The sequence below is a fragment of the Coregonus lavaretus genome (genome assembly GCF_964263955.1).
Source record: "Coregonus lavaretus genome assembly, chromosome: 21".
Classification (NCBI taxonomy): Eukaryota; Metazoa; Chordata; class Actinopteri; order Salmoniformes; family Salmonidae; genus Coregonus; species Coregonus lavaretus.
In genome coordinates, this window is record NC_140008.1 from 42628661 (window position 1) to 42772839 (window position 144179).

The 144179-nt window shown below is 43.7% G+C and overlaps 1 protein-coding gene across 1 annotated transcript; it reads right to left on the minus strand.

Moving 5' to 3' along the window:
• Positions 1–25487: 25487 nt before the first annotated feature.
• Positions 25488–120303, minus strand: LOC311148626 (microtubule-associated serine/threonine-protein kinase 2-like; the record flags this gene model as incomplete). Its single annotated transcript, XM_084185613.1, has 25 exons — positions 25488–27511; positions 27675–27868; positions 28008–28147; positions 28257–28379; positions 28564–28790; positions 29156–29365; positions 37244–37566; positions 37817–37971; positions 38065–38174; positions 38491–38715; positions 38870–39035; positions 39263–39395; positions 39561–39699; positions 40049–40257; positions 40553–40854; positions 42822–42923; positions 47512–47721; positions 47939–48014; positions 58706–58857; positions 65550–65628; positions 69768–69839; positions 94543–94600; positions 94748–94839; positions 119280–119477; positions 120254–120303. 25 exons carry the CDS (start codon positions 120301–120303, stop codon positions 25488–25490), a joined length of 5769 nt encoding a protein of 1922 aa, XP_084041739.1.
• Between the last annotated feature and the right edge of the window lie 23876 nt (positions 120304–144179).

Sequence of the window (144179 nt, forward strand, 5' to 3'; positions counted from 1 at the left end):
AGATAGATAGATAGATAGATAGATAGATAGATAGATAGATAGATAGATAGATAAAACATATAAATAGAGAGTTTTCCAAGCCAAAGATCCACAGAGAACTCCTGGTGATCAAAGGCCGTCGTCTCTCTTCCTCCTCAACCCATCTCTTCATATCTTTTTTGACGGTATTACCAAATTTCTATGAGCGCCAGTTGAGAAGCATATCAAATATTCTGTGTAATCTGCCAACAGAGAGCTAAACTTGTCAGAAACTGGCATCTAACCATACATTTCTGACAGGCAGCAGGCTAAGAAGGAAGCCTGGATGTGTGTCTTCTCAGCAGTCATTACCCACATCAGCCAATACATGCTATGCTATGCTCCCCCTTAGCACTTAAAGGGTGCGTGATGATGTAACTAACATCACAGATTAAATCTAGGACACCCGCTTCACTCACTATACATACTCTAAATATTTCAGTAGAGTTCAAAGGTTGGAGGAACCATCTGGATCTGGACCCACAGCAGACACATATACTGAAGATCTTCCACACAGGGGGTCACCAATTACCATGTTTAAAATAAGCTTCAGCATAGTCAGATAGATATCACTTTATCAGAGCATTAAAGGAAAACTCCACCCAAAAACTATATTTTGGTGTTCGTTTCATTAGTCCATTGTTGACATAGTCCCAAAATGTTTTGCTTGTCAGCAATTAAGTTTTCAAGATTTCTGACTTTCAAAATACAGACATCATCCCCATATGATGCATTTTGCATCATATGATGCTGTGTTTTGTATCATATGATCCAAAATGCATCATACTGGGATGATGTCTGTATTTTGAATGTTACATATCTTGAAAAGTTGATTGCTGACAAGCAAAACATTTTGAACCTATGTCAACAATGGACTAATGAAACTAACACCAAAAGATAGTTTTTGGGTGGAGTTTTCCTTTAAGCATGCAAGTATTTGAGCTCCATGATCTTTTATCCGAGTCCACTCTCCCATGTATACCATGATGATCGTGTGGGGTATTGCATAATATTTATGTAAGATCAATGGTTCACGTCTATGAAACGAGGACACCCATCTAGGACATAGGACTTGATATGTAATTTTAATGCGACTAAACCTTAACTCCATCAGGAGGATTTTTATTTTGAAATGTAAGCTGTATGTCTTTAAACTGAATTCAAAAGGGTCCCCTTTAGAATATGGCTTTAACCAAAGACTTCAGCATATACCTGTATACCAGAGGAATTCCTTGAATCTTGAATTATTCCCTTTGGTTTGGTGGAGATGGAGCATCAGAAAAGTATTTACGAATACTGTACTGTACGTTTTATTGCAGATATTGCAGTGTGCATTGGGATCATAATGTAACAAGTGAATGGAAGAATCCCTTTCTCTGTTCACCTCTGAGAGTTCAACTGAACATTCTGTTGTACAGGATGGTGCTTGGTTGAAAATGAACAATGACATCAGTGGTTTGATGCAAGTCTCTAAATGTCAACTGTGGGAGGTATATTAGATTGTCAGACATATTTTATGTTACATTTTATGCATGAGGTATCTTTTGTTTCAGACGAGTAAGACTTATTCTTTGATAGATATTAGTAATTTGAGATCATAATGAAATTCTGTCTTATTTTAATAATCTTACTCCAGTCTAATTGATATTTGGACCTTGATCCACTGAACAGAAATATGTTCAATATATGCTATTGCACTGAGGCAATGAATTGAAAATCAACAAAAAGGTAATGTCATTTATCACAGGATGTTTAGTTTGAATGATTTTAAATAAAATATCTTTTTTTTTTTTTTATATGTAAGACTACAACAAAAACAAATCATACACATAAAACATATACACATCCTCTTGAACATGTAAAGTCTACAACCATCCGTTTTCATTCAAAAGAGATAGTAGTAGGCCCCCTAATTTAATCAAACACTGCCCTCCCTTGGCTTAATTGGGTAGTATACATTCTGCTCCTCACATCCCAAGTCACCCGTTCCTAGTGGTAATTCAATATCTACTGGATTTCTGAGCAGCGACTGACATTGATCGAATGAGGGAGTGAGACCTATTCCCCGCAATAGTATTATTGTGAGCAACACAACAGAAAGATGTAACTATAGCAATACCCAGTCAGCACAATGTTCCACAGTGCTGCTCCACTCACCTATGCCATTAATATGGGCAGAGATAAGAAGTGGGGAACCAGAGAAGTCAAAGGAAATAATAATGCTCTGCTGGAGAGGTTTTCTGTATCTTTTTCTCACTATCTATACTACCGGTCAAACGATGTAGAACACCTACTCATTCAAGGGTTTTTCTTTATTTTTACTATTTTCTACATTGTAAAATAATAGTGAAGACATCAAAACCATGAAATAACACGTATGGAATCATGTAGTGACACAAAAAGTGTTCAACAAATCAAAATATATTTTATATTTGAGATTCTTCAAATAGACACCCTTTGCCTTGATGACAGCTTTGCGCACTTGGCATTCTCTCAACCAGCTTCACAAGGTAGTCACCTGGAATGCATTTCAATTAACAGGTGTGCCTTTTTAAAAGTTAATTTGTGGAAATTATTTCCTTCTTAATGCGTTTGAGCCAATCAGTTGTGTTGTGACAAGGTAGGGGGGGTATACAGAAGATAGCCCTATTTGGTAAAAGACCAAGTCCATATTATGCCAAGAACAGCTCAAATAAGCAAAGAGAAACAACAGTCCATCATTACTTTAAGACATGAAGGCAGTCAATACGGAACATTTCAAGAACTTTGTGCAGTCGCAAAAACCATCAAGCGCTATGATGAAACTGGCTCTCATAAGAACCACCACAGGAATGGAAGACCCAGAGTTACCTCTGCTGCAGAGGATAAGTTCATTAGAGTTACCAGCCTCAGAAATTGAAGCCCAAATAAATGCTTTACGGAGTTCAAGTCACAGACACATCTCAACATCAACTGTTCAGAGGAGACTGTGTGAATCAGGCCTTCATGGTTGAATTGCTGCAAAGAAACCACTACTAAAGGACACCAATAAGAAGAAGAGACTTGCTTGGGGCAAGAAACACGAGCAATGGACATTAGACCGGTGGAAATGTATCCTTTGGTCTGGAGTCCAAATTTGAGATTTTTGGTTCCAACCGCCGTATCTTTGTGAGACGCGGTGTGGGTGAACGGATGATCTCTGCATGTGTATTTCCCACCGTAAAGCATGGAAGAGGTGTTATGGTGTGGGGGTGCTTTGCTGGTGACATTGTCTGTGATTAATTTCGAATTCAAGGCACACTTAACCAGCATGGCTACCACAGCATTCTGCAGCGATACACCATCCCATCTGGTTTGGGCTTAGTGGGACAATCATTTGTTTTTCAAAAGAACAATGACCCAACACACCTCCAGGCTGTGTAAGGGCTATTTTACCAAGAAGGTAAGTGATGGAGTGCTGCATCAGATGACCTGGCCTCCACAATCCCCCGACCTCAACCAAATTGAGATGGTTTGGGATGAGTTGGACCGCAGAGTGAAGGAAAAGCAGCCAACAAGTGCTCAGCATGTGTGGGAATTCCTTCAAGACTGTTGGAAAAGTATTCCATGTGCATCTGGTTGAGATAATGTCAAGAGTGTGCAAAGCTGTCATCAAGGCAAAGGGTGGCTACTTTGAAGAATCTCAAATATATTTTGATTTGTTTAACACGTTTTTGGTTACTACATGATTCCATATGTGTTACTTCATACATTTACATTTTAGTCATTTAGCAGACACTCTTATCCACAGTGAGTGCATACTCAACCCTGGCTTTGCAAACACCATGCTCTACCAAATGAGCTACATCCCTGCCGGCCATTCCCTCCCAGTTTTGATGTCTTCACTATTATTCTACAATGAATGAGTAGGTGTTCTAAAACTTTTGACCGGTAGTGTATCTCAAGGGACGGACAACAGTGAGAAGTGAGAAGGTGAAAACAATAAATGAAAAAGAAAAGGAAATCTTGTGAAGGAAGAAACAAGACACATATAAAAGGTGGATGAATAAAATAAATACAACAGGAGTTTGGGGAACTAAAAAGTTAAGGGGAAATAAAAAGAGATGGAGATCGAGAGAGAGAGCTAGAGAGAGAGTGAGCTGAAGAGAGAGAAATATAACCTGTAGATTTGTTATGCCTGTAAATGATGCCTTCATTACTGTATGAGAACCCAGAGGCGAGAGAGATTAGGATGTTGAGTTCCACACAGAGATTCGCTTAATTATTGATAAGCCCAGCACAGACACATGGTGGTTCCACACTGAAAGGTCAATAATTTTTTTACATTTAACCTAATTAATGTATACCCAATGAAAAATGTTATAATGTGGTTAATTTGTTGTGTTTATATACAGTTGAAGTCAGAAGTTTACATACACCTTAGCCAAATACATTTAAACTCAGTTTTTCACAATTCCTGACATTTAATACTAGTAAAAATTCCCTGTCTTAGGTCAGTTAGGATCACCACTTTATTTTAAGAATGTGAAATGTCAGAATAAAAGAAGAGAGAATGATTTATTTCAGCTTTTATTTCTTTCATCACATTCCCAGTGGGTCAGAAGTTTACATACACTCAATTAGTATTTGGTAGCATTGCCTTTAAATTGTTTAACTTGGGTCAAACGTTTCGGGAAGCCTTCCACAAGCTTCCCACAATAAGTTGGGTGAATTTTGGCCCATTCCTCCTGACAGAGCTGGTGTAACTGAGTCAGGTTTGTAGGCCTCCTTGCTTGCACACGCTTTTTCAGTTCTGCCCACACATTTTCGGATAGGATTGAGGTCAGGGCTTTGTGATGGCCACTCCAATACCTTGACTTTGTTGTCCTTAAGCCATTTTTCCACAACTTTGGAAATATGCTTGGGGTCATTGTCCATTTGGAAGACCCATTTGCGACCAAGCTTTAACTTCTTGACTGATGTCTTGAGATGTTGCGTTAATATTTCCACATAATTTTCCATCCTCATGATGCCATCTATTTTGTGAAGTGCACCAGTCCCTCCTGCAGCAAAGCACCCCCACAGCATGATGCTTCCACCCCCGTGCTTCACGGTTGGGATGGTGTTCTTCGGCTTGCAAGCAACCCCCTTTTTCCTCCAAACATAACGATGGTTATTATGGCCAAACAGTTCTATTTTTGTTTCATCAGACCAGAGGACATTTCTACAAAAAGTACGATCTTTGTCCCCATGTGCAGTTGCAAACCGTAGTCTGGCTTTTTTATGGCGGTTTTGGAGCAGTGGCTTCTTCCTTGCTGAGCGGCCTTTCAGGTTATGTCGATATAGGACTCGTTTTACTGTAGATACTTTTGTACCTGTTTCCTCCAGCATCTTCACAAGGTCCTTTGCTGTTGTTCTGGGATCGATTTGCACTTTTCGCACCAAAGTACGTTCATCTCTATGAGACAGAATGCGTCTACTTCCTGAGCGGTATGATGGCTGAGTGGTCCCATGGTGTTTATACTTGCGTACTATTGTTTGTACAGATGAACGTGGTACCTTCAGGCATTTGGAAATTGCTACCAAGGATGAACCAGACTTGTGGAGGTCTCCAAAAAAAATTCTGAGGTCTTGGCTGATTTATTTTGATTTTCCCATGATGTCAAGAAAAGAGGCACTGAGTTTGAAGGTAGGCCTTTAAATACATCCACAGGTACACCTCCAATTGACTCAAATGATGTCAATTAGCCTATCAGAAGCTTCTAAAGCCATGACATAATTTTCTGGAATTTTCCAAGCTGTTTAAAGGCACAGTCAACTTAGTGTATGTAAACTTCTGACCCACTGGAATTGTGATACAGTGAATTATAAGTGAAATAATCTGTCTGTAAACAATTGTTGGAAAAATTACTTGTGTCATGCACAAAGTAGATGTCCTAACCGACTTGCCAAAACTATAGTTTGTTAACAAGAAATGTATGGAGTGGTTGAAAAACGAGTTTGAATGACTCCAACCTAAGTGTATGTAAACTTCCAACTTCAACTGTACAGGCATTATACCCCCCACCCTGACAGATGGTAAACAGTGCAGGGGTCCTGTTATTATATTGTGGATTGAATTCCATTAAAGCAACTGTTTGGAACTGAATTAATAAGACGTTCACACAACGTATTTTCATAAATAAACTTGTTTGAATGCTAAAAATAAAACAAAAAAGGCACACGTTCACACGTATATTATCACACGTTTAAGTCACACCTCCAAGTAAAAATAAATAAAACAAAATATGAGGGGTAACAAGGGGACTAAATTGAGCCTGATGTAGCTACTGATACCTCTCACCAACTCACCGTCATGAATTAACATGGACTGTCAATGGAGACAAGTTTTTTTTCTTTCTGCCCAGGCGTTAATACGTCGAAATGTCAAAATGTCATTACATCTAGAAATTAACACGTTCACACATCCCACACGTTCACATGTCCATGCGTTAAAAATAGATATAGTTAGATTCTGCCGAATGGCCGTGACTAATGAACACATTACTAACGCCTTGAGTAATGAACCTCTGCCGAATGGCCGTGACTAATGAACGCATTACTAACGCCTTGAGTAATGAACACCTGCCTAATGTGTACCTGACAGGTATGTGTAAAATAGGTGACCATAAATGAAAACATATTTCTGCTAGAATTGCCTCCGGCTTGTGCTTTCATGTCCCAGTTATCAGGGGTAGGTTATCTCCATGGTGTTGAATTGACAGCACATACTGTTTGTGTACAGGCCAGGAGACGGATTGTGGGCACAGTTCGTTACACATGCACTGATAACACTCACCGGCCAGCTTATTAGGTACTCCACCCCGTTCACGAAAATAGATCGCTCCGACAGACAGTGAGTCACGTGGCCATGGCTTGTTATATAAAGCAGGAAGACAGGCATCGGGGCATTCAGTTACTATTTTGATTGAACGTTAGAAAACGTTAGAGCGAAACGAGTGACCTAAGCGACTTTGAGCGTGGTATGTTCGTCGGTGCCAGGCGCGCCGGATCCAGTATTTCAGAAATGTCCGCCCTCCTGGGCTTTTCACGCACGACAGTGTCTAGGGTTTACCGAGAACGGTGCGACAAACAAAAAACATCCAGTCAGCAGCAGTCCTGTGGGCGAAAACAGCTTGTTGATGAGAGAAGTCAAAGGAGAATGGCATGAATCGTGCAAGCTAACAGGCGTGTCACAAACAGACAAATACTGTAATGGCGCAGTACAACAGTGGTGTGCAGAACAGCATCTCGGAACACACAACTCGTTGATCCTTGTCACAGATGGGCTGCTCCAGCAGACGACCACACTGGGTTCCACTCCTTTCAGCTATAAACAAGAGGAAGCAGCTCCAAACACTGGACAATTGAGGAGTGGAAAAACATTGTCTGGAACATGACAGCGAGTTGAGTTTACTTGAGTGGCCTGTGCAGTTCCCAGACCTCAACCCAATAGAGAAACTTTGGGATTAGATGGAATGGGATGTTTGCAGCATGAATGTACCGTCGTCCAATCTGCAGAAACTGTGTGATGCCATCGCGTCACCATGGACCAACTTCCCTATGGAACGTTTCCAACACCTTCTAGAATGCCCCGAAGAATTCAGGCTGTGAAGGCAAAGGGGGTCCGACCCGGTACTAGATGGGTGTACTTAATACGCTGGCTGGTGAGTGTACGTTTTACAAGTTTGAATAGGCTAGTAAACAGTTATTCTCATGTTCATTCAACAGTACCTGCCTACCTTTACTTTTAAATGATGTCCATTCGTCTGTCCTTATATCACTGACTGCTTCAATCAAATCATTCTGTATTGTGTTTGATGTATCCGAAAACACGGCGGAAGTCTCCATTTGTCTAGCTAATCTTTCGTCTTTTTCAGCAAAGGGTAGGCTATATAATTTAGCCGCTGTTAGCTCAGCTGACGTGTATTTATTTTCTAAATAATATTACATTTCTCCGATGTGCTCACCAAAGATGTGGTAAAATGTAAACAATTCCGTTTTGATGTCACACTTTTCTTTGTCGTTTTGAATTACATTTATCAGACATTTCGATAGTTTCAATATGGAAATTTAGTTAGAACACATGTAAATATGATTGATGCATCTTTATTTATCATCGTAATGCCTATACAGTACATTTCTCCTTCACGCATTTCTGTGGAACAGTTACATTTCAACATCGGCATTTTGAATAATAGCACAATTCAAATCTGCCGCGCACGGATGGATATGTTGACATCATAACGGTCACACTTGCTAGGACACACGAAATGACCAAAAAAATGGCATCACATCACACCAGAGATACTTCTCACCATTCAAACTTCCCGCCAGTTCATTTCCAACACTGCAACCTACTTTATACTCCGCTTCTCTCCTCTTATATTATTTTTCATAAATGCTCAAAATAAGTGACCAAACTATGCTGAACAAGAATATAAACGCAACATGCAACAATTTCAAATATTTTACTGAGTTACAGTTCATATAAGGAAATCAGTCAATTGAAATCAATTCATTAGGCCCTAATCTATGGATTTCACATGACTGAATGGGGCGCAGCCATGGGTGGGCCTGGGAGGGCATAGGCCCATCAACTTGGGAGCCAGGCCCACCCACTGGGGAGCCAGGCCCAGCCAATCAGAATTAGTTTTTTCCCACAAAAGGGCTTTATTGCAGACAGAAATACTCCTCAGTTTCATCAGCTGTCTGGGTGGCTGTCCGGGTGACATTCCTGCAGTCAGCTTGCCAATTGCATGCTCCCTCAAAACTTGAGACATCTGTGGCATTGTGTTGTGTGACAAAACTGCATATTTTAGATTGGTCTTTTATTGTCCCCAGCACAAGGTGCACCTGTGTAATGATCTGAGGTAGGCCTACTCCTGATCTGGCACATCTGCGCACCACCTTTAGCATTCAAATGTTTGTAAAATACACAAAAAAATACACACAAAAAAAATTATGCACGCATGACTGTAAGTCGCTTTGGATAAAAGCGTCTGCTAAATGGCATATTATTATTTATTATTATTATTAAAATGGCTTGCACAATATTAGGCTTTATTAGTTGAGTGACAACCAATGTAATTTGCCAGTATATTTTTATAAAAAGCATTGTTGAGAATTGGGTTTTAGAAATACCCTAAGCTACCTATGGAGACACAACTCTCATCTGACTATACATGCTGCTTAAGGCTTAGCCTAGATTAGATTTTATTTTGATTGTTCAGTTTCACCATCAGCAATAGTTTTGCTAGTTTTGCTTGAAACAATCAGTATACAGTGGGGAAAAAAAGTATTTAGTCAGCCACCAATTGTGCAAGTTCTCCCACTTAAAAAGATGAGAGAGGCCTGTAATTTTCATCATAGGTACATGTCAACTATGACAGACAAAATGAGAAAAAGAAATCCAGAAAATCATATTGTAGGATTTTTAATGAATTTATTTGCAAATTATGGTGGAAAATAAGTATTTGGTCACCTACAAACAAGCAAGATTTCTGGCTCTCACAGACCTGTAACTTCTTCTTTAAGAGGCTCCTCTGTCCTCCACTCGTTACCTGTATTAATGGCACCTGTTTGAACTTGTTATCAGTATAAAAGACACCTGTCAACAACCTCAAACAGTCACACTCCAAACTTCACAATGGCCAAGACCAAAGAGCTGTCAAAGGACACCAAAAACAAAATTGTAGACCTGCACCAGGCTGGGAAGACTGAATCTGCAATAGGTAAGCAGCTTGGTTTGAAGAAATCAACTGTGGGAGCAATTATTAGGAAATGGAAGACATACAAGACCACTGATAATCTCCCTCGATCTGGGGCTCCACGCAAGATCTCACCCCGTGGGGTCAAAATGATCACAAGAACGGTGAGCAAAAATCCCAGAACCACACGGGGGGACCTAGTGAATGACCTGCTGAGAGCTGGGACCAAAGTAACAAAGCCAACCATCAGTAACACACTACGCCGCCAGGGACTCAAATCCTGCAGTGCAAGACGTGTCCCCCTGCTTAAGCCAGTACATGTCCAGGCCCGTCTGAAGTGCATTTGGATGATCCAGAAGAGGATTGGGAGAATGTCATATGGTCAGATGAAACCAAAATATAACTTTCTGGTAAAAACTCAACTCGTCATGTTTGGAGGACAAAGAATGCTGAGTTGCATCCAAAGAACACCATACCTACTGTGAAGCATGGGGTTGGAAACATCATGCTTTGGGGCTGTTTTTCTGCAAAGGGACCAGGACGACTGATCCGTGTAAAGGAAAGAATGAATGGGGCCATGTATCGTGAGATTTTGAGTGAAACCCTCCTTCCATCAGCAAGGGCATTGAAGATGAAACGTGGCTGGGTCTTTCAGCATGACAATGATCCCAAACACACCGCCCGGGCAACGAAGGAGTGGCTTCGTAAGAAGCATTTCAAGGTCCTGGAGTGGCCTAGCCAGTCTCCAGATCTCAACCCCATAGAAAATCTTTAGAGGGAGTTGAAAGTCTGTGTTGCCCAGCGACAGCCCCAAAACATCACTGCTCTAGAGGAGATCTGCATGGAGGAATGGGCCAAAATACCAGCAACAGTGTGTGAAAACCTTGTGAAGACTTACAGAAAATGTTTGACCTGTGTCATTGCCAACAAAGGGTATATAACAAAGTATTGAGAAACTTTTGTTATTGACCAAATACTTATTTTCCACCATCATATGCCAATAAATTCATAAAAAATCCTACAATGTGATTTTCTGGATTTTTTTCTCTCATTTTGTCTGTCATAGTTGACGTGTACGTATGATGAAAATTACAGGCCTCTCTCATCTTTTTAAGTGGGAGAACTTGCACAATTGGTGGCTGACTAAATACTTTTTTTCCCCACTGTATATGGCCATTTTTAGATATACAGTGCATTTGGAAAGTATTCAAGCCCGGGCTATGGCTGGGCCACTCAAGGACATTAAGAGACTTGTCCCGAAGCCACTCCTGCATTGTCTTGGCTGTGTGCTTAGGGTTGTTGTCCTGTTGGAAGGTGAACCTTCACCTCAGTCTGAGGTCCTGAGCGCTCTGCAGCAGGTTTTCATCAAGGATCTCTCTGTACTTTGCTCTGTTCATCTTTCCCTCGATCCTGATAAGTCTCCCAGTCCCTGCCGCTGAAAATCATCCCCACAGCATGATGCAACCACCACCATGCTTCACCGTAGGGATGGTGCCAGGTTTCCTCCAGACGTGACGCTTGGCATTCAGGCCAAAGAGTTCAATCTTGGTTTCATCAGACCAGAGAATCTCGTTTCTCATGGTCTGAGAGTCCTTTGGTGCCTTTGGGCAAACTCCAAGCGGGCTGTCATGTGCCTTTTACTGAGGAGTGGCTTCCGTCTGGCCACTCTACCATAAAGGCCTGATTGGTGGAGTGCTGAAGAGATGGTTAACCTTCTGGAAGGTTCTCCCATCTCCACAGAGGAACTCTGGAGCTCTTTCAGAGTGACCATCAGGTTCTTGGTCACCTCCCTGACCAAGGCCCTTCTCCACCGATTGCTCAGTTTTGCCGGGCGGCCATCTCTAGGAAGAGTCTTGGTGGTTCCAAACTTCTTCCATTTAAGAATGATGGAGGCCACTGTGTTCTTGGGGACCTTCAATGCTGCAGAAATGTTTTGGTACCCTTCCCCAGATCTGTGCCTCGACACAATCCTGCCTCGGTGCTCTACGGACAATTCCTTCGACCTCATGCCTTGGTTTTTGCTCTGACATGCACTGTCAACTGTGGGACCTTATATAGACAGGTGTGTGCCTTTCCAAATCATGTCCAAGCAATTGAATTTACCACAGGTGGACTCCAATCAAGTTGTAGAAACATCTCAATGATAATCAATGGAAATAGGATGCACCTGAGCTCAATTTCGAGTCTCATAGCAAAGAGTCTGAATACTTATGTAAATAAGGTATTTCTATATTGTTTTTGTAACACATTTGTAAAAATTTGTAAAAACCTGTTTTCGCTTTGTCATTATGGGGTATTGTGTGTAGATTGATATTTTAAAAAATTATTTAATCCATTTTAGAATAAGGCTGTAACATAACAAAATGTGGAAAAAGTGAAGGGGTCTGAATACTTTCGGAATGCACTGTAGGCTACAGGGTAAGACGGATAATTTCATAACAAGGACAGCAATCTTTTTTGCTACCCGCACTGCATGGTCGAAGCGGGAGAAGAAGAGAAGCTCACTCTGAGTCTGTCAAAACTTCCAAAATGTCTAAACCATTCGATTTTGTGATGGGGGTGAAAACCAATGTTTTGCTATATATTCATTTGCTATTTCAAAGCATATTTTTAAGATAAATATTGATACATTACTAGCTCTAGCACTTTTAATATGCAAAAATGACAAATGAATTAGTGATGGTGATTTCAGATCAAAAGTGGGAGGAGCATAAAAAGCAAACATTGCCAGAACAAATCCGTTGGATGGACATTTGATTTTGGGCACGTTTTTTTCACAGTGTGAATTTTTTAATAGTTTTATAGTAAAGACATGTCATTTAACTGTAAAAATGTTTTCATCTGATTGTCAAACAAATCACTTCATAGACGGCACCTGAGTTTCAAGTTTGGGGAAGCTTACAGTTTATCCTACCATTTCTACCGATATGCCAGATTTGATTTTCATTTGTGTATTTTAATAGAACAGTTTAATTTCAATAATAACGTTTTCGTTTCTCAAAATCATTGTTACTTGGTTATTCATACAAATCTGAATTAAAATGATAAAAATCTATTTATATTTATATTTGAGATTGATACGTCTTTCTGTCGGTGCTCGTCTCGGTCAAATAAATTATCAATATTTAAATATTTTATTTGGATGGGCAAGGAGGTACGGTAGGGCGGGCCAGACTCCCTAAGGCCCGCACATAACGCGAGTTGGTAGTGAGTTGATAGATATACATAATTTACACGGATGCACACACACACACACACACACATACTTTAATATCCTATGTTCAGTCTTTTTAACAGTACATATTTCAATTTCTATTCAATTAATTAGTATCTGTACAAAAAAAGGCTACTAACTTACAAATAGTGCAAAAGGTATGCTATCTAGCATGTAAAACCATAAAATGGTATATGTTCAAGACATCTCAAAGCAAATCTTTTACTTCATAATTATCAGCTAGATATATGTGAATCGTTGTAATCTAGCTAGCCAGCTAGCTAGTTAAACAGGCAAAATGACCTAAAACTAATGTTATGCAAGGTACAGTAGATGTCAATTATTTGTGGGTAGCTAGCTAACAATTCTTCATGGCTAGCTAGCTAGCCAGTTAGCCCTATTGACTTACTATGGACTTACCCATTCACTAAATCTTCCTTCTTCTAGCCAGGACAATGGCAATAGAGACAAAACATGATATAAACAAAGCAAACATTTTACTTCATAACTATCAGCTAGTTATATGTGAATCTTGATAATGTAGCTAACCAGATAGTATAACAGAAAAAAAAAGACCTAAAACCGATGTTATCCAAGGTCAATTCTTTGTGTGTAGCTAGCTAACAATTCTTCATAGCTATCTGGCTAGCTAACAGTAGTAGCTAGCCAGTTAGCTCTATTGACTTACTATGGGCTTGCAATCTACACACACTACAGTGGGTATTGTAGGCAGGTAACCATGCCAAAATTAACACAGCATTTATTTATTAACGTATCAAGTTAAAACATTGTAGTCAGGCAACATATGAGATGTGAATAGGCAACATATTCCGAAGTCGGAGTGTATTTTCTCTCGCTTCAGCTCAAATAATGGCTGCCATTGATTTCAAGAAAATGTGTCATTACATGGTTGCGTCATATTTCTTTGCATACTTTCCGTTGAAGCTTGCATCGATGCATGCTTCAAAATATGTACAAACGGAGTACGCATTTGAGAAGTGCCCTCCGTGCTCCGTTTCGCATACTTTGATTTGGACTCATTTGAGAAGTGCCCTCCCGTGCTCCAATTTGCGTGCTCGGAGCACGGTAGTATGCATTTTGAGAAACACCCTCAGAGATAGCCTATAGGCCAATGCTGCAGTAGGCCTATAATGTCCATTGTCAACTAAGTAAAAATACATAAAGCCAACATAAAAACAGTAGAAAATATCCTGATGAAAATTCAGGTTCTTTCAATCACATTCATCTCTACTCTGCCTGTCTGCCTCCCTTTCTATCTGTCTTGACTTTAACTATCGCTAGTGAAGTGCAACATTTGATCAAATCAATCAACTGGGTCCAGCCCCAAGCTGTTGCTAGAGAACTTGCAACATTGTATCAACTTGCCTATTCCAGGCTGTCAGAGTTTCCCAAGCCAGTGAGCACGGGACAGACAGCTGTTTTTGTGCAAGGGAAATGTGTTCAGGTATTTTATGACGTTTCCACTGGATATATGGGATCATCAGATCATATTTAGCTATTTCACACCAAGGCCTGGGGATTCTCAAGGGGGAGAGTGTTGTAAAAATGTTTCAGAAACTGTGAGCATTGAGGAACTATTATCATTCGCAATTAATGTAAAAAGACTTTGGCAATGGTGATCAAAGGCACGGCTAATGTAGAGGGAAAGTCCAGGACGATGGGCATTATTGTGGATGCGGCAGAGAGGTTCCTTGGACTAAAATATTTCTCAGCAAAGGAGTTGCATGAGGTGCGGTCAAGAGCAGTGATACCCCCTCAGGCCCCAGCGCCTGGGGAGGGAGTTATGGAAGTTTGAATAGCTGAAGGAGTGGGAGTTAGTTGTTGTTAAAAAAAAAATGTTTTTGTTTGTTTGAGTGGATTAATACCCCCACCCCACAAATGTTTTTACCTCCGTACAGTTGGTGGCGGTAATGCACCAGAAATATTGAGAAGAAGAAGTAAGGTCACCATCACCAGTGTAAAGGCCAACAACCAACAGATCTGCTGGCTACACCTTGTGGTACCAATACCTTTCAGTGCATATTAATGCATAAATCTGGATGACTCCAATAATGAAATAAAAGTAATAGAAGTTATGGCTCACAAATAATAAAAATCAAAACACCTCAAATAAACGTCACACATACAGTACAAACAACTGCATTTCAGGGCTGTTTCTGCTTCTGCTCAACCGTAGAGAGTTGGAGTTAGCAGCACACAGCTCTTGGCCGGCAGGTGAAGAGTGTGTGTGTCAGTAGCGCTGTGTGGGTAAAATCACAGGGGGAAGCCAAGCCAGAAAAAAAGCCTTATTACAACCTATGTGTTGAGATAATTGTGTTGTTTGCTCTATAACCTGTTAGTTCATAGGCCTTGCGACTGGGATTTATGGGCCTATGGGCGAGACAATAAGAAGACACAGAGGCAGAATAAATTCAACCACACCTTTGTTTCATCACAAAACCGGAGAACAACCTCTGTCCAGTGAATTCCACAAAGCATATTGCATGTAACAAACAGTTACATGACCTACAGCATGGTCAAGCAAGTGAATGTTTCCGAACATTTCGGACTACCTAACAACTATTGATTTACAACCACAGAGAGTTAGTGCAAGTCGCAAAGAAAACAGGAGCTACCTCCACTATTCCAGCACCATTTGCTTAATCCATTGCTATGCTTAATCTAATACAGTGACAACTAAAAGATACCAAAAACGATTTAGTCTAATCAACTTAAGCTAAATATGATGTGGCAATTGTTCTGATGATGTCCATTGTTCTGATTTCTGTGTGTGTGTGTGTGTTCGCACAAAAAGAAAAAAACATCTTGACACCCTATTTGTAGAGAAATGCCAATGCCATCGTCCTCTCTTTCATGTTGACGAAACACTGTCATACAGTACACACTTTTAATTTTTTGTTGTCCTAGGCTACATGGCTAAAATGCTTGCTCGCTGGCCTAACTTCATTTCAAGGAAACGTTCGCTAGATAACATTAGCCTTCTACATCTAGCTACATATTGAACTTCTATCCTCTCAGGCCTCGGACACAATGTATGAATTTATGGTTGGATCAGAATCGTTGTTAAAATCATTGACCAGTACAGAGAAATAAGTAAAACCCCAAGTCCAAATCCCTATCTCCATCCATGGCTAATTTAGGAAAGGGACCATTTTAGCTAGCTAGCTAGCCACCAGAGGACAACAACACAATGAGATGCAACAATTCAAGTTGTTTCTGTCAATGACGTGTTGTTCTCGATGTGATGTGATACGAGTGAAGCCAAATCCAAACTGGTGCACCAGGACCATTCACAGTTGAGCTCACTCAGTTAAGCTCAACGCTGATTGGTTATTATTTTATATTTTTATTTATCAAGGGAGGCCAAATGCTTGCTGGCTTCCCTTGCATTTAATGCTACGGGCGGCAACAATGTCATACTCTTTTTGACCAGACAGCATCAGATAGATGGCCTACATACAGAGACAGAGGGGCGCTGTTTTGCTAACTCGGATGCTTTCTCCGGTGAGATACAATTAGCCTCTTGCGAATTGAGGGAAAATGATTGTATGTATTTTTTTCAAAATGCATTCTTGGTCAATTTTTTGGGGAAGCCTGGCTTCCCTTGGCATCTATGAATACACGCCACTGGTGTGTGTGTCTGTAGGATGTCCTGTTAGTGGTGCAGCTGAGGTCCAGTGGCCCAAGGCTGCTGCACTCAGTCATTCCCTCCAGTGTAGAGCCATGTACTGATAGAGACATAGAGAGAGCTGTCGGACAGCTCAAAGACAAGCTCCAGCATCCTGATCTGAGAGGGGGAGGGAGGGGAGTGGAGAAAGGAGAGAGAAGGGAGAGTAATGAAAGGAAGAGACTAGGGGAGAAAAGGGGAGGAAACAGAAAGAGGGTGAGAGAAAAAGGGAGAGATGGTAGGGTTGTGAAAGGCCTTCCAAGTGGCGCAACAGTCTAAGGCACTGCATCGCAGTGCTTGAGGCGTCACTACAGACCTGGGTTCGTTCCTGGGCTGTGTCACAGCCAGTTGTGACCGGGAGACCCATGAGGTGGCGCACAATTGGCCCAGCATTGTCTGGGTTAGGGGAGGGTTTGGCCGGCCGGGATGTCCTTGTCCCATTGTGCTCTAGCGACTCCTGTGGGGGGCCGGGAGCATGCACGCTGACACGGTCGCCAGTTGTTCGGTGTTTCCTCCGACACATTGGTGCGGCTGGCTTCCGGGTTAAGCGAGCAGTGTGTCAAGAAGCAGTGAGGCTTGGCGGTGTCGTGTTTCGGAGGACGCATGGCTCTCCGTACGGGAGTTGCAGCGATGGGACAAGACTGTAACTACCAATTGGGAAGGAAAAGGGGTAAAAATAGAAACAATAAGTGGGTTGTGAAAACAAGAGAGGTACGAGGGGAGAATTGGGTGTGAAAAAGTAAGTTAATAAGAGAGATGGAGAGACAGTGGTAGAGGGAGAAAAGAAAAAGGAAGAAAAGTGTGTGCAGGTGGGTGTACTGTGTCATCTGAATGCAGTTTGTGGGTAAGACTGACTGTGTGTGTCCTCCAGGGCAGCAGAGTAGTGGTGCTGTGAAGACGGGATCTTTTATCTTGGCTGACATCTTAATTGATCAGTCAGACACTAATAGAGAACCCAGGTGCCCCTACCCCTCTCCACACCCCCTCTCCTCAACCCAACCCTGGCCACACCACCTACAAGGGACACACTCCCATCTGTGGTACTTAATTAACCCCTTCCCACCTCACCCCCCACCCCAACAAACGAAGAGGACAGGTGCACAGAGGTGGATGGATATCAACAATCATACTCTAAAATCCACCACTTACCCCACCTCTGTCCATCACTTATGTTCTATACCTCCTCAACATCCCAAAGGAACAAAGGATGGTATATCCCCCTTTTCACACCAAAACCTAATACAATGGCAGCTATTTCATGGCCTATCAGTCCCCTAGGCGTCATGGTGTATAGTGGGCGAGGGTAGACTAACAGTTGCCATACATCAGGTGTATGGTGGGTGAGAGAGTGTGTGTGTGTGTGTACAGTAGCCATACATAAGGGCCTCATTAAGTACCTGGCACCTGGTGCCTACAGACTGGGAAGCAATTAGAGAGAACAGAGTAATGGGATGCCATCCTTCTCTGCCAGGCCTCAGCCAATCAACGGCCATCCTTCTCTGCCAGGCCTCAGCCAATCAACGGCCATCCTTCTCTGCCAGGCTTCAGCCAATCAATGGCCATCCTTCTCTGCCAGGCTTCAGTCAATCAACAACTTGCTTTAGTCTCTTACTGTAGTTAGGTGAGTAGTCTACTCTAGAACAGATCTAGAACAACTCAATGTTTCTGTCTGATAAAAGACAGATAAAGTCCTATAGCAACAGGGAGAGAGAGATACCACTGTTCTTTCCTCTTCTTAGAGAAAACAACCATTGGTTTACAGGGACTAAGGGTGGTAGGAAAAAGGAAAACTTGAACAACAAAGAAGAGCTTTGTAGGTCATCAGTTGTCAGGATGGCAGTGGTGTGACCCTGCCTGCCTATTGCCATGCCGACAGGAATACATTTGCCGATCATGTAGAGCTGTGTCAGAGAGAGGCAATCACCCGCACCGCCTGCCTGTCAACCAGCCAGCTCTAGCTCTCCCCCTGTGTGTGTGAAGGGTGTATGTAGTGTGTCAGTGTAGGCTGGGGGTATTGTTCGCTGTCAGAGTGCAGCTCACTACTGTCTATGAGTGGTGTGCTTGCATCCCCAGGGGACCTCCAGGGAGAGAACGAGAGAAGAGGTTCCTCCCTTCTTCCTCTTACACCTCCACTCTGACAGGTCCCTGTGGATGGATGGATGGATGGAGGGAGGGAGGAATGTACAGAAGGGGAAGTGGAGGAGAAAAGGGACCCAATTATCCCGGGCTGCGGAATCGTTTAAATCAGGCGTTCTGACCCCTGATCCCTGGCTGTCGTGCGTCTCTGGCCCTGACGGTGTGGTGAGGCTTGCGGTACACTAGACCTCGCGGTGAGCCTAATGGAGCTAGCTCGTCACTTTACTGCTGTAGCAGACTCCTCACCGAGCAGAGCAGAGGCCGCGGGCGGTGCTACGCTGATTAGCCATTAGCCTGGGAGAAATGCACTGCAGCCCTGCTTCAAGCTGTCTCTCAAGACCATTAAGAGGCCAGAAATCTTCCAGAGAAGGGCTGGAGAGAGAGAATGGGAGAGAGACAGACAGAGTTGGTCTAACCCTCAGATCATTCCATTTACAGAGCCATTAGAGTATTACTGTTGCTTCGCCTGACTTAACAGACGGCAGGCCACTTTACTGATAAAGAACGAGCAAAAAGGGGCAAAAATTAGTTTACAGATAATTTACTGTCACTTCTACCCCTCTGAGGACATTGGACATGATTGGGACAAATGGCTTAAAAATAAATGCTTCAGAAGGAAGGGCAATTTGAATTATTCGATTTTTTACGAGATTTTCCCGAACAAAAAAAGAGAGAGTGCTGCTACCTTGGTAAAGAGGCGTATGTGTAATCTTTTAAAGTGGTGGCAGGGACAGGAGTACGGTTTCATTTGTCATCCATTTATCAACACTCATCTTCCGTCTAACATTTATTGGAGGTAAAATCCAATTGGTGATTTTTCAGTTTGATATGTCAGATACTGAAAAAGGGAATTTATATGAATGTTAAAAGCACTATTGTGTCAAATGCCCGACAATACATTGTTTTATGGCATTGTTGATCATTTTGGGGAAAATGAACTGTATTTATCTTATGCCAGAGGTCCACTACGCACCACAGATCATAATCTCATACTATATTCATAAGTAAATAATGACAATAATAAACACTCACATATAAAAAGAAACACCAGAAAGTTACATTAAAAAACTTTATTATTATGATTAGGTAGGATTAACAACAACATGCGTTTACCAGAACAGAAAATAAAAATATATTGCACTAGCTTTACTCTAGCAATCTCTCTTAACCCCTCTCATGCAGAACCTCACTCCTCTCCTTCACACTCTTCAGTGACAAACACACACCGTACACACACAGGATCACACACACAGCCATTCAAATACTTCCCAAACCCCAGCAGTCCAGTCCATAGTAAAGAGTCAATTGTATTTTCTACCCTCAGTTTAGTTGAGTGGCATTGGTCTAAACACATTGACAGCCCTAACACTGCTATGGGCTTTGCCACACTCTGCACACTATGGATACGATAAAAACACATACTGTATGGATCTCAGTCTTTAGAGATCTAGTGAGGTTAAAACAATCGGGGGTCCAGGGTGGAGGTTACACACAGGGTTAACAGAGAGAGGGAGTACCCCTATGGTGGGTGGTTACCGTGGCTTCGGGCTCTGGGGAGGCCTAGCTGAAAATTGGAGGTGATGGGCCCAGGCTAGGCGTAGGTAGTGTTTTGTTTGGCTGAAACTGCTGTGTGTGCTGGGAGCAGGGGGCAGGACACAGCCCCGGGCTAGAAATTAATGACTCCACCAGGGAAACTGACACTCGACTTCACTTTCAGACAGATGGCTGGACTATCATCATCACAAATGGGACTGTGTGTATGTGTGTGTGTGATACAACATTGAGTGTTTGCTGTCAGGGGATGGTGAGGCTGGCACCGGGCGGTGGAGGATGGCACTCATATTGACCAGAGAGAATAACAGCTGTCCATGAACAGCTGTCCATGTAGCAATAACGGCAGGACCACCAGCAGAGCCTACCAGATGGGAGGATGTCTGGGTGATATGCAAGTGGTTAAATCATAGTGCTAAGCTTGACCGATATGTCCCTGTGACAAATGACAGCAGGTACCTCTCTGTGAGGCCTATACCTCACATAACTAAGCTATCTATCTACCTATCTGATATGACGTGTTGACACAGGGTTTGTTAATGTGTTCAAGCCATTTATTTATGTCACTGGTGGGTTCCAGAAGGTCTGCGTGCCAGGAAGGCTGGGGGGCCACTGGTGTTAATCTTAGAATGAGTACGTGATGGAATGTCCTGACTGGGGTGCAAGATGATGCTATTCTAGTTGGGAGTGTCACCCAATGATGGATGGCAACAGTTGGTTACAACTTGTTTGCAATGCAGTATATAAACTGAGAAATCTCTGTGTTTATCATTCGGATAGCAAGGGGAAACTCACGTGCAGCTTGCTACAGTTGAAGTCGTACGTTTACATACACTTAGGTTGGAGTCATTAAAACTCGTTTTTCAACCACTCCACAAATTTCTTGTTAACAAACGATTGTTTTGGCAAGTCGGTTAGGACATCTACTTTGTGCATGACACAAGTAAGTTTTCCAACAATTGTTTACAGACAGATTATTTCACTTATAATTCACTGTATCACAATTCCAGTGGGTCAGCAGTTTTTCATACACTAAGTTGACTGTGCCTTTAAACAGCTTGGAAAATTCCAGAAAATGATGTCATGGCTTTAGAAGCTTCTGATAGGCTAATTGACATCATTTGAGTCAATTGGAGTTGTACCTGTTGATGTATTTCAAGGCCTATCTTCAAACTCAGTGCCTCTTTGCTTGACATCATGGGAAAATCAAAAGAAATCAGCCAAGACCTCAGAAAAAAAATGGTAGACCTCCACAAGTCTGGTTCATCCTTGGGAGCAATTTCCAAACGCCTGAAGGTCCCACGTTCATCTGTACAAACAATAGTACGCAAGTATAAACACCATGGGACCACTCAGCCGTCATACCGCTCAGGAAGGAGACGTGTTCTGTCTCCTAGAGATTAACATACTTTGGTGCGAAAAGTGCAAATCAATCCCAGAACAAAAGCAAAGGACCTTGTGAAGATACTGGAGGAAACAGGTACAAAAGTATCTATATCCACAGTAAAACGAGTCCTATATCGACATAACCTTAAAGGCCGCTCAGCAAGGAAGAAGCCACTGCTCCAAAACCGCCATAAAAAAGCCAGACTACGGTTTACAACTAACTGCACACTCCTCTGGTCTGATGAAACAAAAATAGAACTGTTTGGCCATAATGACCATCGTTATGTTTGGAGGAGAAAGGGGACGGCTTGCAAGCCGAAGAACACCATCCCAACCGTGAAGCACGGGGGTGGCAGCATCATGCTGTGGGGGTGCTTTGCTGCAGGAGGGACTGGTGTACTTCACAAAATAGATGGCATCATGAGGAAGGAAAATTATGTGGATATATTGAAGCAACATCTCAAAACATCAGTCAGGAAGTTAAAGCTTGGTTGCAAATGGGTCTTCCAAATGGACAATGACCCCAAGCATACTTCCAAAGTTGTGGCAAAATGGCTTAAGGACAATAAAGTCAAGGTATTGAAGCGGTCATCACAAAGCCCTGACCTCAATCCTATAGAAAATGTGTGGGCAGAACTGAAAAAGCGTGTGCGAGCAAGGAGGCCTACAAACCTGACTCAGTTACACCAGCTCTGTCAGGAGCAATGGGCAAAATTTACCCAACTTATTGTGGGAAGCTTGTGGAAGGCTACCCGAAACGTTTGACCCAAGTTAAACAATTTAAAGGCAATGCTACCAAATACTAATTGAGTGTATGTAAACTTCTGGCCCACTGGGAATGTGATTAAATAAATACAAGCTGAAATAAATCATTCTCTCTACTATTATTCTGACATTTCACATTCTTAAAATAAAGTGGTGATCCTAACTGACCTAAAACAGGGAATTTTTACTAGGATTAAATGTCAGGAATTGTGAAAAACTGAGTTTAAATGTATTTGGCTAAATTGTATGTAAACTTCCGACTTCAACTGTATGACTCTTTTCTCATCATTGATTTAATTTACTTATTTTATTATGAAATACATTGTATCAACTCTCCATGCAATTGTTTAATTATCTTCTTGCATCTTGATATCCTTGATACCAGAGAACTCATCATAACACTAGCTCACCTCTATCCTTCTGCACTAGAGGAGACAACTATTCGCACTGCAGGTGATTTAGGATGGTTCCCAAATGGCACCCTATTTCCCATATAGTGCACTACTTTTGACCAGAGCCCAACCTTAAACATTATGTGCTATTCCTCCACATTAACATTGTCAGTGGTACATCAGTGGTTAGGTTACATTAAAATGTGTATGTAAAGAGCACAACAAGCTAGTCACACTGACTTAATACAGGGTAACTTTAGCGTTATGTGGAAAGCTGTTAGTATTGATAATGATCACTATCTGTTACAGGGGTTGATTGCTAGTGGCATAGAGGATTCCCATTGAGAAAGATAGAAGAACAACATGTAAACATATTACAGAGATCGGAAGCCACAGTCAGTCATCGGGGTTGTCTGTCTGTCTGGGGTTAGGTATCGACAACACCTCTTCAGTATCTATAGACACCAGACAGATATAGTCCTGTCTCACCCTCAGTCATCCCAGAGCTGCTCTCTGCAACATCTCCAAAAGCAACGTAAACTTTGCAGGACACACTGCAGACTGACACACGTACAGAGGGAGATTTGAACTCGCACACCAAAATAATTTAGATGTATGATGTAGATAGTCACATGGCCATAGTTTAACACCATGAAAACATCCCCTCTTTACACACTAACACACACACGCACGAACACCCACACACAGAGCAGTGGCACACAAGATCATAAGGGTGTTCAGTTCACTGATTGGTCGACATTGTCGTGACTGACCTAAAAGCCAGGGATCTGATTGGCCCTTTAATTTAGTTGGCTTTTTATTTGACAAACAGAGATAAAAGGGTTGTGCAAAGCCCACCCCCTACTGACCCATCTCCAACCCTATATGCCAACTGAGACATCAGTCAAGCATCAGGCCTATCAGGGAGAGACAGTACTAACAGGGGTAACTAACAAAGTTTACCCTAACTAAAACACACACAAAAACAGACCTTTAAATATTCATATATATACATCTTACAGCCACACGACAACACATACTCTTGCACGCATATAGAAAGTAAAGTCTGCTAGCTTTACAGGATAAGAGGCAAAACACAGAGAACACAGCAAGTTGGTCCAGATACAAAGTCAAATCAACAGCAAACCTTTAGTGGCTGATAAAAACAGAGAGCGCAGGGGCTACAAATAAAGATAATGGTCCACTTGGATGTGGAAAACCACTGGTTGTCATAATATAGTTTATAGATGGCTGGTGTGCCTACTGTAGTAACTTTGACTGGCCTGTAAACAGACTTGTGAGCTGACTTCCTGCCTCAGTTACTGAGGAGTCTGGGTAATTGAGTTTCAGGGGCAGAGAGGTCCACCCTGTGGAACAATGCGCTGCCTGGTACACAAACCCAAATCTCTTTAATAAATCTACCTCATCCTAACCACTTGACTCTTATCTCAACACTGTGTCTGGCTGTGTAGTTGACCAAACAAGATGTGATCAAATCAGACTAGGACCAGATTGATCATTTGTCCCCAGGCAGTCTGGGACTGGTTCACTGAACCTCCCTACCCACCTCACCAATAGTCCAAGCTGTGATATGAACCACCTATTTATTCCTTTATCATTAAAGAGACAGGGATGTAGATATGGTGAGGCTATCATGCAGTTACAAGGTGAACGGCTAGGCGGCTATCCTACTGTAGCTACCACAACACATGCTCACACCCACATAGAGCTCTATACGGTACACTGACAGGTCCAGCTATAGTCAGGGAAGGGCCAGTGGAGCAGATGGGGAAGGAAATTACCATGGGACGCTATGATATACAATACAAACACTGCTTTAATAGACATTCTGACAGCCGCTACATTAATAGTGTGTTATATAGGGACTGGAGGGTGTTCTAGCCAGTCTGCAGTTTTATACTGTTAGAGAGACAGAGTGCAGCGTTAGACCATGAGGGAATAATAATAATACACAATGTCATTTGCCTTTTGTAAACTGCTGAGTGTGTAAACGTGAGCAATGCAGATTGTTTCATTAACAGACTGTAATGTATTTATGCTGATTGCTAAGCATAAGCTACTTTTATTGCTGAGATACACCCTTTTCAGTCATGGATGGCTGGAGACACATGCAGGCAGGGTGGAGTGGTGGGGGGGATGCCATTTTGTTTATAAGGCACAACCTGATCTATTGGCTAGCTAAGAACACACGTCAGACTACTGGAACTACAAGGTGAAAGGTAACGAGGCGGTATACTAAGAAAATACCATTAGTGCAGGTGTTTGTTAATCCTTCCCTGTGGATCAATGAACTCACACTGTTTATTTCTAGCCCCCACGTTTCTTTGCAGACCGACTTCACAGGAACATTAATCCATGTCTGAATGATAAAACGGGGAATAAGAAGAACAAGAGATACACAGCGAACCTGGATGCCTCTGGGACATAACAGCACACAGTCAGGGCACAGATCTATCCCCGATGGATCTCTCTCTCTCTCGCTCTCATAATGATTTGTGTGTTGCAAAGAGTTTTGAATAAGTTGTTATTTTCTTCCAAACATGCGGTTGATTAAAATCTTGAGCAAGCAGTCTGTATTGTCATGGGTGTTTCTTGAGTCTTGTTTTCTGCTACGTCTTCTTGCTGCTGGTTTTGTCCTGTGGGGTGGAGGCTGCGGAGGCAGGGCTGGGTCTCTGTGGGGCCGGGGGGTCTGGCCTCTTGCGCTGCTCCGGGGCTGCAGTAGGGATCTGGGTGGGTATGGGTGTGGTGGTGGGCCCCTGCCTTGGTGCAGTAACAGCTGTAATGGCTGCAGTCTCCCCACTGCCTCGTAACACCACCAACGGCCTTTCCGGGTGGTCCTGGGGCCCCGGGGTACAGTCTTTAGGAGGGGAGGCCCTCCTCTGTGGAGGGGGGGCTGGCTCAGTTTTGGAGGAGGGCTGCCGGTTAGGAGACTGGGAGGACAGGCGGGGAGGTGGCTGAGGGGCAGGGTGTCTAAAGGGGGAGGGGGAGGGGGGTTCGGGTGTGGCCTTGGGGTGAGGGGGGTCGGAGGGTCTCTGGTTCTGGTCCTTGGCCCTCTCAAAGGCCTCCTTGGCCCCAGGGATGGTGAGTTTGACGGGCCCCAGGAAGCTCTTAGCCACGGTGGCTAGCTGGGACACCACCTTGTCCACCCCACTCTCTGACCCTGACACTGGGGCTGGGGGGCTGGGGGTGGCATAGGCTGGGGTGGCGTAGGCCGCGGCGGCAGCAGCAGCCTGTCTCCGGTTGTCTGCCTCCTTTTTCTCCTTGGTGATGCCTGGGGAGGAGATGGGTGTGTGGGCTATGTACCTGCCGTCTATGGACCCAGTGGGGCTGGATCTGGGGGCCTCCAGGCCAGAGTCTCTCTCCTCACTCCATAACCCAGGGCTACTGCTCTTCCCTCTGGTCTCAGGTAGCTTGGGGCTCCTCCATTCCTGATGTGAAGATGGAGCAGCAGGCTTCAGGAATGTGTCCTTAGTGATGGAGATGAAAGCACTGCCGGGGGTGGCGAAAGTGCTGGACAGGGGGCTCTGGGTGAATTTGGAGCTGGGGTCTGGAGCCTTCCCCTCTCTCCTCCCACAGTCATCCGAGGAGGCTGAGCCGCTGTCTTTCCCTCCCAGCGAAGGAGCACTCTGAATGGGCTTGTGTTCGGGGAGTGTGGAGGGTTTGGTGGCTCTGCTGGGCAGCAGGGTGGAGGTGGGGGACAGACACAGGGAGGGGAGGGTGCCCCCGGGTCCCGTGCGGGGGGCGGTGGCCATGACGGAGGTGGGGCGGAGCAGCGGGGGGGTGAAAGTACAGGTGTTCCTGCCCCTCCCGTCCTGGCTGTCCTCTGACCCCTCGTCTGTCTCGTCCTCTGAAGAGTCCACCTCGTGGATAGCATCCTGCTTCTGCAGTGACTCCCTCCTCTCAGCCCGGTCCTGTCTAATGGCTGACAGCTTGTCCTTCAGCTTGCTCTTCCCGGGGGCCAGCCCCAGCTTCCTGCTGGAGGAGGAGTGTTTCTGCAGGCTGCCCTTCTCCACAGGGCCCCCACGACCCCCCACCCCGGGCCCCAGCCCGACCCCCAGCAGCAGACTCTCTCTCTCCACAGCTGACACCTGCAGGCTCTGCAGACTGGAGTCTCTCTGAAGCATCTCCTTCTTAAACTCCTGGTGGGAGATGTCCAGGCTGTGTTTACGTCCTGTCACCGTTACAGGCAGCTTCTTGTCACCTCCGGCCCCCGACGCAGAGGGGGAGGAGGTGGAGGAGAGGGAGGAGGCTAGCTTCTCGGTGGATTGTACTCGTTTGAGGAGTGGGGAGCGGGGGGGTTCGGTGCTCTTGGGCCTGGAGATATGCCTGACCAGAGGGGGGGAGGAGTGGAGCTTGACGGGGAAGGACTGACCCATAGAGGAGGAGCCCACGGCATGGCTGGGCAGGGGGGGGGGAGAACGTTGGGGGGAGGTGCCCTGCGGGGTGGGGGAGGGGGTGCGGGCCAGGGGGGATAGGGGGATGTTGCCGGCTGACTTGCGGCGAGGGGAGCGGTACTGGCGCTGGAGCTTGGGGGCTAGGCCATGGAGGGAGCTGGGCCGGATGTGACCGGAGCTGGCTGGGGAGTTAGGCACACTGGAGGTGGGAGAGCTGCTCTGAGACGAGTTCCCCCCTACTGAGAAAACACAACACACACACAAACACACAGTTAGAACTTTACGCATTTACTAACATTCCTAAACTGTTCTGCACACATAATCACCACCTTTTATGACCTATTTCAAGACCTTGTGCAAGGTTTGTGTTTGTAGGATGTGTTCAGGCCCTGTGTGCCTTACCAGAGTGTGCAGAGTCAGGCGTGGAGCGATAGCCCGGTGTAGGTGACCTGGGGGACAGGTTGTGTGTGGGGGACCCTGGTCCACTCTCTCCAGAGGACAGAGAGCGGTTGAGAGAGGATAGACTGCGGCTGGTGTGGAGCAGAGACGCCTGCTTAGTGATCTTCCTGAACAGAGAGTTCCTCTTCTTACTGCTGCTAATGGAAACACACGCACACAGTTGAACAATAGTTAAAAAGACACAAACAAATAATCCATTTAGCATAATTTATATTCCATGTAGCATGACTGCTGAGAAGGACGGTGCATGGTAAGTGTGTCAGATAAGAGACCAACCTTTCCTGGCCTCCATCTTTGGTCTTGGTCTTTTTGATGCGACGCGCCATCTTGGATTTGGAGCCGGTCTTGCGGGCGGGGCCTACCTTGATGGAGGTGTTCTCAAAGGGCGTGGCTGAGATGGACACCTTACCACCGCTCTGAGGGTAAGACACAACACGTATAAGACAGGAGCTAGTGTATGTGTGTGTGTGTGTGTGTGTGTGTGTGTGTGTGTGCGCGTGCGTGCGTGTATATGTAAGTGTGTACCTTGAGGATGAGCTCCACCACCTCAGTGTGGACCAGGCCGTGGACAGCCTCCCCGTTCACATGAGTGATGAGATCTCCTTCTCTCAGCCCCGCATCATGGGCAGGACCACCCTCTTCCACATGCTGAGAGAGACAGAGAGAGAGAGGGAGAGAGATTGAAATTATACACCAAATCATATCACTGGCAACTCACTGGTAACACTGTCCTTGAATCGAATGAAGAACCGGATTACCAGCAGTGTTAAATCTCTTTTAGTTGAATGGAATAAGTGCAAAGCAGCCAGTGTAGTTTGGGCCTCCTACTCACCCAGACTATGTGATGTACGGTGTAGATATCTGTGTCTCCCATGTATACCCTGATGGCACGGAGGGTGAAGCCGTACTTCTTGCCCGCCCGGTGGATGATGATGGCGGGCTTGATGTTGGCTACGGCCGGGAACAGGTCTCTACTGGGGGAGGAGTCTCTGGACGAGGGATTGGAGGAGAGGGAGTGGGGTGACATGGGGCTAGCCAATGGGGAGGCTCCATGGTGGTCTAATGAGAGGGGAGAGGAGATTTGATAGGGAGATCAGACCAGTAGCAAATAGAGTATATACATACACACCTGTATTATATTACTAACAGTTTTACCTCAAGTACTGAATACTAAGGCCAAGATCCAACCCCAAAACAGAAAGAAATGCAAACAGACACACTCACACTGAAAAAAGTACCCAGAGACATGCCCATAGCACACACACACACACACACACACACACACACACACACACACACACACACACACACACACACACACACACACACACACACACACACACACACACACACACACACACACACACACACACACACACACACACACACTAATTATCCCTCCCCACACACACCCCCATGTGTACCTGCAGGGATCATGAGTGAGAGGGTAGTAGTGGAGGCAGACTTGATGACCTTGTTGAGGGGTCTGGACTGGGTGTGTTTGTCTGTGTCTCCAGACAACAGTCTGTGGCGGGCCCTCCTAACTGCCAGGTCACTGATGGCCTTAGGGGCAGAGGTAGAGCTGTCTGCTCCTGACCCTGTACCACGCTCCCACACATCTCCTGAACTACCCACTATGGAGAGGGAGAGAGAGAGGCAGAGAGAGAGAGAAAGGGAGAGAGGGAGGAGAGGAATAGAGAGGTAAATATAGAGAAAATATAGTACCAGGTAAATTGCAAACAAAAAATTGAAGTGCACCTATAATTAAAAGTGTTCTATATGTAATGCTATTGCAGTGTATATACACTCCCCTCCATATGTATTTGGACAGTGAAGCGAAAATGTGGCTCTATACTCCAGCATTTTGGATTTCAGATCAAATGTTTTATGAGGTGACAGTTCAGAATGCTTCCTTTCATTTGTGATCCTGTATGGCTCAGTTGGTAGAGCAAGGCGCTTGCAATGCCTGGAATGTGGGTTCGATTCCCGGGACCACCCATATGTAAAATGTATGCACACATGACTGTAAGTTGCTTTGGATAAAAGCGTCTGCTAAATAGCATATATTATAACTAGTATTTGGTCCATTATTCCTTGCAACTCATTGGATGTGCAGTTTGTTTTGAGTTACACTGAGTGTACAAAACATTAGACGCACCTTCCTAATATTGAGTTGCACCCCCTTTTGTCTTCAGAACAGCCTCTATTCGTCGTGCATGGACTCTACAAGGTGTCGAAAGCGTTCCACAGGGATGCTGGCCCATGTTGACTACAATGTTTCCCACGGTTGTGTCAAGTTGGCTGGATGTCCTTTGGGTGATGGACAATTCTTGATACTGTAAGAATATTCGAAGATAAATACACACAACGCAGAGGACTAGTGGTCAAGGGGACTAGTGGTCAAGAGGTCAAGAGGGAATTAACGATCAATGGAAATAGTTGTTTTTCAGTTCAACATCTGTTTAGAATCTTTGTAGGGGTTCCAACCAGGAACTCATAGCTACATGGGGCAAGTCTTCATTGGTCCAAATGGCCAGTAGCCCAATTTTATTGCGAGGAATTTTAATTGGTCAGCCACATGCTAGGCTTGAGGCTATGAACTGCATCCTGTCTCTTTGTTCAGTGGAGAAACATTGAGAACAGGGAAGAATGAACATCTACCATCTACTTTCCAGCATAACAACTATGATTTGTTCTCTTTGAATAAATATATCCCCCCCCCCCCCCCCCCCGATTTGCTTTGGGGTCTGTGTTATTGAAGAATAACATCAACTGCTAACAATACACATGGGAAACTGTTGAGCGGGAAGAATCCAGTAGCGTTGCAGTTCTTGACACACTCAAACCGGTGCGCCTGGCACCTACTACCATACCCCGTTCAAAGGCACTTAAATCTTTTGTCTTTCCCATTCACCCTCTGAATTGCACACATACACAATCCATGTCTCAATGCTTAAAAATCCTTCTTTAACATGTCTCCTCCCCTTCATCTACACCGATTGAAGTGGATTTAACAAGTGGCATCAATAAGGGATCACATCTTTCACCTGGATTCACCTGGTCATGGAAATGTTCCTGATGTTTTGTACACTCAGTGTATTTTGCCCAATAGTAATTGAATGATGGCTGGAATAATTTTCTTTCTAAAGCCCTATTTGGACGGAATTAGTTTTACTGGGGGAAGTCGGGTAAAGTAATTATGTGCATGAGCACAAAACACCACATCTGTAATTTTTGTCCCATGAGAATCTGCCATGTCAGTAACCTTCACATGACGGGAGAGTAACAATTCCAGCCAGAAGAACCTACAGTTTTTTTGGCAAACTCCAAGGCCCTCTGATAATACTTATCCCTTTGCGAATCGACATCCCTGTGTTTTGAGGGGTATTACATTTACATTTTAGTCATTTAGCAGACGCTCTTATCCAGAGCGACTTACAAAATGGTGCATTCACCTTATGATAGCCAGTGGGACAACCACTTTACAATGTTCTTTTTTTAAAATATTTTTTATTTTTTTGTTTCTAGAGTATATTTTTAATTTTCATTTGTTTTATATATATATATATATATATATATATATATATACAGTGGGGAGAACAAGTATTTGATACACTGCAGATTTAGCAGGTTTTCCTACTTACAAAGCATGTAGAGGTCTGTAATTTTTATCATAGGTACACTTAAACTGTGAGAGACGGAATCTAAAACAAAAATCCAGAAAATCACATTGTATGATTTTTAAGTAATTAATTTGCATTTTATTGCATGACATAAGTATTTGATCACCTACCAACCAGTAAGAATTCCGGCTCTCACAGACCTGTTAGTTTTTCTTTAAGAAGCCCTCCTGTTCTCCACTCATTACCTGTATTAACTGCACCTGTTTGAACTCGTTACCTGTATAAAAGATACCTGTCCACACACTCAATCAAACAGACTCCAACCTCTCCACAATGGCCAAGACCAGAGAGCTGTGTAAGGACATCAGGGATAAAATTGTAGACCTGCACAAGGCTGGGATGGGCTACAGGACAATAGGTAAGCAGCTTGGTGAGAAGGCAACAACTGTTGGCGCAATTATTAGAAAATTGAAGAAGTTCAAGATGACAGTCAATCATCCTCGGTCTGGGGCTCCATGCAAGATCTCAACTCGTGGGGCATCAATGATCATGAGGAAGGTGAGGGATCAGCCCAGAACTACACGGCAGGACCTGGTCAATGACCTGAAGAGAGCTGGGACCACAGTCTCAAAGAAAACCATTAGTAACACACTACGCCGTCATGGATTAAAATCCTGCAGCGCACGCAAGGTCCCCCTGCTCAAGCCAGAGCATTTCCAGGCACGTCTGAAGTTTGCCAATGACCATCTGGATGATCCAGAGGAGGAATGGGAGAAGGTCATGTGGTCTGATGAGACAAAAATAGAGCTTTTTGGTCTAAACTCCACTCACCGTGTTTGGAGGAAGAAGAAGGATGAGTACAACCCCAAGAACACCATCCCAACCGTGAAGAATAGAGGTGGAAACATCATTCTTTGGGGATGCTTTTCTGCAAAGGGGACAGGACGACTGCTCCGTATTGAGGGGAGGATGGATGGGGCCATGTATCGCGAGATCTTGGCCAACAACCTCCTTCCCTCAGTAAGAGCATTGAAGATGGGTCGTGGCTGGATCTTCCAGCATGACAACGACCCGAAACACACAGCCAGGGCAACTAAGGAGTGGCTCCGTAAGAAGCATCTCAAGGTCCTGGAGTGGCCTAGCCAGTCTCCAGACCTGAACCCAATAGAAAATCTTTGGAGGGAGCTGAAAGTCCGTATTGCCCAGCGACAGCCCCGAAACCTGAAGGATCTGGAGAAGGTCTGTATGGAGGAGTGGGCCAAAATCCCTGCTGCAGTGTGTGCAAACCTGGTCAAGACCTACAGGAAACGTATTATCTCTGTAATTGCAAACAAAGGTTTCTGTACCAAATATTAAGTTCTGCTTTTGTGATGTATCAAATACTTATGTCATGCAATAAAATGGAAATTAATTACTTAAAAATCATACAATATGATTTTCTGGATTTTTGTTTTAGATTCCGTCTCTCACAGTTGAAGTGTACCTATGATAAAAATTACAGACCTCTACATGCTTTGTAAGTAGGAAAACCTGCAAAATCGGCAGTGTATCAAATACTTGTTCTCCCCACTGTATATATATATTTTTTTTTTTGTGGGGGTGGGGTGGGGGGTAGAAGGATTACTTTTATACTATCCCAGGTATTCCTTAAAGAGGTAAGGTTTCAAGTGTCTCCGGAAGGTGGTCAGTGACTCCGCTGTCCTGGCGTCGTGAGGGAGCTTGTTCCACCATTGGGGTGCCAGAGCAGCGAACAGTTTTGACTGGGCTGAGCGGGAACTGTGCTTCCGCAGAGGTAGGGGGACCAGCAGGCCAGAGGTGGAAGAACGCAATGCCCTCGTTTGGGTGCCATTCCCCTCACAGCTCCGTAGGCAAGCACCATGGTCTTGTAGAAGATGCGAGCTTCAACTGGAAGCCAGTGGAGTGTGCGGAGGAGCGGGGTGACGTGAGAGAACTTGGGAAGGTTGAACACCAGACGGGCTGCAGCATTCTGGATGAGTTGTAGGGGTTTAATGGCACAGGCAGGGAGCCCAGCCAACAGCGAGTTGCAGTAATCCAGACGGGAGATGACAAGTGCCTGGATTAGGACCTGTGCCGCTTCCTGTGTAAGGTAGGGTCGTACTCTGCGAATGTTGTAGAGCATGAACCTACAGGACCGGGTCACCGCTTTGATGTTAGCGGAGAACGACAGGGTGTTGTCCAGGGTCACGCCAAGGTTCTTTGCACTCTGGGAGGAGGACACAACGGAGTTGTCAACCGTGATAAATGCGAGATCATGGAGCGGGCAGTCCTTTCCCGGGAGGAAGAGCAGCTCCGTCTTGCCGAGGTTCAGCTTGAGGTGGTATTACCTGGTAATACTGGTATTACACTGGTATTACAGTGTTTAACAGATGCTGCTCGCTCGCAGTTTGGGTAAGAACATGGGAACAACTTCATGCTTAAAACAAAGTGCTATTCACATAGCCTACAGATGAATGATCTGTTTTGTCATATATCAACTTTCCCAGTGCCTATTTCACTTTTAAAAGATTAAGCGGATGATATTGTGCCAATGAATTCATCAATTGAAAAAATATGTCAGTTAATAAATTAATAAATTAATTAAGGGTTCTTATTGATATTATTTTGACTTTCTCCAAACTGTCCCCAAACTGAAAGCCAATATTAGGCTATCCCTAGACAAGTTGAAATATCTTCAAGCCTAGAACAGCCTCCAGGCTTCCATCATAACGGTACATTTTGAATGAGAAGGAAAACATAATTAGAGGGGGCAGTTTGGTAAAACTAATCCCATCCGAATCATCCTCTGGAAAAACAGACATGCTCAGGTAATAATTACATAACCTCTGTGAATAGGGCTTAAGTGAGTAGATAAGATGTTTCTGAACACTTCTAAATTAATCCTGATAATCCTGAAAAATCATGAATGAATCATGAATAATGATAAGTGAGATGCCGTTCAGAGTATACAACTAAACATATTTTTTTTGGGGGTATGATCTTTGTGCCTTAATTTAATACTTTTTTTTATGGGGAGGATGCAAATGCCCCAACAACTTTGTAGAGTCACAAGCTTGATGTAGTTAATGCGTGCAAGGAATATGGGAGCCTAATATAAAAATGTTGCTTCGCTGTCCAAATACGTATGGAGGGGAGCGTACATGTACTGTATATACAGTGGGGTTCGAAATGATTGACACCCTTGACAAAGATTAGCAAAAATTACTGTATACAAAAAAATGATAATAATACTGAGCTAAGCTAAAACAATTGGGAAATTATAACATTTTATACTAATACAATTGCTCAGAGAAAGAGATTTTGTTTAACAAGTTATAATTTTTTTAATCAAAAGGGTAGGGGTAAAATTTGACACCCCTGTTTTCAATACCTCACCTTGCGAGAATAAAGGCAATGAGCCTTTTTCTAAAATGTTACAGAACACATTGGGAGGGATCTTAGACTATTCTTCCATACAGAATCCTTCCTGATCCTTGATATCCTTTGTCTGCGCTTCTGGACTGCACTCTTAAATTCAAACCACAGGTTTTCAATGAGTTTCAAGTCCAGAGACTGAGATGGCCATTGCAAAATAGATTTTGTGGCCAATTAACCATTTCTTTGTGGATTTAGATGTGTGCTTGGGGTTATTGTCTTGCTGGAAGATCCACTTGCGATCAAGTTTCAGCCTCCTGGCAGAGGCAACCAGATTTTTGGCAAAACTGTCCTGGTACTGGGTAAATTTCATGATTCTGTTGACCTTAACAAGGGCCCCAGGACCAGTGAAAGCATAATAGCCCCATAACATCAAAGATCCACCACCATATTTTACAGTAGGTATGGGGTTCGTTCATGTCCATGCATTCTCATTTCAATGCCAAACCCACCCCTGGTGTGCATGGCCAAAGAGCTCTATCTTCATGTCATCCAACAAATGTAAACGCCTGGTGTTTGCTAAACGGCATTGGCACTTAGATTGGAACCGGTGCTTTGGTCAGATGACATAGATATCTTTGGCCACATACACCAGTGGTGGGTTTGGCGTCGAAATGAGAATGTATGAGCAGAAAAGAATACAACAAAATCCATATCAAAATCCACAAATAAATGGTTAATTGGCCACAAAATCTAAGTCTCCAGACTTACAACCATTGAAAACCTGTGGCTTGAATTGAAGAAGGCAGCCATAAGCGCAGATAAAGGATGGAGGAATGTTCTAAGATCCCTCACAATGTGGTCTCCAACTCATAAAACATTTTAGAAAAAGGATCAGTGCCATTATCCTCTTAAGGTGAGGCATTAAAAGTTATTGAAAACAAGGGTGTCAATAATATTAACCACTACCTTATTGAGAATGTATTTGTATTACTTGTTAAACAAAATATTTTTTTCTGAGATATTGTATTAGTATATATTTTCTGGGGCATACAATATAGCTCCGTTTTTGAATTATTTATTTTATATAGACATTTTTAGGATTGAGGTCAGTGATTTGTGATGGCCACTCCAATACCTTGACTTTGTTGTCCTTAAGCCATTTTGCCACAACTTTGGAAGTATGCTTGGGGTCATTGTTCATTTCGAAGACCCATTTGCGACCAAGCTTTAAATTCCTGACTGATGTCATGAGATGTTGCTTCAATATATCTACATAATTTTCCTTCCTCATGATGTCATCTATTTTGTGAAGTGCACCAGTCCCTCCTGCAGCAAAGCACCCCCACAGTATGATGCTGCCACCCCCGTGCTTTACGGTTGGGATGGTGTTTTTCGGCTTGCAAGCCTTCTCCTTTTTCCTCCAAACATAACGATGGTCATCATGGCCAAACATTTCTATTTTTGTTTCATCAGACCAGAGGACATTTCTCCAAAAAGTAAGATATTTTTCCCCATGTGCAGTTGCAAACCGTAGTCTGGCTTTTTTATGGCGGTTTTGGACCAGTGGCTTCTTCCTTGCTGAGCGGCCTTTCAGGTTATGTCGATATAGGACTCGTTTTACTGTGGATATAGATACTTGTGTACCTGTTTCCTCCAGCATCTTCACAAGGTCCTTTGTTGTTGTTCTGGGATTGATTTGCACTTTTCGCACCAAAGTACGTTCATCTCTAGGAGACAGAAGGCGTCTCCTTCCTGAGCGGTATGACGGCTGCGTGGTCCCATGGTACTTGCGTACTATTGTTTGTACAGATGAACGTGGTACCTTCAGGCGTTTGGAAATTGCTCCCAAGGATGAACCAGACTTGTGGAGGTCTACACATTTTTTTCTGTGGTCTTGGCTGATTTCTTTTGATTTTCCCATGATGTCAAGCAAAGAGGCACTGAGTTTGAAGGTAGGCCTTGAAATACATCCATAGGTACACCTCCAATTGACTCAAATGATGTCAATTAGCCTATCAGAAGCTTCTAAAGCCATGACATCATTTTCTGGAATTTTCCAAGCTGTTTAAAGGCACAGTCAACTTAGTGTATGTAAACTTCTGACCCACTGGAATTGTGATACAGTGAATTATAAGTGAAATAATCTGTCTGTAAACAATTGTTGGAAAACTTACTTGTGTCATGCACAAAGTAGATGTCCTAACCGTCTTGCCAAAACTATAGTTTGTTAACAAGAAATGTGTGGAGTGGTTGAAAAACGAGTTTTAATGACTCCAACCTAAGTGTATGTAAACTTCTGACTTCAGCTGTATTATTTCATAGTTTTGATGTCTTCACTATTATTCTACAATGTAAAAAAAATTAAAAATAAAGAAAAACCCTTGAATGAGTAGGTGTGTCCAAACTTTTGACTGGTAGTGTATATGTATAGTAAGACACTGTCATGTGTCATGTGAATGGAATCAAAGCAGACACCCATCTATAGAGTGAGTATATTGTTTAGCCAGTACTGACGTGTGAGTGTGGCTCTGCTGAGCTGGCTGGTGGTGGACCCAGGTGTGGTGGGGGACTGGACCAGTTTCAGCTCTCTCTCTACGGGGAGCTCTGGGATGGAGAGGGGCAGCTCCTCACTGCGGGGGCCCCTGAATCCCCCGAGGGTCTGGCTGAGCAGGCTGGGGCTCTTATGACTCAGGGCCACCCCTCCTTCCTCCTCCGAAGAGATGGCAAAGCGCGGCATCTCGATGATGGCGGAGCAGCAGCGTCTACGCACCGTCAGAGGAGGGCTGGAGTCACTCTCAGTGTGGGACGACTCCGAGACGGACAGACGCTTACGCAGGCTGTGGGAGGGAGACACAGGAGAGGGACGTTACACATACAGAACATACAGAATATTGTGTTTGTCAAAAGGTTGTGTCAACTACCCTAACTAAGTGAAATGCTTGGGATTTAGAATCTATAAGGCTACAGTTCTGTTGTTGGTGATGCAAGACACAGACAGCTCCTATAGTGGAAAACATAAATAATTAGAATACACTATAGTAAATTAGGCTTTGGTTTGCTGGCCTCGGAAGAGCCCCCTATACTCACATCTCAGGTGACCCCACCAGCCAGGAGCGGTCTCTGGACTTGAGCCCACTGAGGCTGTCGATGCGCTCTCCTCCTTCCTCACTAAGGCTCCGCTTGGTGGGCGGGGGGGTCCGCTTCTCCTCATGGAGGGACAGACGCTCCATACTGCTGTACACCTACACAGTTGTGATTACATGGAGTACATGGAGTGATTCCATTTGCAGCGGCGGTGGTGGGTGTGTGTATTTGTACGTGCGTGTGTGGTTTACCTTGCTGAAGCGGGGCGAGCAGGAGGAGAACTGGCGCATCTCTACGTGATCGTCATCGTTAGTGTCGTCCTCATCTTCAGAGTCCATGTGGTGGTACCTGTCTGAACGGGCTAGAGAGAGAGAGAAAGAGGAAAACGACACTAAGTTACATGACAAACTCCTTTTCATGACACAGTACAGGGAGACTGGGAGATAGAATAAGCGTGTGTAAAGCAGTTATGAAGGGTAAGCTCTATGTTGAAGTACAGCGACTATTTAAACGGTATTCTATTATGTAAATGACTATGGAGTGTGAGTAAAGGAATAGCAGAGTAGGTTCAGGGTGTTACTATAGGTACATCTACAGTGTGGAAAATCTGGAAAAAGGGAAGGGGTGTGAATACTTTCTGAATGCACTGTATATCATGTAGAATAGGTGTGACTTACTGTCAAAGTAGCTGGTGTCTTCCTCTGACTCCAGCTGAGGGATGAACTCTGCCTTCTGTCTCAGCAGACTGTTCCAGTCCAGGTCATAGAAGAACCGGTGTTGCTTCACCTCAAATGCACTGCCTGTGCCCAGCCTCTCCAGAGGGTTCTGTCTGAGGAGTTTACAGATGAGGTCCTGGGCATCGTTAGGAAGAGCCTCCTCCTCCTCTGGCCATATGATCTCATCTACAGAGACAGAGAGCAGAAACTGTAGTGAGATGCATTTTTCCACATACGTTTAGAAAACACAGCAATCACTTTTCTATTTTTCATTTCCTTTTTTCTCTGTTAAAAATGCAGACTCCTGTGTTAATGGACTTCTGTTATCTCTGGTACTCACCACTGATGACCTGTCCAAAGAGCTCCTCTGGCGTGTCTCCAAAGAAGGGAGCACAGCCCACCAGGAACTCATAGAGAATGACCCCCATGGCCCACCAGTCTACTGGCTTCCCATAGCCCTGTCTCAGGATCACCTCTGGGGCTATGTACTCTGGGGTACCACACACCTGGTCATACACACACAGAGGGGAAGGGTCAAGTATAGGCAGGGAGAGAACTGAAAACAGCACACATACACCCTAACAGTCACTAACAGTACAATGTTGCATTCCCTTAGTCGGTCTCATACGGGTACACATCGTCATACACTTTGTTATACATAAGGGAAGAGTGAGTGACCAGTGACAGAGCTAGGGTGTTATGTGTTGGTCGCCAGATGAGTCTCTCTCTGTACCTGTTTATCCAGGAACTCCCTGGTATCCTTCTCTATGTGTCCTTCATACAGATTGGTGGTGAGGCTCATCAGACCGATCTTAGACAGGCCAAAGTCTGTCAGCTTGATGTGGCCCATCGAAGTGATCAGAAGACTGCAGGAAGGAGGTAGGCAAGGAGAGAGAACGAGAGAGAGAGATGGAAGCATTATGAGATGCTGAATAACGCTTATAGCGGGTGAATTATTAAAGCCCATGAGAAGTATCAAAATGAAGTTGTAAGACAGATACTGCCTTCTTGTGTGTGTGTGTGTGTGTTACTTGTCAGGTTTGAGGTCTCTGTGTACGATGCCATAGTTGTGGAGGTACTCCAGTGCCAGTACGGTCTCAGCGAAGTACATGCGTGCCATGTCCACGGGCAGAGCCCCAATGTTCTTCAGCAGGGTTGCACAGTCACCACCTGGGGAGGGCAGAGGAAACGACAGTCAGTATATCTACACCCCCGCTCACAAACATGGAAGAAACTGTGTCAGTGTGTACCCAGTATGTAAGGAAGAAGGGGGCCCCCTTCACGATTCTACTAATTAGCTGCTCATCAGGACCTTGATTAGCTGGATCAGGTGTGTTTGGAGCAAAAGCCTGCATAACTAGTAGCTCTCCAGGGAGAGGGTTGGCCACCCCTGATGCATGTCAACTGTGTGTATGATCAGCTGTTACCTTCCTCATACTCCATGACCATACAGAGGTGTGTGTGTGTGTGTGTGTGTGTGTGTGCAAATGAGCTTTATGTGTGTATGATCAGCTCTTACCCTCCACATACTCCATGACCATACAGAGGTGTCTGCGTGTCTCGAAGGAGCAGAACATGGAGACCACGAAGGGGTTCTCAGCAAAGGTCAGGATGTCTCTCTCTACAAAGGCCTGCTGGATCTGGTTCCTTAGGATTAGGTTCTGCTTGTTGATCTTCTTCATGGCAAAACGCTGACGGGTCTCCTTGTGACGCACCAGGTACACAGCACTGCAGAGAGAAATGGAGTGGGAGAGAGGAGGAGGGGGAGGGAAGAAGAGAGAGGAGAGAGAGCGGGGGGAGGGAGAGAGAGAGAAAGAGAGAGAGAGGGAGAGACATGGGTGAGAGAGAGAGAGAGATAGAGAGAGAGAAGGGGAAGAGAGGAGAAATAATAATCAAATGGTGGCCAACAGTGTTAGAACTATTATGATCATTATCGTCATTGTCATGGGTTAACAAACCCATGGGGACGCTTCAGTCTCAATCTACTGTCTTATAAAGGTACAAGCCTGCCTGTCTGTCTTACCCATAAGCCCCATTGCTGATGAGCTTGATGTTCTCAAAGTCCTCCTCCCGTGGGGCCTTGGTTTTAGGGGGAGCTACTCCAGGCACTGTGGCCCCTCGACTATCCACAGAGTCGTCTGTCTCTGGTGTGTCTGGGTTCCCACTGTCGTAGCTGCTCAGCTGGGCCATCTCCTCCAGGGGATCCCTGGTGAGACCCAGCTGGCTGATGATGTAGCGTGGGATGTCTGACTTGATGCCCTGGCCCTCCTTGGCATGGCCCTCTGCTGCCTCCAACAGGTGGTAGAACTCCTCCGGGTCAAACTCCTGTACACCAGGGAGAGACGGAGGGGGAGGAGAGAGGGAGGGAAAGGAGAGGGGGGTTAGAGAAGATTGTGTTATAATCAGCCAAAGTTGGAATGTGTGTGTGTGTTTGTTTGTTGTGGCTCACTGGCTCAACAACAGCACAATCATTCCTGAGAGCATAATCGAGAGGAGGTAATGAGAATGTACTGCAAAATAATCCACAACAGCACTGTACTGTACTGTATGTGAACACCCCTTTATTTCCTTGTCCTCTGACAAAGACAGACCCTCTCTTTCTAATAATAATCATAATAATAATACATGTAATTTGTATAGCACTTTTCATTACAGAGTTATCTCAAAGCTTTACTGAGAAAATTAAAAATATACACTACCGTTCAAAAGTTTGGGGTCACTTAGAAATGTGTTTTCGAAAGAATTGATCAGAAATACAGTGTAGACATTGTAAATGGCTATTGTAGCTGGAAACGGCTGATTTTTTTGGAATATCTACATAGGCCCATTATTTACATTTTTACATTTTAGTCATTTAGCAGCCGCTCTTATCCAGAGTGCATCCTTAATTTTATTTGTATTTTTTTATTGGGAACTCTTATCAGCAACCATCAGTCCTGTGTTCCAATGGCATGTTGTGTTTGCTAATCCATGTTTATTATTTTAAAAGGCTAATTGATCATTAGAAAACCCTTTTGCAATTATGTTAGCACAGCTGAAAACTGTTGTGCTGATTAAAGAAGCAATAAAACTGGCCTTCTTGAGACTAGTTGAGTATCTGGAGCATCAGCAATTGTCTGTTCGATTACAGAATCAAAATGGCCAGAAACAAATAACTTTCTTCTGAAACTCGTTCTCTATTCTTGTTCTGATAAATTAAGGCTATTCCATGCGAGAAATTGCCAATAAATTGAAGATCTCGTACAACGCTGTGTACTACTCCCTTCACAGACCAGCGCAAACTGGCTCTAACCAAAATAGAAAGAGGAGTGGGAGGCCCCGGTGCACAACTGAGCAAGAGGACAAATAAATTAGAGTGTCTAGTTTGAGAAACAGACGCCTCACAGGTCCTCAACTGGCAGCTTCATTAAATAGTACCCACAAAACACCAGTCTAAACGTCAACAGTGAAGAGGCGACTCCGGGATGCTGACCTTCTAGGCAGAGTTGCAAAGAAAAAGCCATATCTCAGACTGGCCAATAAAAATAAAAGATTAAGATTGGCAAAAGAACACAGACACTGGACTTTTTCTTTCCCAGTGTACCCCCACCAACACCTCTTTCCAAGCTGTGTGCGTCCATTTGTAAAAACCCATCTTGCGTGTTGTCATAGCATCGGCTGCATGTGATTAGTCAAAAATACTGACGTGAGCACAGGGGCAGCCTCTCCCTCTCTCCACCCCCCTCTCTCTGATTCCCTCCCTCCCTCCCAGCTCCAGAAAAGAGTGCTGAGGTGGAGGGATGGTTCCAGCTGCTTAGCCATGGAGGAGGAGGAGGAGGAGGGGGTGATGAAGCACTGTCTCTTCCCCCACTCCCCTCTCCCTAGCTGGGCAGAGAGCAGCAGCATGCTTGGGCTGCTTGAGAAACTGAGCTGGGATGCTGGATGGATGGGAGGGAGCTCCTATGGGTGATACATAAACTTCTGTGTTGTAGGCTGTTGCACGTGCAGTGCACCTGCCTCTGAGGACAGATGACAATAAATACAGAGCCATGCTTGAGTAACCACACGATGAAGAGTAAATGGCTAGGTGGCTTATTAACAATAGGAAGAAAAGGACTGGCTTGAAAATAGGAACCAATTTATGAAACAAATAACATTTATTTTTTGTGTCATCTTGAAAACCGTGATATAGACATTCATCATCTATCTCCCTCCGGTAAGCACTTACGTGTGAGATGTTCATTCATTTGAAGGAAACATTGTTGGGAAACACCTCCGATAATTCCCCGTCTACCCCCTCTCGTTCCTCTTACCAGACATTCCAGCAGGCGTGCTGGCCGAGCGATGACGATCATCAGCTTCCTCACCAGCTGGGTCACAAATGTGACCTCCACACTCTCAGAGCGCTCGTGAGCCTAGACACAGAGAGGAGAGAGGAAGAGTTAGAGAGCACACCGGTAGTATGAACCATCAGTACTACCTGCAGAAATAGGCAACAGTCACCTCAGAGCTACAGGGGGGAATTATAGAATGGTGTTAGTCTACACACGATAAGAAAGATAGTCTACTAAAGATCGTCTAATCAATTCTACATCGACCAGACTTGGTTTTGCGTATAAAAACAGCTTCACCTATCTGTCCATTCAGAGATGACACAGGAAAGACGATGAGAAGATACATGCAGTCAATACACTCCAACATACAATACAGACTGACACTGACAAGTAGCTAGCCAGCTAAAGCAGAATGACCTCACTGCTACAGTGAAAATATACAATGGAACATGTTGTCAGTTTGGACAGAGTAATTTACCACAGAATTTATCTAGCCTAGAAAACCACCCAGAGAGCACCTCTGATTCCTAGAAAACACTGAGGGGGAGGAAGATGGACGGACGGACGGGGGGGGGGTGTAAGAAAACAAAGCGTTAGTGTGTAAATCACACATCCATCAGGTAGGTATAGTGGAAGGCAGCCTAATAGAGAGCCAGAGCCTGTTAATAAACAAGGCCTGGCCAGGCGTCCGTCTGCCACGGGCTAATAGAAAAATCCCATAGTGACAGCTAGGCAGGCAGACCAGGCAGGCAGGCAGCTAGACAGGCAGACCAGGCAGGCAGGCAGACCAGGCAGGCAGGCAGCTAGACAGGCAGGCAGCTAGACAGGCAGACCAGGCAGGCAGGCAGCTAGGCAGGCAGACCAGGCAGGCAGGCAGACCAGGCAGGCAGGCAGCTAGACAGGCAGACCAGGCAGGCAGGCAGCTAGGCAGGCAGACCAGGCAGGCAGGCAGCTAGACAGGCAGACCAGGCAGGCAGGCAGCTAGGCAGGCAGACCAGGCAGGCAGGCAGGCAGCTAGGCAGGCAGACCAGGCAGGCAGGCAGCTAGGCAGGCAGATCAGGCATGCAGGCAGCTAGACAGGCAGGCAGGCAGCAGGGGACCTAGTGGCTCCAATCAGACCCTGAATAATTTATAAAGGTAATGTAAGCGCCAAAGTGCTGAAGATGGAGGGAGGAATGGAGGGAGAGAGAGGGGGATCTCCTACCATTATAGACAAGTGATCGGTGAGTAATGGGCAGCGGTGGGACCGTCATTCACACTCACAACGGCTAATTAACTACGCTGTGTCAGTGTGAGAAACAGTCGGTGTATGTGTGTGTGTGTGTGTGTGTGTGAGAGAGAGAGAGAGAAGAGTGTCTCTGAGTACTCGGACAAAAAAACGAGTATCGTAACGGATATGGAGAATTTTCCGAATATGATTATGACATATGTATTTTTTGGAATTATCCGTGATCGGAAAAAAAAAGTTATTTTCAGGTGCCAGCACACGTCTCTCTTTCACTCAAACAGTGTGAAGGGCTGTGTGCTCCAAACAACTATTGGCTAGCTCTTCTGTCTGTAAAGAAACGGGCGGGGTATCGGTTGAGCCAGCTGCAACGATTGGATTAGAACAAGGCACTCTCCCTCTGCTCTCATTTCACCACGCAGACAAACGCGCAGTTCTGTTTCACTCACTCACAGTCACTCGTCTCAGGGCACAAGTCACCCCTTCTCTAAACATCGTTGCTTTGTCTGTCTACTTGGCGTTGTTTAGTATGCTCACTTTGTCTGTCCGTATAATTATTCCATTGCTGACATTTTACATTTACATTTTAGTCATTTAGCAGACGCTCTTATCCAGAGCGACTTACAGGAGCAATTAGGGTTAAGTGCCTTGCTCAAGGGCACATCGACAGATTTTTCACCTAGTCGGCTCGGGGATTAGAACCAGCGACCTTTCGGTTACTGGCACTACGCTCTTTAACCACTAAGCTACCTGCCGCCACGTCTGTCGTTATATCGTGATCCAAGCCCATGCTTACTATTATTATTTATTCTCGCCCAGGCATGTTTACCGAGCGACAGATCATTTGAAAATAAAATGGCAAACGTAGATCGCTTATTTTGATTGTACAAATGTTGTGGCATAAGTGTCAGGAGAGAAAAGTTTTGCTCCTCTTAAAAGTGAAACAATATATGTGGCAAGAGAATTAGCCTACCTACCTAAATCTGTCTGGAATAAATGCAGGCAGTAGTAGCCAGCCATACCAGCCATACATTAGGCTATTTATTAGCCTATCTCGTTGATCATTGAATAGGACTAAGTAAGTAAATCATGTGCATTTTCATCTGTCTGGGTCGTTTAACAATGTGGGGGAATGAGTGAAGGAACATAATGATGTGATAGCGCAGTAATGTGCACTTGAGGTTTAGGCTTTACCAGCATTTAAAGAGCACGTCCGGGTTTTCCGATCACGAGTAAATCCAATTACACGTATCAAGTGTGATAAAACGGATACGATTACGAGTATGACGAGATCAGCACACCCCTAGTGTCTCTGTATGTGTGTGAATGTGTGCAAATGTGTGTGGCTTTGTGTGTGTGTGTGCGTCTGTGCCTGTATGTGTGTGTGCATCTTCTAAACTGCCTGTAAGACCTGACTACCAGTGAGTGATGGCCAGCCAGCCAAAGGACCACCTCTGACACACTGTGACCGATGGAGAGTGCTGAGCAGGCAGCCTAGCTGACTAACTACCCCAATTCCCCCCTCAGGTGACCTGGGCCTCTAAGTCTACCCAGGAGTCCTCCTTGGGCCAGAGGCAGGGGTTGCTATGGTGACGAGTCACTCAGGCCTGAGGTTGAGGCTGGGGTTGAGGTGGATCAGGTGGTATCCTGTGAGGTTTTTAATGGTGCCGCTGCGTGGGGTGAATGGATGTATGGGAATGGATGGATGGCCTGGCCTGGCTAGAGGAGGGTTAGAGTAGTGGCCTGGAGCTGTGACAGGACAGAGACAGAAGGGGATAGGGTGAGAGGGGTGAAGAACAAGACAATGGAGAAGAGCACTGATCGCCACAACTGGCTCACAACATGGACTGCCTGCATGAGACTCTATGTAGGTGCCAAATAACATACACTGAATCAACATACTAAGGTGTGTACCAGACAAAATATTTCAAAGAGGTCTGTGACCTTTTTCAAGCCAAAAAAGTTAAAGTATGCAATAGCCTACCATTTGTTACTAAATAATAAGGATAAGCTTTCGTAATACCATGCCTGTCCCTTGTCACATATATACCTATAACCAACCAAGACGGTCCAGCAGAGACCTTGACCTGACCTCAATCCAAACATCGCCCCCAACCGCAAACAGACAACAAGACAAAAACTCAACTGGAAAAGCAACGTGATCACGCTCCAGTGTGAGTGTGCTCCACTTCCTCCTCCACTCCCTCTGCTCCAAAACATGTAGCACCTCCTCTTCCTCCAGCCTCCTCTGCCACGACACGCGAGACATCATCCTGGGCCAGAGCGATGGAAATAACGGGGAAAAAACGTGACGTTGGCCATCCGGATCCCTCCGCTCCGGGCACCTGTTCACTGCCTCACTCCACGGCACGTTTATATCGCCGCCACCTACCGTGTTCTGCTAAGCGCCCCGAACCCAGTCGGCCAATTATTGCCCTTAAGGTGATACAACGTTCTTTCTGTTCTGTTCTCCAAATGTGGCCAGCATGTGGTTCTCGTAGGGGTTAATACTCTGCCTGCTTCTCTCTTTCTCTGTCTCTCACACACTAACCACAATCTAACAGGCATCAGCCCTAACGCCGGACGGTTTAAACAGCCAATGCAAGACTGGAAAACTCCCCGCAGACCCCTCCTCTCTCTCTCTCTCTCTCTCTCTCTCTCTCTCTCTCTCTCTCTCTCTCTCTCTCTCTCTCTCTCTCTCTCTCTCTCTCTCTCCTCTCTCTCTCTCTCTCTCTCTCTCTCTCTCCCTCTCTCTCTCTCTCTCTCTCTCTCTCTCTCTCCACCCCTCCTCCTGGGTGTCTGGGAGAGTCATCCATCACCCTTGCTGACTGCTGGGCCATGAAATTAGAATCAGGGAGAGGAGAGACCCCCCCCACCACACCCTCCGTTGACTGGGGGGGTCGGGACGAGGCCACTGGGAGCAATAATGTCATAACCATGAGCCCCCCAGCACTGTAACTGAGATAATAGAGACATCAATGACATCACACACACCATTGAATGTCCCTAAAATCCTAACACAGACCAACCCGTCTTGTGACTAACATATCAGTGGCAGGTGTGGGGGAATGTGTCCCATATGGACAGAAAGAGAGAGAGAGAGAGAGAGAGAGAGAGAGGGAGGGTGGGAGGGAGAGAGGGAGGGTGGGAGGGAGTTTACGTTATTCTGATGGACTAAACGGGTCAAAGTGGTGTCCTCATCCTATGACATCACGGTGTGTTGACAAACTGCCTGACAGACTTGACAGGCTTAATGATGATGAGTGAGGACCTTAGTGAAACCATGCGTGACTGGGGTAAACAAACAGGTGTCTAAATTAACACGAGTTGGACGACATTGTCACTTAATGAATTATTCAATTGATGTTGGAGAATATCACTGCAAAGGATGAAACTCCTCAAATCCACCTTAACTCCCAAAATGAAAACAAACAGTCCACTCACGTCTTGTAGCAGTTTCTCCAGGTTCTCCTGCAGCTCGTAGAAGTAGCGTGAGGTGATGCAGCCCTCACGGCTTTTATCCAGGCAGTCTCTGGACAGCTCTATGACCTGGTGGTGGATGAAGCTGAGGACCCCGTCAGCCAGGGGCATCACCTTGTCAGGGGCCGAGGACGACAGGAAGTCAGCCAGACGGTCCTCCATCTGAGCCGTGGCCTGGGGACGAGAGGGGGGAGGGTTGACTCACACATACCCACCTTCCAGGCAGCTCATAGTGAGCTTTATTACAATGGAAAAGCTAATTGAAGGACTGTCATAAATTGGTTAATATTTTAATTATAGGTATTTCATTTCTGAATGTATTAATGTCAACTAAGTCATAATAAACAAATGTCAAGACAGATATGAATGAAGAATTTTTCTGGGAAGGTACCTTGGGAAAACGCTCCTTGTAGACATGGTTCATCATGACGATCTCATGGTCAAAGGAGATGGGTGAGCGACCAGGGCTGAAAGAAGACAAACATACAGAGAGATGAGCGGAGAACGAAGAGACTGTAGCTTGGTGGTCTGGTCTACACCAGTCCAGAGAGACTGTAGCTTGGTGGTCTGGACTACACCAGTCCAGACAGTCTGTAGCTTGGTGGTCTGGACTACACCAGTCCAGAGAGACTGTAGCTTGGTGGTCTGGTCTACACCAGTCCAGAGAGACTGTAGCTTGGTGGTCTAGTCTACACCAGTCCAGAGAGACTGTAGCTTGGTGGTCTGGTCTACACCAGTCCAGAGAGACTGTAGCTTGGTGGTCTGGTCTACACAAGTCCAGAGAGACTGTAGCTTGGTGGTCTGGTCTACACCAGTCCAGAGAGACTGTAGCTTGGTCTACACCAGTCCAAAGAGACTGTAGCTTGGTGGTCTAGTCTATACCAGTCCAGAGAGACTGTAGCTTGGTGGTCTGGTCTACACCAGTCCAGAGAGACTGTAGCTTGGTGGTCTGGACTACACCAGTCCAGAGAGACTGTAGCTTGGGGGTCTGGTTTCCAACAGTCCAGAGAGACTAGCATACTGCATGGTAGTAGGGGTCTGTGTTTTCCAGTATCCCTGAGCTGCAGTACAGCATGACAGAAGTGAGCTCCAAATCCCAAGCCACCAGTAGAGGTATACTGTGGATGGAGGCCAGGTCACACAGAGAGGGCATGAAGAGGATGACAGCTCTTAGGTCAAAAACACAGACATGGACATACATGGCTGCACACATACTGTAGTCACACACACATGGTCACAGGCACACAAGGTCCCAGAGCTGATGGCTCTTGAGACCAGGCAGGGGATTTGGGCATTATGTTCCCGACAGTGTGTCTGAGAGTCAGTCTGAGGACCCTGTCTGTCTGTCAGGACTTCATTGAGGATTTCATACTGATGGATATCTATGGCTGGAAAGGTCAGTTCCCTGGGGAACGAGATGTGTAGCAGTGATGGCGCATTTAGTCTGTGTGCCTCAGCCCCTTCTCTCTCTCTCCACATCAAAAGTCTGGCTAGCAGGAACTAATGGAGACATCCATGACCTTTCTGTCTTTCACTCACACCACTACCGCAGAGAAAAAGCTGGGGTTCTGTCTGAAGCAATGAGGCGACAATGAGACTCCCTTCTGAGACACTTTGTGTGTGTGTGAGAGAGAGAGAGACATTCCAATCTGTGTTATATAGCGGTGTATTGGAAGCGGTGGGGGAATGCGTGGGAGGCACAAATTAGAATTTGGGCTCCACAGATGTGACTGTTTGTGTGAGTCATCTGTGTGTCGTGTGGAGGTGTGGTCATGTGACCAGGGGGATGAGGTAATGCCTATAGTCATCCATCGACAGCTCGCTCATCTTATTAACCATTCTATTACCTATTACCCAGCTTAATTGAATGATGTCACACTGAATGTGACATGTGAGGTCAACTTCATAGGAGCTGTTTATTATCATGCCAACACACACACACACACACACAAGCACACACATGCACAAACGCACACACACACACACACAATTGGGGGTCAAAGTAGACTCTTAACACTCTTGCGCAAAGGTGAGCTTCTCAGAACATATTAGAATATTCTCTGCTTCTCTTACACATGCACAACACACTAATTTAGTAGAACTGTCTACTTAAAAAATAAAATATATGCCAATCATCTTCACGAACCGAGAGGAGAAACATTCTCAGCTCTGAGTCCTGTCTTCTAATATAAAACATTTCACTCAGAAACACAATCACAGCCATGCCACCGCTGCCACGGCAACCAAAGGTTAGCTCTGACAGAGATTGATGCATAGTGGCTGCTTCATAAATACTCAAATATTTTAAGGATATTTTCACCCCCCTTCCTTTGTCTGTGAGTGGAGTGGCTTTGAGTGATTTGTGACTTTACTGAATAAAGCTCACATCCAAACGAGCTGCTAATAGAATCACTAAGGTCCTGAGAATGAATAACATCAGACTGACAGCCACATCTGACTGACAGCCTAAAACGTATTTTTGAGAAATGACCTTGAACACAGACTCAAATTATGCTTGTGGGAGGAAATAGCTTTGTCTAAAGCTTTGGATCTACAGTATAAGCCTGTGTGTTTATAGGCTGAGAAGATTTTTGCAATAAACTTTAAAGACCATTGAATCCTGCTCTTAATTTATATACTGTAGCACAATACTATTTCTCTGTAAGGATAAGCGTTTTAAAACGTGTGAAATGGCAGTGTGAGCATTTTAAACACTGATGTCAGATTACGTGAAAAGGGTACTCAAAAGAAAAAGTTAGGGTTGATTAAGAGGATAAGAAGTGAATCAGAGAGAGAGAGAGTGAGAGAAAAGAGAGAGAGAATAACATTGCCCCAACACCAGCGAGGCGGGCGGCTGGAGAAATGAAGGACCTAATTGACCGTGACAGAGAGGAGGCCGGGCAGGGAGGGAGGGGTGTGTGTGTGTGTGTGTGAGGGGCAGGGAGGTGAATGTGTGTGTTTGTGTATTATCACCTCAGAGCCCCATTCGATGAGACTTTAATGACATGGGTAATAAATGCAACAGGGGAACCCCCAAAATGAAGGGCTGAGCTGCTGAGGGAAGGTTAGAAGTGTTGAATTAAATACACCGTCTGTGACTGTGTGTGTGACTGTCTCTGTGTCTGTCTGTGAGGCCGTATGGCTCTGTGCTGTTCATTAAAACAAGACCCACCGCTGGATATGACAAGCCTATGATGGATGAACATGTTGAGATCATTTCTACAACTCCTGAAGAATGAGTGTGGGAAGAGAAAGAGAGGGAGAGAAAGAGAGGGAGGGAGAGAGAGAGAGGGAGAGAGAGAGAGGGAGAGAAAGAGGGAGAGAGAGAGAGCGAGGGAGATAGGAAGGACAGGAGAATGAGCACTGCTCTCATCACTCTCAGCACGGCTGGTAATAAGGCCATGAAATTAGCATATGATTGCGTCTTTCTTTCATCTTAATTAGCTGGTCTGAGACTCATCTTTGTCTTCCCTCCAGTGATTCCCTAGGGATGTGCATCTTTCCCTTTCAAGACGATTCGATACGGATCTAGATACATGGGCTCCGATAAAATACAGGAACGATACGTTATAGTTTGAAACGATTCGGTGCGACTCGGTTCGATTAGATACGATTTGATGCAGTAACATTTGTTTTCCATTCTAAATTAAAATCTGCTGCTGAGCTGGATATGTCTGAGCTGACTTCTCTCTGTGTGTGTGTGTGTGTGTGTGTGTGTGTGTGTGTGTGTGTGTGTGTGTGTGTGTGTGTGTGTGTGTGTGTGTGTGTGTGTGTGTGTGTGTAAATGATGTATGTCCATGGTGTATGTACAGTGAGGGGAAAAAAGTATTTGATCCCCTGCTGATTTTGTACGTTTGCCCACTGACAAAGAAATGATCAGTCTATAATTGTAATGGTAGGTTTATTTGAACAGTGAGAGACAGAATAACAACAACAAAATCCAGAAAAACGCATTTCAAAAATGTTATAAATTGATTTGCATTTTAATGAGGGAAATAAGTATTTGACCCCCTCTCAATCAGAAAGATTTCTGGCTCCCAGGTGTCTTTTATACAGGTAACGAGCTGAGATTAGGAGCACACTCTTAAAGGGAGTGCTCCTAATCTCAGTTTGTTACCTGTATAAAAGACACCTGTCCACAGTAGCAATCAATCAATCAGATTCCAAACTCTCCACCATGGCCAAGATCATAGAGCTATCCAAGGATGTCAGGGACAAGATTGTAGACCTACACAAGGCTGGAATGGGCTACAAGACCATCGCCAAGCAGCTTGGTGAGAAGGTGACAACAGTTGGTGCGATTATTCGCAAATGGAAGAAACACAAAAGAACTGTCAATCTCCCTCGGCCTGGGGCTCCATGCAAGATCTGACCTCGTGGAGTTGCAATGATCATGAGAACGGTGAGGAATCAGCGCAGAACGACACGGGAGGATCTTGTCAATGATCTCAAGGCAGCTGGGACCATAGTCACCAAGAAAACAATTGGTAACACACTACGCCGTGAAGGACTGAAATCCTACAGCACCCGCAAGGTCCCCCTGCTATAGAAAGCACATATACAGGGCCGTCTGAAGTTTGCCAATGAACATCTGAATGATTCAGAGGAGAACTGGATGAAAGTGTTGTTGTCAGATGAGACCAAAATCGAGCTCTTTGGCATCAACTCAACTCGCCGTGTTTGGAGGAGGAGGAATGCTGCCTATGACCCCAAGAACACCATCCCCACCGTCAAACATGGAGGTGGAAACATTATGCTTTGGGGGTGTTTTTCTGCTAAGGGGACAGGACAACTTCACCGCATCAAAGGGACGATGGACGGGGCCATGTACCGTCAAATCTTGGGTGAGAACCTCCTTCCCTCAGCCAGGGCATTGAAAATGGGTCGTGGATGGGTATTCCAGCATGACAATGACCCAAAACACACGGCCAAGGCAACAAAGGATTGGCTCAAGAAGAAGCACATTAAGGTCCTGGATTGGCCTAGCCAGTCTCCAGACCTTAATCCCATAGAAAATCTGTGGAGGGAGCTGAAGGTTCGAGTTGCCAAACGTCAGCCTCGAAACCTTAATGACTTGGAGAAGATCTGCAAAGAGGAGTTGAACAAAATTCCTTCTGAGATGTGTGCAAACCTGGTGGCCAACTACAAGAAACGTCTGACCTCTGTGATTGCCAACAAGGGTTTTGCCACCAAGTACTAAGTCATGTTTTGCAGATGGGTCAAATACTTATTTCCCTCATTAAAATGCAAATCAATTTAAAACATTTTTGACATGCGTTTTTCTGGATTTTTGTTGTTGTTATTCTGTCTTTCACTGTTCAAATAAACCTACCATTAAAATGATAGACTGATCATGTCTTTGTCAGTGGACAAACATACAAAATCAGCAGGGGATCAAATACTTTTTTCCCTCACTGTACTACATAGGCACCTGAGCTGAGCCATAAGGAAGACTAGGCATCTACCACCCCAGTACCACTATCACTATCAGATCAGGGGGGGCAATGTAGCCCCCCACTTTGGTTCTGAAATCACCATGAACCACTAATTAACTTGTCCTTTTTGCAGATTAAGTGTTTGAGCTAGTAATGTATCAATATTTATGATTTACAAATATAGGCCTACAGCACAACTTTGGATTTCACCCCCACCTCAAAATCAAATCGTTTTTACCGTTTGGAAGTTTTTACGGAGTGATCTTCTCTTCTCCTCTCGCATCGGCCATGCAGTGCACCTCACAAAAGTGATTGCTGTCCTCGATATGAAATGATCAACTTTACCCTGCATATCTTAAAATGACCATATACACTGATTGTTTAAAGCCAAACCACCAAAACTATTCCTGAACAATTGAAATAAAATATATTTGAGATGAGAGTTGTGTCTCCGGTAGCTTACTTTTATTCAGGGAAAACACAATTTTCAACAGCACATAGATAACAATAACCTAGCAAATTACCATGAACAAAAATATAAATGCAACATGTAAAGTGTTGGTTTCATGTTTCATGAGCTGAAATAAAATATCCCAGAAATGTTCCATAGGCACAAAAAGCTTATTTCTCTAAAATGTTGTGCACAAATTTGTTTACATCACTGTTAGTGAGCATTTCTCCTTTGCCAAGATAATCCATCCACCTGACAGGTGTGGCATATCAAGAAGCTGATTAAACAGCATTATCATTACACAAGTGTAACATCCTTTTAGAGAATTTGGCAGTACGTCCACCCGGCCTCACAACCGCAGACCAAGTGTGTGGCATTGTGAGGGCGAGCGGTTTGCTGATGTCAACGTTTTGAACAGAGTGCCCCATGGTGGCGGTGGAGTTATGGTATGGGCAGGCATAAGCTACGGACAACAAACACAATTGCATTTTTATTTATGGAAATTTGAATGCACAGAGATACTGTGACGAGATCCTGAGGCCTATTGTCATGCCATTCATCAGCCGCCATCACCTCATATTTCAGCATGATAATGCACTGCCCCATTTCGCAAGGATCTGTACACAATTCCAGGAAGCTGAAAATGTCCCAGTTCTTCCATGGCCTGCATACTAACCAGACATGTCACCCATTGAGCATGTTTGGGATGCTCTGGATCGACGTGTACGACAGCGTGTTCCAGTTCCCGCCGATATCCAGCAACTTCCCACAGCTATTGAAGAGGAGTGGCACAACATTCCACAGGACACAATCAACAGCCTGATCAATTCTATGCGAAGGAGATGTGCCGCGCTGCATGAGGCAAATGGTGGTCACACCAGATACTGACACATTTTCTGATCCACGCCCCTACCTTTTTCTTAAGGTATCTGTGACCAACAGATGCATATCTGTATTCCCAGTCATGTGAAATCCATAAATTAGGGCCTCATTTATTTATTTCAATTGAATGATTTCTTTATATGAACTGTAACAGTAAAATCTTTGAAATTATTGCATATTGTATTTATATTTTTATTCAGTATACATACAGTATGTTGTCAACTAATAAAGCCTAATATCACGCAGGCCATTTTAGCATTTGAATGCCGCCTACCTTGCGTTGGTCAGGGCGCGAAGCTGGGCACAGTGCGCAGTTTAACTAGGCTACTGATATTGCCTGGGGTTGTAGCACAGCTACATGCCGTTTGACTGAAGGAGAGGACAAATCAGTTGTCACAAAAGATTAGAGCTATTTTCGGACGGTAGAAAGGATGTAATATAAGTAAAGATAAAGTGTGAACCGGCGAGTTGTAACGTTTGAATAGATTTTCTGACCGTTGCAGTGGCGACACGTCATTCAGTGTAGGCGGGGCAGAGTTAATGAAGCCGCATTCAAACATGGTCTCTTTTTTGCTTTCTTGAGTAAGGCAGCTCCAAAGGTGTTTCAGCCTAGCTCAGTGCTTTCTGTGGTGGAGCGGCAGCCAGTGGAAAATACGGAGTGTAGGGGTTGACAAAATATGCCCACAAGAAGGACCGCCGCAACACCGTCCTGTTAAAGTGAGCACAGCAAAACAAGGTGAGTCCAAACATGTATTGTATACGGCTGCATAAATGATGTACTATACCAGGGAGATATGTATACTGTAGCTAAGAAAATAATACTAAGTGTATGTTGTGTAGTAAGCTGTTAGTAGCCCATGTGCCTCACCCTAATAATTTGGCCCCTTTCCCCCTCATAACTTAGCCTAATGTTCTGATTTGGTGGTGCACATGTAGCCTATAGCCTGTTTTAGAGAAATGTCATCATCGGATATTGTAAGAGCTTTCATTGTCTGCTTATATGCCCCCTTTATTTATCCTACGGTTCTGACTTGGTGTACTGGGAGAATACTGTAAGATCGGCCCATGTTCTGAATTCTGTCACTGTATATTTCAAAAGTGCTGAACAAATAGTTATATTGACTATGTCCGTCTTAGCTCGCTCATTAATGTCTTAATCAAAATTACGGATTGCCTCTTATCTGCTCATCATTCCCTTATGCCATAGTTTGTACATCTCAATTGTTAGTAGAAACCACATTTGTTTAAGCAAGTCAGCCATATCAGCTAGGTTTTTTTAAAAGGCAGTAAATGATGCTGAATGAACTGTTTCACTGCCAGACAAGGCTCCGCTGATAGCCAGATGTAGCAGTGGTAAGGATTCACTCCATGGTGCTGAAAAGAAAGCTCTGCTGTTGGGACAGCTTTATGTAGGCCCTAACAGTTTGTGGGCACCGTTTGTCACCATTATAGTGCAATTAATGTATTGTTTAATGTTGTGTTGTGAGGTGGCTTTGCTGGCATGCATCCCCGAAAAATTTGTGGAGTTTGCCCCACCAAGATTGACATGCTAAAATCGTGACTGGACCGATGCATACTACATTTGGATCGGTTTGGGGTCTGCAGCCCGATGCACTTGTATCTTAAACATTTGAGTCAGGGACCGATGCGTATCGGTGAATCGTTGTATCCCTAGCTTTCCCTCGCTCGCTCTTTCACACGCTCTCCCTGACCTCATCTGCCTTGTATCACTCTTTCTCGCCCGTTCTCTCTCTTTATTTCTATAGCAATCACCCTCTTTGAAGCTCACCCCTCCATCCTTCTCTCACTATCTCTTTCACCCCCTAAAGCCTCTCACTCTCCCCTACCATCCTCCCTCTCTCTCTCCCCCTACCAATCTCTCTCTCTCCATCTCTCCCCATCTCTCATCTAATTAATCCTTACTGAGACATACAGTAAAGTCATACAGCAGAGATAGTCATTTGTAAACGGCTAGTAATGCCTTTCTCTCACACCTCGCTAGCTCATCTGATATTTATACATCTCATTCCTATAGCCTGAGCGGAAGGCAGGCCCCTAGAGAGTACATTCAGATAGAGATATGGCCTACAGTATAGATTGTTGGAGGGGAAAGGCTAGGCCTCTGTCTCATCTAGCCGTCTTAACACCAAACCTCATCTCTCTCTCTCTCTCTAAGTGCGAAGTGTATCTCTCATATCATACCAACAGAGCCATTTTCTGTTCTCCATTGATGAGGATAGAGTGAGATGAAAGCAGTGTGTTCTTCATCCACTCAGATGAAGGGAACGAGACAAGAAGAGAGGAGAGGGGGTGTAGAGATGAGATATGTCTGCTGCTAAGGCAGAAAGGCCTTTCAGTAGCTAGTCTTTCTGTTTGATGTTTAGCTTCTGAAAGGAGGGGGAACTGGATGCAGAGACAGGAGCCAGGGGAGGAGGAGAAGGAGGAGGAAGAAGAGGGGAGGGGGGAGCAGTGGCAGGTCATACCAGGACAGGGCAGGACAGGGTGGCACAGCTGAACTGCTGATCAGCTGAGATGACACCAGACCTGGCACCCCAGAACTCAGTGAAGACAGTGTCAGTGACTGATTGACTGACTGAGATAGATACACTATATATTCAAAAGTATGTGGACACCCCTTCAAATTAGTGGATTTGGCTATTTCAGCCACCCCCGTTGCTGACAGGTGTATAAAATCGAGCACACAGCCATGCAATCAACATAGACAATCATTGGCAGTAGAATGGCCTTACTGAAGAGCTCAGTGACTTTCAACGTGGCACCGTCATAGAATGCCACCTTTCCAACAAGTCAGTTTGTCAAATTTCTGCCCTGATAGAGCTGCCCCGGTCAACTGTAAGTGCTGTTATTGTGAAGTAGAAACGTCTAGGAGCAACAACGGCTCAGACGCGAAGCTCACAGAACTGGACCGCAGAGTGCTAACGCGCGTAGTGTGTAAAAATCGTCTGTCCCCGGTTGCAACCCTCACTACCGAGTTCCAAACTGCCTCTGGAAGCAACGTCAGCACAATAACTTCATCAGGAGCTTCAGGAAATGGGTTTCCATGGCTGAAAAACCGCACAAAAGCCTAAGATCACCATGCGCAATGCCAAGTGTCGGCTGGAGTGGTGTAAAGCTCGCCGCCATTGGACTCTGGAGCAGGGGAAACAAGTTCTCTGGAGTGATGAATCACGCTTCACCATCGGGCAGTCCAACGGAAGAATCTGGGTTTGACGGATGCCAGGAGAATGCTACCTGCCCGAATGCATAGTGCCAACTGTAAAGTGGGGCTGTTTTTCATGGTTCGGGCTAGGCCCCTTAGTTTCAGTGAAGGGAAATCTTAACACTACAGCATACAATGACATTCTAGAAGATTCTGTGCTTCCAACTTTGTGGCAACAGTTTGGGGAATGCCCTTTCCTGTTTCAGCATGACAATACCCCTGTGCACAAAGCGAGGCCCATACAGAAATGGTTTGTCGAGATTGGTGTGAAGAGAACTTGACTGGCCTGCAGAGCCCTGACCTCTACCCTGTCGAAAACCTTTGGGATGAATTGGAACGCTGACTGCGAGCCAGGCCTAATCGCCAAACATCAGTGCCCGACCTCACTAATGCTCTTGTGGCTGAATGGAAGCAAGTCCCCGCAGCAATGTTCCAACATCTATTGGAAAGCCTTCCCAGAAGAGTGGATGCTGTTATAGCAGCAAACGGGGGACCAACTCCATTTTAATGCCCATGATTTTGGAATGAGATGTTCGACGAGCAGGTGTCCACATACTTTTGGTCATGTAGTGTATATTCTGGCACCAAAAACTGATAGACAAAGACAGAGAGAGACCAGGAAGGAACACAGAGAGGGAGACAGATGGAGAGTGAGAAAGAGAGCGAGGTGGAGAGAGACAGAGAAAGAGAAGTGGAGAATAGAGAGAAGCAAGAGAGAGAGAGAGAGACTGAGACAGACAGACAGACAGACAGACAGACAGACAGACAGACAGACAGACAGACAGACAGACAGACAGAAAGACAGAGAGAAAGAGAGAAAGAGGGACAGGGTGTGATGGCTAACGAGTGAGGAGGCTGAAGCTGAGGTAGGCTGGGTGTCAGTGATAAGGCCAGTAGAAAGGTGATCGAAGGCTGCTGCTGCCAGCCTGCCACACTGAAGAGGTCACAGTCACTCACACCTGCCAGCGATGTGTCAATGAGAAGGGCCTGACCTTTTTTTCTACCAAATACAGGTAGAATACCTTTGTGTCTACCAAAGTCATAGCCTACTGACAAACAACAGACAGTCAGTCAGGTGAGTTACTGCAGGAGGATGGCAAAGGGGGGTTTGGGTGGGCACTGGGCAGTGTACTGAAGTTTGGGTGTATGAGTCTCTGGCGGATATCCTACCTGAGGCTGCGTGAGCGGGGGCGCATGGGCGAGTGTCGTCCCTCCTCGTCGGTGATGCTCTCAGAGCTGAAGTGCTTGGTGAGGAAGTGCAGCTCGTCCGCCGTGGGCTGGAAGGGCAACTGGTGCAGCTTCTCCTGGGATGAACAGGATGACTGTGAGAAGCAGAGAGGGAGGGATTACAAGGGCAGAAGAGCCGGGCGCTAGTAGCGGCTAACAGCTAGAGGGAGGGAGTAACAAGGGCAGAAGAGCCAAGTAACTAGTAGCAGTTAACTGCTAGAGGGAGGGAGTAACAAGGGCAGAAGAGCTGAGTAGATAGTAGTGGCTAACTGCTTGAGGGAGGGAGTACAAGGGCAAAAGAGCCCATCGCAGCTGGGAATGGTAACTCCTGGCTAGTGGCTATGGTAGTGTGCTCTGCTCTCTACTGGGCTGTTGCCTTTGAAGAAGAGATAAAGAAACTGTGAATGAACAAACTCTGGAGAGTTTCAAATTGGGATGACTGACAGTACATTAGGGGGTTTGGAGGTAATGCTGCTCCTTTGAGCAGGAGAAAAACATTTAACAAGTCGTCTCTCCTCTGAGCTGGTGAGAAGCAGAACTAGGGCGGTAGCGGTCACAAAATTTCGTCAGCTGGTGATTATCAAACAAATAACCGTCGGTTTCACGGTAATTGACCGTTAATTAAAATAAACACATTTAGCATCTCCTGGCTTCCACTGATGCAGACCTTTGGAACATCTACATTTAAAAAAGTCTAATAAATCCATGTAATATAGTCTACACCTTCACAATAAATCCATTATCTATTTTAGACAGGTCTAAAGAAACATGATATGAAGAAAATGTACTCTAGAAGAAGAACAGAATAGCATACTCTGAGTTGTCCTTATGTTAGGCCCTGATCTGGCTATGCCATATGGCTGTGGGCTACACTGGTTCATTTAGCAGACATGATTTGCTTAGAATTCAGTGGAATTATTTTATATTATTTTATAGTAGGAAGAATACAATTGAAGAAAGCTGAATAAAATAAAAATATTTTCTCCAAAAGATTTGAGGAAGTGCGCACATGCGGCTATTCTGTGTTGAGCGGTTAACAAAGAAACAGGTACTCCTATATGCTTCATTTAGAGTTATATATGTAACTTTAGTTGTTCTACAAACATTGGGCTATATGTTTAGATTTTTAATACATTGTAAGGCTGCGACTCCAATGATGATTTGGAAAAAGTCCCTTGAAAGGCATGAGCTCTGCTTTCTTTTTTGCACAGGCTGTACACACTTCATCAGTCTCTCATTCACAATTTGACAAGCACTTGATAATGTCTCGAATTTCACTGCGGCATCCCCTTTGTGGCCGTAATGCACCCTAAAAGAATCCATGCCTTTTGCGGCCAGTGACCATTGTTCCCTTGGCCCTGAGTGCTGCGCGCCCCTAAGCACCTCTCACTCGCATGGCTCTCCATCACCTGATCGGGTCTTTCTCAACGGCTACAAGTGAAGACAGACACATCGGGGATGCAACTGCGCGAGTCCTTATCCAATTCCAAGGTAAATATTGCAGATATTGGAAGAACTGTCCACATATTCTTTTCGTCAGCCAACAAAATGAGTAGGTCCTAACGAACAGCAAAAGCACTGGCCTATGTCAATCTACTATCCCTCATAGTACAAAAGTCTACCTATTCTATTGTGTGCGAGAAATAAATATTCCAAACATAGTCTGGGACAGTTGTGGGATGCAATAGATCCCAAATTAATACAACCACTAGCATCAAAAAAAATGTTTTACGCAATGTGGCTGACGCAACAGATCAGAACATTTAGCTTAAAATGTTGATAAACTATTAGGCTATTTCTTCACATTATAAGCGCAGCAATGCGCACATGACAGTAGGTTATAAGCGCGAATGTTCTATTAGCGGGAAAACACCATTATCAAAAGTGACCGCAAATGCGATTATGCATGTAATGCTTTATTATAAAGGTGTATTTTTATGGTGAAAATTATCTTCCCCAAACTTGAAACTCACACGCTGCTTATGTATGCCAGTTAGGCTCTACACCCCCTGTAAAGCGGATTAATGTGCTTAATTTTAAGAAGTTATTTGGCCACTTTAGTTGTGATACAAACCTTATCAAAACATATAGGCCTATGGGCTAGGCTACATGAGGTGTGTGACTATGATTTAAAAAAGTCGCCAAAAAAAAAAAGGCAGTTTCTTATGCTGGGCATGATTCACAAGAGATGATATATAATTCAAAAGTGATAGGCTAATATTGTCACCCATCAGACTATTCTTGATTTAATCTTGTCTTTACATACACTAAATAATATATGTGTGACATTTGTTTTGATTTAGAATGGACCTTTATCATGCACTGTCGGAATAGGGGCAGGGGGAAAAAATACATGTCATCTATGCACTTCAATAGCGAATAGAGGACGCTTTTCCCGTGGTTCATTTTCATGCCAGCCAGGTAGGCTATACTCCTGTTGTAAAGATAAGCAATGTGCTTAATATTATGAAAGATGATAAATAAATATAGTAGGCCTAGCCTATAGAAAGCTGATGGGATCCTATAGAAAGCTGATGCCATCGCTCTGTTTTCTTGAGCAATTGCATAGCCTATAGAAATATTGCGCAACATGAGCTCATGGGCTCTCACAAAGTGTTTGATAAGATTTTTGAACATTGATTTGCATTGATGTCAGAGTGATTAGAGGGACAATAGAGTGCTGAGTACCAGGCAGTTAGCAAATTTGGGAGGCTACTAATGACCATCAGCAGCATCAGAGCTAGGAGAAGCCTTAGTTACCGTGACTAAACGGTCACGTGGAATTTGACTGCCTTCATGACTCGTGACCGCCGGTGTGGCGGTAATACGGTCACCGCAACAGCCCTCAGCAGAACGCCTTCTCAGGCTTCTCATTAACACGAGGAAGACTAACAGTGAGACTAAAAGTAAGACTAACAGTGAGACTAAAAGTAAGACTAACAGTGAGATTACCACCGAGAATAAAAGTTACGAGTTAGCTCTTTGAAGCAAGCTGCATCCTCATGCTACAGCAGCACACACACACTAGGGGACTAGCTAGGAGGGAAGGAGGGAGGGGTGGATTCTAGGGGACTAGCTAGGAGGGAAGGAGAGAGGGGTGGATTCTAGGGGACTAGCTAGGAGGGAAGGAGAGAGGGGTGGATTCTAGGGGACTAGCTAGGAGGGAAGGAGAGAGGGGTGGATTCTAGGGGACTAGCTAGGAGGGAAGGAGAGAGGGGTGGATTCTAGGGGACTAGCTAGGAGGGAAGTAGGGAGGGGTGGATTCTAGGGGACTAGCTAGGAGGGAAGGAGAGAGGGGTGGATTCTAGGGGACTAGCTAGGAGGGAAGGAGAGAGGGGTGGATTCTAGGGGACTAGCTAGGAGGGAAGGAGGGAGGGGTGGATTCTAGGGGACTAGCTAGGAGGGAAGGAGGGAGGGGTGGATTCTAGGGGACTAGCTAGGAGGGAAGGAGGGAGGGGTGGATTCTAGGGGACTAGCTAGGAGGGAAGGAGGGAGGGAGGGATCTTGCAGATCCTGATACACTAGCTAGATGTCACATATAAGGGTTTGCTGCAGGGCTGATGCTGCACCAGAGGGAAGATATGTACTGTACTAGGAATGGTGGGAGTGAGGTTCTTCTGGGATACACACACAAAAAACATACTGTACACATGCACACACACACACACCAAGGTTATTATACAGTGCATTCGGAAAGTATTCAGACCCCTTTACTTTTTCCACATTTTGTTACGTAACAGCCTTACTCTAAAAAGTCCTCATCAATCTACACACAAAAAAAAACATACTGACAAAGCAAAAACAGGTTTTTATAAAAAAATGTATAAAATAAAAAACAGAAATACCTTATTTACATAAGTATTCAGACCCTTTGCTATGAGACTCGAAATTGAGCTCAGGTGCATCCTGTTTCCATTGAGATGTTTCTACAACTTGATTGGAGTCCACCTGTGGTAAATTCAATTGATTGGACATGATTTGGAAAGGCACACACCTGTCTATATAAGCTCCCACAGTTGACAGTGCATGTCAGAGCAAAAACCAAGCCATGAGGTCGAAGGAATTGTCCGTAGAGCACCGAGGCAGGATTGTGTCGAGGCACAGATCTGGGGAAGGGTACCAAAACATTTCTGCAGCATTGAAGGTCCCCAAGAACACAGTGGCCTCCATCATTCTTAAATGGAAGAAGTTTGGAACCACCAAGACTCTTCCTAGAGCTGGCCGCTCAGCCAAACTGAGCAGTCGGCGGAGAAGGGCCTTGGTCAGGGAGGTGACCAAGAACCCAACGGTGACTCTGACAGAGCTCCAGAGTTCCTCTGTGGAGATGGGAGAACCTTCCAGAAGGACAACCATCTCTGCAGCACTCCACCAATCAGGCCTTTATGGTAGAGTGGCCAGACAGAAGCCACTCCTCAGTAAAAGGCACATGACAGCCTGCTTGGAGTTTGCCAGAATGCACCTAAAGGACTCTCAGACCATGACAAATAAGATGATCTTGTCTGATGAAACCAATATTGAAATGGTGAAGCATGGTGGTGGCAGCATCATGCTGTGAGGATGTTTTTCAGTGGCAGGGACTGGGAGACTAGTCAGGATCGAGGGAAAGATGAACGGCGCAAAGTACAGAGAGATCCTTGATGAAAACCTTCTCCAGAGTGCTTAGGACCTCAGACTGGGGCGAAGGTTCACCTTTCAACAGGACAACAACCCTAAGCACACAGCCAAGAAAACGCAGGAGTGGCTTTGGGACAAGTCTCTGAATGTCCTTGAGTGGCCCAGTCAGAGCCTGGACTTGAACCCGATCTAACATCCCTGGAGAGACCTGAAAATAGCTGTGCAGCGACGCTCCCCAGCCAACCTGACAGAGCTTGAGAGGATCTGCAGAGAAGAATGGGAGAAACTCGCCAAATATAGGTGTGCCAAGCTTGTAGTGTCATACCCAAGAAGACTCAAGGCTGTAACCGCTGCCAAAGGTGCTTCAATAAATACTGAGTAAAGGGTCTGAATACTTATGTAAATGTGGTATTTCATTTTATTTTATTTTATTGTTTTTGCAAAAAAATCGAAAACCCTGTTTTTGCTTTGTCATTATGGGGTTTTATGTGTAGATTGACGAGGGGGAAAAAACAATTTTATAAATTTTAGAATAACGCTGTAACGTAACAAAATGTGGAAAAAGTCAAGGGGTCTGAATACTTTCTGAATGCACTGTAGTTTAAGGATTTTTACTTTCAGTTAGTTTTCAGATCCACTTTACTAGATTTATCAAAACATTTCTATTTGATTTGTATATTATTTAGTTTTAGTTTAAGTGTTAGGGACAGAGAGTAGCCTATGTGTTTTTGTGGATGTCACTTATTGCCACTGTGGGCAGTAATGCATAAGGTGATGGGTCATAGGTTAGGTTAGGTAGACTCAGCAAGATGGCGTAGATGCACGAAGTAAACAGTAGCGTTGAAGCGAGAGGTTAAACTTCTCAGCTGTTTTGGTCCCGTAGCTATCAGTTGTAGCAGCGTGAAGCGCACCCGTACACATGCACAAATACTTTGTGTGACTGTGTGAGAGCAAAATCTTGCATCGTGCTCATCTCAATGGCCACGTTAAAGCGGATCACTTTTGTCAAGTCGGTGAACATTGTTGGTCGACACCTTTCAGAATGTGTTGCATGCATAATGGGGATAAGAATTGTCTGACTTGTGCCTATATGCCAACTGCATGAACTTTACAAAAATCGTGATCAAACGTCATGAAGTTTTGACTGCAAGCTTTTGCAGTTGCTCTTCACCAGCTTCATCCTGCAGCCATCACCTGCATTGTGGGAGGCTCTATTGTCAACCAATCATTAGGGTGTTTGTTTTTGTTTGACCCATGCGAACGTGACCAAAGACATGACTGAAACAGGAAACAATTTGAGTCAATTTATGTATACAGTGGCTACACACTAACTGGCCAGTTTATTAGGTAAACCCATCTAGTATCGGGTCGGACCCCCCTTTGCCTCCAGAACAGCCTGAATTCTTCAGGGCATGGAAATGTTGCTCAATTGGTATCAAGGGACAGGACTGCATGTTTTGGGGGGTTTTTTCCGTACCATTCTCGGTAAACCCTAGACACTGTTGTGCGTGAAAAGCCCAGGAGGCCATCCCTTTCAGAGAAACTAGAACCAGCGCGCCTGGCACCGACGATCATACCACGCTCAAAGTCGCTTAGGTCACTCGTTTTGCCCATTCAAACGTTTAATCGAACAGTAACTGAATGCCTCGATGCCTGTGTGCCTACTTTATATAGCAAGCCACGGGGTGGTGTACTTAATAAACTGGCCCCTGAGTGTACAAATAAATGTGATGTTTGAGGCTCTCTCTCTCTCACTAATTGATTGTACAATGTACACACATAATATTAAATTATGATTTCAGTTTGTGAGTGTGTGATATGGGGGTTAGATACATGTTTATTTTGACATTAGAAAGAAAACATTTGATAAACAATGGCAACACTGCCATTTTGATCTGGTATTGGTATTTTATTAGGATCCCCAGTAGCTGTTGTGAAAGCAGCAGCTACTCTTCCTGGGGTCCACAAAATCTGAGAATTGCAGTTGGAAAACCACCTGAGCGTCTGACTTTCGGCTGTCGCAGATACAGCTCCCCCGACTTCCCTCCTGGTTTTTCTGTCTACAGTCAGTTGCTTTAGCCCCCCCCCTCAGTTTATAAAATATTTTTGTTATGATTCGTTTTCGTTTCAGTTTTTGTTTACTATAATAACCTTGACGCGCACACACACTCACCGAGACAGTGGAGCTGGGAGTGTTGGTGCCATATCCAGAGGAGGGCAGTGATGCCAGAGACCAGCGCCTGCCATCCGTCCTGAGAAGGAGAGACAAATGGAGGGAAACAGAGAGAGAGAAAGACATAGAGAGAAAGAGGGAGGGAAGCAGAGAGGATGGAAAGGGTTAATGTTAGACACAAGTTCCTGGGTTAACTATGAAAGGTTCGATGGAGCCATGGTACCAAAGTGGTGCTTCTCCGAGCTAGATGTCTGTGAGAACTCAAACACTGCAGACACAAAGTCTGCAAACACAAACACATGCAAGCAAACACACACACACTGACACAAGCCAACAAACACACACACACACACACACACACACACACACACACACACACACACACACACACACACACACACACACACACACACACACACCTTCTGCTAAGAACACAACATGGAAATTAATATGATCTGCAGGAGGGAGTACAGTCTTGGTTATAGGGCAGGTTCATGCAGGTTTGGGATGGCCAAACTTCTATAGGGACTGATGCATCACAAATGGAATTATGTTTTAAATTTTTTACAAATTCATTAAAAATGAAAAGCTGAAATGTCTTGAGTCAATAAGTATTCAACCCTTTTATTATGGCAAACCTAAATAAGTTCAGCAGTAAAAATGTGCTTAACAAGTCACATAATAAGTTGCATGGACTCACTCTAGTATTTAACATCATTTTTAAATGACTACCCCATCTCTGTACCCTACACATACAATTATCTTTAAGGTCTCTCAGTCGAGCAGTGAATTTCAAGCACAAAGACCAGGGAGGTTTTCCAATGGTTCGCAAAGAAGGGTAACTATTGGTAGATGGGTAGACAAATTATAAAATATACATTGAATAAATCTTTGAGCATGGTGCAGTTATTAATTACACTTTAGATGGAAACCGAGGCCAATGGTGACTTTAAAACAGTTATAGAGTTTAATGGTTGTGATGGGAGATAACTGAGGATGGATCAACAACATTGTAGTTACTCCACAATACTAACATAATACACTGTACAGACAAAACATGCATCCTGTTTGCAATAAGGCACTAAAGTAATACTGCAAAAAACATGTGGCAAAGAAATTAACTTTTTGTCCTGAATACAAAGCATTATGTTTGGGGCAAATCCAACACAACACATCACTGAGTACCACTCTTCATATTTTCAAGCATGGTTGTGGCTGTATCATGTTATAAGTATGCTTGTCACTGGCAAGGACTAGGGAGTTTTTTTGGATAAAAATAAATGGAATAGAGCTAACCACAGGCAAAATCCTTTAGGAAAACCTGGTTCAGTCTGCTTTCCAACAGACACTGGGAGACAAATCCACCTTTCAGCAGGACAATAACCTAAAACACAAGGCCAAATATACACTGGAGTTGCTTACCAAGACGACATTGAATGTTCCTAAATGTGGCCTAGTTACAGTTTTGACCTATATCGGCTTGAAAATCAATGGCAAGACTTGAAAATGGCTGTCTAGCAATGATCAACAACCAATTTGACAGAGATTGAATAATTATTTTAAGAATAATGGGCAAATATAGGACAATCCAGGCAAAGCTCTTAGAGACTTACCCAGGAAGACCCACAGCTGTAATCGCTGCCAAAAGTGATTCTAACATGTATTGACTCAGGGAGTTGAATACTTATCTAATCAAGATATATTAGTGTTTTATTTTCCATTAATTTATTATTATAATATTTTTTTTCTTCCACTTTGACATTACAGTATTTTGTGTAAATCGTTGATAAAAAAAAGGAATATTAAATCCATTTGAATCCCACTTTGTAACACAACAAAATGATCAGCACTCAGTCTCTGAGATGCTTTGTGGATAAGGGCTTGGTGTTTCCATTCAGGGCAGAGGACAGGGGATAGAGGAGAAGGTGAGGGGGTGGAGGTGAAAGGTTAAAGGTGAGAAGTTACCTGTCAACCCTGTGCCCGTGACTGTGTGGGAGAGAGGATAGTGTTAGCGCTACATGTGTTCTTGTGATGAGCACTGCAGAACAATTTCTTTGCAGATCTCATCCTGCATTATCACACTTCCCCATTGGGTGGCACTGTTGCTTCAGGTTCATTCTTCTGTCTCACCTGATTTATTGAGGTTCAGGGCAGAAGAAGTGTAATCTTCTTCCATACAGAAGACCATCATACCAGCACATGGCATATCTCTCCCCTCGTGTAGAACGACATATGAACCTAATTTATAATTTTAATCTTGAGTTGTGCTTAACTCCACACAGGCTCTCTATCTCTAGTGCTGTAACTACACTTCCTAGTCAAAGCCTGTGACAGATAAGAGGATATTCAACCAGGCTTCAACCATTCAGATGATATGGGCTTGATTAGCCAGACTTTCAATTATCATTTAAAGAGGAGCACAGAGGTGCTGTGAGTATTAGCCATGGGAGGGATTGGAATTTAAGGCTAAACTCTGGAGGATGAATGGCATCCATTTGGGCTCCACTCTTCAGAGTTTCTGCTGTGAACTATTGAACTGGAGCTGGGCTTGGGGAAACTGGCTCTGCCGTTGGGTGCAGGTGACTGTCAATCAGCAGTATGGCTCAAATGATAGAATGAGGTAATAATCCCTTCTCCTAGCATAACTATAAAGACATAAGACGATCACCATCATAAATATTAAGTCCTTTGAGCCCGGTGAGCTAACCCCTGACCAGGTTTTCCGTTAGCTGGTAATTGTCGGCTTTTGGCCAATAATCCAATAAATACAATTGTTGCAGGCCGAATTGACCGGCAGCAAAAACAATCCCATTGCAAAATAATGCTTTTTATTAACTGATGGAAATACCAGTCGATGGAAATACATTTGACTGTCATGCTTATCGGTCTATAGGTTAATTTGCATAATGTATTGGAATTACTGTGTGTATTTTCGTTAGTCATCATGTATCTTATTTATCACACAGCATACAGAGCCTATTTTGAGCGGAATATCACCTGCAGACAGTGCTAGAACTATGTGCTTTTATAAGCCCAGTCATTGCGCAACAATTCTAAACACAATTGCGTGTTAATACAGTTTTGATGGCCACAATTAAAAGAGCTACTATTTTTATTTCTCAACTGGTAATTGAAGCGCGCCTCCAATTCAAGTGCGTAGGCAACGGTAGGCAGGCTATCAGCGCTTCATCCACCATTTTGTAATGTGAGCTGGAGGCAGTAGGCATTTTGAAAACATGTACTTAATTGTTTGAAACCTGAACCTTTTACTTCATATTATTAGGCATGTCTTACCTTGCTTCAAAGTAGCCTAGGCAAAATCCAACCATAGAAACGTTGAGTCAATTATTTTATAAAGACTTCCTCATATGCCATTGAAACCAGCATTTCTCTCCTGTTCTATTGGTTTTCATATCAACTTTATTTCATTGTCCAGAAGCCCAAATGCACAATCCTAGTCATATTAGCAACCCATCCTAGTTGTTGCATCTTTAGATTCCCCCTCTTTCTACATTTCTGAGATTTTCATATATGTCACATTTTATGGAACCGTCCGCATCAGGTGCGCTTTTAAGAATGCTGTTTTCCTGCGAATTGCATTTTGGCTAATGTTTGAAAATGTTTTATTGGCTGCTTCATTATTACACAAGATTAATTACCATAATCAATTACCATATTGTTATTTTAACCCTTTTTCATGATATCCAATTGGTAGTTACAGTCTTGTCCCATCGCTGCAACTCCCATACAGACTCGGGAGAGGCGAAGGTCGAGAGCCACGCGTCCTCCGAAACACGACCCTGCCAAGCCACACTGCACGCTTAACCCGGAAGCCAGCCTCCCCAATTTGTTGGAGGAAACATTGTACAACTGGCGACCAAAGTCAGCGTGCATGCGCCCGGCCCGCCACAAGGAGTCGCTAGAGCACGATGGGACAAAAACATCCCTGCCGGCCAAATCCTCCCCTAAACCGGACAACGCTGGGCCAATTGTGCGCCGCCTCATGGGTCTCCTGGTCGCGGCGACACAGCCTGGGATCGAACCCGGGTCTGTAGTGACGCCTCAAGCACTGCGATGCAGTGCCTTAGACTGCTGCGCCACTCGGGAGGCCTAAATGTGAAATTTGTCAAATGGTCGGATCATTTTAATCTTCCCGGTCACGTTGTCCAGCGCCACATTTTCCTAACGGAAACCCTGCCCCTTGACACCCTGGCTCACCTGCGTGCTGGAACGAAGGAGAAGTGTGCTGCCGTGTTGGGGGAGAAGTTTCTGGGGCTGTCCAGAGGGCTGCTCCCTGAGAGAGAGAGAGAGAGAGAGAGAGAGAGAGAGAGAGAGAGAGAGAGAGAGAGAGAGAGAGAGAGAGAGAGAGAGAGAGAGAGAGAGAGAGAGAGAGAGAGAGAGAGAGAGAGAGAGAGAGAGAGAGAGAGAGAGAGAGAAGCAGAAAGGAGAGAAGGATTAAACACGGCACGAAAAGAAACAAAATCCAGATTCACACCGGCTCTAGACTTAGTTATTTAGTAGGTTATTCCCAGGAGAGAGAAAGGACATAAGATCCACCTACATAGTCAGTGAAGTGTGTAATAAGGTGTAGTGAAACTACGCAATAGATTAGCATTTACATTTACAGTTGAGTCATTTAGTAGACTTACAGTTAGTGCATTCATCTTAAGATAGCTAGGTGGGACAATCACATATCACAGGCATAGTAAGTACACTTTTCCTCAATATCAGCAAAGTCAGAGCTGGAAGAGGGGGAGTGTCAAGTGCAAGTGTTGGTTCAGGAAAGTGTTTTCTGTATTTTTTTGTTGTTGTTGAGGTGAGGAGGGGGATTATTTAAGATACTCTTTGAAGATGTAGTGTTTCAGGTGCTTTCGGAAGATGGGCAAGGACTCTGCTGTCCTATCTTCAGGGGGAAGCTGGTTCCTCCATTGAGGTGCCAGGACAGAGAAGAGCTTGGACTGGGCTGAGCGGGAGCTGCCCTCCCGTAGGGGTGGGAGGGCCAAGAGACCAGAGGTGGTAGAACGCAGTGCTTGGGTTGGGCTTAGCCTAGATAATATTCCTGTCCCCGAATAACCACATTGGTGAAAGCAAAATTAACCAACAACAAAACAGGTTACATAAAAACCCTCAACCTTTATTGGCATTGTTCTGACATCCCTGTGTGCGTATTGCATAGTGCCTACATGTTATTTTATTTTATTTAACCTTTATTTAACTAGGCAAGTCACTTAAGAATAAATGATTATTTACAATGATGGCCTACCAAAAGGCAAAAGGCCTCCTGCGGGGACGGGGGCTGGGATTAAAAATAAAAATATAGGACAAAACACTCATCACGACAAGAGAGACACCACAACACCACATAAAGAGAGACCTAAGACAACAACATAGCATGGCAGCAACACATGACAACAATATGGTAGCAACACAACATGGCAACAGCACAACATGGTAGCAGCACAAAACATGGTACAAACATTACTGGGCACAGACAACAGCACAAAGGGCAAGAAGGTAGAGACAACAACACATCATGCGAAGCAGCCACAACTGTCAGTTAGAGTGTCCCTGATTGAGTCTTTGAATGAAGAGATGGAGATAAAACTGTCCAGTTGAGTGTTTTTTGCAGCTCGTTCCAGTCGCTAGCTGCAGCAAACTGAAAAGAGGAGCGACCCAGGGATGTGTGTGCTTTAACAGGACCTTTAACAGATTGTGACTGGCAGAACGGGTGTTGTATGTGGAGGATGAGGGCTGCAGTAGGTATCTCAGATAGGGGGGAGTGAGGCCTAAGAGGGTTTTATAAATAAGCATCAACCAGTGGGTCTTGCGACGGGTATACAGAGATATAGAGTGCATATAGAGTGCAGTGATGTGTCCTATAAGGAGCATTGGTGGCAAATCTGATGGCCGAATGGTAAAGACCATCTATCCGCTCGAGAGCACCCTTACCTGCCGATCTATATACAGTGGGGAAAAAAAGTATTTAGTCAACCACTAATTGTGCAAGTTCTCCCACTTAAAAAGATGAGAGAGGCCTGTAATTTTCATCATAGGTACACGTCAACTATGACAGACAAAATGAGAAAAATAAATCCAGAAAATCACATTGTAGGATTTTTTATGAATTTATTTGCAAATTATGGTGTAAAATAAGTATTTGGTCAATAACAAAAGTTTCTCAATACTTTGTGATATACCCTTTGTTGGCAACGACACAGGTCAAACATTTCTGTAAGTCTTCACAAGGTTTTCACACACTGTTGCTGGTATTTTGGCCCATTCCTCCATGCAGATCTCCTCTAGAGCAGTGATGTTTTGGGGCTGTCGCTGGGCAACACGGACTTTCAACACCCTCGAAAGATTTGCTATGGGGTTGAGGTCTGGAGACTGGCTAGGCCACTCCAGGACCTTGAAATGATTCTTACGAAGCCACTCCTTCGTTGCCCGGGTGGTGTGTTTGGGATCATTGTCATGCTGAAAGACCCAGCCACGTTTCATCTTCAATGCCCTTGCTGATGGAAGGAGGTTTTCACTCAAAATCTCACGATACATGGCCCCATTCATTCTTTCCTTTACACGGATCAGTCGTCCTGGTCCCTTTGCAGAAAAACAGCCCCAAAGCATGATGTTTCCACCCCCATGCTTCACAGTAGGTATGGTGTTCTTTGGATGCAACTCAGCATTCTTTGTCCTCCAAACACGACGAGTTGAGTTTTTACCAAAAAGTTATATTTTGGTTTCATCTGACCATATGACATTCTCCCAATCCTCTTCTGGATCATCCAAATGCACTCTAGCAAACTTCAGACGGGCCTGGACATGTACTGGCTTAAGCAGGGGGACACGTCTTGCACTGCAGGATTTGAGTCCCTGGCGGCGTAGTGTGTTACTGATGGTAGGCTTTGTTACTTTGGTCCCAGCTCTCTGCAGGTCATTCACTAGGTCCCCCCGTGTGGTTCTGGGATTTTTGCTCACCGTTCTTGTGATCATTTTGACCCCACGGGGTGAGATCTTGCGTGGAGCCCCAGATCGAGGGAGATTATCAGTGGTCTAGTATGTCTTCCATTTCCTAATAATTGCTCCCACAGTTGATTTCTTCAAACCAAGCTGCTTACCTATTGCAGATTCAGTCTTCCCAGCCTGGTGCAGGTCTACAATTTTGTTTCTGGTGACCTTTGACAGCTCTTTGGTCTTGGCCATAGTGGAGTTTGGAGTGTGACTGTTTGAGGTTGTGTACAGGTGTCTTTTCTACTGATAACAAGTTCAAACAGGTGCCATTAATACAGGTAACGAGTGGAGGACAGAGGAGCCTCTTAAAGAAGAAGTTACAGGTCTGTGAGAGCCAGAAATCTTGCTTGTTTGTAGGTGACCAAATACTTATTTTCCACCATAATATGCAAATAAATTCATAAAAAATCCTACAATGTGATTTTCTGGATTTTGTCTGTCATAGTTGACGTGTACCTATGCTGAAAATTACAGGCCTCTCTCATCTTTTTAAGTGGGAGAACTTGCACAATTGGTGGCTGACTAAATACTTTTTTTCCCCACTGTATTATGTTTCCGTAATCTAGCATGGGTAGGATGGTCATCTGAATCAGGGTTAGTTTGGCAGCTGGGGTGAAAGAGAAGCGATTACGATAGAGGAAACCTAGTCTAGATTTAACCTTAGACTGCAGCTTTGATATGTGCTGAGAGAAGGACAGTGTACCGTCTGGCCATACTCCCAAGTACTTGTATGAGGTGACTACCTCAAGCTCTAAACCCTCAGAGGTAGTAATCACACTGGTGGGGAGAGGGGCATTCTTCTTACCAAACCACATTACCTTTTGTTTTGGAGGTGTTCAGAACAAGGTTAAGGGCAGAGAAAGCTTGTTGGACACTAAGAAAGCTTTGTTGTAGAGCGTTTAACACAAAATCTGGGGATTTTGTATATACAGTACACCCCCCAACTCCTCCTTCACCATACGGTAAACAGCAAATACATTCCCCCCATCACGCCTCTTCTCCTCCTCATCCCCCCATCGCGCCTCCTCTCCTCCTCCGTCTTCCTCCTTTCCGACAGGATAATCTGAGTATTTTAGAGATCACAAAGCTCTTGATGGAGTGTTCTAATTTAGCCAGGGACAGGTGAAAGGAGAGGACAAGAGGAGAGGCGAGGAGGATCCAGATGAGACAGAGACAAGGGGTGTTTGATCACTGGGCTGCTAATCGTCTGGATCTTCTCAGCAACAAGCAGCACAATCAGAGAGAGATCAGATGAATGAGAGGAATAAAGCATTTACAGACCATTAGAGAATGGAGACCAACAAGCTACTCTACAGACAGAACTTAACGTCTTATTAATGTCTCAATGTAGACTAAATCATACAGCAGTACAGGCAGTGGAGAGTGGGGATGGAGAGATAGAGGGGGAGTAAAGAAAAAAAGTGTAAAAGAGAGCAGTGATGAGGTTGATTAAACGATCTGGAGTTCGGGTCTATATAGAGCCCCCAATGTCTGTCTGCTAATTAGCCTACATTGTGGGTACCCAACAGCTCAACATAGAGAAAATCCGGGGTGTGACGTAACAAATTGCTCAACATTGAAAAGCCAAATCTCCTTAACATAAATAAACCCAATCAATCTGAGGAGTGGGACAGGGGAGATGGAGGGTGGGGTGTGTGAAACATGGCGGGTGCTGCTCTCACCCCTCACTGGGTGGTGAAGCATAGCAGACGGGTTGTCAAGGGTTGGACCACACCTCCCTCCCTCCCGCATCAATTATGTATTTTCGGAGAATGTGAAGCCAGAACAGATCCTTTAAAGGCCCAATACAGCTGTTTTTATATCAATATCAAATCATTTCTGGGTTACAATTAAGTACCTTACTGTAATAGTTTTCCATTAAAATCGGCAAAAATTACTTTTTAGCAACAACAAAAAAAATCGCAAGCAAGTATTTTGATAGGACTGTCTGGGAGTGGTCTGAGTGGGGAGGGGACAACTTAAAACTAGCTGTTATTGGCCTATTAACAAATTTACCGCCTGGTGTTACATTTACATTTTAGTCATTTAGCAGACGCTCTTATCCAGAGCGACTTACAGGAGCAATTAGGGTTAAGTGCCTTGCTCAAGGGCACAACGCTCTTAACCACTAAGCTACCTGCCGCCTGTTGTCACCAGGCAAGCCGAAACTCCCGCCCATGCAAACAGGCTGATTAGAAGGTCCTGTGTAGATTGTACTGTCAACAAGCAACTATCAGGAAATAACACTGATCACATTTTTGCACACTTTTACAATGTTAGTTTCATTAGCTGTTGTTCAATATGATACAAAACACATGAAACATTTAGTTTTGACTGCACTGGGCCTTTAAATATGAATGAATTATGAATGAATTCCCTGTCTATCTGTCGGAGTAGAAAACACTTGGTTCCTCCTGTGTGTGTGTATGAGTGAGTGAGTGTGTGTCTTTGTGTATGTATACAGTATGTGGTGTGTGTGTGTCCTGAACTTGGAGTGCGTAACCCTGAGCAGTGCGTTAAGGCTGGGGCCTGTAAGTGAAAGCTGTTTTTAACTGGGCTTGGGGCCTCAGAGGGGCTATTAGGAGCCTTAGGGGAATGAGCTCAATCACTCTGCACTGTGTCACGCTGCATAGACACAGTGCAGGCAGGCAGGCAGGGGGCTAGATGGGTAGATGCACACCTCACTGAGAGTGGGAACCATTATTCAAATTGGGTCGCATTCACAGACACACAGGGTGATACACACAAGCAGGGAATCTCATTACATTATGGTGGGGAGCGATACTGTGGTCTACTGCAGGGAAACAAAGACACACTGTGTGTGTGTGTGTGTGTGTGTGTGTGTGTTGAGGCTAAATGCTATTCAGAGGCGTAGTGTTCCATTTACACTTGAGAGCCCATGGTGTGTGACATGAGAGTTGTTAGAGAGCACTATGGGATTTCTCAACACTAAAAACCTCCTCAACTCTATGTGTTTCCCTCATGGGAGAAACCCTATCCTCATTCTACACCCCTGGAGTCATGTTAATTGGGTTGCTGCTCACGAAAGAAGAGATGTATGCAGACAGACAGCTAGCTACTGCAGTGAGAGTGACCCAATTTACCACCCACATAAACAAACACAGTCATGCACATTCATACAGATGCATATAACCACACAGACATAGACACTCAGTCAGAGTCCTACACACTCAGACAATCATGGACAGATATCCAAACACACACTCACAGACACACACACACACACACACACACACACACAAACACAGTCGTGCAATGGCCAGCTGTTTGTTCACCCGCACCCGCTCGCAATTGCTAATAACCCATCCGCAACCGCTGACTATAGGCTATGTGATAAAGTAAAAATCGGAGGCCCGCACCCAACCCTAACCCGCAAAAATAGAAGATGCGCTACAAGCTCAGTCAAAGATGGCAGAATTATATTTTGTTGTTGTTACCTGATTTAGATATGTTTCCACTTATAATTTCCGACATTTTGGTAGGCTATTTGTTTGTCAACATGTCTATAATTAGATACATGTAGCTTCTCTTCTGTCATTATATGTTGCCCTAAAAGACTAAATAAACCCTTGTTCAACAGAATAATGTAATAGATCGATGGAATGAATGCTTCAACCTAGTTGACATTGGTACTTTCACGGAGCAAAGACGTTTAGAGACTGGGGAGAAAATACAATAACTCAACAAAAAAAAGGAACAATTTTCTGTGCAAAATGTCCAAATGACATCAGTTTGACCGGTTGTAAGGAAAAAGAAAGCTGGGAAAACGACTCGACGTGAGTTCGGCTTCGATTCATATTTTATCAGCTTTTATGACGCTTTTATGATGAAGACAGAACCTCTACAGATGGTATCTAACTGAGCATTGCATTCTCTCATATTTCTCCACTCCTGTCCAAATTTGGCCTACTTTTGGTGTATAATCTTACTGCAGGAAATGCTTAATTCTACAGGAGTTATGATTAAGGCTATGTGAGAGGTTATAGACCTACAGTCAGTGTCCAGATTTCAGTTTCCATTTAACCCATCTAAACAGTAGGCTACAGTTCCCTTGACATGCCATAGGCCCGTCTTGTGACTGTCAAATTTGTATAGCGCCTCACAATCATCACACATAACATAGCCGGCACTCACTGTTATCATCCTCTTTTACCACTTGACCAAATCTTTATTTTCAACTCTCCTTTTGCAGCTTTTGTCTTATTGAATTAAACTTAGACAATGTCCTTTTTGCATCCGTGGATTGATGTTAACCTTTTCTGTCAGTTGCCAAAAGCATTATTTGGCGATTGTCTGTGTAGGCTATTTGGCGTGCATACAGTTAAGCCCTAAAACTTAGGCTTATGCACTTATACCAGATAACCTAAAATAATGGAAGAAAAACCTCAATGTAGCCTATATAAATTGCACAAGAATGATACATTTATAGATTTTTTAAGGTATTGTTTCTCTTTATTCAACCCGCCCGCCCTTCAGCCACAAAATATTTAATGACCCTAAACCCGTCCGCCCCACGGATATAACAACGGGGACTGTGGGTTATGAATCAACCTGCGCATCACTAACACACATCCCTCCATCTCAGTGATATTCAAACCTTTTCAGCAGGGACCCCATTTTTCCCAGCAGAATTTCCGGGGAATTTCAAATTCACAGAATGAGAGGGAAAAGGGAAAGAGAGGGAGAGAGGGATAGAGGGATAGAGAGACAGAGCGATAGAGAGAGAGAGATTTGCTTTGGAAATGTAAACATATGTTTCCAATGCTAATAAAGCCCTTTGAATTAAATTGAGTTGAGAGAGAGGGAGGGAGGAGAGATACAGCAAGGGGTCAAGGAAGGTGAGCGAGGAGATGTCAAGGGAGGGGGAGATAAATCATGTGGGTATGAGAGAGAGCGAGAGGGGGAGGGGGAGAGAGAGAGTCTATTTAATCCAAGTCATTTTTCAGACAGGAATTTCAACCTTTTTTTCTCAGCTGTATAATGATGAGTATTAAAAAAAGTCATCCATTAGTATTAAGTAATTAGGGAAGAAAGGCCTAAAGCAGAGACATGATTAAACTCTTAACTCTTTACGCTGCTGGAGCTGAGGGGGAATCAGATGCAGTTAACACTGACTGACTGACTAAATGACTGGCTGACTGACTGAATAAATGATTGACTGACTGACTAATTGACTGACATACTAAATGACTGACTGACTGACTAAATGACTGACTGACTGACTGACTGGCTGACTGACTAAATTACTTACATACTAAATGATTGACTAAATGACTGACTGACCGACCATCAGCAATAGGAACTAACTGAGGGAGTGGAGAAGAGAAACACAATCCAGTAGGTCTGTGTGTAGACAGACAGAAGTGAACATAAACTGTTTTTTGGATGATTGACAGGGCTGCAACTCTCATTAGGAGTGAGTGGCTCTCTTAGATATGGGTTACCATTGGGAAATCAGACAGCGAGCAGTTTAAAATCCCACTCTGCAGTAGAGGAGTGTGCTAATTAATCTCTCTGAGTCAGAACCCCTCTCCTCCACACAGAGTGAGTTATAAGAGATGAGAACACTCTGTTCCTTAAAAAATCTGCTAGCCTTACCAACAGCAGGAGCACAACTATGTATTTATAGCTCTCAGGAGCCAAATTATTTCACAGCAGCAGCACAAAGTAACACTATAAAGCTATCACACTTTTATGAAGCCTTAAGCTATTTAATATGGTCTTTGGCTGCATTTGGCTAATTTCAGTATTTTACTAATGTATCTCAAATGTAAAGTTACTTGTATAAGTGAGGTATAACTGAATTTGGGGAACAGATGGACACTTGTTGATCATGATCTTAATTGTGTTGTAGTTAGTTAGCTGTTAATGTTTTCCCAGATTGCAGTGGCACACGACTGGGTTGGCAGAGGGGGCGCCAGATGGGGCACAGACTGAGAGTGGTACTAGGTCTGTTGCCACAGTAACACAATAGCCACAGCATCTTTCTGGGCAGAGACAGTCGGCTGAAGGGCAGAGATAGATAGAGAGAGAGACATAGAGAACTGTGTTGTTTATGAATGCTGCCCATGACATGCCAGTGCCCAGAAGCCACAAATCCAGCAGTAAGAAGAGGAGCTGAGAGCCATCCACCCTTCTCTCTCTCACTCTCTCTCCCCTTCAGTGTCTCTCTGTTTCTCTTTTCTGCTCTCTTACTTTCCCTATTGGTATCACCTCTATTGTGTGCTGTCATTTCTCTCTGCTCTCTCTCTACCCCCTTCAGTGTCTCTGTCCCTGTATGTATGTCCTCTCTGTTCCTCTCAACCTCTCTCCCGCCCCCGTTCTCTCTCATCCCCCCTCTCTCTCTGGTCAGATCTCAGTTCATAAGAGCCCAACTCTGAGGTAGATAAGCAGTAAATGAGACTCGAGTCTGGAGCCACTAAAGTGAGAGAGGCTTTTAGAAAGCATTATCTGGTTTCCTGGGACACACAAGTATCACTTTTATATGCAGTACCTTCAGAATGTGTTCACACCCCTTGACTTTTTCCACATTTTGTTGTGTTAGAACCTGAATTTAAAATGGATTAAATTGAGATTTTTTGTCACTGTCCTACACACAATACCCCATAATGTCAAAGTGGAATTATGTGTTTTAGAAATGTGTACAAATTAATTAAAAATGAAAAGCAGAAATGTCTTGAGTCAATAAGTATTCAACCCGTTTGTTATGGCAAGTTACATAATAAGTTGCATTGACTCACTCTGTGTGCAATAATAGTGTTTACCATGATTTCTGAATGACTACCTAATCTCTGTACCCCACACATACAATTATCTGTAAGGTTCCTCAGTCAGGCAGTGATTTTATTTTATTTTTAATTTGTAGTTTTTTTAATTTGTAGTTTTTTATGATTATAAAGATAACAGACAGAACAGGTAGAGAGCAGAACACACGGATCCCCTACCAAATCAAACCCTAGCTTGAGATGTTGCATAACTTCCTTATTCCAATGGTTAAAAGTAGGAGGAAACCGATCCTTCCACTTAAAAGCTACAGTGGTCCTCTGTAGCTCAGCTGGTAGAGCACGGCGCTTGTAACGCCAAGGTAGTGGGTTCGATCCCCGGGACCACCCATACACAAAAAAATTATGCACGCATGACTGTAAGTCGCTTTGGATAAAAGCGTCTGCTAAATGGCATATTATTATTATTATAAATAGACGTCTAGCTAGAAGAGTAGTAAATGCCAGCATGTTGCCCACAGAACTGTTTAGACGGGCCACCTGTGGTGCCACTCCAAATAATGCAATAAAGGCAGAAGGAAGCTGTCAAAGTCCAAAACATTTACATTTTTACATTTACATTTTAACATGTGTAATAAAGTAGCAGGAGCCTGCTTACATCGGTCACAAGTGGGATCTATTTTTGGTCTAATCATGGATAATTTTGCCTTTGACCAATGCAGCCGATGAACTATTTTAAATTGAATTACAGCATGTTTTTGACATATACACTACCAGTCAAAAGTTTGGGCACACCTACTCATTCAATGGTTTTTCTTTATTTTTAGTATTTCTTACATTGTAAAATAATACTGAAGACATCAACACTATGAAATAACACATATGGAATCATGCAGTAACCAAAAAAGTGTTAATCAAATCAAAATCTTTTTTATATTTGAGATTCTTCAAATAGCCACCCTTTGCCTTGATGACAGCTTTGCACACTCTTGGCATTCTCTCAACCAGCTTCACCTGGAATGCTTTTCCAACAGTCTTGAAGGAGTTCCCACATATGCTGAGCATTATAGAGATCTTTGAAATTGTGTGTGACCCAAATTCCCAAATATTTCAATTTATGTGTAGTCACTCTGAAGGGCACATGACTAAAATGTTTTGCATGGCAGAAGGATTAATAGGCATCACTTCACTTTTTTGTAGATGAACCTTATACCCGTATATTTTACCAAATGTCTTTAGTAGAACCTGGATCTCTGGAAGACCAGTTAGAGGGTCAGACTTATATAATAGCATGTCATCCGCATGGAGTGAAACCTTATGCTCTAAGCCCCCTCTTCGAATAGCTTTGATAGTGGTGTTATTACGTATTGCTATGGCTAAAGGCCCAATTGCGATGGCAAACAGCTGAGGGGATAGAGGACAAACCTGTCTTGTCCCACATTGAAGTTGGAAATAGGATGAAAGGTTATTATTTGTGCGCACTGCAGCAATAGGGGAGTAGTAAAGGACTTTGATCCAGGACATAAAATTGGGACCTAATCCAAATTGAGAGTATAAAATAGATAATCCCACTCCACCCGATCAAACGCCTTCTCAGCATCAAGTGATAACAATATCTCCGGAGTGTCAGATGAAGAGGGATTATAAAGTATATTATAAAGATGTCTGATGTTGAAAAAAGAATGATGTTTTTTAATAAAACCAGTTTGATCTGTAGAGATAATGGAGGGAAGTACTGACTCAAAACGGCAGGCAATCATCTTAGAAAGTATCTTTATATCGCAATTCAGTAAATAAAATTGGTCTATATGAACCACACTCAAGAGGTGTCTTCTCCTTTTTCAGAATAAGTGAAATACATGCTTGTCTCATTGTTGAGGGTAAAGAGTTTGAGGAGAATGATTCCTCAAATATTTTGCTCGGAAATCCGTTGGGTCCAGGGGATTTACCACACTGCATAGATTTAATTGCCAACACAATCTCTTCTACAGAGAACTGCCCTTCTAATTCAGCAGCTCTCTCAGGTTCAACTGTAGGAATATCTAAGTTCTCAAAGAAGGTGTCGAGTAAGGTAGCATTACCAGCGGATTCCGAAGTGTATAATTGTGAGTAAAAGTTATGAAAGCATGAATAGACCTCCAAATGATCAATACATTTGTTACCCAGCTATTCAGTTATCTCAGGTATGGTTTGGTTTGCGGTTCTCTGACGCAGCTGGTGTGCTAGCATTTTCCCTGATTTCTCTCCATGTTCATAATTTTTGTATTGAGATTGACTAATTAGATTTTCAGCTTGTCGAGTTGAAAGAAGATCAAACTCTGACTGAAGTGTCAAACGTTGTTTTAGTAAATCTGCGGATGAAGAGTGTGAATATGCCATATCCAAATCCAAGATTTTATTTGTAAGTTCCCCTAGGCGTTGAATATTGCACTTCCTTAATCTTGCGCTGTATGAGATAATTTGGCCCCTTAGATAAGCCTTCATTGATTCACATACTGTTGTAGGAGACATTCCAGGGGTTTGATTAAACTCAAGAAATAGCTCAATTTGAGATTATATACAAGTAAAGGTTTCTTCTAATAGCAGTAGTGAGTTAAGCCACCAAGGGTGATAATTAGGCTGTGTATTTGGTATAAGTAGTTTCATAGTAAGAGGAGAATGATCGGAAATGACTATAGCTTGGTAATCACACTCTGTTAAGTGCCAGAAATCTATTGTGTAGAAAAAAGTAGTCTATATGTGAGAAGGTCTTACGAACTGGTGAGAAAAAAATTATACTCCCTAGCTGTGGGATTGCGGAAACGCCACACATCAGATATGCCATTTGTCTTAAGAAATAGCTGAATTGTGGATACTGTCTTTGATGAAGATGATACCTTAGGAGAGCAACGATCCAGATTGGGTGACAGTACACAATTCATATCAGCACCTAGCATTAGGTGGCGTGTGTCCATATTTGGTAATCGAGAAAATACATTTGGGAAGAATGAACTGTTATTCCAATTTGGTGCATAAATGTTTATACAGTCTTCCTACTACAATAATGAAACGGCCTGCTGAGTCTGCCTCAACATTGCGAACGGTATGTTTTTACTAATTAAAATGGCTGCTCCTCTACTTTTAGAATGAACATTGGAATGATATGATTGACCGATCCACCCTCCTTTTAAACGAGAGTGGTCGAAAGAGCGGAGATGTGTCTCCTGAAGAAAGGCGATATCTACTTTAAGCTCATTTAAATGAGAAATAACTATTTTACGTTTCACTGGGTGATTTAAACATTTAACATTCCAGCTAGCAAAAGTGACTGAGCAACCAGCTGTCCCTCTCATGATATTAGGCCTACCCATGTAAAGTCAGGTGGGAAAAGGATAGATGCCAGATTACAATAACAACTGATCCATTTTTAATTTTTTATAGCAAATAAAAATAAAAATAAAGTTTAAGAAGAATAAAAAACCTAAACAAACAATACTCTGAAGCCTGGTATGAAAAAGAAAACCCACCCAGGTCACCTAATAGAACAAGGTAACCGCTAATCCCCACGCAAAGATATCCACATGATGTGCTTGTAGTGGGGAACACTAAACCTATCGAGTAGAGAGCCCTGCTGAAAGATATCCACACAGAATGTGCTTGTAGTGGGGAACACTAAACCTATAGAGTAGAGAGCCCTGCTGAAATAGTGAAGGATTTAAAACAAGTTGCGCATAATAAATAAATAAGAAATACTTATTTACAACCCAAAACTAGGCTGTTTGAAAAGAAAGTATAAAACATTTTATAAATCACATCTTACAGCAATACCACTAAGTTAGCACCAACATCTTTAAAGAAATGACGTAACCTAATAATAAAACTGTGCTTTATCTACCCTTGATACGGGTACTATCAATAAATAGAAATGAGCAGCTTCGTGGTAATAAAATAAAACGTTAAAACAAAAGGAGAATTGACTCACCAAAACTAAGGCACTAACGTTACCTAATAATAACAACATCAACTGATACCACTGGCAACGTTATACAGTATCTACAAAAGAGAGACTGAGTCTACAGTGGTAGACACATTCGTCCATTACCCTTATCGTCAAATAGGTGAACATTCAGCCATTTGCTTTGTCCTACCTCGGTAGAATGTTTGCCTTTACCAAGGCCATCGCCTTATGGGGGTCTTGGAACTCATTCTCGGTGCCGTTGAATGTTATACGGAGCAGGGCAGGAAAAGCCACACCATACCGAACGTCGGTCCGTCCACGGAGCAGACTCTTGACTCGTTGAAAGCAGCACGGTCACGAGCAACGCTGGGGGCATAGTCTGGGAAGATAGAGAGGGTGCTCCGTTGCATCGAAGTGGGCTAAATTCTCTGGCACGCCGAAGAACATACAATCCTGATCGTAGTGTAGTTTAGCCACAATGACGCAAGGTTTTCCGCCAGGCTTTCTAGATTGAGAGCCCCGATGTGAGCGGTCTACAAGGACGTCTTAATCCAATTTGAGGGCTTCCTTCAATAACTTTGAGACCGATGAAGTAGAACTTAAGCCCGGGTCCTCAGCTACCCCCATGATCCTGATATTGGATCTTCGCATATAACCTTGTAAATGAATGCATTGTTCCTTAAGGCTAGCCACATCAGTTTCGAGCTTCTTAACAGTGGTTTGTATCATAGTCATGTCGTCTGAGCATGTTGACAAGCCTTGTTCCATGTCGCAGACATTGAATATCCCTTTGAACATGAGGAAGTTAATTAGACTTTGGATGGTGTATCAATACACCCAGTCACTATGAACTTTATGTCCTGAATACAATAGGTTGTGTTTGGGGCAAATCCAATACAACACATATCACTCTTCATATTTTCAAGCATGGTGGTGGCTGCATCATGTTATGGATATGCTTGTCATCAGCAAGGACTAGGACATTTTTTATGATAAAAAAAATAGAGCTAAGCACAGGCAAAATCCTAGAGGAAAACCGGGTTCAGTCTGCTTTCCAACAGACATTGGGAGACAAATTCACCTTTCAGCATGACAATAAACTAAAACACAAGGCCAAATATACACTGGAGTTGCTTACGAAGACTACATTGAATGTTCCTAAATGTGGCCTAGTTACAGTTTTGACTGAAATTGGCTTGAAAATCTATGGCAAGTCTTGAAAATTGCTGTTTAGCAATAATCAACAAAGTCTCTAAGCTTGAAGAATTTTAAACAATTATAATGTGCAATATTGTACAATCCAGGTGTGCAAAGCTCTTAGAGATGTACCCCAAAACACTCATAGCTGTAATTGCTGATTCTAACATGTATTGACTCAGGTGATTGAAACTTGTATTTTTTAAATATTTTTTGTTACACATTTTTCTTCCACTTTGACATGAGTATTTTGTGTAGATCGTTGCCAAAAAAAACAGACAATTAAATCAATTTTAATCCCACTTTGTAACACAACAAAATGTGGAAAAAGTCAAGAGATGTGAATACGTTCTGAAGGTAATGTGTACTGAACAAAAATATAAACGCTACATGTAAAGTGTTGGTCCCATGTTTCATGAGCTGAAATAAAAGATCCCAGAAATTTTCCATACGCACAAAAAGCTTACAGTGCTATGAAAAAGTATTTGCCCTCTTTCTAATTTTCTCTACTTTTGCATATTTGTGATACTGAATGTTATCAGATCTTCAACCAAAACCTAATATTAGATAAAGGGAACATAACTGAACAAATAACACAACAATTACATATTTATTTCATTTATTTCATAAACAAAGTTATGCAACACCCAATTCCCCTGTGTGAAAAAGTAATTGTCCCCTTACACTCAATAACTGGTTGTGCCACCTTTAGCTGCAATGACTCCAACCAAATGCTTCCTGTAGTTGTTGATCAGTCTCTCACGTTGCTGTGGAGGAATTTTGGCCCACTCTTCCATGCAGAACTGCTTTAACTCAGTGACGTGTGGGTTTTCAAGCATGAACTGCTCGTTTCAAGTCCTGCCACAACATCTCAATTGGGATTAGGTCAGGACTTTGACTAGGCCATTCCAAAACTTCCAAATTTGTTGCTTTTTAGCAATTTTCATGTAGACTTGATTGTGTGTTTTGGATCATTGTCTTGCTGCATGACCCAGCTGCGCTTCAGCTTCAGCTCACAGACGGATGGTCTGACATTCTCCTGTAGAATTCTCTGATACAGAGCAGAATTTATGGTTCCTTCTATTAAGGCAAGTCGTCCAGGTCCTGAGGCAGTAAAGCATCCCCAAACCATCACACCACCACCACAATGCTTGACCTTTGGTATGATGCTAAAATGTAAAATGTAATGTTCTTACTGTGGAATGCAGTGTTTGGTTTTCGCCATGCATAATGGGACCCATCTCGTCCAAAAAGTTGACTCAAGTTTGCCAAAATGCACCTGGATGATCATCAAGACTCTTGGAAGAACGTTCTACGGACAGATGATTCAAAAGTATAACTTTTTGGACGACATGGTTCAAGTAATGCCTGGCGAAAACCAAACTCTGCATTCCACAGTAAGAACATAATACCAAAGGTCAAGCATGGTGGTGGTGGTGTGATGGTTTGGGGATGCTTTACTGCCTCAGGACCTGGACGATTTGCCTTAATAGAAGCTGATTAAACAGCATGATCATTACACAGGTGCAACTTGTGCTGGGGACAATAAAAGGACACAAAACATTTGCAGTTTTGTCACACAACACAATGCCACTGATGTCTCAAGTTTAGAGGGAGCGTGCAATTGACATGCTGACTGCAGGAATGTCCACCAGAGCTGTTGACAGACCATAAGCCGCCTCCAACGTCGTTTTAGAGAATTTGGTAGTACATCCAACCGGCCTCACAACCGCAGACCACGCCAGCCCAGGACCTCCACATCCGATTTCTTCACCTGCGGGATAATCTGAGACCAGCCACCTGGACAGCTGATGAAACTGAGGAGTATTTCTGTCTGTAATAAAGCCCTTTTGTGGGGAAAAACGAATTATGATTGGCTGGGCCTGGCTCCCCAGTGGGTGGGCCTGGCTCCCAAGTGGGTGGATCAATGCCCTCCCAGGCCCACCCATGGCTGCACCCCTGCCCAGATGTTAAATCCATAGATTAGGGCCTAATGCATTTATTGACTGATTTCCTTACATGAACTGAACTGCGTTTATATTGTTGCTCAGTATAGCAAGCCACGGCCACGTGACTCACTGACTGTAGGAGTGAACCATTTACGTGAACGAGGTGGTGTACATAATTAACTGGCCACTGAGTGCATATGTGTGTGTTTGTGCTCTAGAGGGAACGATAAGAGAAAAGCCAATAGAAGCCAGAGGTCAAGTTCATTGCTTCTCTCCTCCAGCATGTCCTGCAACCCAAAGTGTGTGTGCATGCGTGTGAGCGTGTGTGCTTGACAGCTGTGAGGGAAAAATCCTGTATAACCTCTTTAAGCTTGTGTAGCAGAAACAATGTAAAGAATAATTACTTTATAGTTCTTAATGCTAAACTTTGTTATGCACATGCGCTATATGAGCCTTAAACCTGTTAATTTCCACTGTCTGTTTGAAGGTCTTGTAAGAAGGAGCTGGTATTTTTCCACTCTGCCTCTGTTCAACTTAGTCACATGGTCAAGACAAAGACCCTCTGAGAGTGACCACAGTGTCTCAGTCCATCCTGTCTTTTACTATCTTCCAAGGGCACAGCTGTAGCTCAGTTGGTAGAGCATGGCGCTTGCAACGCCAGGGATGTGGGTTCGATTCCCACGGGGGGCCAGTATGAAAAATGTATGCACTCACTAACTGTAAGTCGCTCTGGATAAGAGCGTCTACTAAATGACTAAAATGTTTTTAAAAAATTAGATATGAAGAGAACAGAGGCTGGCTTGAACAGAGAGGAGTAACGGAACTAACGTTATCAGTTTGTGCGCTATGACCCGATACACATAGCCACAAGAAGAAAACAAGGTAGCTTATGATGCCCTGATCTGCCAGGGAGGGGTGGAACCAGGCATGACTAAGCATTTTTAGGTCCACTATATAAGACGTCAGCATTTCCTGTTTGTTGGGCTCTCAACTAATCACCTACGGGTGGTCGTTGACCAGCTCCATTATTGCAATAATTAATCGATAACAAATAAAGATGATTGTTTGAAGAAACGGCAAAGTCTCTCTCACTTGATTAGAATTTCCACGACACAGCCTATACAGTTTAATTATTTCCTGTTGAGGAAATAAGCTGGTTGTGATTGCATTTCAGTAAATGTCACTAGGCTCAACTTTAATCCACCAATAAGAACACACGGCCACAGCCCCTGTTGCGACAGTGCTGGGATTTCCTGTCTGTCTGTTACTCTCTCCCTCTCCTTTCATCCTTTCTCTATCTCTCCTACACTTTCCTCTCATTCTCTATCTCTATCTCTTTGGAAGAGGGGTGTGTGTGCGTGCATGCGTGTGTGTGTGGTGGGAGGCATGACAAGCTGTCAGAGCATTCACCTAAACCTGTCAGATTACATTAGGCTGCTACATCAGGGCTCGAGACACACTTGAACAGAGAGAAACACACAGGCACGCATGCATGTGCCTGCTAGGGATGTGACAAATGGACAATTTTGCTTAACGTTTAAACATCATAAAATTCAGAAAAAAACATACAATTCCACATCAATTCACAATGCAGATTAATGGTCCTATTACGTATGACCGCTAGGGCCGGGCAATGACGTTATATCTACCGCATTTAAATACCATTGAAAGCGCCTCGGCTACGGCATGTTTGTTTGTCTGTAAGGGTACAAAAGCTTCTCTGGAGATAGTTTTGAAGCGCCACTGAACAGGCATTTTACTTGTCTGTATAGGAATGCCCCTTCTGAACCGGGATTAACGTCCATCACTAGGTGACCAGAACTGTCAATCAAATAATCTTGAGCTGCCGCCCGCAGCCTGCCTGTATGCTGCCTGCACACAGACCACTCTCTCCTAATAAAGCACTTTAAAGTTTGTTAAATACCGTGACTTAACAAGACATTCAGTAGAAAGAAAACGTCTTCCGCTAGGAATCGACTCCTAAAATTCAGTATTTTTGGAATGGAGGAGACAGATTAGTTGCCGTACTTCCGAGAACACAACCACTCAAATCTTTAATAGCGAGCTAGCGAGGGAGGGAGAGAGAGGGGAGGGACACAGTATAGGCAGGTCGGCCACCAGGCAGACGGAGTCAGAACCATGCACTAGACCTATCTATCGGCAATCAAAAGCTGTATCTCGCAATGGAATATTGTATTTCGCAACTTCAGTAAAGCAGGGCCTATCAATGAATAGGCTAGGATATTCTACATGCAGCAGACCGAAGACTGAACACACACTCACATCATTAGCAAAGAGTAAGAGCAGGCGAGCCAGCTGCACTTAGATAACAATTTAGTGGGGGAAAAAAACACAAAAAAACATTGTTTTTCCATTAGAGATTATCCTTAACATTAAGGATCCCAATTTTGTTTAAGCGTTTTAACATTTAACCGTTCACACCCCTAGCGCACACACACACACACAGACACGCACACAATCCCCAGAGACAGTGACTCTGACTACACAACCATTGAACACAATTTACTGAATGTGTGTTCTCTGTATGTGTGACTTGATGGGTGGATCCATGCTGTGTTGGCACTTTGCCATGTTATGGAACGGTTGTCTCCACATGCAGTGGTTCCGGTTCTATCCACACACACACACACACACACACTCTAATGTCACAGGAACAGCAGAGCCACTAGTCCCTGACTGTGCAGAGCTCAGTGTGTATTCTCAGCTCCTAATTGGGTCGTATGCAAATAAATATATAATTGTATGTACAGTGTTTTGTCAGCTAAACGGCTAAACAGCCAGTAACAGACTCATTGTAAGGTGTCCACCCACTCTGCCCAGAGTGCATGAAAACACGCTTTGGTGATTAAATTTAACTTCCTTATGTTAATAAATACATTTTACCAAGGCAAATATGATTATTCATGTTCTGAATCATTCAGTTGGGTCTTTCTCTAACATATCATTAGCATTATATCAAAAAAGTCGGATTTCTCAAACTAATACTTCCGATAATAAGCACTGAGCTTTGTTGACATAGCAGTGCAGGTTTCTCGTAACTTTTGAGGATTTTTACATTTTGTGGTCGACGTCTTCAAAGTTGTTTCTGCAGGTCGCAAAAGGCTAAATTAGCATGACACGAGCTGAATTAAATGTAAAAGGTTTTCAAAATAAAAAGCTTGGTATCAGTGCGCCATTGACATTTCACAGAGATACACTTGATTTTGTGAGAATTTCTAATTAATATGACAAGCGTATACTACTGTACATGTCATGTCTCAAAATCGATGTCCATCTTACCTCTATATTAATTTATGTCCTGCATATTCGAGAAGAAAGATGAAAAGTTCAATGGGAAAGTGAGCCGGTCAGGTAGTTCTTGCACAGAATCCAGCCTAGCTGATTTTTGACCACTTTTTTTCTCTGGCCTCTATTGATTTAGTCACCCTAATTCTGGCCATCCTACAAGGGTGAAAACTCCAATAACCTTTGAACGGATTATGATAGAGCCATAAGGTTTGAACCATTGGTTTTCATAGAGGATTATCTACAAAATTAATATAGTATTTTACCCATGGTCAAAATATGCATTTTTGATTGGACACCCTACTCATTGTCAGCCGGCTACTTTTTCCACTTCATAAATTAACTAATTAATCTTTATTTATTTAAAAGTTTCAATTTGCTATCAGAAAAGTCTGTATAGCCTTTCTCCCACTAGAATGAACGATATGCATGTCACACCCTGGCTCTGGGGACTCTTATATGTTGAGCCAGGGTGTGGATTTTCTATGTTTTGTTTTCTATGTTTTTGGTTCTAGTTCGTTTTGATCTATGTTGGCCAGGGTGGTTCCCAATCAGAGGCAGCTGTAGCTCGTTGTCTCTGATTGGGGACCATACTTAGGTAGCCTGTTTTCACTAGTTTATTGTGGGATCTTGTTCCGTAGAGGTTTGTGTTGTAACCTAGGACTTCACGTATCGTTTGTTTATTGTTTTGCTTCGTGTTGTGTACACTAATAAAGAATGTACGCTTATCACGCTGTGCCTTGGTCCGCTTCATTTGTCAACGATCGTGACAATGCATCTTCTAGTGATCTACTGATAGGACAGGCGCCTCTGTCACAAAGCAAGCGATGACAGCAAAACACTGCTGTCTGTCCCGCCTCTCTGTACCTGTGTAATTTTTATGCTCTGTGGTTGGCTGCAGTGAAATAGATTTTCACGGAGGAGAGAGAGCATGATGCCTCTTCATTGTCTCCTGTGAGTGAATTTACACGTCCCATGTAATGTAAGTGGTAACGATGAGTTGAAATCCACTTAATTATTGTTTTGTGGCACATTCATTTTCTTTCGCATGTTTCATAGACCTATAGCCAGCCACGGAGAGAGGGGCTCATAGGTTATTTACTGTTCTTTGATTGACGACCGAACAGCTGTGTTGACTAGTTTATAAAAGGTGTTGACTTGACTGAATAAAGTCAATATACTGTATATCCCTTTGCTATTCATAAATCATACTGTCATGGTCAAATCATGTGGATACAACATTAGCTAAGATGGGGAGAAGTCTGTCCAATAAAGCGCTGCTCTGCCTTTTCAACAACACTATCAACAAGGCAGGTCCTACAGGCTCTCGTTTTGCCGCACCTAGACTACTGTTCAGTCGTGTGGTCTGGTGCCACAAAGAGGGACCTCTGAAAAGTACAATTGGCTCAGAACAGGGCAGCACGGCTGGCCCTTAAATGTACACCGAGAGCTAACATTAATAATATGCATGTAAAGCTCTGTGTAAAGGGACTGTGAAGAGACACACACACACAGGCACAGACACACATACACATGATAAGACACGCACTCTACACACACGTACACATGGATTTTGTATTGTAGATATGTGGTAGTAGAGTAGTGGCCTGAGGGAACACACTTAATGTGTTGTGAAAAGTGTAATGTCATGTAATATTTTAAATTGTATATAACTGCCTTAATGCTGCTGGACCCCAGGAAGAGCTAATAGGTATCCTTAATATATACAAATACAAATACAAACGCATCGGTGAGAGAGTCGTTCATTTGCCTCCCTAATTTGCATACTGGTAGGCTACTACTGCTTTTTGCCGATTATCTGCAGATAAATTATGAAAACATTCTATGAAGATGTTGAATCCTCACTGCAAGAACAATAGGTAGTGGAGAGAGAGCCTCATTCTGGTCCAAAATATAATAAAAGAAAATAGAGAAAATTCTAAAAGCAAATTCGGAAAGTATTCAGAATTCTTCCCTTGTTCCACATTTTGTTACATTACAGCCATAAATGCATTATTCCCCTCATCAATCTACACACAATACCCCATTATGACAAAGCGAAAACAGGTTTTTAGGAATTTGGGCAAAAGTATTCAGACCCTTTCCTTTGAGACTCGAAATTAGGCTCAGGTGCATCCTGTTTACATTGATCATCCTTTAGATGTTTCTACAACTTGATTGGAGTCCACCTGTGGTAAATTCAATTGATTGGACATGATTTGGAAAGGCACACACCTGTCTATATAAGCTCCCACAGTTGACAGTGCATGTCAGAGAAAAAAACCAAGCCATGAGGTCGAAGGAATTGTCCGTAGAGCTCTGAGACAGGATTGTGTCGAGGCACAGATCTGGGGAAGGGTACCAAAATAATTATGCAGCATTGAAGGTCCCCAAGAACACAGTGGTCTCCATCATTCTTAAATGGAAGAAGTTTGGAACCACCAAGACTCTTCCTAAAGCTGGCCGCCCGGCCAAACTGAGCAAACGGGGGAGAATGGCCTTGGTCAGGGAGATGACCAAGAACCTGATGGTCACTCTGACAGAGCACCAGAGTTCCTCTGTGGAGATGGGAGAACCTTCCAGAAGGACAACCATCTCTGCAGCACTCCACCAATCAGGCCTTTATGGTAGAGTGGCCAGACGGAAGCCGCTCCTCAGTAAAAAGGCACATGACAGTCCGCTTGGAGTTTGCCAAAAGGCACCTAAAGGACTCAGACCATGAGAAAGAAGATTCTCTGGTCTGATGAAAGACTGATCTCTTTGGCCTGAATGCCAAGCGTCACGTCTGGAGGAAACATGGCACCATCCCTACGGTGAAGCATGGTGGTGGCAGCATCATGCTGTGGGGATGTTTTTCAGCGGCAGGGACTGGGAGACTAGTCAGGATCGAGGGAAAGATTAATGGAGCAAAGTACAGAGAGATCCTTGATAAAAACCTGCTCCAGAGAGCTCAGGTCCTCAGACTGGGGCGAAGGTTCACCTGATCCTAAGCACACAGCGAAGACAACGCAGGAGTGGCTTCGGGACAAGACTCTGAATGTCCTGGAGTGGCCCAGCCAGAGCCCGGACTTGAACCCGATCGAACATCTCTGGAGAGACCTGAAAATAGTTGTGCAGCAACGCTCCCTATCCAACCTGACAGAGCTTGAGAGGATCTGCAGAGAAGAATGGGAGAAATTCCCCAAATACAGGTGTGCCAAGCTTGTAGCATCATACCCAAGAAGACTCAAGGCTGTAATCGATGCCAAAGGTGCTTCAACAAAGTACAGAGTAAAGGGTCTGAATACTTATGTAAATGTAATTTTTCAGTTGTTGTTTTTTATTTTTTGGAAATTTGCAAACATTTCTAAAAACCTGTTTTTGCTTTGTCATTATAGGGTATTGGGTGTAGATTGTTGAGGATTATAAAAAAATATATCAATTTTAGTATAAGGCTGTAACGTAACAAAATGTGAAAAAAGTCAAGAGGTCTGAATACTTTCCGAATGCACTGTATGGTAGTATTACATATATTGATATAGGCCTACTGATTTGATTGTTTAACACCTGCCTCATTCTTCAATCATAGCTGTAGGTCTATTCATGGGCGCCTGACACTGTATAAAAGTGGGGGTGCACAATCTGGTGGGGGGTCTGGGGGTCCTCCCCCTGAAAATGTTTGCATTTTTAAAACCATTTTCCAGCAATTCTATTTTGTTTCTCAACAGGTAGTACATATTTACTTGACAGAACTCAACCTTTTCCTTAGGTTTTTGCCACTATAAACTACATTGAAAGAGTATACTAGATTACATTTTGCTACAATAAATGACATTCAAAAAGTAAACTAGAATAATTTTTCTGACTAGATTACTAATCTAGTCCCACCCACAGTGATTGATTGACAGGTCTGAACCCCTACTAACTCTATGATTTACACACATCCTGCCCCATCCCCTTACAATACCACCTAAAGTGATTGATTGACAGGCCAAACTGTTAAAGGGATAGTTCACCTAAATTACAGAATGACACATTGGTTTCCTTACCCTATGTGTCCACAGCAGCAGAGCCAATAAAATACATAATTTTAAGAACAAATAACATTGTGGCAATTCATATCTTGCAGTAAAACTACAAATATGACTTTAATCTCAAGAGAAGACAGGTTTAATGTTAAAAAAGGTTATCTTACTTAGTAAATAATCCTGATCATATAGGCCTAGGCCTAGACAATATCCAAAACAACTAACACACTGAATTCATACATTTTCAGTCATTTTAATTGTAAATTCATCTTTCTACTCAATACCACAACTATTTTTACCAATCTGGGAGGTAAGGTTGTTAAAGTCCAGGTAGCAGATAATGGACCCTATCAGATATTTATGCAGTTGGTGCTGTATATTATCTAATATACATGGCGTCTAACTTGAAAAGTTATTTGTTAGTTTACAACTGTACGATTCATGCCTCCCGGCATGAAAACCACAAAGACTGCCGGAAAGGCCCAAACGCAAGATCGTAATTTTGATGACTCACATGGTGAGCCAACTGAAGCCTACTGTACATGGTAAACTGGTGCACACCAAGTTCTACTTCCCGTTTTAGTATGGAAAACGGCTGTGAGGATTTTTACAGAGACATAAAAAATGGTATCCACAATTTAATCTGACTCTATGCAAGCAGATAAATGGTCTCATTGCCAAAATCCTGAAGTATCCCTTTAACGTTTTCAATAATTTAGCTGTGTATTTTGGATGGAATCAAGGCATTAGAATGTTCCAGAGGCCACCAAAATAGAGCTCGTTCTGCAATTTTCCTGGAACTCCCTGGCTGGCTACTTTTTCTATTTGACTGGCTACTCCCTGTACTTATGGAAAACACCGATGTGCTGCTGTATTTCTGGTGGACCACATGTGGACTTTTCTGCTGAAAATCCCCAGAGAGAAACAGCATGCTCTTTGTTTATGCTATGATGAACTGCAATGGAATAAATGTACTCTAAGAAAGACCATATAAAGTCTCCCTTTTAATGAGGGTTATGTGTGTGTGTGTGTGTGTGTGTCTGTGTCTTACCTGGGTGTCCATGTAGTGGTGAGTGTGGTCTGGGTAGTGTAGGAGAGGTGCTGGATGTCACAATCAGGCTCTTCCTATTGCTGGTCCGACAGCTGGGGAGAGAGGAGACACACACACACTTAGAGAAGAGCCACAAACACACTTAAAAACGACAACAACACACACACACACCGAGGCAGTACATTACAGTACATTCAATTGGAGGGCCAATGAGGAGTTTGCACTGAACTGGGAGCAGATTTCCAGTACATTTGGAAGCAGATGAACACATATTCCCATAATGTGTTCTATCAACACGCCATACACTCTTTCAGTGTCCGAAAGAACAATGAAAATGTGGCTTCATTAAGACTCTATACTTTAAGCACATTATGGGTTACAGTAGACCTAGTTAAAGGAACAGTGTAGCAGCTCCACACACACACACACACACACACACACACACACACACAGCATTCCAGCTGACCCCAGAGTCTCTGTGTTTCTGTCCCCCCTCTCTCTCTGTCCCCCCCCCCCCCCCCCCCAGTAATGGCTCCACTCAGTCTGAGCAGCTTTTCATCTCTCTCTCTCTCTCTCTAAAGACCCAATCAGCACAGCTGGAAGCCTGTACAGTACTCAACGCCCACTGATCAGAACTGCACACTACATTGGATTTGTGTGAGGTGACTGACTGAGGTGAGTGAGTGAGTGAGTGAGTGAGTGAGAGAGAGAGAGAGAGAGAGAGAGAGAGAGAGAGAGAGAGAGAGAGAGAGAGAGAGAGAGAGAGAGAGAGCTCAAAGACATTGCTCCTGCATTCTTCAGCATGTTTTTACAAAAAATATAGATTTAGTTAGATAAACTTGGATTTTTTGGCAGGGACATATACGGGTTGCTACCCTCCACAACATAACCTTCATTACAAATCTAAACTCCAAACCTACAACCTGATTATGGACGGAATTACCTGGAATTACCTGGAAGGCTTTCTACTACCAAGGATTACTATTCCCAAGGTATTCAGCAAATGCTCTGGCAAACAAACAGAAACCTGAAAACACCATCCAACCTGGAACTGAGTGAGTAATGTTTAGTCTGAAGCTATTTTTTACTTTCAAAAACCAAGAAGAAAAATACATTAAAATGATATATTTTACATTATAAGGACTGAATGCTAAGGCTACCAAGCTTGCTAGTACAAAGAGATACAACTTCAATTAGCACTGACGTGTGAAGTGAGAGGTGTCAAAGCCCTTGAGCCCAACAATGGCAGGAGAGTCGCACAGTCTACCCCAACCAAATGGAGAGGCCTTAGAAGTACCCTCCCGCTGTTTAGAGGTCATTAAAATACAGTACCCTCTGAATGTAAAGAATGATAAGACACGAAAAGAGTACAAAATGAAGCTCCTTATGGGAAATCAGGAGACACTTTTTGCTGTCTTTTATAAAAATGGGAACATAAGCAACCTTATCTTCCACACAGACCATCCCCTGGCATGACACAGTGCTATACTAGCACACTACCCCTCTGTTAAGAGGGGGGGTGTTAGCGATGGGTGGAAATTCAGGATACTGGACAACGAGGACTCTGAGTCATCTGATATAAATCTCTATAAATCTGGAACAGTATTGGTACAGGGCAACACCAAACAGTTCCAACTGGACGTTCACCTAATCAAAGAAATAGCTCAGCAGGAGAAGCTCTCCCTTGAGAAAGATACCCCCACCCCGAGCGGGTCAGACCAGACCTCTTCATTAAATAACCCCACAGAGCAACCCCAAGCGGAGAGTCAACTTCCCAGCACAGAGTACTACTCCCTCATTGAAATGAAGGATACATTCACCCAGCTGGAGGTAAGGCAGGTGGAGCTGGAACAGCAGGTGAACACACGCCAGTCAGCACAGACCAAGACAACAGTCCAGCACAACAACACCCCCTTAACTAGACCTGGAGAGCTGAAGGTAGAGAGAGACATGTCTGCACTCTGGACTGTGGTGAGACAAATTCAACAGGAGAAAGAGCAGGAGCAGGAGAAGAACAGAGCACTAGAGGAGAGGATCAGAGTGCTGGAGGAGAAGGTGAGAACGATGATGGGTGACAGAGAACAACCCATTAGAGAGCTGGCCACCCCCGCAGAGACGCCAGCAGAACAGCCCACCTCAGATCCTGGCCAAAGTCTTGACACCGCAGCAGAACAGTACACCCTAGACCCTGACCATAGCCTCGACAACACAGCCAGACAAACAAATGAAAAACCCCAAGCCCTGGGGATCCCACCCCCCCTGTCAGCCACCCTGATAGCCCTCATGACGACCCCCCCACACCCACTGAGGACATACACAAGCCACAGATCGTACTCCTTTTGGACTCAAACGGGAAATACATACAAGAAAATAAACGTTTTCCCAAACACACAGTGTCTAAACTCTGGTGTCCAAACACCCAGCGCGCCCTAGACCTTCTGTCTGAGGACCAACTAGGATCACCCAGACACATAATAATACACACAGGCACAAACGACCTGAGAACACAGCAGGAAAGGGTGGCCACAGCACTCAAGGGAGTGATAGAAAAAGCTTCTTCTACTTTCCCCAACACACAAGTGGTTATCTCAACCCTGGTACCACGAAAATACTTCCACCCTGCTACCATATAGCAGGTAAACGCAAGTATTTCCTGTGACTGTGCATCAAAATCAAATGTCTACCTGGCCCACAACTCCACCCTGGACGTGAACAGCCTTTACGACCAGGTCCACCTATACAAGGCAGCAGTGCCCATCTTCGCCCGGACCCTAAAGGATATCGCCCTCAACCGCAGACCCATCACCTCACACAGGAGCAACAGATCAACAGACACCCCGCCCAGACCAGCGAGACACTCTCCCAGACCTCAACCCAGAGTCTCTCAGAGTGTTCACAGTCAGCCCACTGACACCCCTATCAGACCACAGCAAAATCACAGTCTACTTGAACAGAGCAATACTCAATCATGAGGCATCAAAGCCAAAGGAACTGAATAATATTAAGAAATGCTATAGATGGAAGGAAAGTAGTGTCGAAACCTACCAAAAAAACAATTAGGCAACAACGAATTCAATCCCTTTTAGACAACTTCCTGGACAAAGCGTTCAGCTGTAATAGTGAAGGTGTAAACTTGGCAGTAGAAAACCTAAACAGTATATTTGACCTCTCAGCTTCCCTATCAAATCTAAAAATCTCTAACAGAAAACCGAAGAAAAGTAACAACAATGACAAATGGTTTGATGAAGAATGCAAAAAACTGAGAAACCTATCCAACCAAAAACATAGAGACCCAGAAAACCTGAGCCTACGCCTTCACTATGGTGAATCACTAAAACAATACAGAAATAACCTACGGAAAAAGAATCCATAGACTAACAACTTCTGGGAAAATTGGAAAACACTAAACAAACAACAACACGAAGAGCTATCTATCCAAAATGGAGATGTATGCGTAAACCACTTCTCCAATCTTTTTGGCCCTATAACAAAGAACATCAAAAGGAACATAAAATTTGACATACCAATTAAGATCTGGCTAAAAATACTTGAATCAGTTATAGAACCCATTGCCCTTTATGGTTGTGAGGTCTGGGGTCCGCTCACCAACCAATAATTCACAAAATGGGACAAACACCAAATTGAGACTCTGCATGCAGAATTCTGCAAAGATATCCTCTGTGTACAACGAAAAACACAAAATAATGCATGCAGAGCAGAATTAGGCCGATACCCGCTAATTATCAAAATCCAGAAAAGAGCCGTTAAATTCTATAACCACTTAAAAGGAAGCGATTCCCAAACCTTCCATAACAAAGCCATCACCTACAGAGAGATGAACATGGAGAAGAGTCCCCTAAGTAAGCTGGTCCTGGGGCTCTGTTCACAAACACAAACAGACCCCACAGAGCCCCAAGACAACAACAACAACAACACAATTAGACCCAACCAAATCATGAGAAAACAAAAAGAGAATTACTTGACACATTGGAAAGATTTAACAAAAAAACATAGCAAACTAGAATGCTATTTGGCTCTAAACAGAGAGTATACAGAGGCAGAATACCTGACCACTGTGACTGACCCGAATTTAAGGAAAGCTTTGACTATGTACAGACTCAGTGAGCATAGCCTTGCTATTGAGAAAGGCCGCCGTAGGCAGACCTGGCTCTCAAGAGAAGACAGGCTATGTGCACACTGCCCACAAAATGAGGTGGAAACTGAGCTGCACTTCCTATCCTCCTGCCAAATGTATGACCATATTAGAGACACATATTTCCCTCAGATTACAGAGAATTTAAAAAAAAAAAACAATTTTGATCAACTCCCTTATCTACTGGGTGAAAAACCACAGTGTGCCATCACAGCAGCAAGATTTGTGACCTGTTGCCACAAGAAAAGGGCAACCAGTGAAGAACAAACACCATTGTAAATATAACCTATATTTATGTTGATCTATTTTCCCATTTGTACTTTAACTATTTGCACATTGTTACAACACTGTATATATACACATAATATGACATTTGAAATGTCTTTATTCTTTTGGAACTTCTGAGTGTAATGTTTACTGTTAATATTTATTGTTTATTTCACTTTTGTTTACTATCTACTTCACTTGCTTTGGCAATGTTAACATACGTTTCCCATGCCAATAAAGCCCTTAAATTGAAATGAGAGAGAGAGAGAGAGAGAGAGAGAGAGAGAGAGAGAGAGAGAGAGAGAGAGAGAGAGAGAGAGAGAGAGAGAGAGAGAGAGAGAGAGAGAGACAGAGACAGAGACAGAGACAGAGACAGAGACAGAGACAGAGACAGAGAGAGAGAGAGAGAGAGAGAGAGAGAGAGAGAGAGAGAGAGAGAGAGGATGGGGTGTGTGAGTCTGGAGGACAGTGTGTCAGTCTGTCCGTCCCCGTTACTGTTGATTTCTAGTTTTATGAGTATAATAAGCCATTAACTGTTTGCAGTAAGAATCCCAACAAAAAACAACACTTGATTCAACACTTCGAGTTTTTCAATTTAAATGATTATATAACATTATTGCCACCAACAGAATGCTATATATATGTGGCATACAACAATCTCAGCTCTGTAGATTTTGCTGCGAAGAGACAGAATCACTAGATCATTTATTCTGGTATTGCCCCTATGTAGCTTGTTTCTGGTCACAGGTTCAGGAAAAATCACAACATTCACTTAAAATTAACCTTACAAATAGCAGTGTTGGGCGATTTGGAAAGCCATAGTCAGTCAATAAATAATATAATAATACTCGTAGGAAAGGTTTTCGTCTTTAGCTCACAATCTGTGGATACCATACGATTAGAAAGGTTCAAAATGTATGTAAAACATCACAGCACAATTGAAAAATATATGGCACATGGAAACCAAACAAGGGTGGTCTATGGTGATAGGTGGGATGGGCTGAGAGTGGCTGAGGGGTGGGATTAAACTTTGGTAATGTATTATTGTTATGTGACCACTTTATATAAAAGTACCATGTATGTAAAATGTGTATGTAAAATGTATGTATATGTAGCAGAAAAGCTGTAAAAAAAACGTTGTCCTCCAAACAGGGTTACTGGGTTAATGGGTTAATACAAATAAATCATAAAAAGAATCATAAAAAAGAATCCCAACATAAAAACACCTGCAGAGCTCAATGACGTCTTTGCACTATTAGCTGCTAGCCTAATACATTTACATTTTAGTCATTTAGCAGACACTCTTATCTGCTGCAGTGATGATGACACTAATATTCAGTACACAAGCATACAAAACAGAAAATCACATTGTAGGATTTTTAATGAATTTATTTGCAAATTATGGTGGAAAATAAGTATTTGGTCAATAACAAAAGTTTCTCAATACTTTGTTATATACCCTTTGTTGACAATGACACAGGTCAAACGTTTTCTGTAAGTCTTCACAAGGGTTTCACACACTGTTGCTGGTATTTTGGCCCATTCCTCCATGCAGATCTCCTCTAGAGCAGTGATGTTTTGGGTCTGTCGCTGGGCAACACAGACTTTCAACCCCCCCCAAAGATTTTCTATGGGGTTGAGATCTGGAGACTGGCTAGGCCACTCCAGGACCTTGAAATGTTTCTTACGAAGCCACTCCTTCGTTGCCCGGGCGGTGTGTTTGGGATCATTGTCATGCTGAAAGACCCAGCCACGTTTCATCTTCAATGCCCTTGCTGATGGAAGGAGGTTTTCACTAAAAATCTCACGATACATGGCCCCATTCATTCTTTCCTTTACACGAATCAGTCGTCCTGGTCCCTTTCCCGAAAAACTGCCCCAAAGCATGATGTTTCCACCCCCATGCTTCACAGTAGGTATGGTGTTCTTTGGATGCAACTCAGCATTCTTTGTCCTCCAAACACGACGAGTTGAGTTTTTACCAAAAAGTTATATTTTGGTTTCATCTGACCATATGACATTCTCCCAATCCTCTTCTGGATCATCCAAATGCACTCTAGCAAACTTCAGACGGGCTGGACATGTACTGGCTTAAGCAGGGGGACACGTCTGGCACTGCAGGATTTGAGTCCCTGGCGGCGTAGTGTGTTACTGATGGTAGGCTTTGTTACTTTGGTCCCAGCTCTCTGCAGGTCATTCACTAGGTCCCCCCGTGTGGTTCTGGGATTTTTGCTCACCGTTCTTGTGATCATTTTGACCCCACGGGGTGAGATCTTGCGTTGAGCCCCAGATCGAGGGAGATTATCAGTGGTCTTGTATGTCTTCCATTTCCTAATAATTGCTCCCACAGTTGATTTCTTCAAACCAAGCTGCTTACCAATTGCAGATTCAGTCTTCCCAACCTGGTGTAGGTCTACAATTTTGTTTCTGGTATCCTTTGACAGCTCTTTGGTCTTGGCCATAGTGAAGTTTGGAGTGTGACTGTTTGAGGCTGTGGACAGGTGTCTTTTATACTGATAACAATTTCAAACAGATGCCACTAATACAGGTAACGAGCGGAGGACAGAGTAGCCTCTTAAAGAAGAAGTTACAGGTCTGTGAGAGCCAGAAATCTTGCTTGTTTATAGGTGACCAAATACTTATTTTCCACCATAATTTGCAAATAAATTCATTAAAAATCCTACAATGTGATTTTCTGGAAAAACATTTCTCAATTTGTCTGTCATAGTTGACGTGTACCTATGATGAAAATTACAGGCCTCTCTCATCTTTTTAAGTGGGAGAACTTGCACAATTGGTGGCTGACTAAATACTTTTTTTCCCCACAGTATACATGCACACACACAGCAAACTAACACTGCCATAAGTCAGCTCTGCATAATGGATGTCTCTCACAGCAGGTGGTCTACAGCAGGGAGCCTGCATAGGAGAGGAGAGAAGAGGAGAAGATGAGGGGAGAAGAGGTGAGATGAGTTGAAAGAGGAGAAGGGGAGAGAAAATAGTTTCAAGTTTGAAGAGTAGAGGAGACGAAAGGAGAAGAGAAGAGAGTAGATGAAAGAGGAGTAGAGGAGAGCGTGGTTTGAACATGACTTTGGTTAGGAGAGCCTTCCTGGTTGGAGCTCAAATGTGCACACAGAGCTATCCTTGACTAGACAAACTGTACGACCTGATACAGACAGTGTGTTTCTTTGTCTCCATTGTATTATTATTATTATTATTATTATTATTATTATTAGGGGTTCAGCAAGGAAGCTGGAGAAGCCCTATTGTATTTGTTGCCGTTGATTTTTATTTTCCTTCTGCCGATTTAGTGAAAAATGCAAATTCCTGTGAGATGGTAAGGCCCAGGAGGGTGCAACTTTGCAAGATGTTAAACGGCCAAAGGCCACACCCTCTCATGCAATGCCATGCCAATTGGCCACATGGTGGTACTATAACAAGCAATTGAAAATGCTAACTTTGAAAGGTCACCCCGTGTGACCTAGAGTCCTGAAATCCGGTACATATAGGTACCTCTCCTCACAAGGAACAAATTTGCCTCAAGGACCCATGAGGTCCGCCATTATAGTTTTTCCGGCATTTATAATTTGGTTAAAAACACTTAAAACGCTACTCCTCTGGCACCGAATGGCCGATCTCCACGAAACTTGATATGTGGCATCTATGTCTATATTTTCCAGACATGTACCAAAAACAACATGGCCATTATTGACCAATAAACATTAATGTGGGAGTGGTCTCGCACAAAAATGCCTATAAATCAGTCACGGATATTCGCATTGTAACAAAACTTGGTACACATGTTGCACACATTATCAAGACTTTTCAGATTGACCACACGATGGTGCTATAATGGGCACATTTTATATCTCTTGATCTGTTTGAGTCAATGATGAAATTTGGCACACATGCTCAAGGATGTGTCTCGCTAACCTGTAAAGTATGGTTGAGTTTGGCCACATTGTGGACCTGTTGGAGAGGAAAAACCATTCATGCAAGCTCATTGGCTCATACCGGCCATATTGTTTCAGCTAGAGTCTTGGAATAGAATATGATTAAAGTAGTCTACATCATTGAAAATGGTCCAAATACATCCAAATCATATGATATTGCATGATCAGTTTGATGTTGAGTTTTGATATTTGGCAAGCATGGTAAACAGTACAGAAGTAACTCTTCCTAGGGCAATGTGTCCATTTTCTCCTGATGGTGGCAGAGTGGGCACACAGCTGAAACCCGGCATTGCCGCTTGCAGCAATATTTATTATTACTATTATCCGAGGTGTTTAGTATGCCTGGCCACCTCTGTCCTCCTCTGTCTGTCTCTCTCTGGGAGCTGGGGGAGGCAGATTGGTATGCATCCCCAGTCTCCTGTTGTCGCTGTCTCTCTGTGCCAGAGGCAGCAGCAACAGCAGCACAGGACATGTAGACGGATGGAGGAGGCTACACTAAGCTGCAGATGTGAGAGAGCAGTGAGGTAGGGATGGAGAAATGGGGATAAGGTGGAAAGGTTAGAGGTGTAAAGGAGAAGGAGAGAGTGCCTCATTTGCATAAATACACTGGGTGTGTGTGCAGATATGAATACATCAACATAAAACGGTGGAACAGGACTGCAACCATGAAAAACTTGCTCTGTCTAGGCCTACCTGCACTCACCTGTGCTGTCTAGACTGCCTCATTAATTACTGTTGTTGTTACGTTCTGTTGCATGATTCAACAAGTGTGTCAATAGCAGGATACCCTTGGATTAAAAATCAACCCGCTTGGCTCTAGGTTACACCTATCTATACATACTTTACATTGTTTGTGAGATCAGACATAATATCACTATAATCCGAGTGTTCATTTTCGGAAGTTGCTTTCATTTCAGCGTTTCTAATTTGTAAACATTTCAACTGTATTAAATTATTACTTTTTTCAATTTCAAATCTTTCTTGTGATGAGACAATGCGTTAAATCCCCGACGAAGCTTTAGCGTTCTTATAGATGCAAAGGAAAGACAATGTATTCAATTGAGCCCATTTCAGTGGTAGTCCCGTGTAGCTCAGTTGGTAGAGCATGGCGCTTGCAACGCCAGGGTTGTGGGTTCGATTCCCACGGGGGACCAGTATGAAAAAATGTATGCTCTCACTAACTCTAAGTCGACCCCTCTGACAAGTACAGGTTAGAGGTCAGAGGGAGGAGGGTCTGACGGTTCCCTAAAGAGGACTGGTCCACGTACTATGTTCTTTAGACAGATTGAACATGCACACACAAACACACACACAACATCCTTCAAAGATGCACCACATGCTAAGTTCATACTGCAGAACCTGCATCTCGACAGATGGTAAGAGACTTATCAAACACACAGCTTCTCATGAAGGAATTCTAACCCAAGCTTGGCTGCTTACGTTGGATGCATACCAATAACACCCACTGGCCACAGCACACACACGCATACACACGCACCAGGGTTTCAGTTAGCCGGTAATAGCTGGCCATTAGCCAATAAAAAAAAAATGAAAAGATGATAAATAAAACTGCCACTGGGAGAAAAACGTTAAAAAAACATTACAAAATCATTATTTTTAGCTTATTAATTTATGGAAATTACGATACATGGCCCCATTCATTCTTTCCTTTACACGGATCAGTCGTACTGGTCCCTTTGAGAAAATGGCCCTTGAATGTTTTGGTGCACGTACTGGAGCTCTATTTTGTCTACACCCATTCAGCATCGTTCACACCCTCTTATGCCTTAGCCCCACCCATCTCTTTAAGGATTCACATGTGAGGCCATGTGCTAAACAGAGCGAGTACGGTAGTGTACTAAACAACCAAAGATTTCAAGACTCAAGGCTGGTTTATACTACGTCTATCAACATGTCTGTAGACAGTTGTCGCAGTGACATCATGAACATTCTATTGTCGTCCGACATCAAACTTGTCGTTGTAGTTATGAAAAAGTATAAACACAAAAATTACAGGCTGCATGACATCAACAGCCTGGTGTTCCAAAATAGTAAAACTGGTGTATTTTAACACAAATACACCCATCCGTTTAAAAATGAATTTAGTATACAGTACCAGTCAAAAGTTTGGACACACCTACTCATTCAAGTGTTCTTCTTTATTTTTACTATTTTCTACATTGTAGAAAAGTAGTGAAGACATCAAAACTATGAAATAACACATATGGAATCATGTAGTAACCAAAAAAGGTGTTAAACAAATCAAAATATATTTTATATTTGAGATTTTTCAAATAGCCACCCTTTGCCTTGATGACAGCTTTGCACAATCTTGGCATTCTCTCAACCAGCTTCACCTGGAATGCTTTTCCAACAGTCTTGAAGGAGTTCCCCAGGCTAACGTTCAATTGAACAATAACTGTATGCCTCGATGCCTGTCTGCCTGCTTTATGTAGCAAGTCACGGCCACATGACTCACTGTCTGCAGTAGCCAACCATTTTCTTGAATGGGGTAAAATGCCCACTGATTGTATCACTAGGTCTCTACTGCCTCAATCAGGTATTGATTGTGCTATGACTGTACAAATCCCTCACAGCCAGGAAGCTAAGAATGCAAGATGATTAGACAAAAAGATCAAAGGGGAAAAGGGCGAAGGGGGGGGGGGGGGAAACAGAGGATGGAGGATATAATAATCAATCCCTAGTTTTCTATCATCAGGAGGATATAGACAATGTAACACTGCAGCACATTTCATGGCAAGGCTTCCAGAATACAATAACAGGCTGGCTAAACACGCAACGCACGTACCCCGGGAGACCAATACACTGTAGAGACACAATATGAGTGACGGATGGACAGACAGAGACAGGTGGCCTGTACACAGGGAGGCTCCCTCCCTCAGTCCCTGACTCCATTGAGTCAGAGGAATAATTCAACTCCCCTAATCTGCTCCCACAGAGAGAGAAGGAGAGAAGAAGAAAGGAGGACAGATAAGAAGAGAGAGAGAGAGAGGTTTAAAAGAGAGAGGGTGAGTGCTCCATGGGGACATTCAGAAAGCACTGACTAGGTCTGAAGATGTTCCAGAACATTCTCTCACACATTCCCATCTCTCAAGCTATTACATTTTAACTTGACAATATCATATTTACATTGATTGTTTGGAGGGAAACCATAAAACCGTTGCACAATCTAAAAAAGGGTGTTATTGTTAGCGATTTTGAACAGTCACTCTACAGTTGTAAGGCCCTATAAAATCAGTTTTATCTTTTGGTAAATTCAGTTTTTCATGTTTTACTTTTCCAGGTTTACGAGTTTTTGCAGGTTTGCAGGTTTTCACTCTCAAAAATGGGATGTTCTAAGTCCACAACAATACTAAAATCACATCAAGATACCACTTGAGGTCTGGGAACAATCGGGCAAATATTTTTGGGAGTCCTTTAATTCAATTGTGCTTCTAGCAAGAGACCATTGAGTTTGGCTAGCTGTGGTTTTGTACTGTGTAGGCTACATGTACATGTGATGGCAGAGTTTGCAAACAAAAGTCCCCACGATTTATATATATATCATCAGATATCATTCTGCCAGGTAGGCCTACACTGCAGTCAACATTTAATTGGGAAGGTTTTTTGGAAAAGCCTTTAGACATTTTCATTCAAACAGCGCATGATGACTGAATTGACTATTGCAAAGATTCAACCAAGACTTTGGACCAAATGTTTTGAATACCTGGTCTGCATACCCATTGTTGCATACCAATTGCTGTTTGAATAAATCTTGATTTCAGAAATTGTGAACCAAAAACGAACGTGACCAGCTAAAGAAATGTGGTGTCGCACTGCCAAGTCAAAGGGTTACAAATGCAAGTGTTTTGGTCACAGTTTTGAGCCCTTCTAAGTCCTACATGTGCACGCACTCACATATGCACTCACACATGCACTCACACACATGCTCCCAGACACGATCACACACACTCAGGGGCTAGGTTAAGGTGAGCAGCAGGGTTGCTGCTATGTAAACAGGCGTTAGGATTAGCAGAGATAGTCTGTGAATGAGACAGGGTTATCTATCTACTACGTAATTACCATCATATACAGGGTGCTGTCACCCTGTCAGAGTCACACACACAAACACACCACGCAGTGACAGCGACAGCAGCAGAGTTGACAGGAGAGATAAATGAACAAGCAGTGAGCAAACAGCTGCATAGGTGGCTCATTAAACTGACCCTGCTGTGGTACCACACACACAAATATCTAAGATCAGTCTATCTAGATAAGCGAACGAAAGTCCATTGTGTGTGTGTGCACATCCACCTGTGTTTCTGAGTGGACGTATCGGAGCCCAGTGGCTTTAGAGAACACACGTACATACACATTTCACAGGCGTGAGCTTCAAAGAGCAGCAGGTAGCTGAGGAGAGACCAGAGAAATTATACAACAGCAGATCAAACTGAGAGCAGAGATGGAAAAAAAGTGATCAGAGAGAGAGAGGGGCAGTGCTCACGTGACCAGCACAGTCAAAATAAGGGGGTTTCAGCTCGCTAGAATGGCTACATCCATAGTCTAGATGCTCTAGTAGTTCCATGTCAAGTCCATAAGACTACGGTGAATCAGTGAGAGACAGCCCAACCTGGCCTGCCCACTCCCTCCCTCCCTAGGCAGCAGAGCACAGCCCACTGTTGCTGAGCAAGAGTCACCTCCTCCTTGCCTAACTCCCTGTCTGTCTATCTGTCTGTTTGTCTGTCTGCCCAGAGTGTGTCTAAGCGTTACACTCTTAGAAAAAAGGGTTCCAAAAGGGTTATTCGGCTGTCCCCATAGGATAACCGTTTTTGGTTCCAGGTAGAACCCCTTGTGGAATGGGTTCTATATGGAACCCAAAAGGGTTCTACCTGGAACCAAAAACGGGGACAGCCGAAGAACCCTTTTAGGTTCTAGATAGCACCTTTTTTTCTAAGAGTGTACACTGTTGACTGTAGAGAGATAAGAAGTGTGTGTGTGTGTTACAAAGCTCACTGTTATTAACAGGGAGGTATAAATTTGCTGGTAAGTACAGCTCTGTCTTCCCTGTCTAAAAGCCACATCTACATATTAAGAGTGAGAAAGAGAGAGAGACAGAGAGAGGGAGGGAGAGGGAGAGAGCAATATAACTGGGCTAAATGTGCACAATATGGTGGGATCATACCTCAGAAATGTTAATTACAAGGAAACTCAAATCCTCACTAAGCACCAGAAACTGCATGCAACCTATTATCCCTCACCAGACTGGCAAAAGTAGTTTCATGACCTTCATCTTAAAACCAAGTCCAGCAGAAAACACACCAGAGAGAAAGAGGGAGAGGAGACGCATAGAAAAAGAGGAAGAGGGAAAAGGGGTAAGGAGACACATTATAGAGACAGACAGATTCAAACTGAGAAAGCAAGGGAGCAGAGAAGAGGAAATGGAGAGATACCTCTTGGATCGGCGCAGCAGGCTTCTCTCCGGCAGGGAAAAATTGGAGAGCACAGTCCAAAAAGAGTCAGACATGGTCCTGCAGCTCCACACACATGGCTGTCACACATACACACACACAGACGGCACTGCCCGCCAGCCTCTGAACACACAGACACACGTACGCCAGCTACTGGCAGCAGGCAGGCAGACAGGCAGATGGAGAGGATGCGGCTTCTGCTTCCTAAACTAAAGCTAAAACTGCTGCTGGTCTTACCCTGTACCAATAGCTACTGCTGATCTGAGCAACCTCAGTGTGCTCTCTCCCTCTCAATCACTTTCTCAATGTATCTGCCTGACAGTCTCTCTCCCCCTCCCTCCCTCCCTCCCTCCCTCCCTCCCTCCCTCTTAGTGACCAGCCTCTCTCTCTCTCATCCTCCCTCACTCACTCCCTTTAGCTCAGTGGCCAGCCTCTCTCTGTGGATCACCTTTAAAGGTGCAGCCTGTGTAAACACCTATTAACTCTACTGCCAGCGTTTTCTCTGCAGGATCTACTGCCTGTGTGGGGTGTGTGTGCGTGCGTGCGTGCATGCAAAGTATTAGGGAGCCCAAGGAGAAACAAACTCATTATCAGACAGAACATAACATAGTGGATTTAGGATTTTCCTTCTCAGTAGAAACGAATACTTCTCTCGATGTATCACACAGCTGCCCGATCAGCTACCTGCCCTTTAGTAGTGCGTGTAATGAAAGGTACTAGCCAGCAACAGATCAGAAAACAAGACAAGATAGAAGGGAACAAAAGATAGCAGAGAAGTATGTGTGGGGGCAGGTGAGCGTGCTAGCGTCAGTAGCGTGACAGTGCTGGGGTAGTGATGTGTGCATAATGCTTATGGCTCCTGTTTCCTCCAGGCTAACAGGGGAATACGTTAGCATTAGCACCTCAGACAAAGAACAGAAGCTAGCAGAGCGTGACAGACACAGACAGCAGGGTCACCAAAGACGTTTATAACTAACCCAAGATAGACCACAGCCTGTCGTTTCCAATGGGAGCAAATGAATCATAGTGGGCAAAACAAGCAAGGAGATGGGCTGAGTCAAGCATGAGCTAGAGAGATCCTATTGGCATGTTCTAGCATGTATTTGCATATTTCCGTTAGGGAACGCCTACTCTGTGAAGTGTGCGTGTGCAATAACTCAATTCGCCCATGCACTCCTAAACAACACAATTTTTTGAAACTTTGGTAAAGGGTAAAGTCTACAAAACGTAGTCCACTCTGTTCATAACTAGTTCTGGGAACAGAAAACTGTATTGAGATAAAATGCTTCATCAATGAGAAATTTATCAAAATGTCGGCCAAAATCCATCTCGCTCCATCTTCTCCCACTGCCAGCCACTGGGCTTCCTCTCATCACCATATTTGGTGGTGGGTGGAAATGCCAACCGGATGCTTCAGATTTATACATCCGGTGAAACATCTGGCTCATTGTTCTATCTGTGGGGTCACCTTGGACTGGCCCAGTGGCATACACCCAGTGCACTCTGGGATACTGGTGAAGGGATATAGCCGAATAGTATGATCAGCTCTAATGTCATCCTTGTAGAATGTTAGCTCTGTAGAATTTGACCATGTATAGTCTTGTATAATCTACACCATTCGTGCCTTAATGTCCTGTACATAAATGTCTTGGATGTCCCGTACATGCAAGTCCCTTGGAAGTACGCCAGGCAATCTTATGGAACACTGTACACTGTAGTATGTTATCATGTGGTATACAAATATTAAAAGGATACTTCAGGATTTTGGCAATGAGGCCCTTTATCTACTTCCTCAGTCAGATGAACTCGTGGATACCATTTTTATGTTTCTGTGTGCGGTTTGAAGGAAGTTGTTAACTACAGTGCCTTCAGAAAGTATTCACACCCGTTTAATTTTTCCACATTTTGTTGTGTTACAGCCTGAATTTAAAATGATTAAATTTAGATTTTTTTGTCACTGGCCTACACACAATTAATAATATGCAAAGTGTAATTATGTTTTTCGAAATTGTTACAAATTAATTAAAAATGAAAAGCTGAAATGTCTTGAGTGAATAAGTATTCAATCCCCTTTGTTATGGCAAGCCTAAATAGGTTCAGGAGTAAAAATGTGCTTAACAAGTAACAAAATAAGTTGCATGGACTCACTATGTGTGCAATAAAAGTGTTTAACATGAATGACTACCTCATCTTTGTACCCCACACATACAATTACCTGTAAGGTCCTCCAGTCGAGCAGTGAATTTCAAACACTGATTCAACCACAAAGACCAGGGAGGTTTTGCAATGCCTTAAAAAGATGGGCACCTATTGGTAGATAAAACTTTTTTTTTTCAAAAGAAGCAGACATTGAATATCCCTTTGAGCCCGGTGAAGTTATTAATTGCTCTTTGGATGGTGTATCAATACACCCAGTCACTACAAAGATGCAAGCGTCCTTCCTAACTCAATTGCCAGAGAGGAAGGAAACCGCTCAGGGATTTCACAAGGAGGCCAATGGTGACTTTAAACCAGTTACAGAGTTGAATGGCTGTAATAGGACAAAACATTGTAGTTACTCCACAATAATAACGTAATTGACAGAGTGAAAAGAAGGAAGCTTGTACAGAATAAAAATATTCGAAAACATGCTTCTTGTTTACAACAAGGCACTAAATTAATATTGTAAAAAGAATTTGACAAAGCAATTCACTTTTTGTCCAGAATAAAAAGTGTTATGTTTGGGGCAAATATGTTTGAGTACCACTCTCCATATTTTCAAGCATAATGGTGGCTGCATCATGTTATGGGTATGCTTGTTATTGTTAAGTACTGGGGAGTTTTTCAGGATAAAAAAAGAAACGGAATGGAGCTAAACACAGGCAAAACCCTAGAGGAAAACCTGGTTCAGTCTGCTTTCCACCAGACACTGGGAGATGAATTCACCTTTCAGCAGGAGAACACCAAATCTACACTGGAATTGCTTACCAAAAGTGAATGTGAATGTTCCTGAGTGGCCGAGTTACAGTTTTTACTTAATTATTCTTGAATATCTATGGCAAGACCTGAAAATGGTTGTCTAGCAATGATCAACAACCAATTTGACAGAGCTTGAAGAATTTTCAAAGGATATTGGGCAAACGTTGCACAATCCAGGTGTGGAAAGCTCTTAGAGACATACCCAGAAAGTCTCACAACTGTAATTGCTACAAAATGTGCTTCTACAAAGTATTGACTCAGCGGTGTGAATACTTAAATTAGATATTTCTGTATTTTATTTTCACACAAAAAACATGCTGGTTAAGTGTGCCTTGAATTCTAAATAAATCACAGACAGTGTCACCAGCAAAGCACCCCCACATCATAACACCTCCTCCTCCTCCATGCTTCACGGTGGGAAATACACATGCGGAGATCACCCATTCACCCACACCGCGTCTCACAAAGCCATGGCGGTTGGAACCAAAAATCTCAAATTTGGACTCTAGACCAAAGGACACATTTCCACCGGTCTAATGTCCATTGCTCATGTTTCTTGGCCCAAGCAGGTCTCTTCTTCTTATTGGGGTCCTTTAGTAGTGGTTTCTTTGCAGCAATTATACCATGAAGGCCTGATTCACACAGTCCCCTCTGAACAGTTGATGTTGAGATTTGTCTGTGACTTGAACTCCGTAAAGCATTTATTTGGGCTGGTAACTCTAATAAACTTATCCTCTGTAGCAGAGGTGACTCTGGGTCTTCCATTCCTGTGGTGGTCCTCATGAAAGCCAGTTTCATCATAGCGCTTGATGGTTTTAGTGACTGGACTTGAAGATACATTCAAAGTTCTTCAAATTTCCCGTATTGACTGACCTTCATGTCTTAAAGTAATGATGAACTGTCGTTTCTCTTTGCTTATTTGAGCTGTTCTTGCCATAACATGGACTTGGTCTTTTACCAAATAGGGCTATCTTCTGTATACTCCCCCTACCTTGTCACAACACAACTGATTGGCTCAAACACATTAAGAAGGAAAGAAATTCCACAAATTAACTTTTAACAAGGCACACCTGTTAATTGAAATGCATTCCAGGTGACTAACTCATGAAGCTGGTTGAGAGAATGCCAAGCGTGTGCAAAGCTGTCATCATGGCAAAGGGTGGCTATTTGAAGAATCTCATATATAACATATATCTTGATTTGTTTAACACTTTTTTTGGTTACAACATGATTCCATATGTGTTATTTCATAGTTTTGATGTCTTCACTATTATTCTACAATGTAAATAATAGTAAAAAATAAAGAAAAACCCTTGAATGAGTAGGTGTGTCCAAACTTTTGACTGGTACTGTATATCTTCGCTTATTCAACCTGGTCACTAACATAGGACTATGGCATTGCAGCAAATTCTTGTTTTAAAAACATCTTATCTATGCTTCAGAACCAAAAAGTTGCATGTCTCGAATGTTGACCAGTCATCAGCATTGGAGTGCAAAGGCAGGCGCACATGTCCAGATTAGTGACCAGAAAGCCCTTGTTTAAATTTCTCTGGTTTGCCTGGCAAAAACAGAGTAGCCTACCAACTTTAATATTATCCAGATAAAGTACCTTTTAGCAATCTGCTACGGACGCATCTCCGCCACAACAATAGGCTACCTGGTGATTTCATTGATCATTTTCATACTTCAGATAGGCCTGGGTGGGTTATAAATATATACCTCAGTAGTGGTACTGGCTATATGTCTAAAGATAGCTGTAACATCAACACTTATGGGATGAAGATGTAACATTCTGGTAAATTAATTACAATATTTGTGAGAACGCAAAAGGTTACAGACAGATCATGCTTTCCATCCGATCCTGCAACATCCACTGCATGCGGGTAGGCCGTATCAAATCAAATCAAATTATATTTTTACATGCTTCGTAAACAACAGGTGTAGACTAACAGTGAAATGCTTATTTACCGGCCCTTCCCAACAATTCAGAGAGAAAAAAAGAGAAATAATAGAAGCAATTATAAAAAAGAGGAATAAATACACAATGAGTAAGAAACGATAACTTGGCTATATGCACGGGGTACCAGTACAGAGTCGACGTGCAGGGGTACGAGGTAATTGAGATAGATATGTACATATAGGTAGGGGTAATGTGACTAGGCAACAGGATAGATAATAAACAGTAGCAGCAGCCTATGTGATGAGTCATAAAGGGTCAATGCAGATAGTTAAATAGTTAACCAATAGCCAGTGGTGTAAAGTACTTAAGTAAAAATACTTGGAAGTACTACTTCAGTAGTTTTTTTGGGTATCTGTACTTTACTTCACTATTTATATTTTTGACTACTTTTACTTCACTACATTCCTAAAGAAATGTGTACTTTTTACTCCATACATTTTCCTTGACACCCAAAAGTACTTGTTACATTTTGAATGCTTAGCAGGACACGAAAATGTTCTAATTTACACACTTATCAAGAGAACATCCCTAGTCATCCCTACTGCCTCTGATCTAGCGGACTCACTAAGCACATGCTTCGTTTGTAAATGATATCTTAGTGTTGGAGCGTGCCCCTGGCTATCCGTACATTTTAAAAAGAAAAAAGAAAATGAGGCTGTCTGGTTTGCTTAATATAAGAACATTTTAATTATTTAGATTTATACTTTTACTTTTGATTCTTAAGCATATTTTATCAATTACATTTAGTTTTGATACTTAAGTATATTTAAAAGCAAATACTTTTAGACTTTTACTCAAGTATTATTTTACTGGGTGACTTTCACTTTTACTTGAGTCATTTTCTATAAAGATTTCTTTACTTTTACTCAAGTATGACAATCGGGTACTTTTTCCACCACTGCCAATACTATTCGGACTAACTATTTAGCAGTCTTAGGGGTAGAAGCTGTTCAGGGTCCTGTTGGTTCCAGACTTGGGGCATCGGTACCGCTTGCTGTGAGGTAGCAGAGAGAACATTCTATGACTTGGGTGGCTGGAGTGTTTGACAATTTATAGGGCCTTCCTCTGACACCGACTGGTATAGAGCGCCTGGATGGCAGGGATGGCAGGGATCTCGGCCCTAGTAATTTACTGGGCCATACGCACTACCCTCTGTAGCGCCTTGCGGTTGGATGCCAAGCAGTTGCCATACCAAGCGGTGATGCAGCCAGTCAACATGCTAACAATAGCGCAAATGTAGATCTTTTTGAGGATCTGAGGGCGCATGCCAAATCTTTTCAGCCTCCTGAGTGGGAAGAGGCATTGTCATGCCTTCTTCACAACTGTGTTGGTGTGTTTGGACCATGATAGGTCCTTAGTGTTGTGGACACTGAGGAAGTTGAAGCTCTCAACTCGCTCCACTACAGCCCCGTCGATGTGAATGGGGGCATGCTCGGCCCTCCGTTTCCTGTAGTCCACGATCAGCTCCTCTGATCTACACAACACCGATTTATGTAATAATTTAAGTAGTAAGGAGTGATAAATTGGGACATTTCACTACTGGTGAACACTACATATTTCCTACTTAAATCAATACATAATTCTCCCTTAATGAGTACTGTGTAACTACTGAGCTTTTGGGTATCTACAACTTAAAACCTACACAATTCCTACATGTTCACTATTGAATTACTACACAATGCCTACACATTACTGCTGTACATGCCATTACTACTGCCATGCCATCTGTGTGTGTAGTGTTTTGTCACTACTGATCACAACTGAATTGCTCCTGATCCTTTTTCATTTCCTACATAAACCCTTTTGAATTACTATTGAAAACATTTACTACTGTTTGCCTATTCAAAATCACTATTGATATCTTCTTGTTTTACTACTGTGTCACTACTAGACTAGTGCACATTTTATTCCCTAAATGTTCTAACTGTAGTTGTATCATCAAACAAGAAATGATACGCTTATACAAACATTATTTGTTATTATTAAATACCTAATAAATTACATATTTACACTTTTTTGTTAATCCCTTTGAGGCCTTGTCTTCATTCATCTTTGACTTAACTATCTTCAGATCCTCTTTTTTGTTGCAGCCACATTTCTCCACCACATTACCTTTTAGAAAATAAAGGCAAGCACGAGACTACCAATTATAAGCCATTACTAATCATCTGCTAACAGAGGTCACATAAGCCAACACAGAAAAACATTTGATAAACAATGTTAATCTTATAAACAATGGCCTCCAGTCTTCTTATGTCGAGAGCCTCCTTGGCAACAGGTCAAGAGGTAAGTAGAATGGGTAAGTATACCAATATGAACATACTGTACATTTGCATACAAACACACATACTTATTAGCTAGCAAGATGATAACAGAGGCTACATAGCTGCATTTCAATGGGGCTAGCAAACAGCTAGGCTAAACTCAATACATCTCTATGACAATGGATAACAGCTAAGACTGTTTTGGCTAGCAATCGTTTGTGTTAAAAAAAGTTATATAAACGGCTAAACAAAGTATTCATAAAACATAAAGGAAAGTTTAACTTACAGATGGTGCCAGCATAATGGCTCTGAAAGACAGGATGACAAAGGATGGAAGATGACTACATTCAGGATTGTCCTACAGCCAACTACTTCCTGTTTTGTCTGGCTGTAGTGTTGTGATACTTTTTTGCTACCAATATCAAGCAGTAAAAACTCTACCTGATGACTATTGAAAAGTAGTAAAAATCTCTACTTACTACTGAAACAGCACTGTTTTCCTACTGAACACTACAACAAAACTCTACTAGTCATTTAGCAGACGCTCTTATTCAGAGCGACTTACAGTTAGTGAGTGCATACATTTTTCATAATCACATACTGTAGTAACTGTTAAGAGATCCATTTGGGAGAATTGAACAAACATATCCACACTTCTGAACATCGCAAATACAATGGTGGTGCTCTTGTTACTTGGTAATAATAATAATAATAATAATAATAATAATAATAATAATAAGTGCAATAACGAGCTAAAGTACTTAAAATTCACGTTTTCATTATTGAATATGTAACAGTAACTTTACACCACTCCACAAATAAAACAGACCCACAAACATAATATTAGTTTCTCTTTTCAGTAAGTTAATTGATCCCTGAAAATGACTGCTAGCCTATTTATGGTTGTAAGTACATGGATGGCATAGGCAACTGTCACGCCTTGACCTATAGAACTCTAGGTAGTTTGGTCAGGGTGTGTATATCATGTGTGTGTTTTCTATGGTGACATTCTATGTTTGTATTTCTATGTTTGGCCGGATGTGATTCCCAATCAGAGGCAGCTGTCGCTCGTTGTCTCTGATTGGGGATCATACTTAGGCAGCCCGTTTCCCTGCCTGTGTTGTGGGATCTTGTTTGTGTTCCGGTGAGTTTGGGCTTGTTAGTGTATAGCCGTCCGACGTCACGTTTCGTTGCCTTTTGTTGTTTTGTATGTTTATTCAGTTAAATAAACATGTATGCATTTCACGCTGCGTCTTGGTCTGACCCGTTCATCAACGACCGTGACAGCAACATAGAATGATGTTCAATTGAATCGTCAAGTGCCAGAGTGGAAACCTGTTAAGACAGCACACTGTAGAATAACAATACGAGGGCAGGAGGAGAATAAATAAAAACCTGATGACCTGTAGGCACGGTGTGATTCAAAACTTTAGAAGACCACAAATCCCATGAGCCTCGATTGCAACCCGGTTCAACCCTGTTTAATCTTGAGTAGTGCATAAACTACACACTCACGACACAATCCCTACACATTTCTACATAGTCAATACTTCACTAATATGATTTGTGTAGTAATTCAGTAGTACTTTTTCACAAGGGTTTACTCAACTACTGTACATACAGTACAACTAACCTGACTCTGCTTTACAAACACACACATGCTTCCTGTACCTAGTCTGAACACACATACTCAATGTCTTCTCTGTTTGGACTGTCTTAAACAACAGTCAAACAACATGTAGGCCTGTTAGAAGAACACAACATTTATTATGACATTTACATAAAACGTCACAGAGAAGCAATTTCCGGTTTAGCTCAACACTAAACAGTCAATAGACATGAAATCATACAATTACACTAAAACTGTGTAAGACACACTAAATACTTGATAATAACAACCCAAATGTTAAAAGTGGCAGAGTTGTTTCAACAGTGGAGATTTGTATAAACCTTGCTGTCTGTCTCTCCGACATTTGCAACATTGTTTCAATATTCAAATTCGATCTTCTACTGTCCCATAGTAATGAACGTATCAGGAGTCAGGACGAGACAGACAGGCAGGCAGCATTTGTCAGCCAGTCGAAATAATGAATCATCTGGCATCATTTTTATGGATATATACAAAATATATATATATATATATATATATATATATATATATATATATATATATCACTTAAATATAGGCTATTTGGAAAGGGCACAATGGCTGCTGGAGCTGCAACTTCGGTCAGTGATGGAATCATGGGAGTTTGAGCCTTGAATAACAGAAAAATATTGTAGTAAGCTGACTATAAATATAATTCTATAGGTTTTAAAAATATTTACAGATCTAATTAGACAAAGGCAACCAGAGCAACATATAGCAAGGAGTTATATAGATGATTGAAAATGACTGCCCATAATTTATTGTATAAGTCATCTCAGGGATGCTACTTGAAAACGTCACAGAGAAGCAATTTCCAGTTTACTGTACCTGCTTACTGTACCTAGTCTGAACACACACATACTCAATGTCTATACACACAGCATGTTATGCCTTTTATGAGAGGGCCTTTAACATTAGAGTGCTATTAGCTAGTTTCTTTTTTGGCATTTGTACACTCTCTTTCTGCCTCTCTCTCACACTCCTCAACAGACACATGTAAACGTATGCCTTAAAGGACAATTCTGCCACTTCATAACCAGTTATTATGCTGTTAGTATACATGCACTACTGTAAGATTTTATACTCATGTTGATGTTTTATTGTTTTTGTTAGTCATACTGCACGATTCCTTGTTTTTGTCATTTTGAAGCTTCTGTATTGCCCATGTCTACATTATACTATGATTCCCAGGGTGCATTTAATCTCCCATGATGCAATGCTCTGCTAAGTTAGCCTGCAGTTATCTTAGCTAGCTGGCTATCAAGCCCAGATGAAGCTTAGTCTAAATATATTGCTTATGTCATAAGTTATGAGTGCATTTCACATTACTTTGGGTTGAAAATATATTATAATGCTTGCATGAATGTCATACTAAATATATGTTCATGTCCTTGTCACCAATCAACAGCAATACACTCACAGATAATTTGAATGTAGATGCTAACTACCTACGCTAACCATAACACAGAGTTACTGTATCTAGTTAGCATGCTAGCTAGCCCGACTGCTGCATCCAAAATAATAGTATTTGCAACAATAACAACCAAGTTTAATCTTGGTGACTGTCTTAAACAACAGTCCAAACAACATGTAGGCCTGTTAGAAGAACACAACATTTATTATGACATTTACATAAAACGTCACAGAGAAGCCATTTCCGGTTTAGCTCAACACTAAACAGTCAATAGACATGAAATCATACAATTACACTAAAACTGTGTAAGACACACTAAATACTTGATAATAACAACCCAAATGTTAAAAGTGGCAGAGATGTCCTTTAAGGGAACTGTTAATCATAAACACATGCCAGTACTACCCATACCCACACCAGTCGACACACAGATCCAGCCAGTCTTACCTCCAGAGGAAGGGGTTTCCCCCCTGGTGGACGTGGGCTGACAGTGGGCTCTCTGGGTGGGCAGAGGAGAAGGAGTAGAGGAGGAGGGAGGGCTGGGAGGAGGAGGTATGGAAGGAGGGAGGGAGGGAGGTGGGGGAGAGCAGGTGCTGCACGAGGCTGCTGTTGCCATGGCAGCGGTGCTGAGCAGCCGGCCAGATTCTACAGTTCGCCACGGACGGGCGGATGGGAGGAAGGAAGAAATGGAGGGCAAGGACAGAGGGAAGGTGAGAGTACTGTCTGATAAACAACAGTGGGGTTTAAAATCACCACACAATCATCACCAACACTAACTATTGTACTACTAATTTAGTAACTAGTCTAACTTCATTCCATACAAGCTTTCATAAAGAAAGCAAAAGCTTGGCTGTGTACTCAGGCAGTGGAGCCCTCAGCCTTCTGCTCTGAGGCTGGTACAGACTGGGCGTTAACACTTGGCAAGGCAGGGCTGTTGGCAGGCTGGGTAGAGAGGAGCCATATGGGACTGGTCTAAACAGGCCTGGACCCCTGGTGAGTGACCAGAATGTGTGAGAATATAACCCTGGCAGCAGTCTGCTGTGTGTGTGTGACTGTGTGTGTGTATGACTGTGTGTGTATGACTGGGCAGTGACCTGGTATTAACATTTACCCCCCCCCCCCCCCCTCCTTTGCGAATGAAGGATTTCCCTCTCCTCTAATCTCTCATTCCAACCTCCCCCCTGTCTTCCCTCCTCACTTTCCCTCCACCTCTCCTCCAGTTTTTCTGCTCTGCCTGAGTGCTGATCTGTGTTTCCGTGGCTGTGTGTGTGTGTACTGTATGTGTCGGAGGGGGTGCAAACTGACACTGCCTGGCCCATCAATCTACTCTCAGAACTACAGCTCCACAACAAACAGGGGGAGAGAGTCGCACACATACAGTAGGGTCAGTTAACCATTTGTGGTCAGTGTGTGTGTCTTACTGGATACGCAGGTCGGGAGCTCCTGGCCTCTCCTTCCACCTCTTCATCATGTTTCCAACGGCAACGGTAAAGCAAGGGGTGGGCTCAGGGGGAAAGTCTCTGCCACCTGTCCATCAAAGCCATGCTGGCCAATGAGCTGACCGCTCACTTCCTCTCAAAACAACACTACAAAACAGACACAGCCCTCACTGACCAGTCCTAACACACAATGAGTATATCTAACTGTGTGCGTGTATGTGTGTGTGTGTGTGTGTGTGTGTGTGTGTGTGTGTGTGTGTGTGTGTGTGTGTGTGTGTGTGCAGGCACACTTGTGTGTATGATTGAGTAATTGTGTGTGTGTAACACAATCCAAAATCAAGCTGTCAATCTTAAGAGGCCATGCGGTGCAGACTGGGCAGTACACAGACAGGTACAGAGCATTCGGAAAGTATTCAGACCCCTTGACTTTTTCCACATTTTGTTACGTTACAGCCTTATTCTAAAATTGTTGAAAAACATATTTTCCCCTCATCAATCTACACACAACACCCCATAATGACAAAGCAAAAGCAGGTTTTTAGAAAAGTTTGCAAAAAAAATAACAATAAAAAACTATTCACACCCTTTGCTATGGGACTTGAAATTGAGCTCAGGTGCATCCTATTTCCATTGATCATCCTTGAGATGTTTCTACAACTTGATTGGAGTCCACCTGTGGTAAATTCAATTGATTGGACATGATTTGGAAAGGCAAACACCTGTCTATATAAGTTCCCACAGTTGACAGTGCATGTCAGAGCAAAAACCAAGCCACGAGGTCGAAGGAATTTTCCGTACAACTCTGAGACAGGATTGTGTCGAGGCACAGATCTAGGGAAGCTTATCACTGCTGCTGAGTCACACACACACTAACACATAGACACTATCCATCTCTCTAACACACACACACACACACACACACTATCTGTCTCTCCCTGACCCAGCTATAATAACATCAAACCACTCAGAAACAACCCCCTGTCTTATAAACACACACACACACACACACACAGGTCACGTATAGGTCAGCATTGGTTCAAATAGCCTCACATAAATCCTCCACAGGCACTATCCCCAAGCTAAGTGCCCCGATCCGATGGGGATGGCTTGACAGTTTGTCCTCTGGTTCAGAGCAGTGTCCTGGAGATCTGACTGCACTCTGTGACAGTCGAACAGTAGTGTCAAAGGGAGAGCTTGACCCTGGTCACTGCCTCTTGAGAGAGAGAGAGAGAGAGAGAGAGAGAGAGAGAGAGAGAGAGAGAGAGAGAGAGAGAGAGAGAGAGAGAGAGAGAGAGAGAGAGAGAGAGAGAGAGAGAGAGAGAGAGAGAGAGAGAGAGAGAGAGGGGGAGAGAGAGAGAGAGAGAGGGAGAGAGAGAGAGAGAAAATACAGCCTGAGCTACCATCACTCTCACACACACTGGAGTTGTCTGAGCGGTAGAGTACAGACAGAGAGAGAGAGCTCCAGAACACACTGACACACAGCACTAACACGCCAGCACAGACCATTCTCATGTTATCACAAGACCCTGAGGGAGGTGCAGCTGTTGCCCCTGCCTTAGCCTGCCTTATCTTGGCTAGCTAGCACCCCCCCCCCCCCCCCCCCCCCCCCCCCCCGCACCCCTCTCTCTACCCCTCATCTCCCTGTTCTCTCCTGTCCCCAATCTCTGTTCGGGGAATCAGAGGGACACAAGTGTCCCTATTGAGGGAGCCTGCCTACGTGGGGTTAAATACAGTTCACATGCCAGGTCAGGGACAGGGGACAATGGGTCTGATCAAAGAGGCTACAGTAGGGGCTATGGTTACTGCTAGCGTAGCGCTGGAGCATCATTAAACTAATCCAGCCTGATTAGTGGACTGACGTATGAACACTGTCTACAGGACATGAGACTATCATTGTGTGTGTGTGTGTGTGTGTGTGTGTGTGTGTGTGTGTGTGTGTGTGTGTGTGTGTGTGTGTGTGTGTGTGTGTGTGTGTGTGTGTGAGTGAGTGAGTGAGTGAGTGAGTGAGTGAGTGAGTGAGTGAGTGAATGAGTGAGTGAGTGAGTGAGTGAGAGCGAGCGAGCATGAGAGCGAGAGGACATCAGAGCAAGAGGACATGAGTGAAGTAAAACGATCTATTTTAAAGTTTCCAATCATTGCTGCTGTAGCTAGCATCCATCTTACTTACACGAAGTGTACAAAACATTAAGAACACCTTCCTAATGTTGAGTTGCATGGGATGTGTTGTGTGTCCATGGAGATAAACAACAGTACATAATATGCTATAGCATATGCTGCTATCATGTCTGCATAATGCCATGAGGTTGCCCAGGGTTTGAAAGAGCTTGATAGTCTGTGATATGAACGTAAAAGAGAAAATGAAAGAGAAAGAGAGAGAGCTTCTGGGGCCATGTAGATCTGAGAGACTACAGCAGTCCCCCTTTCTTCCTCGCTCTTTCCAGACTTCCCTCTACCATATTCTCTCTCTCTCTCTCTCTCTCTCTCTCTTTCTCTGCCTCTCTTATCTTAGCAACAGAGATCTAGAGAGCTCCACCAATGGCGGTTTCAGAGTAGCCCTTAATAATCTTAAATAAAAACCATGTTTGGATGGAGGTGCTCGCAGACCAGGCCCAAGCATCTGGCCCAACCCCGAACCCTCAAATCCTCCTCAGCACAGAAAGAGTCTTGTTAACTTTCTCTAACATGATTTTCTTCTTCCCACTGCTCTTCAAGGCTGTGTTACACAGTCACAGTACACACAATGGGGTCCTTGCAGGCTGCTACAGCGCCCGGTTCAGTGCCATTCTCCATAGAGGCTTTCCTGTTTACAGACAGGCAGAGAGAAAGACGCCTCTGCCCTCGGCAAGGCTGAAGAAGTGAATCAAGAATAGAGATAGAATGGCGATGGGTACTTACAAACTGCCCCTCCTCGGAAGACTGAGCTCCTTCTGCAAGAGCGAGAGAGCGAGAGAAAGAGAGAAAGAGAGAGAGAGAGAAGGATATGTTAGTGTACTCATCATTTAGAAACATGGGGATGTACAGTGTTAAAGCCGTTTGCTATTTGGGATGTAAATAAGATCCCATGTATACAGTGTCGCTTGACGTCCAGTGAGAAAGCATGTGTAATACCCTGAAAATTGCACTAGGTGGCACTGTGACACCATCTGAATTGGTAGCAAAGCAAATAGCAATGTCTTCCTTACAGGGGTAGCACAGCACAACATTAAGCTGATCCATGGTTTATGTTTTAATGGTCAATGACTGGTATTCACAGCTTGCACTGTATTCAGTGTAAATACACAATCTAGATGTAGGCTATTTCCATCGTAAGGTAGTTTGAAATCTCCTTGACCTGAGTGTTAAACAGACCTGCAGTTCTCAAGGGAGTACCAATAGCATGGGGTAAGTCAGAGAAACCACTCTCTGCTGAGAGGACAATGTTTCTGTAGCTATAATATCAGGTTTGTGTTGATATGACATAGATATGAACATGATCACCGTGGTGTCTACTGGGTGGGTGGGTGTGAGAGCTCTCTATGAGAGAACAGAACACTTAACATCTACCCAACAGTGTGTGCTATCTGGCCACTGACGCTGTTTACCATCACCAACACGCTCACGATAGGCTGTGTATGTGTGTGTGTGAGTCAGTGTTTTGAATCAGATAGCCACTAGACAGACAGACAGACAGACAGGCAGACACACACAAATAAACACACAAGAGTGGGCTTGCTCTAACAGGCTCTGAACCCGACAGGATACGTGTGCCTCGGGGTGAAGTGTGTCCCAACCCCAGGTCACCATATTCACAGAAACAGCTGCTTTGGACTCAATAACAAATCATGTGTGCTCACGCAAAGTACCAAGACAGAACTATCTGGCTGAAAGACAGACGGACAAAGAGCACTGAGAGAGAGAGAGAGAGAGAGAGAGAGAGAGAGAGAGAGAGAGAAAGAGAAAGGGGGAGAGAACATAACTGAAGGAGAAAAGGCCCTTGTCATAAAGACAGACAGAGGGAGAGAAAGAGACTGAAAGACAGATAGATGAAGGGAGCAGTATTCTGAGCATGTACTGCAGGCATCTGCTGCTCCACATTGCCGACCGTGGTGGATCTTTCAAGACTGGTTCGCTCCCTGCTTGTTTCCCTCCCTCCTGGTCTCTCTGTCTGATAGCTGAATATTAACACAGACAGTTTCAAAGTGCACACTTAGCAGCAGAACACTACTTTTTTTATTAGTGACAGGAGCACTTCTACATAGATGCAGTCTGTCTGCTCGCTGGCTGGATTTCTCAACCTCGCTCTCTCTCCATCCCTCTATCTCCCGCTGACTCAGGATGGCTGTCTCCACATCACTGTCAGATGAGCAGTAGCTCTCTCTCTCTCTCTCTCTCTCTCTCTCTCTCTCTCTCTCTCTCTGTCTCTGTCTGTCTCTCTCTCTCTCTCTATCTCTCTCTCTCTCTCTCTCTCTCTCTCCCTCCCTCCCTCCCTCTCGTTCACCCTCTCTCTCTAGTGTCTATTATTATTATGATTCATTATTAGTGCATGACGAGCTAATGGAGATATGGAGTTTAAAGAGAGGAGAGTACGTGGGAGAAAAAAAAAGATGTGTGTGTGTGTGTGTCTTTATGCTCCAAGATGTGTAGAGTTAGTGTGAGTAAGTCTCTGAGTCGGGAGCACTATGTGTGTTCTAGGGAGTCTCTAGGTACACCAACACAGCTCTCAGGACTAAACAGCCTGATTCCATTAGAGGCCCAGAACACAGGACTAATGTCATTGACAGTGTGTGTCTGTGTGCTGCAGAGCCCCGTAACACATCTGCTGCCCCTCTATCACCCTCTATCTCTACCTAACTCTCTGAGGGCCAGGAGGCCTCAACTCAATTAGCCTCCCTACAGATGCTGTTCAGAGCTCGTCTAGAGAGCTCAGCAGGCTGCCTGATGTATAGATCTTATCAGGGGACTGGGGGGAATAGTACCCAGACCTATGGAGGGGGAGCGATGGTGATTGTGGGGTAAAGCCAGGCAACAATGTGGCATAAAGACAAAACAGGACAGGAGGCTGTCATTAATACAGCTTTATTAGTCATTAGTAATAAAGCTGTATTAACAACAGCCTCCTGTCCTGTCTTATCAAACACTCTGAAACAAGGGAAGATGTTATCAAAGGGCGGCAGGTAGCTTAGTGGGTAAGAGCGTTGTGCCAGTAACCAGAAGGTCGCTGGTTCTAATCCCCGAGCCGACTAGGTGAAAAATCTGTCGATGTGCCCTTAAGCAAGGCACTTAACCATAAATGCTCCTGTAAGTCGCTCTGGATAAGAGCGTCTGCTAAATGACTAAAATGTTTTTTAAAAATGTAAACGGGTGAGGGGCTGAAGCCTGGTGGAGGGAACGAGGGAGGAACAGGGAGAAGTGAAAGGGGGTACGTTCTGCCAACCAGCCCTGTACTGTGAAAGGATTGCTCTCAGTATGTCTGCTCTGGCAGACTGATTGTGTTAGGGCTGCCGCTGTGTGTGTGTGTGTGTGGCTGAGCTGCCCCACATCCTTGAGGGTGGATGTTCACCTCCTCCCCAACCCCCCTGAGACATAATATTCAAGCCTCCCCGACACATACACACACGCACACACACAACACATATACACAGACACACACACATCATGTCACTTCTCAAAGGCAGGGTGATGATGAAATTAGCTGGAGTGACAGTTTGGAAGGCAACCGCCAAAAGTAATCTCCTCGATGGAATACAAGCGTCAATATTCCTCTAGGTCCAACCAACACGATGGAAAGAATGTGATTTGTATTTATTATGGATCCCCATTAGCCCAAACACATTAAGGCACATTAAGGCACAAACAAAACAGTACACCATATAACATCATTACACCACTACATATCTACAACACAAAATGCACAACACCACTTTACAACAATATTAAAATGTACGTGTGTAGAGTGTGTGTGTTAGCGTGCGTGTGGGTGTGCCAATGTGTGTGTATCTCTTCACAGTCCACGTTGTTCCATAACGCTGAGTGTACACTACACGACTTTCAAAATCCTAACATCGCTGAGCCTCTCACTTTAAACAACCATCTTTCCTGTCGTTTTTTGTCTTGCCAATGTAGTGGTGCTCACAATAAAAATGTGGCAAAGATGGGGTTCAACACACTACAAGATTCTTCACTTGGTCGTGAGGATTCTCGAAACCATGCCATCTCGCAAAAACAATGATGTGATGATGTGACTAGATTGTTAACGTAGCTAGAACGAGCTGTGGCTCAAAGCAGCCTCTAAACGTTTTCAGTGAGATATTCATGCTTGCCATACAGAGTTGAAATTTCTAGCCAAAATTTAGAATTGAATAACATTGCTTTTGAACTTCAGAGTTGTAACGATTTGACACTTTGGCTTTGGTTAAAGGCAAGTACAAATGCATACTGGTAGTCACGGCTCCTGTTCGAGAGTCTACACATTATGGGTGATGCAAAACGACGTCATCATCTCACTGGCTTCTTCTCTGGCGAGCTCTCATTGGCTATTGCTGATCACCGTTCTAAAAACGTGTCGTTGCACATCTAACACTACAAGAGCATTGCAGATTTTGAGCCAATAAAGTCAAACATGTTTGAAAATATCGGGACCTCTGGGACTGCTCAAAGATGGGATCGGTAACCCTCAGATTGCGTCTCTGACCCGCTCACATTAAACGAGCGTCGGTGACGCCCGTGAGCCCCGAGTAGGCAACGACATGGGAATTTTGTCTCTGATCTCAAAACCAATATCGTGTTGTGCACACCCGGCTTTAGGTGTAGATTTATAAAAAATGTTTATCGGATTTTAATGCTTGCATGAGTTACTTGATGTGGAATAAAGTTCCATGTAGTCATGGCTCTGTGTAGAACTGTTCGTTTCCCAGAGTCTATTCTGGACTTGGGGACTGTGAAGAGATGCCTGGTGGCATGTCTTGTGGGGTATGCATGGGTGTCCAAGCTGTGTGCTAGTCGTTTGAACAGAGCTGGGTGCTTCAACATGTCAATAGTGATGCAGTCAATCTCTCCTCTACTTTGGAGAGATTGACATGCATGTCATTGATGTTAGCTCTCTGTGTACATTTAAGGGCCAGCTGTGCTGTAGTTCTGGGCCAACTGTAATTTGCCTATGTCCTCTTTGTGGCACTTGACAGTAGTCCAGGTGCAACAAAACTAGGGCCTGTAGGACTTGTTTTGTTGATAGCAATGTCAAGAAAGCAGAGCAGCGCTTTATTACGGACAAACCTCTCCCCATCTTATAGCTACAGTTGCATCAATATGTTTTGACCATGACAGTTTACAATCCAGGGTTACACCAATCAGTTTAGTTTCAACTTTTTCCATTTCCACATTATTCATTCCAAGATTTAGTTGAGGTTTAGGGTTTAGTGAATGGTTTGTCCCAAATACAATGCTTTTAGTTTTTTTTAATATTTAGGACTAGCTCATTAGTAAAGATTGAAAAAAGTAAAGGGCCTAGACAACTGCCCTGGAGCATGCCCGACTCTACCTTGATTATGTTGGAGATTCTTCCACTAAAGAACACCCTCTGTGTTCTGTTAGACAGGTAACTCTCCAGCCACGATATAGCAGGGGATGTAAGACCATAAGACATACATTTTTCCTTGTGATTGATAATGTAAAAAGCTGCACTAAAGTCTAACAAAACAGCTCCCACAAGCTTCTTATTATCACTTTCAACCAATCATCAGTCATTTCTGTAAGTGCTGTATATGTTGAGTGCCCCTCCCTATAAGAATGCTGAAAGTCAGTTGTTAATTTGTTTACTGTAAAATACCATTGTATCTGGTCAAACACCATTTTTTCAAAAAGTTTACTAAGGGCTGCTAGCAGGCTGATTGGTCGGCTGTTTGACCCAGTAAAGGGTGCTTTGCTATTCTTGGGTAGCGGAATGACTTTTGCTTCCCTCCAGGGCTGAGGGCACACACTTTCCTGTAGGCTTAGATTGAAGAGATGGCAAATAGGAGGGCAATATAGTCCGCTATCATCCTCAATGATTTTCCATCCAAGTTGTCAGACACAGGTGGCTTGTCATTGTTGATAGACAACAATACTTTTTTCACCTCTTCCACACTATTAGAGACATGGGCAGAGAAAGAGAGTGGACTGTGCCACATAGTGCTCTCTTCGAGTACACTCACCCAGGACATTTGGCGGGTTGCTGATGTAGACAGGGGACAGGTATTTGAGATAGTATGGCCCTGCCCTGAGCTAAATGCACACGTAACTAACAACATTAACTTAACAGGTGAAAGATGGCATCGAACCCACCACTCCCACCCTGCATATACAGTAGTTGGCTAGCAGACAGATAAAGCCATATTGGATGTAGGCCTCATTTATTTGACAGATGTAGGCCTAGGCTTCATCAAGTGTCCAACCCAACCGTATGTAAAAGGGGTATAAGTGCCTCCCCTTGTCACAAAACCGCCTACGGACCCTAACAGACAGACAGCTGTAGCTCTGAGCCATGTCCATGGTATCGCATCGGGACAAGTAAACCAAAGGATTTCCTAGGATGTCGCCAGGGCTTGGCAAACAGTGACGCTAAAGTGAGTGACTCTCGTCTTGTCAGTCAGTGTAGCCTACCAAATAGCATCGGTGTGAGAGCCGTTCATTTGGCTCCCTAATTTGCATAGGCTCCTGGTAGGCCTAGGCTTTTTGCCGATTATCTGCAGATAATTTACGAAAACATTTGATGATGGTAAATCATCACTGCAGGAATAATTGGTAGAGGATAGACTCATTTTGGTCTAAATATGATCATTAAGGTCCTCAAGGAATCCAAGCATTAAAACGGAATTCAACAATATAAAAAAAATACATTCTTTAACTAAATGTATTGAAAATGTATAAATTTGCCCAAGTTTCTAATAAGACATGAACAGAATTCATCAGTGATTCGTATTTCCTGCAACTTTTTGACGAGGCTACAAGAATGCCCTTGTCTGTTTGTGCAGTGCGCTGTTAGCTAATGAAAAAAAGTATTTTGGTAGACCATAAGGCTATCCCAAAAACCTTTTCAATTAAATGTTAACTACAAAGTAGCCTATACTTACCTGCAGAATTATATCGTGATTATTTTCATAAATCCAGAGGGTATTTGTTTTGCAAACTCTTCCATCACATGCGCCCTACAAAAACACTGCTAAACAATAGCCTCTTGCTAGGTGCACACTTGAATTAAAGCGTAACTACACCCAAAAATCTATATTTCTCAGATTTTTCCCAGACATCAAAAATTGTCTCCTGATGTGGTTTAATCATTGTTGTGGACTTTTTTATTTTTTTATTAAAAAGTGTGATTGTGAGAGCGAAAACCTTGAAAATATTGGGAAAAACAGAAACCTGGAATCATGTAGTAACCAAAAAAGTGTTAAACAAATCAAAATATATTTTATATTTTAGAGTCTTCAAAGTAGCCACCCTTTGCCTTGATGACAGCTTTGCACACTCTTGGCATTCTCTCAACCAGCTTCACCTAGAATAATTTTCCAACAGTCTTGAAGGAGTTCCCACATATGCTGAGCACTTGTTGGCTGCTTTTCCTTCACTCTGCGGTCCAACTCATCCCAAACCATCTCAATTGGCTTGAGGTCAGGTGACTGTGGAGGCCAGGTCATCTGATGCAGCACTCAATCACTCTCCTTCTTGGTCAAATAGCCCTTACACAGCCTGAAGGTGTGTTGGGTCATTGTCCTGTTGAAAAACAAATGATAATCCCACTAAACGCAAACCAGATGGGATGGCGTATCGCTGCAGAATGCTGTGGTAGCCATGCTGGTTAAGTGTGTCTTGAATTCTAAATAAATCACTGACAGTGTCACCAGCAAAGCACCCCCACACCATCACAACTCCTCCTCCATGCTTCACGGTGGGAACCACATATGCAGAGATAATCCGTTCACCTACTCTGCGTCTCACAAAGACACAGCGGTTGGAACCAAAAATCTCAAATTTGGACTCATCAGACCAAAGGACAGATTTCAACCGGTCTAATGTCCATTGCTCGTGTTTCTTGGCCCAAGCAAGTCTCTTCTTCTTATTGGTGTCCTTTAGTAGTGGTTTATAATAATAATAATAATTGGTCATTTAGCAGACGCTCTTATCCAGAGCGACTTACAGGAGCAATTAGGGTTAAGTGCCTTGCTCAAGGGCACATCGACAGATTTTTCACCTAGTCGGCTCGGGGATTAGAACCAGCGACCTTTCGGTTACTGGCACAACGCTCTTAACCACTAAGCTACCTGCCGCCCTGGTTTCTTTGCAGAAATTTGACCATGAAGGCCTGATTCATGCAATCTCCTCTGAACACTTGATGTTGAGATGTGTCTGTTACTTGAACACTGTGAATCATTTATTTAACTCTAACTCTAATGAACTTAACCTCTGCAGCAGAGGTAACTCTGGGTCTTCCTTTCCTGTGGCGGTCCTCATGAGAGTCAGTTTCATCATAGCGCTTTATGGTTTTTGCGACTGCACTTGAAGAAACTTTCCAGATTGACTGACCTTCATGTCTTAAAGTAATTTTGCGTATTTGAGCTGTTCTTGCCATAATATGGACTTGGTCTTTTACCAAAAAGGGCTATGTTCTGTATACCCCCCCTACCTTGTCACAACATAACTGATTGGCTCAAACACATTAAGAAGGAAAGAAATTCCACAAATTAACTTTTAACAAGGCACACCTGTTAATTTAAATGCATTCCAGGTGACTACCTCATGAAGCTGGTTGAGAGAATGCCAAGAGTGTGCAAAGCTGTCATCAAGGCAAAGGGTGGCTACTTTGAAGAATCTAAAATCTAAAATATATTTTGATTTGTTTAACACTTCTTTGGTTACTACATGATTCCATATGTGTTATTTCATAGTTTTGATGTCTTCACTATTATTCTACAATGTAGAAAATAGTAAAAATAAAGAAAAACCTTTGAATGAGTAGATGTGTCCAAACTTTTGACTGGTACTGTATACTCGATAAAGTGTTCAATAATTTTGCTGTGCATTTCAAATGGAATCAAGGCATTAGAATGTTGCCTGACAACTCAAATTTGGGTGTTGTACAAAACAAAGTCATCAGCAATTGGATCATTTCTAACCAATCAGAGTATCAAAGCTGCTTTACCCAAGTGTGTTCTGGCTCTGGCCCAACCCATCGTTTTCTGGGACCAATCAGAACGGTTAGAATGTGTTTGCGTTCTAGCAATCGTCGGGGAGCTACTCAGATCCAGACTCACTGCGGAGAAGAAACTAACATCCGCGGGTGTGGCGTAGTGTTTGGCCATAGCAAGGAGTTTGGGCAGTCAGGCAAATTAGAATGCACCAGAGGCCACCAAAATGGAGCTCCTTCAGCAAAAAATGTCTAACGGGGGTGCCTGGCTGGCTACTGTTTCTATTTGCCTGGCTCCTCTACGTACTTGTGGAAAACACACCCCCCCCCCCCCCCCCCCATCTCTCCGCCCCCCATCTCTCCGCCCCTGCCTGCTCTGCCAGGGAGGAGAGGGGTGAGTGACAGGCCTGGCAGTGCCAGCAGGGTAGCTGGTGGGCATGTACAGACATGTGGGCAGAGGGCACCTCGCAGGCGCCATGGTGACTGACTAATAAAGGCAAAGACAGACAGAAGGACAGGTCTGCTGACTAGGCCAGAACAGAGGATGCTAAGGTATGCTAATGCAAGCACACACACACACACAAGCAGCGTTTCATTTGTCCTGGAAGTACGCACGCACACAAACGGAGAAAAATATACAAAGGCTGGCATCATTGTGCACATACCCCACCAATACTGTACTATACACATGTGCACACAGAAACAGACAGACAAGTTATTATTATTATTATTATTATTATTATTATTATTATTATTATTATTAAGTTCCATCAGCTACAAACAGACTCAAATTCAACTCCTAAAGCGTGAGTGCATTAGGTGTCAAATATTATAAAATGATGTGTTGATGAGTTGAGGTGTGATGTGAATCGTCTATTCCACCCAGAGCAATATCCTAATGACATGTTTAAGCTGCTAATACAGCCAATTAACAGGTAGGCAGGACGAACAGGAGTTTTACAGGAGTAGAGGGACTAGCACTATGGAGGTAGCAGGTAGCATTCATTACATTACCACCACACTGCATACCAATCAACTGCTCCCATCATCCTATAGGCTACACAACAAATATGCTGCTCTATAGGGTTGGTCCACAAACAACACATTCCTATGTGGAATATACAGTGAAGGGCCAGGAGTTTCCCTGGAATATCCGATATTACCAGGAGAAACTAGCAACCTCTTACAGGCGACTAGGGTTTAGAACTTTTCCTATTCACTTTACACAGCAATACTTTCAGCCAGAGCCACATGGAGAAGTAGGTGTTATTTCAAATTTCCCCCAAGTTTCTAGACTCAATGTTCCGTCGTTTTTTGATGTTTCTACACTACTCTCTATGGCTCAGAGACTGGGCCTCTGACACTCCAACAGGTGACACAGTCAAAGAGAGTGAGTATTCTAAAAAGCAGCCTGCAAGCCCACTTATCTCAGTCAGCCCTAACAGTGTGACTGAACCATGTTACATAATAGAACCAGCTGCTAATGACTTGTTGAGCTGTTTGGCCACAGTTTGACTTAATGTTTTTTGAACGCTCCAAATGACTCAATATAATAGGTTAAGAGGAGTGAAAGTTCTCCTCTTAACGTACCGGTACGGTAGATTTCCCATCTTATTTTAGCTGGCATTAGATCATGTCTTTGGCACATGGCAGTGATTTCACCACCACAGAACCACAGAGAGAGAGATGGTGATGAAACCAGCTAATGATCTATCTGTTCAGAGAAACACCTCTAACACATCTCTCCATCTCTTATCTCTCGCATATCTCTCTCCCACTCAGAGAAACACCTTTTTGCTCCCTGCCTCCCTCTTTTCCTTTATCTCCATCTCTCTCCCCCCTCCTTCCCATCTCTCTCCCCCCTTCTTCCCATCTCTCTCCCCCCTCCTTCCCATCTCTCTCCCCCCTCCTTCCCATCTCTCTCCCCCCTCCTTCCCAACTCTCTCACATTAAATAATATAATATAATAATAGGCCATTTAGCAGACGCTTTTATCCAAAGCGACTTACAGTCATGCGTGCATACATATTTTTTTTTGTGTGTATGGGTGGTCCCGGGGATCGAACCCACTACCTTGGCGTTACAAGCGCCATGCTCTACCAGCTGAACACACACATTGTGTATAAAGTAGGCCAATTGATACCGGTCCTCCCACAGCAGGTGTGTCTGCTCCTGAAGCCCAATCCCAGGCACTATATCTACTTAGCCCAGGCATAATGGAACAATTTGAGGGCGGGATACCCAGGAAGGCTCAGCTTCCTGTACTTGCCCAAAGTGGCGCGAAGGAGGAGCCAATAAGCCTTAACAACACACTGTGATGTGAGAGGTGGTGGCAGCTGGTGCCAACCCATGCCAGGCCAGAGGCTAAGAGAGGTATTTCCACTTAATGAGGATCTGGAATAGTGATTCAATACAGTAGGGCCTACTGGTCTAGATGAGATTGCCCATCATTAGCACACTCCAGTGCAGACCATATGTTTGTGCAGGGGCAGATGTTAAGAAAAATGTGCCCTGGCACAAGCCATTGAAATTTGTGCCACATTTAAGCGATACAGACATGTAGGAACATTGAGACAGGACCAGGCAGGGACAGGGCCATTGGTGTTAACAAAGCCCATGGGGATAACTTCATGAGTGTCTGGGTCTGGATGGGTCTGGTGTCACTGGGACTGGCCTAGTAACGACACGCGTTGTGAGAGCCATTAGGACTCAACACCTCCACTTAGTGACACATTAATGCTAGCTATAAAACCCCATTAGTGGCCTAACCAGGGAGCTGGAGCCGTGTGTGTGTGTGTGTGTGTGTGTGTGTGTGTGTGTGTGTGTGTGTGTGTGTGTGTGTGTGTGTGTGTGCGTGAAAGATGTTTGGAGGACATGGACAACCAATTGGGATGGTTTCTAATCCATGCACAGAGCAACAGGAGTGGAGGCCCCCCCCTGGCTAGTGGCAAAGCCCTTCATCAGCGCTGGTAACAACACAGGCACTTTGTTCTGACTAATTGTCTGCCGTCTTTAAATGGAGCCAGCGAGGATGATAGGGGGAGGGAGAAAGAGAAGGAGAAGGAGAGAGAGAGGGCCCTAAACAGAGAGTACACAGTGGCAGAATACCTGACCACTGTGACTGACCCAAAATTAAGGAAAGCTTTGACTACGTACAGACTCCGTGAGCATAGCCTTGCTATTGAGAAAGGCCGCCGTAGGCAGACCTGGCTCTCAACAGAAGACAGGCTATGTGCACACTGCCCACAAAATGAGGTGGAAACTGAGCTGCAGTTCCTAACCTCCTGCCAAATGTATGACCATATTAGAGACACATAGTTCCCTCAAATTACACAGACCCACAAATAATTTCAAAACAAATCCAATTTTGATAAACTCCCATATCTATTGGGTAAAATACCACAGTCTGCCATCACAGCAGCAAGAACAGTGCAACCAGTGAAGAACAAACACCATTGTAAATACAACACATATTTATGTTTATTTACATTCCCTTTTGTACTTTAACTATTTGCACGTTGCTACAACACTGTATAGACATAATATAACATTTGAAATGTCTCTATTATTTTGGAACTTGTGTGACTGTAATATTTACTCTTCACTTGTTATTGTTTCCCATGCCAATAAAGCCCCTTGAATTGAATTGAATTGAGAGAGAGAGAGACATTCATTACAGGATTGTTGTGCATGGAGATGGTCAGCGAAAAGGAGGTAGAGAGAGAGGGAGATGGAGAAAGAGAGAGGAGGGGTAGCACTAACAGCAATCATTAACATGATGGAGTAGAGCAAGAGTGGAGCTCTTCGATTAGGCAGACTGGAGGTTTGTCACGAAAACAGAACGGCAAATTCACTTCATGTCCTATGTGCACAATGAAAGCAGCTAATGTAGAACATGGACTGCAAGTCATTAAATCACTACTGAGGAAACGATCTAACAGGCTCATAAAAAAAGATGAATCGACTTGAACAGTTAGGCTATCTTTCATCAGACCACTTAGACATGAAACAAAGACAACAAGTCTGCCAAGTGCCAACTGCTTCCAACACAGAACCTGCCTCTCCAACAGTGAAATAAATATCCTATAAGCTCCAACTCTATCCCTGTCATCCCAGCAAAGTGACAGAGCAGAGTGAATTCAAGAGCTGGATAGAACACCGTCTCACGTTGGCTTTCATCCATATTGCATAGGGCAGGAGCAGAAGAGAGGAGACGAGAGGAGGGCAGAGGAGACATGGTCCAGGAACAGAGGAAAGAAGGGACTGAGGCACAGCAGAGAGGCTAAAATATAGAGACAGACTTAATGGAGCAGAAGAACCCAACACCTCAGACTAGCTACATTCACGTGTGTGTTTCTGAGGGAGTGTGGGAGAGAGAGAGAGAAAGGGGGCTGGATAGAAGACAGAGAGAAAAAGAGAGATGTGACTTCCTGATGTCTCCAGTACCACTCTCATTTCGTTATTTACTACACAGAGAGGACCAGATGTACTGTGCTGTGTCCCTGCAAAGTCGATAGTATCCTCTATCCTTCACGCGGTAGGTCTGTCCAACACCGTCCTCTGTGCTCCTTAATTCTGAACGACAGTTCCTCCCTCTTCCTCTCCTCTATCCTTCTACAGCTGTGCTATGCCTCTGCTGCTACAGTCCAGCTGTGGTATTCAGTCCCCTGGCTGCATCAGAAACACTTCACACCCCCTATACACACAGTTCAACAATTCATGTGGCAATCGGAAGGGGCTTGGACGTCAACTGCTGCAGCTGTTGGATTATCTCACAGACACACACACCCAAACATAAGCACACACACACAAAAACTCGGCACAATTATCCAGGCATGTTATTCCTGCCGTCCTGCCTCGTTTATCTGAGACAACATGCTAATTACTTCCTCTATTGTGTAGTTCCACCACCCTCCTCTCCCTCCCTCTCTCCCTTCATCCTTCCACTAAGGAGGGCTGCTTTCGATGCACGGGCCGCCATTGTCCCCGTCTTCTCTCTCCCCCTCCCTCTCTCTAGCCTTCCCCTTCCCCAGGCTGAATGGAACAAATCTGGGCTGATCGGAGCGTCTCCTCACTCCACTAACACACTAACATCTGCAGCTAGATAGCGCAACCGCCGCTATCACCACCGCTCACTGCTAAAGCCCTAGCTGAAGTTTCATTCTGTCAAACCAGGACACACGCTACACAGTGCCAGCCTGACTGATTCGTAAACATGACACCCTGAGATATTCATGAGAAGACGCCCATCTCCTCCTCAAAGATGACAGTAATCATCTCTCTCGCTCCATCCCTGCCTCTCCCTCCATCTCTTGGAAACAGTGTTCACAGGATTATTGGCAACCCCTCGACCGTCATTCATCACCACACCACAGCAGCTTTACCATAGAGACCATAAACCCCCCAGTATATTACACACACACACACACACACACACACACACACACACACACACACACACACACACACTACATTACCGTGAGATGGAGACGTACACACTCCCAGTCCCTCCCAGCGATATGGGCTTTTTATGAGTGTGTGTGATTTTTACCCAGCGCAGCACAAACCAGGCTAAGCCCATCAAAGTGACAGAGAGGACTGTGAAACAAGGTTATGAGGGGAGGAAAACAATCCGTCAACACAGAAATATATACGACCTTGAAATTCAAACTTAAAAACACTCAAACATAATCTGCCTTGTAAATTGCATAAAGAGCTTTGGTATGGCTAATTGTGGGGGTTTAGCGAGAATTAGCAAACTAGCAGGGATGGCTGCCGTGTGTATGTGCGTGTATGTGTGCGTGTGTATGTGTGCGTGTGTGTGTCCTGGTTTGACAGAATAGCATGTTAGCTAGTATCTAGTCCCATGGGAGACAGAGCACTCAAGAGGACAACCGAGCAGCATATTGAGCTGATTCTGTGTAGAGGGGGGTCTGCACTGAGGGACAATATTAATGGGGAGATGGGCTGTGACAGACACATCATGAACCACCACATGGGAGTTCCCCCTAACTGACAAGAGATATCCTAGACTAGGCAGCTAACTAGGGTGTGGTCTGACTCTGTACTGTACATGATGTGTATAGGATTACACCACAGTAGCACCACTATCACCACAGCTTTAAACTGAAATACTAAAGCTGTTCTTATGGTATGTCTGACCCAGATTCCACTGCAATTACTGACTTGCTCCAGACTGTGTCGGTTTGCTGTTCTGTATATTTTCAAATTCACAAAAGAAGCAGAGAGAGAGAGAGAGGGAGAGAGAAAGAGGGGAGGAGGAAGAGAGAGTGCAGTTAGCCCGAGTCTCCAGGGGCAGAAATGGAGCCGTCTCAAGTTCCTTTGTCTCTGGCACCCCTCCCCTCCCTCCTTTGCTCTTTACCCCCTCCCTCCCGCCTCTTTTCTCTCCTTTCCTTGTTTCGGTGCCGCTGAGACCTCACTTCATTATCGTAAGTCAGACAGCGAAACCTTCTCTCCTCCTGTCATCTCTCCGCTACGATCACTCGGTTCTGATAAGAGGAAAAAAAACGCTTCAATTTGCACCTACAGCGTACCACCCCGACCCTACTATCTACTGTACACCCGGATCAGTCTCACTACCACGCATCAGTACACGCACGCACGTACACCACACACACAGAGAAGAGGAGGAGAGTGGGTCATTTGTCTATGTGGAGAGAGAAACAGTGACAGAAATTGTACATACAAGGCTGGATCTATACATCTCTGTAACAGACAGTAGAGCAATATAGGACAATACAATTTAAGTTGTAACAGAGATTGACTCTGCAGGGGAAAATACAATATGTATTAGTATTACAATAGATCTTTAAGATATTATACATTGCCATGTTGAGGTTGGATTGTGCAATATTCATTCATCATTTTCTTGGAGTATTCACAGGGTGGTAAATTGAAATGCTCTCGTATTCTACCTTATCTCTTTTAAATGGCGCCGAAGGAGATGGCTGCCGTTTTACGGGCTCCTAACCAATTGTGCTATTGTGTGTGTTTTTTCGCGTTATTTGTAACTTATTTTGTACATAATGTTTCTGCCACCGTCTCTTATGACCGAAAAGAGTTTCTGGATATCAGGACAGCGATTACTCACCTCGTACTGGAAGAATTTTCTTCAGTCACCTGACAAGGCCCAAATCCCTGTCATTCGCATGAGAAAGAGACAGAGATATCGGGGATGTAGGTCGGGGTGCCTTGTAAGGATCTGACGGCAAGTGCATAATCTGCCTATACCATCAGTCCTATTAGACAACATACAATCATTGGATAACAAAATAGACAAACTAAGATCATTGATATCCTACCAACGGGACATAAAAAACTGTAATATCTTATGTTTCACCGAGTTGTGGCTGAACGACGACATGGATAACATACAGCTGGCGGGAAATACGCTGCATCGGCAAGATAGAACAGCTGCCTCCGGTAAGACAAGGGGTGGAGGTCTGTGTATATCTGTAAACAAACAGCTGGTGGACGAAATCTAATATCAAGGAAGTCTCAAGGTTTTGCTCGCCTGAGGTAGAGTATCTCATGATAAGCTGTAGACCACAATATTTACCAAGAGAGTTTTCATGTATATTTTTCGTAGCTGTCTATTTACCACCACAAACTGATGCTGGCACTAAGACCACACTCAATGAGCTGTATAAGGCCATAAGCAAACAGGAAAACGCTCATCCAGAGGCGGTGCTCCTAGAGGCCATGGGGACTTTAATGCAGGGAAACTTAAATCCGTTTTACCTAATTTCTACCAGTAGGTTAAATGTGCAATCAATCAATCAATTTCAATCAATTTTATTTTATATAGCCCTTCTTACATCAGCTAATATCTCGAAGTGCTGTACAGAAACCCAGCCTAAAACCCCAAACAGCTAGTAATGCAGGTGTAGAAGCACGGTGGCTAGGAAAAACTCCCTAGAAAGGCAAAACCTAGGAAGAAACCTAGAGAGGAACCAGGCTATGAGGGGTGGCCAGTCCTCTTCTGGCTGTGCCGGGTGGAGATTATAACAGAACCATGCCAAGATGTTCAAAAATGTTCATAAGTGACAAGCATGGTCAAGTAATAATCAGGAATAAATCTCAGTTGGCTTTTCATAGCCGATCATTAAGAGTTGAAAACAGCAGGTCTGGGACAGGTAGGGGTTCCATAACCGCAGGCAGAACAGTTGAAACTGGAATAGCAGCAAGGCCAGGCGGACTGGGGACAGCAAGGAGTCACCACGGCCGGTAGTCCCGGCGTATGGTCCTAGGGCTCAGGTCTCTCAGTTGGCTTTTCATAGCCGATCATTAAGAGTTGAAAACAGCAGGTCTGGGACAGGTAGGGGTTTCGTAGCCGCAGGCAGAACAGTTGAAACTGGAATAGCAGCAAGGCCAGGCGGACTGGGGACAGCAAGGTGTCATCATGCCCGGTAGTCCTGACGTATGGTCCTAGGGCTCAGGTTCTCAGAGAGAAAGAGAGAACGAGAGAATTAGAGAGAGCATACTTAAATTCACACAGGGCACTGGATAAGACAGGAGAAGTACTCCAGGTATAACCAACTAACCCCAGCCCCCCGACACATAAACTACTGCAGCATAAATACTGGAGGCTGAGACAGGAGCGGTCCGGAGACACTGTGGCCCCATCCGAAGAAACCCCCGGACAGGGCCAAACAGGAAGGATATAACCCCACCCACTCCGCCAAAGCACAGCCCCCGCACCACTAGAGGGATATCCCCAACCACCAACTTACAATCCTGAGACAAGGCCGAGTATAGCCCACAGAGGTCTCCACCACAGCACAAACCAAGGGGGGGGCGCCAACCCAGACAGGAAGATCACGTCAGTAACTCAACCCACTCAAGTGACGCACCCCTCCCAGGGACGGCATGAAAGAGCACCAGCAAGCCAGTGACTCAGCCCCTGCAACAGGGTTAGAGGCAGAGAACCCCAGTGGAGAGGGGAACCGGCCTGGCAGAGACAGCAAGGGCTGTTCGTTGCTCCAGCCTTTCCGTTCACCTTCACACTCCTGGGCCAGACTACACTCAATCATATGACCTACTGAAGAGATAAGTCTTCAGTAAAGACTTAAAGGTTGAGACCGAGTCTGCGTCTCTCACATGGGTAGGCAGACTGTTCCATAAAAATGGAGATCTATAGGAGAAAGCCCTGCCTCCCGCTGTTTGCTTAGAAATTCTAGGGACAATTAGGAGGCCTGCGTCTTGTGACCGTAGCGTACGTATTGGTATGTACGGCAGGACCAACTCGGAAAGATAGGTAGGAGCAAGCCCATGTAACGCTTTATAGGTTAACAGTAAAACCTTGAAATCAGCCCTTGCCTTAACAGGAAGCCAGTGTAGGGAAGCTAGCACTGGAGTAATATGATCAAATTTCTTGGTTCTAGTCAGGATTCTAGCAGCCGTATTTAGCACTAACTGAAGTTTATTTAGTGCTTTATCCGGGTAGCCGGAAAATAGAGCATTGCAGTAGTCTAACCTAGAAGTAACAAATGCATGGATTAATTTTTCTGCATCATTTTTGGACAGAAAATTTCTGATTTTTGCAATGTTACGTAGATGGAAAAAAGCTGTCCTTGAAACAGTCTTGATATGTTCGTCAAAAGAGAGATCAGGGTCAAGAGTAACGCCTAGGTCCTTCACAGTTTTATTTGAGACGACTTTACAACCATCAAGATTAATTGTCAGATTTAACAGAAGATCTCTTTGTTTCTTGGGACCTAGAACAAGCATCTCTGTTTTGTCCGAGTTTAAAAGTAAAAAGTTTTCAGCCATCCACTTCCTTATGTCTGAAACACAGGCTTCTAGCGAGGGCAATTTTGGGGCTTCACCATGCTTCATTGAAATGTACAGCTGTGTGTCATCCGCATAGCAGTGAAAGTTAACATTATGTTTTCGAATAACATCCCCAAGAGGTAAAATATATAGTGAAAACAATAGTGGTCCTAAAACGGAACCTTGAGGAACACCGAAATGTACAGTTGATTTGTCGGAGGACAGACCATTCACAGAGACAAACTGATATCTTTCCGACAGGTAGGATCTAAACCAGGCCAGAACTTGTCCGTGTAGACCAATTTGGGTTTCCAGTCTCTCCAAAAGAATGTGGTGATCGATGGTGTCAAAGGCAGCACTAAGGTCTAGTAGCACGAGGACAGATGCAGAGCCTCGGTCTGACGCCATTAAAAGGTCATTTACCACCTTCACAAGTGCAGTCTCAGTGCTATGATGGGGTCTAAAACCAGACTGAAGCATTTCGTATACATTGTTTGTCTTCAGAAAGGCAGTGAGTTGCTGCGCAACAGCTTTTTCTAAAATTTTTGAGAGGAATGGAAGATTCGATATAGGCCGATAGTTTTTTATATTTTCCGGGTCAAGGTTTGGCAACCAGAGGAAATAAAACTCTAGACCACCTTTACTCCACACACAGAGATGCGTACAAAGCTCTCCCTTGCCCTCCATTTGGCAAATCTGACCATAACTCTATCCTGCTGATTCCTGCTTACAAGCAAAAACTAAAGCAGGAAGCACCAGTGACTCGGTCAATAAAGAAGTGGTCAGATGACGCAAATGCTAAGCTACAGGACTGTTTTGCTAGCACAGACTGGAAAATGTTCCGGGATTCTTCCGACGGCATTGAGGAGTACATCACATCAGTCATTGGCTTCATCAATAAGTGCATTGATGACGTCGGCCCCACAGTGACCGTACGTACATATCTTAACCAGAAGCCATGGATTACAGGCAACATCCGCACTGAGCTAAAGGGTAGAGCTGCCACTTTCAAGGAGCGGGACTCTAACCCGGATGCTTATAAGAAATCCCACTATGCCCACCGACAAACCATCAAACATGCAAAGCGTCAATACAGGACTAAGATTGAATCGTACTACACCAGCTCCGACGCTCGCCGGATGTTCTACAGCTGCACCATCGAGAGCATCCTGACTGGTTGCATCACTGGTATGGCAACTGCTAGGCCTCCGACCGCAAGGCACTACAGAGGGTAGTGCATACCAGGACCTCTATACCAGGCGGTGTCAGAGGAAGGCCCCAAAAAAAAGACTCCAGCCACCCTAGTCATAGACCGTCCTCTCTGCTCCTGCATGGCAAGCGGTACCGGAGCGTCAATTCTAGGTCCAAAAGGCGTCATAACAGCTTCTACCCCCAAGCCATAAGACTCCTGAACAGCTAATCAAATGGCTACTCTGACTATTTGCATTAACCCCCCCCCCTTTACGCTGCTGCTACTCTCTGTTTATTATCTATGCATAGTAACTTTAATAACTCTACCTCCATGTCCATATTACTTCAACTAACCTGTGCCCCCGCACATTGACTCATTACCGGTACCCCCTGTATATAGCCTCAAAACTATTTTTTACATAACACTTATTTTTCTTAAAACAGCATTGTTGGTTAAGGGCTTGTAAGTAAGCATTTCACTGTAAGGTCTACACCTGTTGTATTCGGCGCATGTGACAAATAACATTTGATTTGATATCTCGTATCTACCAAATATGTTTTTTAACGATGTTGAACAACTTCATTTTTTAAAGCCAAGGGGAGATTGTGGAGAAATATTCCTACATCGTAATAACTGGACTAAATCAAACCTGATCTACCTCTATACCTGTCAGTTATAGGTACGGCAGGTAGCCTAGCGGTTAAGAGCGTTGGGCCAGTAACTGAAAGGTCACTGGTTCGAATTCCTGAGCCGGCAAGGTGGAAAATCTGCCTTTGAGCAAGGCAGTTAACCCCCAACAATAACTGCTCCCCGGACGTCGATTAAGGCAGCCCCCTGTACCTCTCCGATACAGAGGGGTTTGGTTAAATGCAGAAGACACATTTTGGTTGAATGCATTCAGTTGTGCAACTGACTAGGTTTTCCCTTCCAGTTATTTTAGATAGAAATGTATAGATGACAACTTTTATAGACACAATAACATGACTGCATGGCTAAATCTTTCATCAAAAAAAAAAAAAAAAAAAAAAAAAAAATAACTACGGGAAGGAAGATAGAACGAAAAGGAGAGATACAGAGAGCTGGAGAGAGAGAGAGGGGGAGGAATTGTTGAAGAGAGAAAAATATGGGGGGGAAAACGAGAGAGGTATAGTGATAAAAACGGAGTGAGAGCAACAGAGTGGGAAGAGAGAGAGGGAGAGCCAAAGAGAAAAACACTCATTATCCAGAGTGAAGTGAGGGATGGCAGCGTGTAGAGATGGAGGAGACGAGGCTCCCCTGGGAGAGAGAGGGAGGCACGTGAGAGGCGTCAGATCAAAGCACTCTCTGCCTCTAACCTCTCCCCCTTTCTCTCCCTCCCTCTCTTTTCCTGCTGTGGCCTGACAAACTCACAGCTCCTCTCCATTGTTACTGCTGATGTGATTAATTCCTACTGTGAGAGAGGCTCTGGGGGAGAGAGAGAGAGAAAGGGCCCTACCCATTCACACAGCCACAGAGCAAAAGGATATTAACGTAACACCACAGAGGAAGATGGAGCGGGGGGGACCGCAAATCATCGGCGTGCCGTATGTTCTGGGGCCGGTGCCTAATTAGCATAAATCAGAGAGACAAACAGGACCTACACAGTAGATACTTATTTGTCCAAAGTTGTTTGTTGTTCCTTTCAGAAACGGTTGATAAAACATGGTTTGGCTGGAGGCAGTGAGAGCAGGGGGTGTCTAGACATTCCATTTCACAGTGTTTGAAGTTGTGCCCCCTGGCCAACACATCCTGGTGAACAGACAGAACAT